The following is a 144,179-nucleotide window of genomic DNA, read 5'->3' as shown; positions in this document are numbered from 1 at the left end:
TGCTGACTCTGGCTGTGTTCAGTTCCACACTCACTGGTTCCTCCCTCTCCTGAAGGTGCTGACTCTGGCTGTGTTCAGTTCCACACTCACTGGTTCCTCGCTCTCCTGAAGGTGCTGACTCTGGCTGTGTTCAGTTCCACACTCACTGGTTCCTCTCTCTCTCTCTCCTGAAGGTGCTGACTCTGGCTGGGTTCAGTTCTACATTCACTGATTCCTCTCTCTCTCTCTCCCCTGAAGGTGCTGACTCTGGCTGGGTTCAGTTCTACACTCACTGGTTCCTCTCTCTCTCCTGAAGGTGCTGACTCTGGCTGGGTTCAGTTCCACACTCACTGGTTCCTCTCTCTCTCTCCTGAAGGTGCTGACTCTGGCTGGGTTCAGTTCTACATTCACTGATTCCTCTCTCTCTCTCTCCTGAAGGTGCTGACTCTGGCTGGGTTCAGTTCAGACGCTGGAAATCTGAAATGAAACAGAAAAGAAAGCTCAGCAGATTGTGCAGCATCTGTTTACGGAGAGAAACAGAGTTAGTTTTTCAGGTCTGTGACCTTTCATCAGAACTTGGAAACATAGAAACTCGGAGACGGCCATTCAGGCCTTTGAGTCTGTTCCATCATTCAATGTGACCATGGCTGATCCTATATCTCAATTCCATATTCGCAGTTTTTCCCAATACCCCTTGATGCCATTAAAATCTTAAAAAATCTCTCTCTCCTTCTTGAATATATGCAGTGACTTGGTCGCCACAGCTTCTGTGGTAGAGAATTCCACAGGTTCTAAGTGAAGAAATCTCTCCTCATCTCATTTCTAAATGGTGAACCCTGTATCCTAAGACTGTGTCCCCTTGTTCTACATTCCCCAACCAAGGAAAACATCCTTCCTGCAGCTAGTCTGTCCAGCCCTGTTAGAATTTTATATGTTTCAATCAGATCTCCTCTCATCCTTTCCTTTCTGTTTTTCACACCAAAGTGTATAACTTCATATTTAGCCACGTTGTGCTGCATCTGCCATGTGTTTGTTCACTCACTCAACTTGTCTAAATCACCTTGAAGCCTCCTTACATCCTCCTCACAACTCACAATTCCGCCCAGTTTTGTGTTGTCAGCAAACGTGGAAATGTTACGTTTGGTTCCCTCATCCAGATCGGACACGCGCTGAAAAATGGGATTAGAATAGATAGGTGCTGATGGCCGGTGCATACACGAGGGGCTGAATGGCCTCTTTCTGTGCTGTAAAATTCTCTGACTCTATGACCTCTTAAAGAAGTCATACATTGGATGTCCTTTGGGAACTCCTGAGATAATGATTGGTTCGATAGAAATGAAAATCTTTTGACTTTTCACTGGTGTCTGACTGGAATCTCCAAACTGGGGGAATTGTAGATCCTGGTGACATCATCCTGTTGGGTATGAAGCTATTGTCACTGAGTCCTGTGTTGTCAATGTACCGACCCGTTACCATAGTTACCAAGTTTCACTGGATGCTGACAATGTTTACCATTGATTTGGTGTTTTACCTGATGCTGTGAGTGAGCATTGTCCCCATCCCACTTACAGCAATGATAGTGACAACCTGCATCATTTCCAGTTAGGGCTAGAGTCATAGTCATACAGTCACAGACATTCACAGCTGGAAATAGGCCCTTCAGCCCAACTCATCCGTGCTGCCCAGCTTTTACCAATAAGCTAGTCCCAATTGCCTGCGTTTGGCCCATATCCCTCTTTACCAATCTTACCCATGCAACTATCTAAATGCTTTTTAAAAGACAAAATTGTCTTTTACTACTACCTCTGGCAGCTCGTTCCAGACACTCACCACCCTCTGTGTGAAAAAGTTGCCCCTCTGGACCCTTTTGTGTTTCTCCCCTCTCACCTTAAACCTATGCCCTCCACTTTTAGACTCCCCTAACTTTTGGAAAAGATGTTGACTATCTACCTCATCTATGGCCCTCATTATTTTATAACCTCTGTAAGATCATCCCGAAGCCTCCTACGCTCCAGACAAAAAGTCCCAGACTATTCAACCTCTCCTTAGAACTCAAACCATCAAGTCCCGGTAGCATCCTAGTAATCTTTTCTGCACTCTTTCTAGTTTAATAATATCCTTTCTATAAAAGTGTGACCAGAACTGTACACAGTATTCCTAGTGAGGCCTTACCAATGTCTTGTACAACTTCAACATGACGTCCCAACTCCTATGTGATGATAAATGAACCAATACATTCCATTGCCATTCCTGCAGTTAATAATGAAGTGAAAAAGCCGGTGTTTAATGAAATGCCCCAGGGGGAAATCTGCTCGAATGTAACAACTCTGCAAAATCCTTAATTATTGTTGTTTCTGTTCAACCAGCCCCGAGAAGCTTGGAAGATGGAAGTTCCCGATTGGTCTGAAGTTGGAGGTGAAGAGGAGCCAAATCTCAACAACTTGCTGGCAGACATCAAAAGTAATCTGCTTTGGAGCAAGGAGACCCTCAAACAGGCCATTCAGAGCAGCCAAGACCCTGGAACGTCACCGCTGCTGGAGAACAGAGAAGGTGTGAGGCAAGGCAGGATGCTTGAGTGGTCAAAGATGGGACCTCAATCATTGGTGGAGTCTCCTACTCCAGTTCTGACTCCTTCTGACATTGATGGACTGACTGAAGTGGAGGAAATTAGGATGGAAGTGGTGACGAGATTTACAGTCACTCCCTCAGCTTAGAGACCATTTTTAAGACAATCTATGCAGCATCTCCACTCTGGGGTGGATGTCAGATCAGTTCACCAGACGGAAGGAAGACTAGAGCTAGATGAGGCCATTCAGCCCCAGTACTTTCTCAAATGCTCCGCTATGCAGTTCAAAACCTGGAAGACCGAGATTCGAGCCACGTTACGCAGGCGACTGGGAAAAGCACCATCAGATTAATCAGACCACTGGCCCATACTGGAAAGACTAAAAGCCCAGCAGAGAGACGTCAACATGAATTTTCATTTTTAATGTTTCTTCTTTACTCTAAACAATTTATTGTGTTTGTATAATTATCTTAAATGTTTTACATTAAAACAAGTACTCAGAATATTTAGCATTGCCGGAGAAGTGTAACCGGGAAAGTGCCCTGTCCATTCAGTTTGGGGAACACTTCCTGACAGAGGAAGATTGGGACATCACAGCTTCTCCCTACCAGCTCCTTCCAATTCCCTCCACAATTCTGAACACTTCTATCAAATCTCCTCTCAACCTTCTCTTTGTAAAAGAGAACAGACCCAAATTCTCAATCTGCCGATGTAACTGACCTTCCTCATCCCTGGACCCATGCCCAGAGATTTATTGCACCCTCTCTAATGCCTTCACATCCTTTCCAAAGGCTGCTGTCCAGATCAGAGTCAAATACTCCAAATGAGGCCAAACCAGTGTTTTATACAGGTTTTCCATAACTTGCTTGCTCTTGTACTCTGTGCCCCTTTGTATAAAGCTCACAAAACCAAATACTTTATTAACCACGCTCTCAACTTGTCACTCAAACAGCAATTATTAGTGTCACATTTAACTGCAGGCCCCTTGTTCCTGCATGCCTTTACAATTGTATCATTACTTTCATATTGTCTCAACCTTTTCTTCCCAATGAAATAAATCATTTCACATTTCTCTGCTTTAAATTGGTCTTGTTTGACGAATCCACAAGGTGTATAAGGAACTTCCAGCTTCAGCACGACCCCCTCACTGTTCACAATGCTGCCATGTATTGTATAATTACCACAGTTTGAATGTGCGCTCTGTAAAGCATTGCCAATGTCTCTAATATGTATCAAGAGGAGCAGGATTCCTAACCCCAACCCTCCTGGAATCCCACTTTAACCGACCTCCATTCCAAATAAAAACATTTCCCACTGTTGTGTTTCCTGTCACTCAGTCAGTTTCCTATCGATGTTGCTGCTGTCACTTTTATTCTATCAGCTCCAAATATTCCCACAAGTTTGCTGTGTGGCTCTTTATTTATAAAATGCTTTTTGGCAGTCCATGTTCACATTCACCTTTTCTGTTATCCTCATGAAAATCTCGAGCAAGTTCATTAAATATGATTCCTCTTTAATAATTACCTCTGTGTTTTCCTTAATTAATGCACATTATCACAAGTGAGTGTTAATTTTATCTCCACTTATTGTTTGGAGAATGTTCCACATTGTGCCGTGGTTCCCCGTGGACGGCAAGAAGAGTTCATCAATCAGAATAGAGAGTCTGAGTCTTGATCTTCCAGGCAGCAAGGCTTTATTAGCTAATACATTTCAATAAAGCCGGGATTTCCAGATGAATCCAAAAAACCAGTGCTCTCACAGTCCTTTTTATCCACATTTCGCTTCATATTTCATCATTCTTATCTTACAGTCAAGGTTTTTTTGTTGCAGACCCCAAGGCCACTTTTCGTTAGCCACCATGGTTTACTAGACCTACGTGATCTGCCTTCTTTCTGATTGGTCACTAATGAATGTGCTATGATATCACTGTGGTTACATCTTGCCGCCTTATCTGAAGTTTATTGTCTAATCAGCCAAGGTTGTTGTTTGTTCAACCATTGTAGGGCATCCTGCTATGCCAAGTCTTTTTTCCCGTTGTCTGACTTTCTCACGTTTATTTAAGAAATTACTTTCAGCTTCTGTGTGTTTGCTTGACTTCTTTTAGCCTTTATGTTCATTTATGTGAGTATCCATGTGTACTGACCTGGTAAGGTATTGTGCACTTAAAAGGGTACAAGTGTATGCTTAATAAGATATGTGATGATATATGAGAGCTTCTTAAGTAGTGATTATCTCTTCTATGTTAATTATTATCTCCTACTTGTCCTAATAATTATTCCTTCCAATATATGTTGTCTTAATGATTATTCCTTACATATCAATATATGTTGTCTTAATGATTATTCCTTACAATTGCTGAGGTTAAACTGATTGGACTTTAATTGGCTTATCCTCACAGCCTTTTCGAAAGAAGCTTACCATTTGCAATTCTCCAGTCCTCTGGCACCACTCATATAACCAGCTCGGATAGGAAACTTTTCGCCAATGCCTCTGCAATTTCTACCCTTATTTCCCTCAGTATCCATGAATCTGTCTCTTCCAGTCACAAGAACAATGGAAATAAGAGCAGACATTGATCACGTGGTTCTTCGATAATGTTCCACCATTCAATACAATTATGATTTCTGTATCTTTATTGCCATATAGTGCAAAGCACAGAGGCACAGCATTAAAACAAGAACAGCAACATCATCAGACAATACATACATAGAAATCACACTGTATTTCTGACAAGTTTTCCAAAAGTCACTGCGTTTTCAGCATTCAAAACAAAATCAGGCCAAGCATTTGAAATATCAACAATTCCATGTGAGGGAAACAATCTGTGACTATTAAGACGTGAACCAAATTTCTGTAGTTTATACTGACGACCACCCAAAATATGGTAAATGTGAATAAAGAACTTTTCAAGCTTGGGCAGTAAGACCATGTATCAATTTATAAACTTGAACTAAACCATAAGTCAGTTTCCTTGAAAGATTGGAATCCAATAATTCTTAATCCCTCAAGGTGTTCCTCTCATGCCTTCCATTTTCCTGGTTACACATCTTTGCACTCTCTCTATGAGCTGTACATCTCTCTGAAAGTGTGGATTCAAAACTGTAGGTGCAGACTCCAGATGTGAACATACCAGCTGCTTACAGTTTCAGATCTTGGGATTGAACTCCACTTTACTCCTCACCCACTTGATTCCCTGAGAAACCAAAATTTGTCTATCTCAGCCTTAACTGTCATAGATTGCCCACAGTGCAGATGGAAGCCATTTGGCCCATTGTGTCTGCACTGACTCTGACAGAGCATCCCACCCAGAACCTATCCCGGTAACCTCACATCGTTATCCTGCTAATCCCCCTAACTTAGATTTGAGACACTGAGCGTCAATTTTAGCATGGTCAATCCACCTAATGTTTGGAGTGTGGGAGGAAACCAGAGCACCCAGAGGAAACGCAAACACGGGTAGAACATGCAAGCTCCACATAGACAATCAGTCAAGGCAAAACTGAACCTGGGTCCCTGGCGCTTTGAGGCAGCAATGCTAACCGCTGTGCCACCCCTAGTGTATTCAACAATGGAACCTGTCAAAGGATCACAATCCAATGAGTGCAGAAATGTATTCTCTTGTCAGTCTGAAATGATCTGATCCTTACACTGAGCCAGCTTCCGCAATCTCCCAATGTCCACAAAATCAAACCCCTTCAGAATCTTGTATGTTTTAATGTTTTGCCTCTCATGCTTCTAAATCACAGAGAATACAGACCCAGTTTACTCAGATTCACATCATATGAAATCCTTTCATCCTATGGACTAATTTACTGACCCTTCCTTAGTGATTGAAGCATAATGGGAAATCCCTTTCCCGCAGTGAGTAGTTCAGCTCTGCGATGCATTGTCTGACAATGTGGTGATGCAGCTTCAAGTGAGGCATTCAGAAGGGAATTGGGTTGTTAACGTTACACTGGCACAGTGGTTAGCACTGCTGTTTCACAGCGTCTTGGACCCATGTTCAATACCACCATGGGTGACTGTGTGTAGTTTGCAAGTTTGTTCTCCCTGGGACTGCATGGGTTTTCTCCAGGTGCTCCAGTTTCCTCCCAAAGCCGTACAGATTAAATGGATTAGACATGATAGATTGCCCCTTAGTATTCCAAGATGTGCAGGTTAAGGGATTAACCATGGTAAAAATGGACAAAAGATGTTCCTTAGGTGAGTCAGTGCAGATACAATGGGCCGAATGGCTTCCTTTTACACTGTAGAGTATGAGGGATCCGATGGATACTCAGTGCTTCCATTTATGAAGCCAAAGATCCCATCCACTTTCTGTTAAAATCTCCTCTCACCTTCAAAGGTCTCTTTGAACCTCAGGTCCCTCTGAGCCTGCACACTGTTTAGAACTGGACCATACAGTTTCTATTGCCTTTTCCCATCTCTTCTGTCAAAATACAGCACTGTTCCTGAGTGTGGAATTAATAATGTGTCTCTGCTACAATATCAGTGAGAGCCGGGACTGCAGCTTCTGAATCTCCAAGAGAATCTCTCTGGAGAAAGCCGGAATTTACAAGGATTTCTGTCACTGAGACATTGTCTGGCTATCTTTGTCTCACCGCCCTGACTCACTCTGTCTATCCCTGCACCCCCGCTCATCAACTCTATATGAAGACGGGATATTGTTGTTTCCTGACTGAGTGTACACAATCTGTACCTTCATCTGATCAAATAGAATTCAGCTTGTGAACAAAATCATCATTTCAAACAGTTCTGGGTTAACCCAGGCACAGCTCTGATTGGCTGCAGTCCCCTGAATCTGGGGAACAGACGTTGTGAGCATCACCGGTCTCAGAGGCTTAAACAGTTACTGAGCTGGGAAACTCCAACTAATCCCCGAGAATCCACAGCACAGAGCGAGCGGAGAGGACAGCCTGTCCTGGGAGCTGTCAACCTGAGACACAGTTTGACCTGTCAATGTGCAGATGTGATCCTGCCCCTCCCATTCCCAAATTGTTATTACCAAGAATACCTAACGCCCAGTAATGACCAGTGTGTAGCAATGTGTTTGAATGAACACGATGACATATCATCTAAGCAGCATTTTGAAATTCTCATTCATTCAATGTATTCTGATGAAATGTATTTCTTATGCTCTGTGTGTCATTACATAAGAATCTTCCTCTGACCTTGTTTTGTCCTTGTGCCCCTGATGCTGCTTTGTTTCATTCTGCTCACGTTATGATTTTCCTGATGGAAACAGAGAAAGAACCAGAGAAAAATAAAGGCACAGAAGGAACCCATTCGGCCGATCTTGTCCATGCCAGCCTAAGGAAACCCAGGTGTCCTTTCCAAGCTCACCTTCCTGCACCCAGCCCGGAGCCTTGCAGCTGAAAGCATGATGGAGATCCAAATACTTCATGCCAAAAATTCACCAGGATTTGGAACTCTCTGGCTGCCTGAAGTAGCCGAAATTAATACTTCCAATCATAACAGCTGCAAGCAGCATTCGAACCTGCACGGGAAACCCCATTTGATTTTAAGTCCAAAGCCTTAACCACTCAGTCATCGCAGCTGCACATGTGTCAGAATGATGGAACCACCCCAATAACGTTCATATTAACTTCATCAGGTACCAGGATTGTGCAGAACACAGTGAGTGAGCTGTAATTTTATCTTTGTCTCTGATGGAGAACTCATTTATTAGGTCAGAGATTTGTTTTTCTATTTCAATAATTTTTCATTTGAAACGAATTACGTCCGAAGAAAAAAAAGAAACTTTTATTGTTTTATTTCATTCCTGTCAAATGTTGCGTTCGCCCTGTTTTTGTCCCCTCGGTTTAAAAGACAAGAGGCCGTGGACAAGGTTCCACATAAACTAGCCGGGAATCGAACCCAGGTCAATTGTTTGGAAGGTAGCTGTGCTCACCACCAGACCACCATCGCTCAAACAACCCTTCTTTTCAATAGTTATAATTAGGAACTACTTTCGCTGCTGATTTCATCAGACATTTGGTGTACCCATGGCACAGTTTGTAAACTGAACTTGGCTTGTCTCGTTTTTCTGGACAGTTTCAGCCACCTTTTTACTATTGTTTCCGACTGAGAACTCATTGATTAGTTTTGAGGCCTGTCCTTTCATTTTAACAAAGTTTCCACCGAAAGTAAATTGAAGCTGGATTTTCCATTAGAAACACAGTGATGGTGAGAATCTTTAGTGAATTTTATTTTAGGAATGCCCACCTGCTGTTGTGACCTGCGATAGTTAATTAAATAAATCGAGAGATTCCGAGAGCACATAATTTGTATTTTCACCCAAAAGACACAATGATCACTGCAATCACTATAATAACTGAAAACCCCCCAGATATTATTAGCTCTGGCCACGGAATCTGGTTAACAGATATGGTCCTGCACCACATGGACTGCAGCGGTTCCAGAAGGCAGCTCATCACCACCTTCCCAAGGGCAATTAGGGATGGGCAATCAATGCTGACCCAGACAGCGACACTCACATTCCATGAATGAGTTGAAAGACAATCTGTGGGGAGCGGGCCTCAGAGTGTTTAACAGTTACTGAGGTGAAAACTAACTCACCCCCTGGAATCCGGAGCAAAGGCCGGAAGGAGGAGAAATTCCGTCCTGGGACCATACAGTTGGTGAAAGTTTTGTCCTGTGAATGTGTAGATGTGAATATTGTGGAAGAGAGAGTGTATGAAAGGTGCGGGCGGGTCAGACGAATCCAACTGTGTTTGTGTGTCTGTTCTGATCATGAGATCCTCGAGTCTCTCTTGTGTAAAATAAAACAATTTTCAATCAAAGATTCCCCCCAATCCCCCTGCTGAGCCCCAAAATGAGATTTCAAGGCAATTGTTTCGCTAAATTGAAGATTTCAGTGGCAAAGTCGAGAACATGTCAGCTATCGCGTGTGAGAGCGCGATCAGTGCAGCAGGAAAACGGGTTTCAGTGGAAAATGGAGTCCCCAGTTCGAGTGAAACCTTTTCAACAGCAAACATTCGTGTGTCAGAGACATGAAGGATGTGAGCTGGATCTCTGGAGAGGCGGAATTTCATTGCAATGGGAGAGTTTGTGAGGAGAGAGAAACACAGAGAGGTTGGAGGAGCCGGGAGCTGACAGCAGCTTGTCTCTGCTCCGTCCGCTCTCTGCCTTTAAGTTGCTCTGTGCCGCCACCACTGGGTTCATTTCGGATCCAGTTCTGACTCACACAGATTTTCCACACACTCTCGGATATGACTGAAACTGCAGCCGCCGAAACGGCTCCTCCAGCCGCTCCCGCTCAAGTGAAGTCTCCCAGGAAGAAGAAGGCGGCTCCCCGACCTGCGGCAGCCGGTCCCAAGTTAGGCGAGCAGATCCTCAATGTTGTGGCGGGTTGTAGCGATCGCAAGGGGATGTCCCTGGCCGCGATAAAGAAAGCTTTGGCTGGCAGCGGAGTGGATGTGGGGAAGCGCTGCTCCCAGATCAGGTTAACGATCAAGAGGAAGGTGGAGAAAGGCTCTCTGGTGCAGACAAAGGGACAGGGCGCCTCCGGCTCCTTCAAACTCGCTCAGAAGGAAAGCCTGGGGAAAATGGGAAAGAAGTTGAAGAAACCAACAGCCAAAAAACCTTTAGTAAAGAAAACAGCGGCCAAGAAGGTGACAACAAAGAAAGCAGCAGCCAAGAAACCCGCAGCAAAGAAACCCGCAGCAAAGAAAACTCCAGTGAAGAAATCAACAGTGAAGAAAACAAGCAGCAAGAAGGCGGCAACTCCAAAAAAGGCGGTGAAGAAAGCAGCCCTGAAGAAAAAGTCTCCTGTGAAGAAGGTGACGGGCGGAAAGTCTGTCAAAAAAGTGACTAAATCAAAGGCCAAACCCAAAGTGAAAGCAGCAAAAGCGAAGAAAGCGTCAGGAAAGAAGTGAAACAACCCGAGCAAATTGTAAACCTCTGAACCCAAAGGCTCTTCTCAGAGCCACCCACATCTCTCAGGAAAGAGCTGATCCCGCAAGGAAATGATTCCTGTCCCGCGGCCCGGCTCATTCTCAATAGAGATCATTTCAAATTCAGACTAAAGCAAAACACAGCAGAGGCTGAATTTCATTTGAATTTCACATTTGTTCAATCGCCACTTTCTCTCATAATAAAGATGTCTGGTAGATTCAGTGTGAGACAGTAACACTGGCGGCTAAATACCGCTTTCCAACTTCAATTTCAACACAGATTTCTCCAAACAGCTGCAATAAGGTATTTGTAAACAGCTGGAAGCGGATGTGGGTGAGGATGTTACTGAGGGAGATTCTTGCTGTGTTTAGGTCGGAATATTACTGACTGGGAATCATAACGGGGCCAGGTTTAAAAACACAAAAGCAAAGAGTCACGACCCGAAACGTTAACTCTGTCTCTCTCTCTCTTCACAAAAGCTGCCGGAGCTGCTGATTATTTGCAGCATTTTCTGTTTTGATTCCATATTTCAAAGCTCCGGGTTTGTGGAAACTCTTGAGTGTGAAGGGCGGCTCTGGAAGGGTTTGTGTGGGGAGCTGTGTTTCGCTTCCATTGTGAATAAACGGGTTGAAATTGGCGGTTGCTGAAACTGGAGGTGGAGCTGAAAGATCAGGGGCCGTTCTGTGTGTGTGTGTCAGTCCGGCTCTCTCCTCCCTCCCGCTCTGTGTTTAATCTTCACTCTGTCTCCTCCCCTCTCTGCTCTCACTCCGCCTTTCTCAGTCAGGTCGGGGCGGGCTGTATAAAAGGAGCCTGAAAAAGTTCCTGTCTCATATTGTGCAGAGATCTGAGTGAAGAATCATCATGTCTGGCAGAGGGAAAGGAGGCAAAGGACTGGGTAAAGGCGGCGCAAAGCGGCACCGCAAAGTGCTCCGTGATAATATCCAGGGCATCACCAAGCCAGCAATCCGCCGCCTGGCTCGCCGTGGCGGTGTCAAGCGGATCTCGGGTTTGATCTATGAGGAGACTCGCGGGGTGCTGAAGGTTTTCCTGGAGAATGTGATCAGGGATGCGGTCACCTACACTGAACACGCCAAGCGCAAGACGGTCACTGCCATGGATGTGGTGTACGCTCTGAAACGCCAGGGCCGCACTCTCTATGGATTCGGCGGCTGAACAACTGCAACCTTCCTTCCGAACACACGACAAAGGCTCTTTTAAGAGCCACTCACCGCTTCACAGAGAGAGCAGTGACCTGGGGACGGAGCTGGGACAGGCTGTTCAGTGTTTGAGATGCATGTTTGTTTTGTTTAGGTTACAGTGCGGGAATCACCGAATTTAACATTTCATTTGGAGCAGCCATGCGGATTGTTTTTGAAATTTTTAAGTGGATTGTCGAAGCAGCCCCCAGTTGACATGTGCCCTCAGTGAAACGCCACATCACTCCTGTTTAATCACCCAGTGTTTGGATAGAGTTTATCAAAGCTTTCTCTGGAATAGCGGAGTTTAGTAGCAGCAGCCGGTGAATCGTTCAACGGAACCAGTCCCAGTTGTGATGCTATTTGCCCCCAGACGGTTGTTTCCTGCACTGAAACTGACGCTTTGTGAAACTGATCAGTTTCCGCTCAGTCATTCACAAACCCGCAATTCCCGCAGTTTGAGCCGCTCCAACCCCAGCCTGCTTCTGATTGGCCATCCTCTCCGCATTCGCAGCTCTGAACCAATCGCAGAGCATCGAATGTGAACATTGAGCCAATCATTGGCTTCAACTGTCAACCAGCAGAAATTTTGAATTGGGGGAAATGCCGCCAATTTCAGCGCGGGAAAGGGAATTGAGACAAATTCTTAACTTATTAAAAATAGATTCTCAATTAATATTCTGCTGTAAGCTTATTTTACAAAGAGGTTTCATTTCTGAACATTTGTCCGCCACGGGCGGCAAACGGCTCTATTCAGTAATGTCAAACGGGACAAATATGAAGTCACTCTCTGTAACAAACAACAGACTCAACCCCTTTCACACCGGCTTCAGGGAGACACAGAGAAGGATTTCTGATCCTTTCCCCCGGAAACGGCGGCGAATGTTACAAGCGGCACGAGAGGGGAAATCTGAATGGGCTGGAGAGGAAAGGGATAGGGATCGAGTGGAACAGCGGGAGACTCTGGGAATGAACAGCCCAGAGAGCGGGGAAAGGGTCCAAAGCACTAAGTGCAGGGAAATAGACTTCAAATCTTCAATATTTCGAGTAATGTTTGTTTTAATAAGGACGGGATAAAGTCTTTTATACAGACGGCTATTTCCTGCATCGAAAACTGCCCAATTTCTGAAAGGCGCGGTTAACAAAACAACTGAACCAATCAGAACCTGAGTTACAGACATTAATTCCCTGGTCACAGTTTGATTGAAACTTCCTGGGCCAATTCCCGCTGGGGGCGGTTCCTCACAGAGTTTAAAAAGGCGGCAGCAGGACAGACTCTGTATTAATAGTTTGCGTCTCAGAGATTGTGCTGAATCCGCTCAGAAAATGGCCAGGACCAAGCAGACAGCGCGCAAATCGACCGGAGGGAAAGCTCCTCGCAAACAGCTGGCTACCAAAGCTGCCCGGAAGAGCGCTCCAGCCACGGGCGGAGTGAAGAAGCCTCATCGCTACAGACCCGGCACTGTGGCTCTGAGGGAGATCCGCCGCTACCAGAAATCCACCGAGCTGCTGATCCGCAAACTGCCCTTCCAGCGCCTGGTGCGAGAGATCGCTCAGGACTTCAAGACAGACCTGCGCTTCCAGAGCTCGGCCGTCATGGCCCTGCAGGAGGCCAGCGAGGCTTACCTGGTGGGGCTCTTTGAGGACACCAACCTGTGCGCCATCCACGCCAAGCGAGTCACCATCATGCCCAAAGACATCCAGCTGGCCCGCCGCATCCGCGGGGAACGCGCCTAAAACCCGACTTCAGCATCAAGTACAACAACGGCTCTTTTAAGAGCCACCAAATCGGCAAAAGAAAGAGCTGCGATCTCCTGTTAACGATTCTAGTGTTTGAATTCCCAGGACTCCAGTACTGAATCCTTTCCATGTTACAATTAACTCTCCGTTGCATTGAGGTCACTCATATCTCCAATCCTTTGATGGTTAGAGTAAAAACGATGCCGTTAACAGTTCTACCGCAATTCAATTTTAAAGTGGTTTTATTAAACCTGCGATCATTTCAGTTTCCGAGCAATAATTCCGCAAATCCACTTTCTCCGCACATGTTTCGAGTCGCAGCGAGTATTGAAAATTGCGTCAATTAGGTTCAGAATATGAAGCATGTCTCAAACAGGAGCCCACTCACACAGATATAGCCATTGCAGGAACGCTTGCACATTCGCATGGACAATAATTAACACTTTTCCAGATAGTGACTGACTTTGAAAACCGATGGGCTGCAGATGAATGTCCTCGCAGATTATCACATTTTAAAGCAATTATATTTGAAATAGGATCATTTATGTTCACTGGGATAGTTTCCCCAATAAACAGCAGCAACTTGCATTAAAATACTGTCTGTGTCAATAGTACGGATTGGTAGAACAAAGTGGGAAACAGCTGTGCTGTGAATAGCAGTGCAGAAACTGACCGATAGACACCAGCTCGCCCTTTTTCAGATAAAATGAGTGGCTCTGAAAAGAGCCTTTGGGTTATCAGATTAAAGAATGGGCGCTTCACTTGCTCTTCGCGGCCCCAGCGCTGCTTTTCTTGGGCAGCAGCACGGCCTGGATATTAGGCAGCACCCCGCCCTGAGCGATGGTCACTCCTCCCAGCAGCTTGTTGAGCTCCTCGTCGTTGCGGACGGCCAGCTGCAGGTGTCTGGGGATGATGCGGGTCTTCTTGTTGTCCCGGGCCGCGTTCCCGGCCAGCTCCAGGATTTCAGCGGTCAGATACTCGAGCACAGCAGCCAGATAGACCGGGGCTCCGGCACCCACACGCTCAGCATAGTTGCCCTTTCTCAGGAGCCTGTGAACACGGCCCACCGGGAACTGCAGTCCAGCCCGGGAGGAGCGAGACTTGGCCTTGGCCCGAGCTTTCCCGCCGCCCTTTCCTCTTCCAGACATTTGCACAATCTCACAAACACTTTCACAAAGAATCAGCAATTTCTCCAGCATTGACTGTTCTTATAAACTGACAGCTCCTCTGATTGGCCGCTGCTCTATTCACCTCATTTGCCTATATTCTTCACCAATCAGCTCACTGGAAACAGAAGAGGGCGGGATTTCCCCACAACAACCGGCAGAAGCAGAGAATTTGTCCATTTCCAAAAGCCCGCCAATTTCATTGTGGGAAAGGAGCGAATTCAAATCAATGTCGCCCTCAGTCAGAGATTTCAAATCCCTTCTATTGATTTGCTTTTATTCAGCTCTTCCCGTCACCAATCGGAGGCGCGGCTTTAACATTTTCTTTCAATGTGCTTCATTCTCCTATCGCTTTCTAACTGTCCCGGGCGGGAATCAATCCCTGTTCACAGCATTCCCAGAAGGAAAACACTCCGTTTCGTCTTCAATCAGAACCCACTCTCCTTCACAGAAAACAGGGAGCCGGATCGAGTCCTCACACTGTCCTTATTCCGCTCTGTAATAATCGCACTCCGGAATGTTACCCTGCGGAGAATTACTGTGAATAAAATGATGAATCAATGAACATTTCAGGAATTGAGGGAAGGGACCGTTACCGCGAAAAATAGCCGCGAATGAGGTCATTTCGGAGCTGTGAAAATAACAGAATAATAACAGTTTTCAGCACAAAGCGAAGGCAGTGAGTGAATTCTGGGTCAGTGTTTGGTTCACAGGACAGGAGACACAAACAGCAGTCGAAGTTATTCCATTTTACATTCTAACCATCGAATAGGAAGGTGCCGGATACAGCTTTTCACAGAGACTGACGATTAGATTTCCTCACCCAAATGTTATTGGAATGATGATCAAATAGGATTCGGGAAAGATTTTTCCCTCCATCCCTTCCATTCTCTGGATTTACACCGGCTGAAAGAACAACGAGAAAAGTTCATAGTGACAGAAACAGATTATCCTTGGGAACACATTTAGTTTGAAACGTCCTTGTGATGTAATAGAGCAGAGTGGTTATGTTTGTGGCGAGAAGCAGGAAACTGTAGACGAACAGAGGGCCGTGTTTTTATAAAATTCATTTGTGGGACATGGGCATCGCTGACTGGCCAGCATTTAATGCACATCCTGAGTTGCCCTTGTTCAGAGGACAGTTGAGTGTCAACCACAGTGCTGTGGCTGTGGAGTCACATGACGGCCATACCGGGTAAGGACGGCAGATTTCCTCCCGAAAGGAAGTGAACGAGATAGGATTTTCTGACAATCGACAATAGCTTCACGGTCATCAGAAGATTCTTAATTCCAGATATTTTTTTATCAAATTTAAATTCCATCAACTGCCGTGGCAGGATTCGAACCCGGGTCCCCAGAACATGAGCTGAGTTTCTGAATTAATAGCATAGTGATAATACCACTCGGCCATCTCCTCCCCCAGTATATAGACATCATTAACTGGTAGGTGAAGTAATAAAGCTAATAGTCTATGAAGGATTGGAATTTGTGTTACAGTTGCAGAAAACTCTGTTCAGACCCCATTTAGATCACTGTGTTCATCCCAGGAAGGTTAGATTGGCTTTGGAGTGGGAGCAGCAGAATTTCACCAGTGATGCCAGACTCAAATGATGAGGACAGATTGCAAAGACTAGTCCTGTAATAACCTGAACATGGAAGATTAAGTGGTGATGTGAGTGAGATGTTTACAGTGAATGATTTGATAGGGTGCAGAGAGATAAACTGTTAGAATGAAAACAGATGGGTGACGGTGAGAGGGGCTGGGAGAAAGCAGTCCGTGCAGGGATCCCCGGTGGTCGTTCCCCTTAGCAACAAGTATTCCGCTTTGGATACGGTTGAGGGGGATGACATACCAGTGGTGAGCCGCAGTGAGAGGATCTCCAGCACTGTGTCCGTCTCTGTGGCTCGGGAGGGTAAGGGGCAGAGCGGGAGGGCAATAGTAATTGGGGACTCGTTAGTTAGAGGGATAGATAGGAGGTTCTGTGGCAGCAAAAGAGACTCACGGATGGTATGTTGCCTACCGGATGCCAAGGTCCGTGACGTCTCAGACCGTGTTTTCCGGATTCTGAAGGGGGAGGGGAAACAGTCACAAGTCGTGGTACACATTGGTACCAATGACATAGGTAAGAGAAGGGACGGGGATTTAAAGCAGGAATTTCTGGAGCTGGGCTGGAAGCTGAGAACCAAGACAAAACATGTGGTCATCTCTGGTACGTTGCCGGTGCCACGTGATAGCGAGTTGAGGAACAGGGAGAGAGTGCAGTTAAACATGTGGTTGCAGGGATGGTGTAGGAGGGAGGGTTTCAGATACGTGGATAATTGGAACACATTCTGAGGAAGGTGGGACCTGTACAAACAGGACAGGGTGCACCTGAACCAGAGGGGCACCAATGTCCTGGGAGGGAAATTTGTTACGGCTCTTCAGGGGGGTTTAAACTAATTTGTCAGGGGAGTGGGAAAAGGGGTTGTAGTCCAGAAGTCAGTGAGGGTGGTGAGGTATTGGGGAAGGTATCAGGGTCAAGGGTGGGTACCGGTAGACAGGAAGGTGGGTTGAAGTGTGTCTACTTCAATGCCAGGAGCATCCGGAACAAGGTAGATGAACTTGGGGCGTGGATTGGTACTTGGGACTACGATGTTGTGGCCATTACGGAGACGTGGGTAGAACAAGGACAGGAATGGTTGCTGGATGTTCCGGGGTATAGATGTTTCACTAAGTGTAGGGAAGCTGGTAAAAGAGGTGGAGGAGTGGCATTGTTAATCAAGGATAGTTTAACGGCTGCGGAAAGGCACTTCGAGGGGGATCTGCTCACTGAGGTAATATGGGCTGAGGGTAGAAATAGGAAAGGAGCAGTCACGTTGTTAGGAGTTTACTATAGGCCCCCAAATAGTAATAGAGATGTGGAGGAAGAAATTGCTAAGCAGATTATGGATATGTGTGGGGGTCACAGGGTAGTTGTCATGGGGGACTTTAACTTTCCAAATATTGATTGGAACCTTTGTAGGTCAAATAGTTCGGATGGGGCAGTTTTTGTGCAGTGTGTACGGGAGGGTTTCCTGACACAATATGTGGATAGGACGACAAGAGGTGAGACCACATTGGATTTGGTACTGGGAAATGAACCGGGCCAAGTGTTAGATTTGGTTGTGGGAGAGCACTTTGGAGATAGTGACCACAATTCGGTGTCTTTTGTTATTGCAATGGCGAGGGATAGGGCCGTACGGCAGGGCAAGGTTTACAATTGGGGGAAGAGGTAATTATGATGCGATTAGGCAAGAATTAGGGGGCATAAGTTGGGAACAGAAACTGTCAGGGAAAGGAACTAATGAAAAGTGGAACTTTTTCAAGGAACAAATACTGGATGTCCTTGATAGATATGTCCCTGTCAGGCAGGGAGGAAATGGCCGAGTGAGGGAACCATGGTTCACGAACGAGGTGGAATGTCTTGTGAAAAGGAAGAGGGAAGCTTATGTAGGGATGAGGAAACAAGGTTCAGATGGCTCGATTAAGGGTTACAAGTTAGCAAGGAATGAGCTGAAAAAGGGGCTGAGGAGAGCTAGGAGGGGACACAAGAAGTCCTTGGCGGGTCGGATCAAGGAAAACCCCAAGGCTTTTTACTCTTATGTGAGGAATAAAAGAATGACCAGGGTGAGGTTAGGGCCGGTCAAGGACAGTAGTGGGAACTTGTGTATGGAGTCAGTAGAGATAGGCGAGGTGATGAATGAATACTTTTCTTCAGTGTTCACCAAGGAGAGGGGCCATGTTTTTGAGGAAGAGAAGGTGTTACAGGCGAATAGGCTGGAGGAAATAGATGTTTGGAGGGAAGATGTCCTGGCAGTTTTGAATAAACTGAAGGTCAATAAGTCCCTTGGGCCTGATGAAATGTATCCGAGGATTCTTTGGGAGGCAAGGGATGAGATTGCAGAGCCTTTGGCTTTGATCTTTGGGTCCTTGCTGTCCACGGGGATGGTACCAGAGGACTGGAGAATGGCGAATGTTGTTCCTCTGTTTAAGAAAGGGAATAGAAATGACCCTGGTCATTATAGACCGGTTAGTCTTACTTCGGTGGTTGGTAAATTGATGGAAAAGGTCCTTAGAGATGGAATTTACGACCATTTAGAAAGATGCGGATTAATCCGGGATAGTCAGCATGGATTCGTGAAGGGCAAGTCGTGCCTCACAAATTTGATAGAATTTTTTGAGGAGGTAACTAAGTGTGTTGATGAAGGTAGGGCAGTTCATGTCATATACATGGATTTTAGTAAGGCGTTTGATAAGGTCCCCCATGGTCGGCTTATGATGAAAGTGAGGAGGTGTGGGATAGAGGGAAAGTTGGCCGATTGGATAGGTAACTGGCTGTCTGATCGAAGACAGAGGGTGGTGGTCGATGGAAAATTTTCGGATTGGAGGCAGGTTGCTAGCGGAGTGCCGCAGGGATCAGTGCTTGGTCCACTGCTCTTTGTGATTTTTATTAATGACTTAGAGGAGGGGGCTGAAGGGTGGATCAGTAAATTTGCTGATGACACCAAGATTGGTAGAGGAGTGGATGAAGTGGAGGGCTGTGGTAGGCTGCAAAGAGACATAGATAGGATGCAAAGCTGGGCTGAAAAATGGCAAATGGAGTTTAAACCATAGAAACCATAGAAACCCTACAGTGCAGAAGGAGGCCATTCGGCCCATCGAGTCTGCACCGACCACAATCCCACCCAGGCCCTACCCCCACATATTTACCCGCTAATCCCTCTAACCTACGCATCCCAGGACTCAAAGGGGCAATTTTTAACCTGGCCAATCAACCTAACCCGCACATCTTTGGACTGATAAATGTGAGGTGATTCATTTTGGTAGGACTAATTTAAATGTGGATTACAGAGTCAAAGGTAGGGTTCTGAAGACTGTGGAGGAACAGAGAGATGGGCGGCACGGTAGCACAGTGGTTAGCATTGCTGCTTCATAGCTCTGGGGTCCCGGGTTCGATTCCTGGCTCGGGTCACTGTCTGTGTGGAGTTTGCACATTCTCCTCATGTCTGCGTGGGTTTGCTCCGGTTTCCTTCCAAAGATGTGCAGGTTAGGTTGATTGGCCAGGTTAAAAATTGCCCCTTAGGGTCCTGGGATGCGTAGGTTAGAGGGATTAGCGGGTAACTATGTGGGATGGGATTGTGGTTGGTGCAGACTCGATGGGCCGAATGGCCTCCTTCTGCACTGTAGGGTTTCTATGATGAAAGAGATCTTGGGGTTCATATCCACAGATCTCTGAAGGTTGCCACTCAAGTGGATAGAGCTGTTAAAAAGGCCTATAGTGTGTTAGCTTTTATTAACAGGGGGTTGGAGTTTAAGAGCCGTGGGGTTATGCTGCAACTGTACAGGACCTTGGTGAGACCACATTTGGAATATTGTGTGCAGTTCTGGTCACCTCACTATAGGAAGGATGTGGAAGCGCTGGAAAGAATGCAGAGGAGATTTACCAGGATGCTGCCTGGTTTGGAGGGTAGGTCTTATGAGGAAAGGTTGTGGGAGCTAGGGCTGTTCTCTCTGGAGCGGAGGAGGCTGAGGGGAGACTTAATACAGGTTTACAAAATGATGAAGGGGATAGATAGAGTGAACGTTCAAAGACTATTTCCTCGGGTGGATGGAGCTATTCCAAGGGGGCACAACTATAGGGTTCGTGGTGGGAGATACAGGAAGGATATCAGAGGTAGGTTCTTTACGCAGAGAGTGGTTGGGGTGTGGAATGGACTGCCTGCAGTGATAGTGGAGTCAGACACTTTAGGAACATTTAAGCGGTTATTGGATAGGCACATGGAGCACACCAGGATGATAGGGAGTGGGATAGCTTGATCTTGGTTTCAGATAAAGCTCGGCACAACATCGTGGGCTGAAGGGCCTGTTCTGTGCTGTACTGTTCTATGTTCTCTGTTCGCTCTGAATGGGGGAACCTCACCGTAAAATGAGAGTGAGACATTTCAGGGATAATTTAGACCATAAGATATAAGAATATAAGATATAAGAATTAGGCCACTCGGCCGCTTGAGTCTGCTCTGCCAATGAAGCATAGCTGATATTTTTCTCATCCCCACTGTTCTGCCTTTTCCCCATAATCCCTGATCCCCTTATTTAATTTCAGGGAAAGCTTCTTGATAGAGGATGGTGGGAATGTTGAATTGTCCACAAACAATTTTTAATGCTGAGTTTATCAGGAAATTAACAAGCTGAAGATGACAAGCAGCCAGTAACATGAAGGTGGATAGTCAGAGTTTCTGTAGGTATTTAAACAGTAAAAGAGTTAAAGTGAGCATTGGTTCTATCGAAAGTGCATCTGGGGAATTGATAATGGAAAATAGGATATTGACAAATGAATTGAACAGGTAGTTTTCATTTGTGTTCACTATAGAGGACACAAGTAACATCCCAAAAATAGCTGGAAATCAGCAAATGGAAGGGAGGGAGGAACTCAGGAAAATTACAATCACCAGGGAAAGTGGTATTGAGCAAATTGTCGGATCTGGAGGCTGACAAATCCCTGCGTCCGAATGGGTTTCACACTCAGGACATGAAATCAGTGGCTAATGAGATAGCTGATGCATTTGTTTTAATTTTGCAAAATTCCCTGGCTTCAGAGAATGTGATGTGAAGATGCCGACATTGGACTGGGGGGTAAGCACAATAAGAAGTCTTACAACACCAGGTTAAAGTCCAACAGGTTTATTTTACTACTAAGTAAACCTTGTGCTACCAAATAAACCTATTGGACTTTAACCTGGTGATGTGAGACTTCTTATTGTTCAGAGAGTGTTCCATTAGAATGAAATATAGAAAGTGTAACACCTTTATTCAAAAAGAGATGGAGAGAGTAAACGGGGAACTACAGGCTGTTACCCTGACAGCTATTCGACGACGAAGGGGCAGCCTGTTCCGAAAGCTGGTGGCTTTTGCTACCAAATAAACCTGTTGGACTTTAACCTGGTGTTGTTAGACTTCTTACTGTGTTTACCCCAGTCCAATGCCAGCATCTCCACATCTTTTTCTGGGTGGTAGGATATGTCGAATGGTGTATCTGTACCAGGGCCACAACTTGTTACAATTTATAAAAATGACTTTGATGAAGGGACTGAAGATACGGTTGTTAAATTTGCTGACAGCATAAAGATTGACAAGAAATTAATTGCAAAGTGTACGTAAGGAGGCTACAAAAGGAAACAGATAGATTATGTGAATTGGCAAAATGTGGCAAATGAGGCAAATTGCGAGGATGAAACAGTGGATGAAAAATTGAGACTTTCAAAGTTGAGATGAATAGGGTGCCAGCCAGGTACATAGCCACCAGAAATAAATACACGGCATCCAAAGCTAGAGTATCCTGGAGTCTAAGGATATTGATGAGAAAATAAGGAAGAAAAAAGAGACATATGATGCATGTTGGAATAATAATAGCAATAGAAATCAGGAAAAACAGTTCAAATGCAGGAGAGAGGCGAAGGCTTTAATAAGGAAGGCTAAGAGGGAGCATGAGGAAAGGATGGCAGGCTGCGCTAAAACAAATAGTAAAATGTTCTTCAAACATATACATGTGAAAAGGTTAGTGAAGGATAAAGTGGGGCTCATAAGGGACGAGCAGGGTAAACTGGTCACTGAAGCAGAGGGTATGGCAGAGATACTAAATGAGTACGGTGCTTCTGTCTTTACAAAATTAAACAATGTGACAATGGCCTTGTTGAAAATATGGGTGCTCAGTAACTGAACAGTATAGTGATAGATAAAGAAGAGGCACTAAAACTCTGGCAGCACTCTCAGTAGAGAAGTCACCAGGTCCAGACTGGATGCATCGTAGATTGCTGAGAGGTGAGGGAGCAAATTGCGCAGCCATTGACAGAAACTTCCTGGCCTCTTTGAACACAGAATTAGTCCCATGGGATTGGAGGATTGCAAATGTAATGCTGTTTTTCAGGAAAGGGGCAAAGGATATCCCAGGAAACTACAGACCTCTCAGCTGGACATCAATAGTGAGAAAACAGATGGAGGCCACAGTATGAAATAAGAGATATATATATATACTCTCAGAGAAATATAAGTTCATACTCGGCAGATGACATAATTTTCTCAAGGGCAGGTCATGTTTGGCAAGATGAGACACAGGCATTGGATGAGGGTAGTGCCGTGGATGTTGTATATTTGGACTTTCAGAAAGCATTTGATATGGTGCCACATGGCAGGTTGGTGAGCGAATTAGAAATGTTTGTGATTGATGGGTCCTTGGCAGCATGGATTAGAAGTTGGCTGAAAGATAGGAAACAGAGGTTGGGTATGGATGTGCATTTCTCAGACTCGAGACGAGTTGAAATTGGTGTTCCCCAGGGATCAGTGTTGGGACACTTGCTTTTTCTGATTTATATAAACCATTTAGAGATCGGGGTTAAGGGCAAAATTTGCATACAATACCAAGCTGGGGAGAATAGTGAATTGTGAGAATGATGCTGAGTGACTTTAGAGGGACATTGACAAGTTGCCCAAATGGGCAGACACCTGGCAGATGAATTGCAATGCAGCAAAATGTGAGGAAATGCATTTTGGTACAAGAAACATGAGGAGAAAATATGCCCATTATGGTACAGCATTTAGGGGAAGTACAGGAGCAGAGAGAACTTGGGTTTCAAGTGTATAATGCTCTGTTGCGGGCAAGGCAAGTTGAAACAGTTATTAATAAGGCTGATAGGATCCTTGGAGTCATAGAGGTTTACAGCATGGAAACAGCTCTTTGGCCCGACTTGTCCAAGCTGCCCTGTTTATACCACTAAGCTAGTCTCAATTGCCTGCATTCGGCCTGTATCCCTTCAGAATCATAGAAGCCCTATAGTGCAGAAAGAGGCCATTTGGCCCATCGAGTCTGCACCGACCACAATCCCATCCCGGCCCTACCCCCTTATCCCGACATATTTACCCGCTAATCCCTCTAACCTACGCATCTCGGGACACGAAGCGGCAATTTTAGCATGGCCAATCAACCTAACCTGCACATCATTGGACTGTGGGAGGAAACCGGAGCACCCAGAGGAAACCCATGCAGACACGAGGAGAATGTGCAAACTCCACACAGACACTGACCCAAGCCAGGAATCGAACCCAGGTCCCTGGAGCTGTGAAGCAGCAGTGCTAACCACTGTGCTACCGTGCCGCCCCAATTCCCTAGGGTGTGTGTGGAACTAACTCTCTCTCAATCTATTACTGTGTGTGTGTGTGGAGTTGACTCTCTCAATCCATTCGTGTGTGAGAGCGGCAATTATAATTGTCTCAATCTACTACTGTGTGTCAGTGTGGCAGAAACTCTCTCTCAATCTATTACTATGTGAGAGTGTGGCAGTAACTCTCTGACAATCTATTACTATGTGAGAGTGTAGAATTATCACTCTCTCAATCTGTTACTGTGTGTAGAATTAATTCTCTCTCAATCTATTAAGGTGTGTGAGTGTGTAATTAACCCTCTGTCAGTCTATTACTGTGTATGAGTGTCGAATTAACTCTCTCAATCTATTAGTGTGTGAGTGTAGAATTAACTCCCTCACTCTATTACTGTGTGTGAGTGTGGAAATGACTCTCTTCTAATACTTTATCCATTACTGTGCAGAATTAACTCTCTCAATCTATTATTGTATGTGAGTGTGGAATTAACTCTATCCTATTACTGTGTGTGCATGTGTGCGTGTGTGTGGAATTAACTCTCTCTCAATCTATTCCTCTGTGTGATTGTGGAAGTAGCTCTCTCAATCTATTGCTGTGTGTGTGTTGAATTAACTCTCTTGCAATCTATCACTGTGTGATTTTGGAATTAACTCTCTCTCAATCTATTGCTCTGTCAGTATGGAATTAACTCTCTCTCAATCTATTGCTCTGTCAGTGTGGAATTAACTCTCTCACAATCTATTACTGAGTGTGAGTGTGGAATTAACTATCTCTCAATCTATTACTGAGTGCGAGTGTGCAAATAATACTCTCTCAATCTATTACTGTGTGAGAGGGTGGTATTAACTCACATCTATTACTAGGTGCGAGTGTGGAATTAACTCCCTCTCAATCTATTCCTGAGAGTGTGTGGAATTAACTCTCTCTCAATCGATTACTGAGTGTGAGTGTGGAATTAATTCTCTCTCAATCTATTACTGTGTGAGAGGGTGGAATTAACTCCCATCTATTACTATGCATGAGTGTGGAATTAACTCCCTCTCAATCTATTCCTGAGAGTGTGTGGAATTAACTCTCTCTCAATCTATTACTATGTGATAGTGTGGAATTAACCATCTCAATCTGTTAGTGTGTGTGTGTGGAATTAACACCCTCTGAATTGAATTGTGAGAGAGTGTGGAATTATCTCTCTCAATCTATTACTGTGTGCGAGTGTGCAATGAATAATCTCTCAATCTATCACTGTGTGAGTGTGTAATTAACTCTCTCTCAAACTATTACTGTGTTTCAGTGTGGAATTAACTCTCAATCTATTACTGTGTGTCAGTGTGGAATTGACTCTCTCTCAATCTATTGCACTGTGTGCGAGCGTGGAATTAACTGTCTCTCACTGTATTGTTGTGTGTGAGGATGGAAGAACTCTATCTCAATCTATTACTGTGTGAGAGTGTGGATGTAACTCTCTCTCAATATGTTACAGTGTGAGAGTGTGAAATTGACACTCTCTCAACCAATTACTGTGTTTGTGTAATTAACTCCCTCTCAAACTATTACTGAGTGTGAATGTGGAATTAACTCTCTCTCAATCTATTACTGTGTGATTGTGGAAATAACTCCCTAGCTATCTATTAATAATGTATGCAATTAACTGTCAGTCTCTGTTACTGTATGGAAGTTGGTCACTGTCAGCTTAGCAAACTGCTGCTAGTAGAGAGCCACAGGGATCAGTGCTGGGTTCTCAGCTATTTACAATCTATACTAATGACCCAGATGAAGGGACAGATCAACACCAAATTTTCAGGCAATATATAGGTAAGTGGGAAAGCAGGTTGTGAGGAGGACACAAAAAGTCTGCAAGGGGATATAGAGAGGTTAAAGTGAGTGGACACAAATCTGGCAGGTAGGATACAATGTAGGAAAGAGTGAGGCTTTCCACTTCAGTGGGAAGAATTGGAAGGCAGAACATTATTTAATTAGAGGAAGAGACAGCAGAATGTTACAGTACAGAGGATCTAACTGTAATTATAAGTACATATGTGGAGTATAAAAGTAGGGAAATGTTGCTGCAAATACATGGCATTGCTGAGTCTACACGTTTATATGCTTTCTCTGATTTAAAGAGGGAAACACTTGTATTGTAGGCAATGAAGATTCACTTGGTTGATTGCTAAGATGAAGGAGTCATCTTATGAGGAAGGTTTAATCAAGTTAAGCTAATATCATAGAAGTTGAGAAGAATGAGAGATGATCATATTGAAGAATCTGAGGAGACTGGACAGGGTAGATGTTGAGAGGAATGCTGCTGCCCGGGGAACTGGCCAAGCACGCCGTGTCGGAAGGGACAAAGGCGGTGACCAAGTACACCAGCTCCAAGTAAAACTCCCCATGGACTGAAAACACCCCAAACACAACGGCTCTTTTAAGAGCCACCCACAATCTCTGTGAAAAAGCTGCGCCATCTTTTCCCTTATTGAGTGAATGAGAAATGTATTTCTGGAGGATAGAGATTTGTCCCGGTGCAGAATGCTGTGAATGGGACTTCATACCCGCCCCTTACACACACTTTCACATTGAAGGGACAATCAAACTGAACTGAGAGCGTACTTTAAATCCCAGTCTGGGGCTTGTCACGGACAATGGGGAGAAAGAATATCAGGAGGTAATTATTTAAATTTATTTATCACTATATTCAGAGTTTCACGACCCTGAATTAATTTTTTTTTCTCGGGTGATCTGGGAGCAGCTCCCGCAACAGAGTAAAGGCGGGAATGAAGAGGTTATTCTCGGGCTGATCTGTTTATTCCGCAGCTTTCCCAGAGGACGGAATCAGCCAGATCTGTGCACACACAGGACCTGAGTCCATTGCAGCGCTTTAAGATCTGCCTCCCCCCGGCGCTCCCTATTCTCCGGTCACAAAGCTGCCTGTTCCACCGGCGGGATCGGGCCGGGGATTCTCTCCGCACTTCCCATTGTAACATTCCCGGCCGCTTTCAGGGGAGAGGATCAGAAATCAGCCGTTTCCCTCTGTCCCTGTGAAGCCTGTGTGAAGGGGTTGGTTGGTAATCTCTCTGTTTCTGCTTTTCCACTGAGCTGAGATTTGCTAAGTTTTAAATTGCTGAACGAGGTCTGATTACCGCGGGTTACAGATAAGAGATTGAGAAATTCAAACTGTTCCTAAAATAGCGCCAGGATTCTGTGAGGGAAAATACAATAAACAGATTATAAAGTGTGAGATTGAAATAGTTTCCTGAACATTCAGGCGTTCCGTTATTTTGTATTTTTCCTGCACTGAAATTGGCGGGTTTTTCCAATTTGAAAATGTGAACCAATCAAAACCTCCCATTTCTTCTCCCTGGCTCTCCGATTGGTTAAGAATGTGATTGAAATGTGAGGGGCCAATCAGAGCTCGAGTCTGGCTGCAGCCTCACAAACCGCTCATAATGATTATTAATAGAGATTAAACTGACGGAATCTGTATTTGAGATATTAAATGTACTTTGTTTCCACAGACAAATATTTGACCGATCCAAAACAAACGTGATATTTCCTCCACACAAGTTACAGGGGAAATTGTCGCCAACTCCTTCTCACACACAGTCCGTACATTGTCACTGACAGCTCAGAGACACAGACAGCTGATCAATTCCACAGACCCAAACAGCAGGAGAGACAGATGTTGTGCCTATTTGACAGTTAGTTCTCGTACCAGAATGGCCGAGTGGTTAAGGCTTAAGATCCAATGGACATATGTCTGCGTGGGTTCGAACCCCACTCCTGGTAAATGAATTTTTAACACTACAGTCTGCACCCTCTCCTTTCCTTCTCCCCTCTACTCTATGAACGGTATGATTCGTCCGTTTTACGCAAGAAGCAATACCTTTCACTGTATACCAATACATCAAAACAAACTCAGTGCCATTGATAGGGGAATCCATAAATCCCAGTCCAAATTCTCACCTAATATTGGATCATCACTGTGTCAATCCCACAATAGAGCAGCCACAGCTCCAAATTCAATATCTGATCAAACTGACAAATGGTTTTCGGTTAAAAGTTACACAATGCACCTTAACAATGTACACTGAGATTCGAGTTAAATACCACCCACATCAGGGGTTTAAAAGTGGCCCATAGTTTGTATCCTCACAAATACATTCGATACGAAGCCTCATCTCAAATACATTCTCAGATTGAGATATTCTGAGAGCGAGTATAACCTGAGATACAAATTCAGATTCCAGTTGAAAACTCACCCAGATTATGAAACTTAAAGTTACAATATCAATTTGATTACTTTGAATTGAACTATAGCTTATTAACTAATCCTAACTCCCCACTCACACTGAGCCAGATGGACGACACTATATGAATTCCAGACTGAGTTTCCTTTTACATTCATGTCAAAATTCTTCCTCAGAATCAGGCTGAGTGTCACAGATCAAATCAGTGTGAACAACCTGAGTGAAGCTTGCATAGCAATCCAGCATCAGATTGAAGGATACATTATCTTTCACAATTGTGTTCAGAGTGACACAGATTTAATGTTGGGCCGAAATTCACATACATTGTTTGCTTCAAACCTACCACATCAGTGGCCTGTTGTTTTGCTGGAAATTTATATAGAATGAATCCAAACTTATAAATAGATTGAAGATTACATGATGAATCCCATGCTCACATTGAGTCATAGACTCTGACATACACACGATAATTCTCAAACATGTGCTCAGTGTTAGATGAATGAATCTCATGCTGCACATAGAGCACCAGGGACTGAAAGTTACATCTGATTATCACACTTACATAGCAGTATCCTAGACACTGAGTACCAGTGACAGATTCAGAATGATCCCACACTCACACACATGACAGTCTGACCAATACACATGATTTGCACCCTTTAGAAACAGCAGCAGATATACTCAGATGCTGAATGAACCCCAAATCACGTATGGTACCAGAGAGAGAAACATAAATCCTACCCTAATATTCCATCTTTGTGACAGATCAGAATGCCTGCCAAACTCATACAATTTCAGAGAATACTGAATACTGCACTCGTGTGGTACCAGAAAGATTCCTATTCAGAATTGTGTTTAAATTCATATACAATAGCACTGACTGATGGTCACACACACAAACACACACACTAACTGAAATTGAGTCTTTAAACCAAAGGTAGATAGATTGTTGATAAGCAAAGAGGTAAAAGGTATTAAGGTTAGGCAGGAGTGTGGATTCGATGTTCAAATCAGATCAGCCATGATGTTATAGAATGGAGGAGCAGACTCGAGTGGTCTATTCCTGCTCAGATTTTGAATGTTCACACATGCTATTCTTAAGAGATTCAGAATGAGTCCCAAATTCACTTGCAGTATCAGAAAGTAACTGATAGACAAAATCCCTTGCTCAACTACTGTTCCAAACACAGGTTCAAATAATGATGCAACATGCATCCTGCAGCAAAAAATGCAAGATACATATGGCATATGGTACAGATATATTGCACCAGAGAATGACAGATACAGAATGAATCCAGCCACAATGAAGGAACAGCGATATATTCCCAAGTGAGAATGGTAAGTGACTTGGAGGGGAAGATCCATTTAATGGTGTTTCCATGAGTCAACTGTTCTTGTCCTTCTCTAGACGGTAGTGCTCTTTGGTTTGAAAGATGCTACTGAAGGAACATTTGTGAGTTCCAGTAGCTCATCTTGGAGGTAGTAAGTACTGCTGCCACTGTGTGTCAGTGGTCAAGGGCATGTGTGTTTACAGATGGGATGTCAATCATGAGGGATGCTTTGTCCGGGATGGTGTCAAACCTCTTGAGTGTTGCTGGTGCTGCATTAACCCAGGCAAGTGGAGATTAATCCATCATACTCCTGATTTGTGCCTGGTAGATGGTGAACAGTGTTTGGCAGTCAGGATCTTTGTTACTCACCATGTGATTCTGTGTCTCTGACCTGCCTTGTAGCCCTTGTATTACATCGCTAGTCCAATTGAAGGTAATCACAAAGATATTGATATAGAACATAGAACATAGAAAGCCACAGCACAAACAGGCCCTTCGGCCCACAAGTTGCGCCGATCACATCCCCACCTCTAGGCCTATCTATAGCCCTCAATCCCATTAAATCCCATGTACTCATCCAGAAGTCTCTTAAAAGACCCCAACGAGTTTGCCTCCACCACCACCGACGTCAGCCGATTCCACTCACCCACCACCCTCTGAGTGAAAAACTTACCCCTGACATCCCCCCTGTACCTACCCCCCAGCACCTTAAACCTGTGTCCTCTCGTAGCAACCATTTCAGCCCTTGGAAATAGCCTCTGAGAGTCCACCCTATCCAGACCCCTCAACATCTTGTAAACCTCTATCAGGTCACCTCTCATCCTTCGTCTCTCCAGGGAGAAGAGACCAAGCTCCCTCAACCTATCCTCATAAGGCATGCCCCCCAATCCAGGCAACATCCTTGTAAATCTCCTCTGCACCCTTTCAATGGCTTCAACATCTTTCCTGTAATGAGGTGACCAGAACTGCGCGCAGTACTCCAAGTGGGGTCTAACCAGGGTCCTATAAAGCTGCAGCATTATCTCCCGACTCCTAAACCCAATCCCTCGATTAATGAAGGCTAGTACGCCATACGCCTTCTTGACCGCATCCTCCACCTGCGAGGCCGATTTAAGAGTCCTATGGACCCGGACCCCAAGGTCCTTCTGATCCTCTACACTGCTAAGAATGGTACCCTTCATTTTATACTGCTGCTCCATCCCATTGGATCTGCCAAAATGGATCACCACACACTTATCCGGGTTGAAGTCCATCTGCCACTTCTCCGCCCAGTCTTGCATTCTATCTATGTCTCGCTGCAACTTCTGACATCCCTCCAAACTATCCACAACACCACCTACCTTGGTGTCGTCAGCAAACTTACCAACCCATCCCTCCACTTCCTCATCCAGGTCATTTATGAAAATGACAAACAGCAAGGGTCCCAGAACAGATATAATTTCATTTAATGTCAAGGGACAATGGTTAGATTCTCTCTTGCTGGAAATGGTCTTTGTCTGGTACATGTGTGGTGTGATTGTTATTTGCCACATCTCAGCCCAAGCTTGGATACTGTCCAGTTCTTGCTGCATTTGGGAATGGGCTGCTTCGGTAACTGAAGAGTCCTGAATGGTGCTAAACATTGCACAGTCATCAGCGAGCATCTCCAATTCTAACCTTATGGTGGAAGGGTCTGGGACAGTAACTTGACAAACTCGGGAAATGGTCTCCTGAGGATGAAATGACTGACCACCGCAACCATCTGGCTTTATGCTGGATCAAGTTCCAACCAGTGGAGAGGTTTCCATGATTCCCATCGACTTTGCTTTTGCTGAGGATCCTTGATGCTGAACTCGGTCAAATCCTGTTTTGATCTCAAGGGCAGTCACTCTCATCTCATCTCAGAGGATAGTTAGTCAGTGGAATTCCCTTCCCCAGACAACAGTTGAGACTGGATCATTGAATATGTTCTAGGCTGAATTAGACAGATTATACAAGGGAGTGAATGGTTGCTGCAAAAGTTCGAAAAGTCGAATTGCAGCCACAATTATTTTAGTTATGATCTTTTTCCTTGGTCCATTCATAGAATGTGCGCATCACTGGCCAGCATTTATTACCCATCCACGTATCGAGTCAACCACATTGCTGTCGCTCTGAAGTCACATGTAGGCCACACAAGGTAATTTCATCAGATTTCCTGCCCTAAAGCACATTAGTGAACCAGATGGATTTTTCCAACAATGGTTCCATCGCCATCACTAGATTCTTATTTTCAAATTACTTTTGATTGAAATCAAATTCTACCATCTGCTGTGGAGGGTTTCGAACCTGGGTCCCCAGAACATTAGCTGAGTTTCCAGATTAATAGTCTAGCGATGATACCACGAGACCATCGCCTCCCCTTCTTGAATGATGGTGCAGGACTGAGGGGCTGAATGGCCTGACTCCTGCCCGTATTTCTAATATGATAGTAACCGTCATAATTGATTCCATTTTATTTTGATTTTTGGTTTTCATCTATATTTTCTCTTGATTTTGCTTTCAGCTGGCAGTTGTTCGTCATTCTTCAATTCACACCTCCTTCAGACACATCTCTGTTTGCTGTTACTTGTTCCTTTCCCACTCCCTTTAGCCTTGCAGCACCAATTCTTTTATTACTTAATCACTCCTGCCCTCCACCTTGCTTTGGAAAGCACAAGACAAAAGGTTCCACGAATTTCAGTAATGAGGCAGGAGTAGGATTAATTAATAATCTGACAGTAAATAAACATCAAACACTGAGTGACCACAATATGTTAGAGGCAGACATTCAGTGCGTGGAGAAAGGACACACGCAGGTCACAGTTTTGACCTGAAGTAAGGCCGAGAAAGGTGAAATGTGTTGTAAACTGAACACGTTAAAATCCGTCCAGCTGTGAAGAGGCGAATCAAGGGAACAATCAGAGAGACTGAAAAAAGTATTTCATACAATGTGTAAGCAATGTGCAAACCTGAAGAAAGGAAACTTCACTTTCTCAGTTTATGGTGAGTTTGGGAACTGAATTTCATGTTTTAAACCAGTAATTAAGAAAAAAATAGTGATTTCTGTCCAAATAAGGATTAACTCTGTTTTTAACGGGATGCTGTGTCCGCTGTGCTGATATTCTTGTCCTTCTCAATAGTACATGTCACAGGGAGCACGCTGCTGCCCATATAAGCATGGTGGCTTACTGCAGAGTGCCCCGGAGATCAGAAATAGTGCAGCTAATATGTCTCAACGTCACTAGATTGTTTTCATTGAAGAAAATAGCTTTTTTTCTATTCGGACAATCATAGAGTGATGGTGAATAATTCAAGATCATTCGGATCATCACGCCTGTGTCAGCTGTTTGGGAGAAACGGGCTGAAAGGGACAAACCTTGGCTTGTGTATCTTTGCAACATTTACAGCTTGTGTCCGTGTGTGAGTAAATGGCATTTCAGCGATCATTCAAATGTTAACGAGTAGCGAGAAGCGGAAGAAAATTACAGCATCCTGGGCGGAAATGTCAAATCATTTTGAAGGAGCCGCTGAGGAATTATTTTTGCTGTTGCTCAAAACCTAATAGCAGAGAATGGTTTCGATCCATCGACCTCTGGGTTATGGGCCCAGCACGCTTCCGCTGCGCCACTCTACTACACAATTAAAATCGCCTGCGAACTATTGTGAATGTGTCACAGGTATTCACTTCCGTGTTCATCATTGGAGTGTATGCGCTCGGCTGCTCCCCCTGGCGCCACAATTCCACTGTCACCAAGAATGGAAAACACAGAACGACACACAGACGAAGCGACAGATAGTCAGGATACACAAGATCACACACAGGCAAAGGAGAATGGACTGAGTGGTCATTAATGTAAATCCCAAGATGTCTCCTGTTTCTAACCTTCTTCTTCTTGTTTAATTCTGCTTCCTTGTTTCTAAATAGATCCTCTGCTCTGGAACTGCGATCTCTGCTGTGGAACTGTGATCTCTGCTACGGAACTGTGATCCCTGCTGTGGAACTGTGATCCCTGCTGTGGAACTGTACTTTCTGCTGTGGAACTGTGATCTCTGCTGTGGAACTCTTTTCCCTGTTGTGGAAAAGTTCTCAGTGCTGTGGAACTGTGCTCGCTGCTGTGGAACTGTGATCTCTGCTGTGGAACTGTGCTCTCTGCTGTGGAACTGTGCTCTCTGCTGTGGAACTGCGCTCCCTGCTGTGGAACTGCGCTCCCTGCTGTGGAACTGTGATCTCCGCTGTGGAACTCATTTCACTGTTGTGGAAAAATACTCTCTGCTGTGGAACTGTGCTCTCTGCTGTCAAACTGTGATCTCTGCTGTGGAACTGCGCTCCCTGCTGTGGAACTGCGCTCCCTGCTGTGGAACTGCGCTCCCTGCTGTGGAACTGCGCTCCCTGCTGTGGAACTGTGCTCTCTGCTGTGGAACTGTGATCTCCGCTGTGGAACTCATTTCACTGTTGTGGAAAAATACTCTCTGCTGTGGAACTGTGCTCTCTGCTGTCAAACTGTGATCTCTGCTGTGGAACTGCGCTCCCTGCTGTGGAACTGCGCTCCCTGCTGTGGAACTGTGCTCTCTGCTGTGGAACTGTGATATCTGCTGTGGTACTCTGATCCCTGCTGTGGAACTGTGCTCTCTGCTGTGGAACTGTGATCTCCGCTGTGGAATTCATTTCCCTGTTGTGGATAAATACTCTCTGCTGTGGAACTGTGCTCTCTGCTGTCAAACTGTGATCTCTGCTGTGGAACTGTGCTCTCTGCTGTGAAACTGTGCTCAGGGGTTACATTTTCCACTCTCCAAACTGCTTAGACTGTTAAAGAATGTAGAGAATGTTGGATCCATTCTTCCCATTGCCACTTCGTTTAGAACCCTGTGATGTAGATTATTGGGCTTTGGAGATTTTGCAGCCCTCAGTCCCATTAATTTCTCCAGCACTATATATTTCAGTATATTAAATCCCCCCAATTTCTAGACCATGGTTCCCGAGCATTGCTGGGAAGTTATTTGTGTGTTCCTCCATGAAGACAGCATGAAAACACTTATTTAATTGCGCTGCCATTTCCTTGTTCTCCATTATAAATTTGCCCAAAACCGAATGCAAAGCACCTAAATTTATCTTCGATATATTTTTTCACATACTAACATAAGCTTTAATAGTCCAATTGTCAGCGACTTGCAATTTCACTCTCATACAGCATTTTATCCCTCTAATCAATCTCTTTGTCCTCTTTTCCTGAAATAAAAACTGTTCCCAATCCTTCGGGTTTCAACTTTTTCTTTCAACTTTATAAAAATCACCATCAGATCTAATAATACCTAATTTTATTAGCCATGATTGGGTCATTTTTCCTGTTATGTTTTTGCGACTGAAGGAAATGTACAACTGTTACAATGCAAGCATTTCTTCCTTAAATATCAGACACTGCCTATCCACCTTCGTGCCCCTTCATCGAGTTTCCCAATCTATTTTAGCCAACTCACCTGTAATACATTCTGAGTTTCCTTTGTTTAGAGCTGGGACTTCAGTTTAAGCTTGGATTTGAATCTTTATTCTGACTGAAGACAGGTGTTTCACAAAGCAGACACTCAATCTATCCAACCCAGAGCAAACCACATTGTGAGCATTGAATGTATTCTACAAAATTGAAACATAAAACGTTCAGATACATCAATATTTCTCCTGGCCGTATAATTAAGATCTTGAACAATGCGTACTGATAATGGAGCTTTCCATTTGAGAAATTCTGATATTTCTTCCTTTTTCCTCAGCCACTGATCTCCCCACTCTGTGGCTGACAGCATACTCATCTGTGTCTGCTCTTGTCCCACACCTCTGCTCTCACCCCGTCTCTATATTCTCTATATTATGATAATGCTTTCTCCTTTAAATTACCAACTTTTTCAATGGATTAGCTCTCAGCATTTTTACCACCTCTCGCTTGTGTGATGCTGTCACCAAACATTCCTTCCCCTCCGAATACCGCAGTCCTTTCCTAACAGCTTCTATTTGTCGTTTTGACTTTCCATGGCACCTGTCAAGGTGCAACAACAGGCCTTTTACCTCTTTTCTCCTCATCAGATACCCCCTCAATGAATCCTACTGGACTAATCATTTAAATGTAGTGTGCTGTATTTGCTGCTCACAATGTACTCTGCTCTACATTCTGATGACAGATGTACAGATTGTGGAACATTTCCATTCAGTCCACAAGTAGCACACTATTTGTGATAATTCCTATCATTTTAATTCTGTGCTTTGCTCACACTGATCATTCTGTCCTTGGTCTTCTCTAGTGCTCCAATGGAACTCATGCACCCCTCTTGACGACACAGTGCTCACTATCTTTACTTGTACTCTTACTATTTCCTTTAGACTGTTTGCCATTTTATGCGCGTGTGTTGCACACAATCACAAACCTCCCTTTTGTTTTTTTTTGCCATCTGCCGTTCTCTGTAGCATTTTCTTAAAATCTTCGATCACATTTGTAACTTTCACCAGTGCTGATGAAAGGATGTTGATCTGAAAGTTTAAACCTGATCACTATTTACCCTCGCAGGTGCATACTTGTTGTGTACATCCAGATTTTCAAAATTAAGTTTGTACTTCCAGCATTCATAGTTTTTGATATCTGCAGGCACGTTAACAGGAGTTTTCATGGAGGTGTTCAAAATCATGGACAGCTTTAATAGAGTAAATTGGCATAAACTGTTCCTGTTGCATGAGGACATTGATTCATTATGATTTGTTAAAAAAGTAAAGATATTGTGAGCAAACACATGTTTACTTACATAGGTAGCTAGTTTCTGTAAATCCTGAATATGCTGTCTAAAAAACTGGGGAATCTGATGCAAAATCTTTTCAAAGAGCAGTTGGAGAAAAACCGTTTTAAAGAGCGAATTTTCGGGCATAAAGAGGCAATGGGGCGGATTCGCTACGAAATCTCTGGCAGAATTCCGATGGGTTTAAATATAACCCCATATGCTGTGTGGAGTTTGCACATTCTCCTCGTGTCTGCGTGGGTTTCCTCCGGGTGCTCCTGTTTCCTCCCACAATCCAAAGATGTGCGGGTTAGGCTGATTGGCCAGGTTAAAAATTGCCCCTTAGAGTCCTAAAATGCGTAGGTTAGAGGGATTAGCGGGTAAATATGTGGGGGTAGGGCCTGGGTGGGATTGTGGTCGGTGCAGACTCGATGAGCCGAATGGCCTCTTTCTGCACTGTAGGGTTTCTATGATTTCTATGATATGCTGTATTATTACATGAAATGGTGGGCAGTGTAACCCACAATGCGCCGCGAGCGTGAATACGGTCTATCTCATTCAGAATGATCCGCACTGCGCAGGCGTCAGGAGGCTCCGCCCCGGAGCGGAAGCTGAGCTGAACTGTGCACGCGCAACAACGTGAGTCTCAGCGGCTCTCAGAGCCCGAATCAGAGCCGCCGGGCTCGGCGGACGTGCGGCGAGGGAGCGGCACCATGAAGCGGATGATGCAGCGAGGCCATCCTCACCGCCCCATATGGAACAGTGTGAGTGAGAGGAAACAGAGAGCAGTGGTTAATGGTTGTTTCTCAGACTGGAGGAAGGTTTCCAGTGGAGTTCCCCAGGGCTCGGTGTTAGGAGCCCTGCTCTTCCTGATATATATTAATGACACACACCTTGGTGTACAGGACACAAGCTCAACATTTCCACACGCCACCAAACTTGGAGGCATTGGCAACTGTGAGGAGGAAAGTGGGAAACTTCAAAAGGACACAGGCAGCTTGGTGGAATGGGAGACAAGTGGCAGTGAGGAAAGTTCCAGCACCGATTGCCCCGCGGCTGCCCCTGGGGAGCATGCCCACTCTCAGTGCCTGGGCAAGTCAGTGTGTTGGATAGAGCGCTTTCTGGGTGCAGATAATTATTTTTATTCATTCATGTAATGTGTGCGTCACTGACTTGGCCAGCATTCATTGCACTAATTACCTTTGAACTAAGTGGCTTGTTAGGCCATTTCAGAGGGCATTTAAGAGTCAAACACATTGCTGTGTGGTTGGAGTCACATGTAGGCCAGAAGAGGTCATGTGGGCAGATTTGCTTGCCTAAAGGGACATCAGTGAATCAAGTGGGTTTTTACGACATGGCCATCATTTGACCTTTATTTCCAGTTGTTTATTGAGCTCAAATGTCACTCTGTTGTGGTGATATTCAGGTCCCATTGCATTACTCTGGATCATGGTCCAGTGACAATACCACTACACCATTAATTCCTCGTGTGGGAATTAATGGCTGCTGCCATTCACAGACATCAGTACGTGTTTTAATGCAAGCCAATTGTCAGAGAGCTGAAACATGAACTCTGTTTCTCTCTGACCTGCCTGACCTGTTGAGTCATTCCAGAATTTTCACTTTGTTTCAGATGTTCAGTATCCACATGATTTTACCGGTGAAATATTGCAGCTGTTCAGAAAACTGAGGCCTGAAATAGACAAATGAAGACCCCTTTGGAATGAGGGTGGATGTTCTGTGAAGGTACGTTCTTGTTGGCTGGCTTTGAACTGGAGTGTTGATGGAGGAAAAGCTGATGGGTTTAACCCTGAGTACATTTGAGACCAGTCGAGCCCAAACATTTCTCATCAAAGTTTCCTGTACAGGAACAGAGACTGGCAGAGACATTGCACTCTCATATAGAATAAATAATCGACAGCAAATCAGTTCTGCACTCATATGCAGTATCAAGCTTGAGTTAATTTCACACTGAAATACTGGAACAGAGCCTAACAGAGAGATAGTCCCACATTGACATCAAATCAGAACATAAGAAGCAGGAGCAGCAGAAGGCAGTTTGTTCTTTAGGGTTCCCCCACCATTCGGTAAGATCATGGTTAATGTGATTATGGCCTCAACTCCATTTAATTGCCTGCCCCATAACCCTTGTCTCGCCTGTAGATCAAAACTCTTTCTAACTTAGGATGGAATCTGTTAAATTCCACAAATTAAGGACATTTCGAGAGGAGAAATTTCTTCTCATCTCCATCTAAAATGGGGCATACTTTATTTTTAACTGTGTCCTCTAGTTTTAATTTTGTCCACAAATGAAAACATTCCTCTCGATATCTACCCTGTCCAATTCCCTCAGATCCTTCAATGTTTCAATCTGATCATCTCTCATTCTTCTCAACTTCTATGAGGTCGGCTCAACTTGATTGAACTTTCCTCATAAGATAACTCCTTCATCTCAGCAATCAGCCGAGTGAATCTTCACTGCCTCCAATACAAGTATTTACCTCTTTAAATCAGAGAAAACCTTTAAACTCAGCAATATCATGTATTTGTAGCAACATTTCCCTCCTTTGATACTCCACATATGTACTTATAATTAGTTATTTCCTCCTTTTCTGGATCAATCTGCTGTATCTCCCCCTCTATTTAAATAATGTTCTGCCTTCCCATCCTTCCCACTGAAGTGGAAAGCCTCACATTTTCCTACATTGTATCCTACCTGACAAATTTGTGTCCATTCACTTAACCTCGCTCTATCTCCTTACAGACTCTTTGTGTCCTCCTCACAACCTACTTCCCCACCCTATTTATGTATTGTCTGAAAATTTGGTGATGGTCTGTCCCTTCATCTGGGCCATTAATATAGATTGTAAATAGCTGAGAACCCAGCACTGATCCATGTGGCTCTCTGCAAGCAGCAGTTTGCTAAGCTGACAGTGACCCACTTCCATGCAGTAACAGAGACTGACAGACAGTGAAGTAATTTCACACATTATTATTGATAGATAGGGAGTGAATTACACATTCAGATGCAGTAACAGAGATTGCCACAACGGTAATTCCAAACATAAATACAGTGATGGTGATTAAAGGATAGAGAATCAATTCCACACTAACATACAGTAACACAGCCAGAGTTAATTACACATTCAATTCTACTGAGCAAGAGTTAATGCTACATTCATACACAATAACCAAGACTGACAGTTAATTCCACTCTCACATGCTATAACAGCGATGAACAGAGAGTTAATGTCCCACTCACATTCAGTGATAGTGAATAACAAATACAGATTTAATTCCATCCTCACATTCACTAATATAGATGAACTGATGTAATTCCATACTGAAACACATGAACAGAGAATGGCTGACAGCGTTAATTCCACACTCTCGCACAGTAATAGATTGAGAGAGAGTTAATTCCACATTCAGACACACTAATCGATTGAGAGAGAGTTAATTCCACACCCACACATAGAATAACTCCCTCTCAATCTAATGCTATGTGTGGGTGTGGAATTAACTCTCTCTCAATCGATTAGTGTGTCTGAATGTGGAATTGACTCTCTCTCAATCTATTACGGTGTGAGAATGTAGAATTAACTCTCTCTCAATCTATTTCAGTGTCAGTGTGGAATTAACTCTTTCTGAATCTATTACTGTGTGGGAACATAGAATAACTCCCTCTCAATCTAATGCTATGTTCCCACACAGTAATAGATTCAGAAAGAGTTAATTCCACACTGACACTGAAATAGATTGAGAGAGAGTTAATTCTACATTCTCACACCGTAATAGATTGAGAGAGAGTCAATTCCACATTCACACACAGTAATAAATTGAGAGTTAATTCCATGGTCTCACACAGCAACAGATTGAGAGGGAGTTAATTCCACACGTACACACAGTAATAGATTGCGAGAGAGTGAATTCCACACTGACACAGGAATAGATTGAGAGTGAGTTAATTCAATGCTCACACACAGTAATAAATTGAGAGAGTTAATTCCACACTTGGACACAAAAATAGATTGAGAGAGTTAATTGCACACGGACACAATAATAGATAGAGAGAGAGAGTTAATTCCACGCTGACACTGCAATAGATTGAGGGAGAGTTAATTCCACACTGGTACACAGTAATAGATCGGAGAGAGAGTTAATATAGGGCTAAACGGGGTCACAAAAAATCATTGCCCAGCAGGATTAAGGAAAATACCAAGGCTTTTTATCCATACATAAAGAGCAAGAGGATAGCCAGGGAGAGGGTTGGCCCACTCAAGGACAAAGGAGGAAATCTATGCGTGGAGCCAGAGGAAATGGGTGAGGTATTCAATGAGTTCATTGTGTCAGTATTCACCATAGAGAAGGACTTGGTGGATGATGAATCTGGGAAAGGGTGTGTCGATAGTTTGAGTCATGTTGAGATCAAGTGTTGGGGTTCTTGAGGAATATTAAGGTAGACAAGTCCCCAGGGCCTGATGGGATATACCCCAAAATACTGGGAGAGACAAGGGAGGAAATTGCTGGGACCTTGAGAGAAATTTTTGTATCCTCACTGGCTACAGGATTTACTGCCACTTGGAAATTAGTGGATGTATTTGCGAGAGGCAATATGGTTTTGTGAAGGGCTGCTCATGTCTCACTAACTTGATCGAGTTTTTTGAGGGAGTGACAAAGATGATTGATGAGGGTAGGGCAGTGGATGTTGTCTACATGGACTTCAGTAAGGCCTTTGACAAGGTCCCTCATGGCAGAATGGTGCAGAAGGTGAAGTCGCAAGGGATCAGAGGTGAGCTGGCGAGGTGGATACAGAACTGGCTTGGTCTTAGAAGACAGAGGGTAGCAGTGGAAGGGTGCGATTCTGAATGGCGGACTGTGACAATTGGCGTTCCTCAGGGATCAGTGCTGGGACCTTTGCTGTTCGTAATATATATATAACTGATTTGGAGGAAAATGCAACTGGTTTGATTAGTTAGTTTGCGAACAACACAAAGGTTGGTGGATTTGCAGATAGCGATGAGCACCATCAGAGGATACAGCAGGATATAGATAGGTTGGGGGCTTGGACGGAGAGATGGCAGATGGAGTTTAGTTTAATCCAGACAAATGTGAATTAATGCATTTTGGATGGTCTAATACAGATAGGAAATATACAGTCAATGGCAGAACCCTTAGGAGTATTGATAGGCAAAGGGATCTGGGTGAACAGGTACACAGGTCACTGAAAGTGGCAATGCAGGTGGAGAAGGTAGTCAAGAAGGCATACGGCATGCTTACCTTCGTCGGCGGGGGATTGAGTTTAAAAATTGGCAAGTCATGTTGCAGCTTTATAGAATCTTAGTTAGGCTGCATTTGGAATATAGTTTTCAATTCTGGTCGCCACACTCCCAGAAGGATGTGGAGACTTTGGAGAGGGTACAGCAAAGACTTACCAGGATGTTGGCTGGTCTGGAGGATATTAGCTGTGAGGAGAGGTTGGAGAAACTTGGTTTGTTCTCTCTGGAACGACAGAGGTTGAGCGGCGACCTGATGGAAGGCTACAAGATTATGAGGGGCATGGACAGAGTGGATAGTCAGAAGCTTTTTCCCCAGGGTGGAAGAGTCATAGAAACATAGAAACCCTACAGTGCAGAAGGAGGCCATTCGGCCCATCGAGTCTGCACCGACCACAATCCCACCCAGGCCCTACCCCCACATATTTACCCGCTAATCCCTCTAACCTACGCATCCCAGGACTCTAAGGGGCAATTTTTAACCTGGCCAATCAACCTAACCTGCACATCTTTGGACTGTGGGAGGAAACTGGAGCACCCGGAGGAAACCCACGCAGACACGAGGAGAATGTGCAAGCTCCACACAGACAGTGACCTGAGCCGGGAATCGAACCCGGGACCCTGGAGCTGTGAAGCAGCAGTGCTAACCACTGTGCTACCGTGCCGCCCAGTCAATTACTGGGGGCCATGGGTTTAAGGTGCGAGGGGCAAGGTTTAAAGGAGATGTATGAGGCAAGTTTTTTACACAAAGGGTGGTGGGTGCCTGGAACTCGCTGCCGGGGAAGGTGGTTGAAGCAGATACAATAGTGAGTTTTAAGGGGTGTCTGGACAAATACATGAATAGGATGGGAATAGCGGGATATGGTCCCTGGAAGGGTCGGGGGTTTTAGCTCAGTTGGGCAGCAAGGTCGGTGCAGGGCCGAAGGGCATGTTCCTGTGCTGTAATTTTCTTTGTTCTTAATTCCACACTGACACACAGCAATAGATTGAGCGAGAGTTAATTCCACACTGACACATACTAATTGATTGAGAGAGAGTTAATTCCACATTCATGCACAGTAATAGATTGGGAGTTAATTCCACGCTCACACACACTAATAAATTGAGAGAGAGTTAATTCCACACACTCACACTAAGTGATTGAGAGGGAGTTAATTCCACACACAATACTAGAATGAGAGACAGTTAATTTCACACTCACATAGTAATTGAGAGAGAGTTAATTCAACACTCTCACACTGTAATAGATTGGGAGAGAGTTAATTCCACATTCACACACAGTAATAGATGCAGAGTTAATTCCACGCTCACACACAATAATAGATTGAGACAGAGTTAATTCCACACTGACACACTGTAATAGATCGAGGGAGAGTTAATTCCACATTCATGCATAGTAATAGATTGAGAGTTAATTCCACACTAACACACAGTAATAGATCAGAGAGAGAGTTATTTCCACACTCTCGCACTGTAATAGATTGAGAGTTAATTCCACACACACACACACACACACAGAGTAATAGGTTGAGAGTGTGTTAATTCCATACTCACATACAGTAAGAGATTGAGAGAGAGACTTAGTTGCACTGTCACACTGTAATAGATTGAGACAGTTAATTCCACACTGACACACAGCAATAGATTGAGAGAGAGATAATTCCACACTGACGCACAGCAATAGATTGAGAGAGAGATAATTCCACATGGACACACAGCAATAGATTGAGAGAGAGATAATTCCACACTGACACACAGCAATAGATTGAGAGAGAGATAATTCCACACTGACGCACAGCAATAGATTGAGAGAGAGATAATTCCACACGTACACACAGTAATAGATTGAGAGCAAGAATTACACACACTCTCACAGTTATAGATTGGGAGTTAATTCCACACTGCCACACAGTAATAGATTGAGAGAGAGTTAATTCCACACTGATTCAATCTATTGCTGTGTATCAGTGTGGAATTAACTCTCAATCTATTGCTGTATGAGTTAATTCCACACTGACACACAGTAATAGATTGAGAGAGTCAATTCCACACTCAAACACAGTAATAGATTGGGAGTTAATTCCACACTCACACATAGTAATTGATTGAGAGAGTTTTAATTCCTCACTAACACACAGTAGTGGATTGTGAAAGAGTTCATTGCACTGTCACACCGTAATAGATTGAGACAGTTAATTGGACACTGACACACAGTAATAGATTGAGAGAGGGTTAATTCCACACTATCTATTGGATCTCATGGGATAAAGTGGGAGGTGGCAAGATGGGTGGAGAACTGGCTTGGTCACAGAACACAGAGGTGGAAGTGGAAGGGTCTTTTTCAGGCTGGAGACCTGTGACTAGTGGTGTTCCGCAGGGCTCTGTATTGGGACCTCTGCTGTTTGTGATTTATATAAACGATCTGGAAGAAGGTGTAACTGGGGTGATCAGTAAGTTTGTGGACGACACAAAATTGGCAGGACTGGTAGGTAGGACAGCTGAGGAACAGTAGAGGATTTTTAAGGAAATCTTTTTAAGTACTCAGCAAACATATATTCCGGTGATAAAGAAGGACTGTAAGAAAAAGGATAACCGGACGTGGATAACGAAGGGAATAAAGGAGAGTATTAAAATAAAATCAGATGCGTACAGAGTGGCCAAAAATAGTGGAGAATTAGTGGATTGGGAAAGCTTTAAAGAAAAACAAAGAACGACTAAGAAAGCGATTAAGAAAGGAAAGATAGATTATGAAACTAAACTAGCTCAAAATATAAAAAATGATAGTAAAAGTTTTTACAAGTATATAAAAAGGAATAGAGTGGCTAGAGTGAATGTTGGACCCTTGGAAGATGAGAGGGGGGATTTAATAGTGGAAAACGAGGAAATGGCTGAGACTTTAAATAAGTTCTTTGTGTCGGTCTTCACGGTGGAAGACACAAATAGTTTGCCGAATATTAGAGATCGAGAGTTGGTGGGAGGGGAGGTCCTTAATACAATTACTGTTACTAAGGAGGTGGTGCTTGGTAGACTAATAGGACTGAAGGTAGACAAGTCCCCGGGCCCGGATGGAATGCATCCCAGGGTACTGAAAGAAATGGCTGAGGTAATAGCAGATGCGTTAGTGGTAATTTATCAAAATTCGCTGGACTCTGGGGTAGTGCCGGCTGACTGGAAAACAGCTACTGTTACGCCGCTGTTTAAAAAAGGAAGTAGACAAAAGGCGGGTAACTACAGGCCGGTTAGCTTAACGTCCGTAGTTGGGAAGATGCTAGAGTCCATTATTAAAGAGGAAATAACAGAGCACCTGAATAAGAATGGTTCGATCAAGCAGACGCAGCATGGATTCATGAAGGGAAAGTTGTGTTTGACGAATCTACTGGACTTTTATGAAGATGTCACGAGTGCGGTTGACAGAGGGGAACCGGTGGATGTGGTGTTTTTAGATTTCCAGAAGGCGTTCGATAAGGTGCCTCACAAAAGGTTGCTGCAGAAGATTGGGGTACACGGAGTTAGGGGTAAGGTGTTGGCGTGGATTGGGGATTGGCTATCTAACAGGAAGCAGAGAGTTGGGATAAATGGGTGCTTTTCTGGTTGGCAGTTGGTGACCAGTGGCGTGCCGCAGGGATCGGTGCTGGGGCCTCAATTGTTTACCATTTACATAGATGATCTGGAGGAGGGGACTGAATCTAGGGTATTCAAGTTTGCTGATGACACGAAGGTGAGTGGGAAAGCGAATTGCGTGGAGGACGCGGAAAGTCTGCAGAGAGATTTAGATAGGCTGAGCGAGTGGGTGAGGATCTGGCAGATGGAATATAGCGTTAGCAAATGTGAGGTTATCCACTTTGGAAGAAATAATAGTAAATTGGAATATTATTTAAATGGAGAAAAATTACATTGTGCGACTGTGCAGAGGGACCTGGGGGTCCTTGTGCACGAATCGCAAAAACTCAGTCTGCAGGTGCAGCAGGTGATCAAGAAGGCGAATGGAATGTTGGCCTTTATCACGAGGGGGATAGAATATAAAAGCAGGGAGGTCTTGCTGCAACTGTACAAGGCACTGGTGAGGCCGCAACTGGAGTACTGTGTGCAGTTTTGGTCCCCTTATTTGCGAAAGGATATATTGGCCTTGGAGGGAGTGCAGAGAAGTTTCACCAGGTTGATACCGGAGATGAGGGGTGGAGCTTATGAGGAGAGATTAAACAGATTGGGTCTGTACTGGTTGGAGTTTAAAAGGATGAGGGGTGATCTTATAGAGACATATAAGATAATGAAGGGGCTGGATAGGGTAGAGGTGGAGAGATTCTTTCCACTTAGAAGGGAAACCAGAACTGGAGGGCACAGCCTCAAAATAAGGGGGGGCCGGTTCAGAACAGAGTTGAGGGGGAACTTCTTCTCTCAGAGGGTAGTGAATCTCTGGAATTCTCTGCCCATTGAAGTGGTGGAGGCTTCCTCGTTGAATATGTTTAAATCACGGGTAGATAGTTTTCTGATCGATAAGGGAATTAGGGGATATGGGGAGCAGGCGGGTAAGTGGAACTGATTCGGGTCAGATCAGCCATGATCTTGTTGAATGGCGGGGCAGGCTCGAAGGGCCAGATGGCCTACTCCTGCTCTTATTTCTTATGTTCTTATGTTCTTGCAGATAGTGAGGAGCATTGTCAGCAGCTACAGAAGGATATAGATAGGCTGGAAATTTGGGCAAAGAAATGGCAGATGGAGTTCAATCCTGATAAATGCGAAGAGATGCATTTTGGTAGAAATAATGTAGGGAGGAGCTATACAATAAATGGCAGAACCATAAAGGGTGTAGATACGCAGAGGGACCTGGGTGTGCAAGTCCACAGATCCTTGAAGGTGACGTCACAGGTGGAGAAGGTGGTGAAGAAGGCATATGGCATGCTTGCCTTTATAGGACTTTATAGAGTATAAAAGTTGGGGTCTGATGTTGCAGATGTATAGAACGTTGGTTCGGCCGCATTTGGAATACTGCATCCAGTTCTGGTCGCCACACTACCAGAAGGACGTGGAGGCTTTGGAGAGAGTACAGAGGAGGTTTACCAGGATGTTGCCTGGTATGGAGGGGCTTAGCTATGAGGAGAGATTGGGTAAACTGGGGTTGTTCTCCCTGGAAAGACGGAGGATGAGGGGAGACTTCATAGAGGTGTATAAAATTATGAAAGGCATAGATAGGGTGAACGGTGGGAAGCTTTTCCCCAGGTTGGTGGTGACGTTCACGAGGGGTCATAGGTTCAAGGTGAAGGGGGGGAGGTTTAATACAGATATCAGAAGGACATATTTTACACAGAGGGTGGTGGGGGCCTGGAATGCGCTGCCAGGCAAGGTGGTGGAGGCGGACACACTGGGAACGTTTAAGACTTATTTAGACAGCCATATGAATGGAGTGGGAATGGAGGGATACAAAAGAATGGTCTAGTTTGGACCAGGGAGTGGCACGGGCTTGGAGGGCCGAAGGGCCTGTTCCTGTGCTGTATTGTTCTTTGTTCTTGATACACAGCAATAGACTGAGAGTTAATTCCACACTGACACACAGTAATAGATTGAGAGAGAGATAATTCCACATTCCCACACAGTAATAGAATTAGAGAGTTAATTCCACACACACACACAGTAATAGATTGAGAGGGAGTTAATTCCATTGCACTGTCACACTTTGATAGATTGAGACAGTTAATTGGACACTGACACACAGTAATAGATTGACACAGAGAGTTAATTTCACACTGACATACAGTAATAGATTGAGAGAGAGATAATCCACATTCAGACTCAGGAATAGATTGAGAGTTAATTCCAGGTTGTCATACAGTAATAGATTGAGAGAGAGTTAATTCTACAAAGACACACTGTAATAGATTGAGAGAGCGTTAATTCCACAGTCTCACACTGTAATAGATTGAGAGATAGTTAATTCCATATTCACACACAGTAATTGAGAGATAGTTAATTCCACACTGACACACAGTAATAGATGGAGAGGGAATTAATTCTGGACTGACACACTAATAGATTGAGAGAGAGTTAATTCCACACACACACAATAATAGATTGAGAGAGAGTTAATTCCACACCGACACACAGTAACAGAGTGAGAGACCGTTAAAATCCGTTATAATATACAAAATGAAAAAGAGTGGCAAAAGTAAACATTGGTTCTTTAGAGGACGAGAAGGGGGATGTAATAACTGGAAATGAGAAAATGGCTGAGGCATTGAACAGGTATTTTGTGTCGGTCTTCACAGTGGAAGACACAAATAACATGCCAAAAATTAATGACAGGAAGGCTATGGCAGGTGAGAACCTAGAAACTATCATCACGAAAGAGGTAGTGTTGGGCAAGTTTTGGGGGCTAAATGTAGGCAAGTCTCCTGGTCCTGATGGAATGCATCCCAGGGTACTAAAAGAGATGACGGGAGGAATAGCAAATGCACTAGTGGTAATTTATCAAAATTCGCTGGACTCTGGGGTGGTTCTTGCGGATTGGAAAACAGCAAATGTGACGCCACTGTTTAAAAAAGGAGGTAGACAAAAGGCAGGTAACTATAGGCTGGTTAGCTTAACTTCTGTAGTAGGGAAAATGCTTAAATCTATCATCAAGGAAGAAATAGCGAGACATCTGGATATAAATTGTCCCATTGGTAAGACGCAGCATGGGTTCATAAAGGACAGGTCATGTTTGACTAATTTTTGGAATTCTTTGAGAACATTACATGTGCAGTGGACAATGGGGAACCTGTAGATGTGGTGTATCTGGATTTCCAGAAGGCATTTGACAAGGAGCCGCACCAAAGACTGCTACATCAGATAAAGTTGCACAGTGTTATGGGTAATGTATTAGCATGGATAGAGGACTGGTTAACTAACAGAAAGCAAAGAGTGGGGGTAAGTGGGTATTTTTCTGGTTGGCGATCATTGACTAGTTGTGTGCCTCAGGGATCAGTGTAGGGACCGCAATTGTTTATGAATTACATAGATGATTTGGAGTTGGAGACCAAATGTAGTGTGTCAAAATTTGCAGATGACACTCAGATGGGTGGAAGAGCAAAGTGTGCAGAGGACGCTGAAAGTCTGCAAAGGGATATAGATAGTCTAAGTGAGTGGGCGGGGGTCTGGCAGATGGAGTACAATGTTGGTAAATGTGAGGTCATCCATTTTGGTAGGAATAACAGCAAAATGGACTCTGATTTAAATGATTAAAAATTCCAACATGCTGCTGTGCAGGGGGACCTGGGTATCCTTGTGCAGGAATCTCAAGGAGTTAGTTTGCAGGTGCAGCAGTTAATTAAGAAGGCAAATGGAATTTTGTCCTTCATTGCTAGAGGGATGGAGTTTAAAAACAGCGCGGTTATGTTGCAGCTGTATAAGGTGCTGGTGAGGCCACACCTGGAGTACTGTGTACAGTTTTGGTCTCCTTACTTGAGAAAGGATATACTGGCATTGGAGGGGATGCAGAGAAAATTCAATAGGTTGATTCCAGAGTTGAGAGGGTTGGCTTATGAGGAGAGACTGAGTAGACTGGGGCTATACTCATTGGAATTGAGAAGAATGAGGGGAGATCTTATAGAAACATATAAGTTTATGAAGGGAATAGACAAGATAGAAGCAGGTAAGTTGTTTCCACTGGCGGGTGAAACTAGAACTAGGGGGCATAGCCTCAAAATAAGGGGAAGCAGATTTAGGACTGAAGTGAGGAGGAACTTCTTCACACAAAGGGTTGTGAATCTGTGGAATTCTCTGCCTAGTGAAGCAGTTGAGGCTACCTCATTGAATGTTTTTAAGGCAAGGATAGATCAATTTTTGAACAGTAAAGGAATTAAGGGTTATGGTGAGCGGGTGGGTAAGTGGAGCTGAGTCCACAAAAAGATCAGCCAAGATCTTATTGACTGGCGGAGCAGCCTCGAGGGGACAGATGGCCTACTCCTACTCCTAGTTCTTATGTTCTTCTTCCCACACTCATACACAATAAATGATTGTGAGAGAGTTATTTCCACTCTCGCACACATTAATAGATTGAGAGAGTGTTAATTCTGCACCGACACACAGTAATAGATTGAGAGGGAGTTAATTCCACACTGACACACAGAAATATGTTGAGACAGAGAGGTAAATTCATACTGACATACAGTAATAGATTGAGAGAGAGATAATTCCACACTCGTACAAATAAAATTACAGCACAGGAACAGGCCCTTCGGCCCTCCAAGCCTGCACCGACCATGCTGTCTGACTCAACTAAAGCCCCCTACGCTTCCGGCGACCATATCCCTCTATTCCCATCTCATTCATGGACTTGTCAAGACGCCCCTTAAAAATCACTACCGTATCCGCTTCCACTCCCTCCCCCGGCAACGAGTTCCAGGCACCCACCACTCTCTGTGTAAAACATCTGCCTCGTATATCTCTTTTAAAACTTGCCCGTCGCACCTTAAACCTATGCCCCCTATTAATTGACTCTTCCACCCTGGGAAAAAGCTTCTGACTATCCACTCTGTCCATGCTTCTCATAATCTTGTAGACTTCTATCAGGTCTCCCCTCAACCTCCGTCACTCCAGTGAGAACAAACCAAGTTTCTCCAACCTCTCCTCATAGCTAATGCCCTCCATACCAGGCAGCATCCTGGTAAATCTTTTCTGTACCCTCTCCAAAGCCTCCACATCCTTCTGGTAGTGTTGCGAACAGAATTGAACACTATATTCCAAGTGCGGCCTCACTAAGGTTCTATAAAGCGTCAACATGACTTGCCAATTTTTAAACTCAATACCCCGGCCGGTGAAGGCAAGCATGCCGTATGCCTTCTTGACTACCTTCTCCACCTGCATTGCCACTTTCCGTGACCTGTGTACCTGTACACCCAGATCCCTTTGCCTATCAATACTCCTAAGGGTTCTGCCATTTACTGTATATTTCCTAGCTGTATTAGACCTTCCAAAATGCATTACCTCACATTTGTCTGGATTAAACTCCATCTGCCATCTCTCCGCCCAAGTCTCCAACTGATCTATATCCTGCTGTATGCTCTGGTGGTCCTCATTGCTATCCACAAATCCACCAACCTTTGTGTCGTCTACAATCTTACTAATCAATCCAGTTACATTTTCCTCCAAATCATTTATATATATTACAAACAGCAAAGGTCCCAGCACTGATCCCTGAGGAACACCACCACCCCAAGCAATAGATTGAGAGACTGTTAATCCCACAGTCACACACAATGAATGATTGAGAGAGAGTGAATTCCACACCGACACACAGTAATAGATTGAGAGGGAATTAATTCCACACTCTCACAAACGAATAGATTGAGAGAGTTAATTCAACACACACACACTGTAATAGATTGAGACAGAGAGCTAATTCCACAGTGACATACAGTAATAGATTAAGAGGGAGATAATTCCACACTCTCTCTGTTTTGGATTGCGAGAGAGATAATTCCACACTGAGACACGGTAATAGATTGAGAGAGTTAATTTCATATTCTCACACACTAATAGACTGAGAGAGTTAATTCAACACACACACACTGTAATAGATTGAGACAGAGAGCTAATTCCACTGTGACATACAGTAATAGATTGAGAGAGAGAGAATTCCACACACTTACACAGTTATAGATTGAGAGAGAGTTAATTCCACACTCATACAAGTAATAGATTGAGGGACCGTTAATCCCACAGTCACACACATAAATAATTGAGAGGGAGTGAATTCCACTCCGACACATAGTAATAGATTCAGAGAGAGTTAATTCCAGACTGACACACAGTAATAAATTGAGAGAGTTATTTCCATTCTCTCACACAGTAATAGATTGAGAGAGAGTTAATTCCACACTCAGACACACTAATCAATTGAGAGAGTTATTTCCACACCCACACACAGCATTAGATTGAGAGAGAGTTATTCTATGTTCCCACACAGTAATAGATTCAGAAAGAGTCAATTCCACACTGACACTGTAATAGATTGAGAGAGCTAATTCCACATTCACACACAGTAATAAATTGAGAGTTAATTCCATGCTCTCTCACAGCAACAGATTGAGAGAGAGTTAATTCCACACTGACACAGGAATAGATTGAGAGAGAGTTAATTCAACACTCTCTCACACAGTAATAGATTGAGAGGGAGTTAATTCCACACTGACACACAGTAATAGAGTGAGAGGGAGAGATAAATCGACACTCTCACACAAAAAATTGAGAGAGAGTGAATCCACACAGACGCACAGTAATAGATTGAGAGAGTTTATTCCACACTGACACACAGTAATAGATTGAGAGTTTATTCCACACTGACACATACTAATAGATTGAGAGTTAATTCCACACTGACACACAGTAATAGATTGAGAGTTTATTCCACACTGACACACAGTAATAGATTGAGAGAGAGTTAATTCCCCACACACACAGAAATAGATTGAGAGTTAATTCCACACTGACGTGCAGTAATATGTTGAGACAGAGAGGTAAATCCACATTGACATACAGTAATAGATTGAGAGAGAGATAATTCCACACTCACACAGGTGATAGATTGAGGGACCGTTAATCCCAGTCACACACAAATGATTGACGGAGTGAATTCCACTCCGATACATAGTAATAGATTCAGAGAGAGTTAATTCCAGACTGACACAGTAAGAAATTGAGAGTTATTTACACACACACAGGCGCGTGCACTGGCACACACTGGCACACACACACACACTGGCACACACACACACACTGGCACACACACACACTGGCGCACACACACACTGGTGCACACACACACTGGTGCACACACACACTGGTGCACACACACACACTGGTGCACACACACACACTGGTGCACACACACACACTGGCGCACACACACACACTGGCGCACACACACACACTGGCGCACACACACACACTGGCGCACACACACACACTGGCGCACACACACACACTGGCGCACACACACACACTGGCGCACACACACACACTGGCGCACACACACACACTGGCGCACACACACACACTGGCGCACACACACACACTGGCGCACACACACACACTGGCGCACACACACACACTGGCGCACACACACACTGGCGCACACACACACACTGGCGCACACACACACACTGGCGCACACACACACACTGGCGCACACACACACACTGGCGCACACACACACACTGGTGCACACACACACACTGGTGCACACACACACACTGGTGCACACACACACACTGGTGCACACACACACACTGGTGCACACACACACACTGGTGCACACACACACACTGGCACACACACTGGCACACACACACACACTGGCGCGCACACACACACTGGCGCGCACACACACACTGGCGCGCACACACACACTGGCGCACACACACACTGGCGCACACACACACTGGCGCGCACACACACACTGGCGCGCACACACACACTGGCGCGCACACACACACTGGCGCGCACACACACTGGCGCGCACACACACACTGGCGCGCACACACACACTGGCGCACACACACACACTGGCGCACACACACACACTGGCGCACACACACACACTGGCGCACACACACACACTGGCGCACACACACACACTGGCGCACACACACACACTGGCGCACACACACACACTGGCGCACACACACACACTGGCGCACACACACACACTGGCACACACACACACTGGCACACACACACTGGCACACACACACTGGCACACACACACTGGCACACACACACTGGCACACACACACTGGCACACACACACTGGCACACACACACTGGCACACACACACTGGCACACACACACTGGCACACACGCACACTGGCACACACGCACACTGGCGCACACGCACACTGGCGCACACGCACACTGGCGCACATGCACACTGGCGCACACACACACTGGCACACACACACACACACACTGGCGCGCACACACACACTGGCGCGCACACACACACTGGCGCGCACACACACACTGGCGCGCACACACACACTGGCGCGCACACACACACTGGCGCGCACACACACACTGGCGCACACACACACACTGGCGCACACACACACACTGGCGCACACACACACTGGCGCACACACACACACTGGCGCACACACACACACTGGCGCACACACACACACTGGCGCACACACACACACTGGCGCACACACACACTGGCGCACACACACACTGGCGCACACACACACACTGGCGCACACACACACTGGCGCACACACACACTGGCGCACACACACACTGGCGCACACACACACTGGCGCACACACACACTGGCGCACACACACACTGGCGCACACACACACTGGCGCGCACACACACTGGCGCGCACACACACTGGCGCACACACACACTGGCGCACACACACACTGGCGCACACACACACACTGGCACACACACACACTGGCACACACACACTGGCGCACACACACACACTGGCGCACACACACACACTGGCGCACACACACACACTGGCGCACACACACACACTGGCGCACACACACACTGGCGCACACACACACACTGGCGCACACACACACACACACTGGCGCACACACACACACACACTGGCGCACACACACACACACACTGGCGCACACACACACACACACTGGCGCACACACACTGGCGCACACACACACACTGGCGCACACACACACACTGGCGCGCACACACACACTGGCGCGCACACACACACTGGCGCGCACACACACACTGGCGCGCACACACACACACTGGCGCGCACACACTGGCGCACACACACACTGGCGCACACACACTGGCGCACACACACACACTGGCGCACACACACACACTGGCGCACACACACACACTGGCGCACACACACACACTGGCGCACACACACACACTGGCGCACACACACACACTGGCGCACACACACACACTGGCGCACACACACACACTGGCGCACACACACACTGGCGCACACACACACTGGCGCACACACACACACTGGCGCACACACACACACTGGCGCACACACACACACTGGCGCACACACACACACTGGCGCACACACACACACTGGCGCACACACACACTGGCGCACACACACACTGGCGCGCACACACACACTGGCGCACACACACACTGGCGCACACACACACTGGCACACACACACACTGGCACACACACACTGGCGCACACACACTGGCGCACACACACACACTGGCACACACACACACTGGCACACACACACACTGGCGCACACACACACACTGGCGCACACACACACTGGCGCACACACACACTGGCGCGCATACACACACTGGCGCGCACACACACACTGGCGCGCGCACACACACTGGCGCGCGCACACACTGGCGCGCGCACACTCACTGGCGCGCGCACACACACTGGCGCGCGCACACACACTGGCGCGCGCACACACACTGGCGCGCGCACACACACTGGCGCGCGCACACACACTGGCGCGCGCACACACACTGGCGCGCACACACACACTGGCGCGCACACACACACTGGCGCGCACACACACACTGGCGCGCACACACACACTGGCGCGCACACACACACTGGCGCGCACACACACACTGGCACACACACACACACTGGCACACACACACACACTGGCACACACACACACACTGGCACACACACACACACTGGCACACACACACACACTGGCACACACACACACACTGGCACACACACACACACTGGCACACACACACACACACTGGCACACACACACACACTGGCACACACACACACACTGGCACACACACACACACTGGCACACACACACACACTGGCACACACACACACACTGGCACACACACACACACTGGCACACACACACACACTGGCACACACACACACACTGGCACACACACACACACTGGCACACACACACACACTGGCACACACACACACACTGGCACACACACACACACTGGCACACACACACACTGGCACACACACACACTGGCACACAGTAAAAGATTGAGAGGGAGTTAATTCCCCGCTCAGACACAGTAATAGATTGAGATATAATTCCACAGTGACACACGGTAATTGATTGAGAGAGAGTCAATTCCACATTCACACAATGTAACAGATTGAGAATTAATTCCACAGTGACGTAGAGTAATAGATTGAGAGACAGTTAATTCCACATTCATACAAGTAATAGATTGAGAGACCGTTAATTCCACACTCTCACACAATAACAGATTGAGAGTTACTTCCTCACTCACACACAATGATCGATTGAGAATTAATTCCACACTCTCTCTCAGTAAAAGATTGAGAGAGTTACTTCCACACTCTCTCACAATAATAGATTGAGAGAGAGTTAATTCAACACTGACACACACGAATAGATTGAGACAGGATTAATTCCGCACCCACACACAATGATCGATTGAGAGAGAGTTAATTCCACACTCTCACTATGAAGCTCAGTTAATCAACACATACATTTTCAACTGGGCCATTGTCACATTGTCTAATTTGGTAAAGACGGCATATGTGTGTCTGGTGGCTATGTACCTGACTGGCATCCCATTCAACTCAACTTTGAAAGTCTCCCATTTGTCAACCACTGTTTTATCCTCGCAATTTGCCTCATTTGCCACATTTTGCCCTCACTTAATCTATCTGTTTCCTTTTGAAGCCTCCTTACGTATACTTCACAATTAATTTCTTATCTTTCTTTATGCTGTTGTTTTGTTTCTTAAAGACTTGATTAGTTGTAAGTATTCGCATTCCAACCATTATTCATGTAAATTGAGTTTGTGTCTTTATATGCTCTGTTTGTGAACAGAATTCCCACTCACCTGAAGAAGGGGCTTGCAGCTCTGAAAGCTTGTGTGGCTTTTGCTACCAAATAAACCTGTTGGACTTTAACCTGGTGTTGTTAAACTTCTTAATTTGGTAAAGCCAGAAGTACAGTACTTATTTACTATCTCTGCCATACCCTCTGCTGCAGTGAGCAGTTTACCCTGCTTGGCCCTTATGAACCCCACTCTATCCTTCACTAATCCTTTACAATTAATATGTTTGAAGAAGATGTTATGATTTGTATTAGCGCAACCTGCTAACATTTCCTCATGCTTCCTCTTCATTATTCCAGCCTTAGCCCCTCTCCTGCATTTTGAGCTGTTTTTCCTGATTTCTATTGCTATTATTATTCCAGCATGCATCATATGCCTCTTTTTTTCTTCCTTATTTTCTTGTCAATAACCTGAGACATCCAGGATACTCCAGCTTTGTTCACCGCATATTTGTGTCTGGTGGCTATGTACCTGGCTGGCATCCCATTCAACTCAACTTTGAAAGTCTCCCATTTGTCAACCACTGTTTTATCCTCGCAATTTGCCTCATTTGCCACATTTTGCCCTCACTTAATCTATCTGTTTCCTTTTGAAGCTTCCTTACGTATACTTCACAATTAATTTCTTATCTATCTTTATGCTGTCAGCAAATTTAACAACGGTACCTTCAGTCCCTTCATCCAAGTAATTTTTATAATTTGTAACAATTTGTAGCCCCAGCATGAATACACCACTCATCAGATCCTGCCACCCAGAAAAAGAACCATTTGTGCGAACTCTTTTTGACCTGTTAGCTAGCCAACCATCAATCCATGCCAAAATGTTACGCCCAAAACCATGAATGTTTATTTTACACAATAACCTTTGATCTGGCACTTTGGCAAATGTCTTCTGGAAATGTAAGAACCGGTTCCCCATTCACAGCACATGGGCCTCTTTCAAAAAACTCCAATAATTTAGTTAAACATGATTTCCCTTTCAGAAAACGATATTGACTCGAGCTGATTGCCTTGTATTTTTTCCAAGTTGTAATATCTGGAGTATCTTTCAGAATAGCTTCTAACATTTTCCCGATGACAGCTGTTAGGCTAACAGCCTGTAGTTTCCTGCTTTCTGTCTCCATCCCTTTTTGAATCAAGGTATTACATTTGTTATATTTCAACCGAATGGAACATTCTCCAAAGCCAGGGAATTTTGCAAAATTAAAACAAATGCATCAACTATCTCATTCGCCACTTCTTTCATGTCCTTCACGAGAAGTCCATCCGGACCCAGGAATTTGTCAGCCTGTCGACCCGACAATTTGCTCAATACCACTTTCCCTGTTGATTGGAATTTTCCTGTGTTCCTCCCTCCCTTCCATTTGCTGGTTTACAGCTATTTCTGGGATGTTACTTGTATCCCCTATCGTGAACACCAATGAAAAACGCCTGTTCAATTTATTTGCCAATACCCTGTTTTCCATTATCAATCCCCCAGTTGCACTTTCTATAGAACCAATGCTCACTCTGCTAACTCTTTTCTTGTTTAACTATCTACAGAATCTCTGACTATCTACCTTCATATTGTCAGCTTCTGCTTGGAAATTTCCTGATAAACGGAGCTTTAACAATTGTTTGTGGACAATTCAACATTTCCACCATCCTCTGTAAAGAAGCTTTTTCTGAAATTACCCCTGAAATGCCTCTCTGTCATTTTACGGTGAAGTTCCCCATTCAGAGCCAATAGTTTATCTCTCTGTACCCTGTCAAATTATTCATTGTAAACATCTCACTCACATCATCCCTTAATCTTCCATATTCAGGTAATGACAGGACTTGTCTTTGCAATCTGTCCTCATCGTTTGAGTTTGGTATCACTGGTGAAATTCTGTTGCTCCCACTCCAAGGCCAATCTAACCTTCTTGAGGTGTGTTGTCCAGACTGAACGCAGTGATCTAAATGGGGTCTAAAGAAGAGTTTTCTATAACTGTAGCACGAGTTCCAATTCTTCATATTCTATTCGCTTTGTTACATTATTCTTTACCTTCCTGTCCACTGGCTGATAATGATGTCTGTACACGGCTCTCTGTTCCTCCACAGTTTCTTCCATCTCGCCACAAATATAACCACTCTGCTCTATTACATAACAAGGAAATTTCAAACTTAATGTGTTTCCCAAAGATAATCTTTGTGATAAACAAAAAGAAACCAAAGATAATCTGTTACTGCTCCATCACTAAAACGTTTTCCGTTGTTCTTTCAGCCGGTGTAAATCCAGAGAATGGAAGGGAGGAAGGAAAAATCTTGCTGCCTTTTTCCCGAATCCTATTTGATCAGCATTTCAACAACAATTGGGTCAGGAAATCTAATTGGTTTTCCTCTGGGTGAATCAAAGAATCCCAACAGTGCAGAAGGAGGCCATTCAGCCCATCAAGTCTGCACCATCAACAATCCCACCCAGGTCCGATCCCCGTAACCCCACATAGTTATCCCGCAAATCCCTCTAAACTATGCATCCCGGGACACTAAGGGGCAATTTAGCATGGCCAATCCACCTAACCCGCACATCTTTGGACTGTGGGAGGAAACCAGAGCACCTGGAGGAAACCAAGCAAACACAGGGAGAGCATGCAGACTCCACAAAGACCGAAGCCAGCAATCAAACCCAGGTTCCTGGCGCTGTGAGGCAGCAGTGCCACCCCATAAACTTCTAATTTGCCCCATTAGGAATCCACCCCATTGGGATTTGAACCCAGGTCTCTGGGTTTCCAGACCAGTACATCCATCCTCTGCCTCTTTCCTCTTCTGAAAGAGGAAAGTGCTCCTGTTTTCTCCCACAGTCCAAAGATGTGCAAGTTGGGTGAATGCTAAATTCTCCCTCAGTGTACCCGAACAGGCGTCGGAGTGTGGCGACTGATGGATTTTCACAGTAATTTAATTGCAGTGTTAAATGTAAGCCTACTTGTGACTAATAAATTACCTTTTAAACTTTCGTTTGTGTCTCCTGTCCTGTAATCCAAACACTGACCCAGAATTCACTCAGCTGCCTTCGCTTTGTGCTGAAAGCTGTTATTATTCTGTTATTTTCACAGCTCCTAAATTAGCGGCTGTTTTTCGCGGTAACGGTCCCTTCTCTCAATTCCTGAAATGTGCGTTGATTCATCATTTTATTCACAGTAATCCTCCGCAGGGTAACATTCCGGAGTGGGATTATTACAGAGCGGAATAAGGACAGTGTGAGGACTCGATCCGGCTCCCTGTTTTCAGTGAAGGACACTGGGTTCTGATTGAAGACTAAACGGAGTGTTTTCCTTCTGGGAATGCTGTGAACAGGGATTGATTCCCGCCCGGGACAGTTAGAAAGCGATAGGAGAATGAAGCACATTGAAAGAAAATGTTAAAGCCGCGCCTGCGATTGGTGACGGGAAGAGCTGAATAAAAGCAAATCAATAGAAGGGATTTGAAATCTCTGACTGATGACGGCATTGATTTGAATTCGCTCCTTTCCCACAATGAAATTGGCGGGCTTTTGGAAATGGACAAATTCTCTGCTTCTGCCGGTTGTTGTGGGGAAATCCCGCCCTCTTCTGTTTCCAGTGAGCTAGGCAAATGAGGTGAATAGAGCAGCGGCCAATCAGAGGAGCTGTCAGTTTATAAGAACAGTCAATGCTGGAGAAATTGCTGATTCTTTGTGAAAGTGTTTGTGAGATTGTGCAGATGTCTGGAAGAGGAAAGAGCGGCGGGAAAGCTCGGGCCAAGGCCAAGTCTCGCTCCTCCCGGGCTGGACTGCAGTTCCCGGTGGGCCGTGTTCACAGGCTCCTGAGAAAGGGCAACTATGCTGAGCGTGTGGGTGCCGGAGCCCCGGTCTATCTGGCTGCTGTGCTCGAGTATCTGACCGCTGAAATCCTGGAGCTGGCCGGGAACGCGGCCCGGGACAACAAGAAGACCCGCATCATCCCCAGACACCTGCAGCTGGCCGTCCGCAACGACGAGGAGCTCAACAAGCTGCTGGGAGGGGTGACCATCGCTCAGGGCGGGGTGCTGCCTAATATCCAGGCCGTGCTGCTGCCCAAGAAAAGCAGCGCTGGGACCGCGAAGAGCAAGTGAAGCGACCATTCTTTAATCTGATAACCCAAAGGCTCTTTTCAGAGCCACTCATTTTACCTGAAAAAGGGCGACCTGGTGTCTATCGGTCAGTTTCTGCACTGCTATTCACAGCACAGCTGTTTCCCGCTTTGTTCTATCAATCCGTACTATTGACGCATACAGTATTTTAATACAAGTTGCTGTTGTTTATCGGGGAAACCATCCCAGTGAACTGAAATGATCCTATTTCCAATATAATTGCTTTAAAATGTGATAGTCGCATAGACATTCACAGAGACAATAATTAACACTTTTCCAGATCCAGTGACTGACTTTGAAAACCGATGAATGTCCTCACAAAGTCAGTCACTGGATCTGGAAAAGTGTTAATTATTGTCTATGCGAATGTGCAAGCGTTCCTGCAATGGTTATATCTGTATGAGTGGGTTACTGTTTGACATATGCTTCATATTCTGAACTTAATTGACACAATTTTCAACACTCTCGCTGCGACTCGAAACACTTGCGGAGAAAGTGGATTTGCGGAATTGTTGCTCGGAAACTGAAATGATCGCAGGTTTAGTAAACTACTTTAAAATTAAATTGTGGTAAAATTGTTAACGGCATCGCTTTTACTCCAACCATCAAAGGATTGGAGATATGAATGACCTCAATGCAACGGAGAGTTAATTGTAACATTGAGAGGTGTCAGTACTGGAGTCCTGGGAATATTCTGTCCTGGGAATTGAAACACTAGAATCGTTAACAGGAGATCGCAGCTCTTTCATTTGTCGAGTTGGTGGCTCTTAAAAGAGCCGTTGTTGTACTTGGTGCTGAGGTCGGGTTTTAGGCGCGTTCCCCGCGGATGCGGCGGGCCAGCTGGATGTCTTTGGGCATGATGGTGACTCGCTTGGCGTGGATGGCGCACAGATTGGTGTCCTCAAAGAGCCCCACCAGGTAAGCCTCGCTGGCCTCCTGCAGGGCCATGACGGCCGAGCTCTGGAACCGCAGATCTGTCTTGAAGTCCTGAGCGATCTCTCGCACCAGGCGCTGGAAGGGCAGTTTGCGGATCAGCAGCTCGGTGGATTTCTGGTAGCGGCGGATCTCCCTCAGAGCCACAGTGCCGGGTCTGTAGCGATGAGGCTTCTTCACTCCGCCCGTGGCTGGAGCGCTCTTCCGGGCCGCTTTGGTAGCCAGCTGTTTGCGAGGAGCTTTCCCTCCGGTCGATTTGCGCGCTGTCTGCTTGGTCCTGGCCATTTTCTGAGCGGATTCAGCACAATCTGAGACACAAACTGTTAATACAGAGTCTGTGCTGCATCCGCCTTTTTAAACTCTGTGAGGAACCGCCCCCAGCGGGAATTGGCCCAGGAAGTTTCAATCAAATTGTGACCAGGGAATTAATATCTGTAACTCAGGTTCTAAATGGTTCAGTGGTTTCCTTAACCGCCCCTTTCAGAAATTGGGCCGTTTTCGATGCAAGAAATAACCGTCTGTTTCAAAGAAGACTTTATTCCGTCCTTATTAATATAACCATTACCAGAAACATTGAAGATTTGAAGTCCATCTCCCTCCACTTAGTGCTTTAGACCCTTTCCCCGCTCTCTGGGCTGTTCATTCCCAGAATCTCCCGCTGTTCCACTCGATCCCTGTCCCTCTTCTCTCCAGCCCATTCAGATTTCCCCTCCCCTGTCGTTTGTGACATTCGCCGCCGCTTTCAGCGGAAAGGATCAGAAATCAGTCGCTTCTCTGTGTCTCCCTGAAGCCGGTGTGAAAGGGGTTGAGTCTGTTGTTTGTACAGTAAGAAGTTTAACAACACCAGGTTAAAGTCCAACAGGTTTATTTGGTAGCAAAAGCCACACAAGCTTTCGAGGCTCTGAGCCCCTTCTTCAGGTGAGTGGGAATTCTGTTCACAAACAGAACTTATAAGACACAGACTCAATTTACATGAATAATGGTTGGAATGCGAATACTTACAACTAATCCAGTCTTTAAGAAACAAAACAATGGGAGTGGAGAGAGCATCAAGACAGGCTAAAAAGATGTGTATTGTCTCCAGACAAGACAGCCAGTGAAACTCTGCAGGTCCACGCAACTGTGGGAGTTACAAATAGTGTGACATAAATTCTGATTCTAGGATCGCATGATAAAGACTCAGGAGGAAAAAAGCAGAAATATTTATGTGAAATAGTGTGACATAAACCCAATATCCCGGTTGAGGCCGTCCTTGTGTGTGCAGCTGGGGGTTCTTTGTACAATGTTGTTTGTTACAGAGTGACTTCATATTTGTCCCGTTTGACATTACTGAATAGAGCCGTTTGCTTCCCGTGGCGGACAAATGAAACCTTTTGTAAAATAAGCTTACAGCAGAATATTAATTGAGAATCTATTTTTAATAAGTTAAGAATTTGTCTCAATTCCCTTTCCCGCGCTGAAATTGGCGGCATTTCCCCCAATTCAAAATATCTGCCGGTTGACAGTTGAAGCCAATGATTGGCTCAATCTTCACATTCGATGCTCTGCGATTGGTTCAGAGCTGCGAATGCGGAGAGGATGGCCAATCAGAAGCAGGCTGGGGTTGGAGCGGCTCAAACTGCGGGAATTGCGGGTTTGTGAATGACTGAGCGGAAACTGATCAGTTTCACAAAGCGTCAGTTTCAGTGCAGGAAACAACCGTCTGGGGGCAAATAGCATCACAACTGGGACTGGTTCCAGTGAACGATTCACCGGCTGCTGCTACTAAACTCCGCTATTCCAGAGAAAGCTTTTATAAACTCTATCCAAACACTGAGTGACTAAACAGGAGTGATGTGGCGTTTCACTGAGGGCACATGTCAACTGGGGGCTGCTTCGACAATCCACTTAAAAATTTCAAAAACAATCCGCATGGCTGCTCCAAATGAAATGTTAAATTCGGTGATTCCCGCACTGTAACCTAAACAAAACAAACATGCATCTCAAACACTGAACAGCCTGTCCCAGCCCCCGTCCCCAGGTCACTGCTCTCTCTGTGAAGCGGTGAGTGGCTCTGAAAAGAGCCTTTGTTGTGTGTTCGGTAGGAAGGTTGCAGTTGTTCAGCCGCCGAATCCATAGAGTGCGGCCCTGGCGTTTCAGAGCGTACACCACATCCATGGCAGTGACCGTCTTGCGCTTGGCGTGTTCAGTGTAGGTGACCGCATCCCTGATCACATTCTCCAGAAAAACCTTCAGCACCCCGCGAGTCTCCTCATAGATCAAACCCGAGATCCGCTTGACACCGCCACGGCGAGCCAGGCGGCGGATTGCTGGCTTGGTGATGCCCTGGATATTATCACGAAGCACTTTGCGGTGCCGCTTTGCGCCGCCTTTACCCAGTCCTTTGCCTCCTTTCCCTCTGCCAGACATGATGATTCTTCACTCAGATCTCTGCACAATATGAGAGAGGAACTCTTTCAGGCTCCTTTTATACAGCCCGCACCGACCTGACTGAGAAAGGCGGAGTGAGAGCAGAGAGGGGAGGAGACAGAGTGAAGATTAAACACAGAGCGGGAGGGAGGAGAGAGCCGGACTGACACACACACACACAGAACGGCCCCTGATCTTTCAGCTCCACCTCCAGTTTCTGCAACCGCCAATTTCAACCCGTTTATTCACAATGGAAGCGAAACACAGCTCCCCACACAAACCCTTCCAGAGCCGCCCTTCACACACAAGAGTTTCTACAAACCCGGAGCTTTGAAATATGGAATCAAAACAGAAAATGCTGCAAATAATCAGCAGCTCCGGCAGCTTTTGTGAAGAGAGAGAGACAGAGTTAACGTTTCGGGTCGTGACTTTGTTCATTTGTGTTTTTCAACCTGGTCCCGTAATAATTCCCAGTCAGTCATATTCCGACCTAAACACAGTCGATTCTATAGCAAGAATCTTCCTCCGGAACATCCTCACACACATCTGCTTCTCGCTGTTTGCAAACACTTTATTGAAGCTGTTTCGGGCAATCTCCTGTGTTACAATTAAGGGAGTCAGGATGGCCGAGCGGTCTAAGGCTCCTCTGGAGGCGTGGGTTCAAATCCCACTCCTGACATTGATTTTTGGCTAAGAATTGCCGTCTCAGAGCGCCAGGCACCTGGGTTCGATTCCCGGCTGAGGTCTCTGTCTGTGTGGAGTTTGCACATTCTCCCCGGGCTTCCTCCGGGTGCTCCGGTTTCCTCCCGCACACCAAAGTGCCTGTCAGGTTGATTGGCCATGCTAAATTGCACCGGAGTGTCCGGTCAATAAATAGGGTCATGGGGATCCGGACTGGGTGGGATTGAGGTCGGTTCAGACTCGATGGGACGATTGGCCTCCTTCTGCACTGCAGGGATTCGATTAAAAATTAGGCTGCAATGCGGTATTTAGCCGCCAGTGTTACTGAATCGACCAGACATCTTTATTATGAGAGAAAGTGGCGATTGAACAAATGTCAAATTCAAATGAAATTCAGCCTCTGCTGTGTTTTGCTTTAGTCTGAATTTGAAATGATCTCTATTGAGAATGAGCCGGGCCGCGGGACAGGAATCATTTTCTTGCGGGATCAGCTCTTTCCTGAGAGATGTGGGTGGCTCTGAGAAGAGCCTTTGGGTTCAGAGGTTTACAATTTGCTCGGGTTCTTTCACTTCTTTCCTGACGCTTTCTTCGCTTTTGCTGCTTTCACTTTGGGTTTGGCCTTCGATTTAGTCACTTTTTTGACAGACTTTCCGCCCGTCACCTTCTTCACAGGAGACTTTTTCTTCAGGGCTGCTTTCTTCACCACCTTTTTTGGAGTTGCCGCCTTCTTGCTGCTTGTTTTCTTCACTGTTGATTTCTTCACTGGAGTTTTCTTTGCTGCGGGTTTCTTGGCTGCGGGTTTCTTCGCTGCTGCTTTCTTTGTTGTCACCTTCTTGGCCGCTGTTTTCTTTACTAAAGATTTCTTGGCTGTTGGTTTCTTCGCCTTCTTTCCCATTTTCCCCGGGCTTTCCTTCTTAGCGAGTTTGAAGGAGCCGGAGGCGCCCTGTCCCTTTGTCTGCACCAGAGACCCTGTCTCCACCTTCCTCTTGATAGTTAACCTGATCTGGGAGACGCGCTTCCCCACATCCACTCCGCTGCCAGCCAAAGCTTTCTTTATCGCGGCCAGGGACATCCCCTTGCGATCGCAGCAAACCGCCACAACATTGAGGATCTGCTCGCCGAACTTGGGACCGGCTGCCGCAGGTCGGGGAGCCGCCTTCTTCTTCCTGGGAGACTTCACTTGAGCGGGAGCGGCTGGAGGAGCCGTTTCGGCGGCTGCAGTTTCAGTCATATCCGAGAGCGTGTGGAAAATCTGTGTGTGAGTCAGAACTGGATCCGAAATGAAGCCAGTGGTGGCGGCACAGAGCAACTTCAAGGCAGAGAGCGGACGGAGCAGAGACAAGCTGCTGTCGGCTCCCGGCTCCTCCAACCTCTCTGTGTTTCTCTCTCCTCACAAACTCTCCCCTTGCAATGAAATTCCGCCTCTCCAGAGATCCAGCTCACATCCTTCATGTCTCTGACACACGAATGTTTGCTGTTGAAAAGGTTTCACTCGAACTGAGGACTCCATTTTCCACTGAAACCCGTTTTACTGCTGCACTGATCGCGCTCTCACACGCGATAGCTGACATGTTCTCGACTTTGCCACTGAAATCTTCAATTTAGCGAAACAATTGCTTTGAAATCTCACTTTGGGGCTCAGCAGCGGGTTTAGCGGGAATCTTTGATTGAAAAATTGTTTTATTTTACACAAGAGAGACTCGGAGATCTCATGATCAGAACAGACACACAAACACAGTTGGATTAGTCTGAACCGCCCGCTCCTTTCATCCACTCTCTCTTACACAATATTCACACCTACACATTCACAGGACAAAACTTTCACCAACTGTAAGGTCCCAGGACGGAATTTCTCCTCCTTCCGGCCTTTGCTCCGGATTCCAGGGGGTGAGTGAGTTTTTCACCTCAGTAACTGTTAAACACTCTGAGGCCCGCTCCCCACAGATTGTCTTTGAATTCATTCATGGAATGTGAGTGTCGCTGTCTGGGTCAGCATTTATTCCCATCCCTAATTGCCCTTGGGAAGGTGGTGATGAGCTGCCTTCTGGAACCGCTGCAGTCCATGTGGTGTGGGACCACATCTGTTAACCAGATTTCGCGGCCAGAGCCAATCATATCTGTTTTTTCCCCCCAGTTATTACAGTGATTGCTGAGATCACTGTGTTTGTTTACGATGAAAATACAAATTATCTGCTCTTGGAGTCTCTGGATTTCCTGTTTTATTTGTTTCTCCTGCACTGACAGGTAACAATAAACCACAACCTCAACAACCAGTGACAGCCAGTTAAATAATCATCCCCCACTCGCTGATAATGGAGTTTCTAACAGCGACAGACAGTTCCTGACCATCCTCCGATTGGACCTGGAGGGAACCAGATTCATTGTCAGAGCTGGACTTTCTCACTGAGGGAGTGGCACAGTCAGGTGAACGATGGAGGTGGAGTGGTGACTGGGAGAGCGTTTGACCAAACGTCAGTTCCTGACCATCACAGTGGTGATTTATTTAATTCGCTATCGCATGTCACAACAGTAGGTGGGCACTCCGAAAATAAAATTCACTGAAGATTTCTAATGGAAAATCAAGCTTCAATTTGCTTTCAGTTGTTTAAATGAAAGGACAGGCCTCAAAATTAAACAATGAGTTCCCAGTCAGAAACAACAGTAAAAAGATAAATTGAACTGTCCAGAAAAACGAGACAAGCCAAGTTCAGTTTCCAAACTGTGCTGTGGACACACCTGGTGCGTGATGAAATCAGCAACTCAGGTAGTTCCGTAATTACAACTGATTAAAATAACGATTCCTTGAGCAGAGTGAGCGATGGTGGTATAGTGGTGAGCATAGCTGCCTTCCAAGCAGTTGACCCGGGTTCGATTCCCGGCCATCGCATCCATAATTTGTTTTAGAACCTTATCCGCGAATATTATTTTAAACCGAGTGGACAAAAACAGGGCGAACGCAACATTTGACAATAGTGAATTAAAATAGACCTATCAGTTTTTATTTTTTTCTATTCGGACGTAATTCGTTTCTCATGAAAAAATATTGAAATAGGAAAACAAATCTCTGACAACAAATGAGTTCTCCGTTCGTGACAAAGATACAAAGTAACGGTAGAGGAACACATTTCAGCTCACACACTGTGCTCTGCACAATCCCGGTACTTGATAGAAGTTAATATGAACATTACTGAGGTTACATTATTTACCGAAATGCGCTGCTGTGATGGCCGAGTGGTTAAGGCGTTGGACTTGAAATCCAATGGGGTTTCCCCGCGCAGGTTCGAGCCCTGCTCGCAGCGGTTATGATTGTGATACTTCCGCTATTTCAGACAACCAAAAAACCTGCTGATTTTTTGGTATGAAGTATTTCGATCGCCATCATGCTTTCAGCTGCATGGTTCCGGGCCGGGTGCAGGAAGGTGAGCTTGGAAAGGGGGGCCTCGGACTGGCATGGACAAGATCGGCCGAATGGGTTCCGAGTCAGAGAGGTTTACAGCATACAGGCCCTTCGGCCCAACTTGTCCATGCCGCCCTTTTTTTAAACCACTAAGCTAATCCCATTTGCCTGCATTTGGCCCATATCCCTGCGTTTGGCCCATATCCCTCTACACCCATCTTACCCATGTAACTGTCGAAATGCATTTTAAAAGACAAAATTGTACCCACCTACTACCTCTGGCAGCTTGTTCCAGACACTCACCACCCTCTGTGTAAAAAAAATGTCATGATGTGGAGATGCCGGCGTTGGAATGGGGTAAACACAGTAAGAAGTTTAACAACAGCAGGTTAAAGTCCAACAGGTTTATTTGGTAGCAAAAGCCACACATGTGGCTTTTGTCCCTCTGGACACTTTTGTATCTCTCCCCTCTCACCTTAAACCTGTGCACTCGAGCTTTCGACTCCCCAACCTTTGGGAAAAGATATTAACTATTCTAGCTGATCTGTGTCCCTCATTATTTTATAGATCTCTATAAGATCACCCCTCAGCCTCCTACGTCCAGAGAAAAAGATCCCAGTCTATCCAGCCTCGCCTTAAAACTCAAACCATCAAGTCCCGGTAGCATCCTAGTAAATCTTTTCTGCATGCTCTCTCGTTTAATGATATCCTTTCTATAATAGTGACTAGGACTGTACACAGTATTCCAAGTGTGGCCTTACCAATGACTTGTATGACTTCAACAGGACGTCCCAACTCCTGTATTCAATGTTCTGACCGATGAAACCAAGCATGCCAAATGCCTTCTTCACCACTCTGTCCACCTGTGACTCCACTTTCAATGAGCTTTGAACATGTACCCCGAGATCTCTTTGTTCTGCATCTCTCCCCAATGCTCTGCCATTAACTTGGTAAGTCTGCCCTGGTTCAATCTACCAAAATGCATCACCTTGCATTTGTCTGAATTAAACTCCGTCTGTCATTCATCAGCCCACTGGCCCAATTGACCAAGATCCCTTTACAATTGGAGATAACTTTCCTCACTGTCCACGATGCCACCAATCTTGGTGTCATCTGCACACTTACTAACCATGCCTCCTATACTCTCATCCAAATCATTAAAATAAATGACAAATAACAGTGGACCCAGCACTGATCCCTGAGGCACACCCCTCGGGACTCCAGTTTGAAAAACAACCCACTACAACCACCCTCTGGCTTCTGTCAAGAAGCCAATTTTGTATTCATTAAGATACCTCACCCTGGATCCCGTGAGATTTAACCTTATGCAACAACCTATCTTGCGGTACCTTGTTAAGGTACCCTTTGTTTCCCAAATGTATCAGTTAAGGGGATTAGCAGGATAAATATGTGGGGTGACTGAGACAGGTTCTGGGTGGGATGGTGTCTCAGAGAGTCGGTGCAGACTCAATGGGCCAAATGGCCTCCATCTGCACTGGAGGGATTCTATTGCAGTTCAGGCTGAGATAGACACATTTTGGTTTCTTTGGGAATCAAGGGAGTGAGGAGTAAACTGGAGTTGAACCCAAGATCTGAAACTCTATAAGAAGCTGGTATGCCCACATCTGGAGACTGCACCCATACTTTGGAACCCACACTTTCAAAGAGATATTCAGCTGATAGAGAGAGTGCAATGATATGTAACCAGGAAAATGGAAGGCATGAGGGGAATACCCGATGAAGGATTAAGGATTCTTGAATTGCAATCTTTAGAGAAGGCTGATTTATGGTTTAGTTCAATATTATAAATTGATACATGGCCTTATTACCTAAGCTTCAAAAGATCTTTATTCGCATCTACTGTATTTTGGGTGGGCATCAGTATAAAGTGCAGAAATTTGGTTCATGCGACGATATTCACAATTTGTTTTCCCCACATAGAATTGTTGATATTTCAAATGCTTTACCTGATTTTGATGGTGAATGCTGAAAATGTAGTGACTTTTGGAAAACTTGTCAGAAATATGTATGATTTCTATCTTTGTATTGTCTGATGCTGTTGCTGTTGTTTTAATGCTGTACCTCTGTGCTTCGCACTGTATGGCAATAAAGACACATAACTCATCATTGTATTGAATCATACAATCCCTACAGTGCAGAATGAGGCCATTCAACCCATCAAGCCCTATTCCCGTAACCGCACATATTTACCCTGCTAATCCCCTGACACTAAGAGTCAATTTAGCATGGCCAATCAACCTAACCCCCGCAGACAAGGGGAGAATGTGCAAACCCCACACAGTGAACTGGGAGTGCAATTGAACCCAGTTCCCTGATGCTGTGAGGCAGCAGTGCTATCCACTGTGCCATCATGCTGCCCTTGAATGGAGGAACATTATTGATGAGCCATGTGGCCAATGTCTGCTCTTATTTTCTGTGTTCTTGTGACTGGAAGAGACGGATCCATGGATACTGAGGGAAATAAGGGTGGAAATTGCAGAGGCATTGGCCAAAAGTTTCCTATACTTGCTAGTTATATGTGTGGTGCCAGAGGACTGGAGAATTGCAAATGGTAAACACACTTTTTCAGAAAAGGCTGTGAGGATAAGCCAACTCAATCCAATCAGTTTCACCTCAGCAATGTGGGATATTCTCCAAACAATAACTGCAGATAAAATTAACACTCACTTGTGCTAATGTGCATTAATTAAGGAAAACACATACATAATTATTAAAGGGGAATCATATTTAACTTGCTCGAGATTTTCATGAGGGTAACAGAAAAGGTTGATGAGGGTAATGTGGTTAATGTGAACATGGACTGGCAAAAAGTATTTTATAAATAAAGGGGCACACAGCAACCTTGTGGTAACATTTGGAGCTGATAGAATAAAAGGGACAGCAGCAACATGGATAGGAATCTGACAGAGTGACAGGAAACACAGTGGGAAGTATTTTTATTTGGATTGGAGGTTGGTTAAAGTGGGATTCCAGGAGAATTGGTGCTAGGAATTCTGCTCTTCCTGATACATATTAGAGACATCGGCAATGCTGTACAGAACACACATTCAAACTGTGGTAATTACATAATATGTGACAGCATTGTGAACAGTGAGGAGGTAGTGGTGAAGCTCACAGTTTCTTAGACAGCTCGTGGATTGGCCAAACAAGACCAATTTAAAGCAGAGAAGTGTGAAATGATTTATTTCAGTGGGAAGAAAAGGGAGAGACAAGAGAAAAGAAATGATACAATTGTAAAGACATGCAGGAACAAGGGACCTGTGGTCAAATGTGACACTAATAATTGCTGTTTAGGTGGCAGGTTGAGAGTGTGGTTACTCAGGCATTTGGGATTGTGAGCTTTATACGTCGGGGCATAGCGAACAAGAGGAAGCAAGTTGTGGGAAACCTGCAAAAACCCTGGTTTGGCCTCAATTGGAGTATTGCACTCTGATCTGGACAGCAGTGTTTAGAAAGGGTGTGAATGCATTAGCGAGGGTGTAATAAATCTCTGGGCGTGAGTCCAGGGATGAGGAAGTTCAGTTACATCGGTAGATTGGAGAATTTGGGTCTTTAGTGAAGAGAAGATTGAGAGGAGATTTGATAGAGGTGTTCAGAATTGTGGAGGGAATTGGAAGGAGCTGATAGGGAGAAGCTGTCATGTCCCAGTCTTCCTCTGTCAGGAAGTATTCCCCAAACTGAATGAACAGGGCATTGTTCCCAGTTACACTTCTCCAGCAATGCTAAATATTCTGAGTATTTCTTTTAATGTGAAACATTTATGATAATTATACAAACACAATAAGTTATTTAGAGTAAAGAAGAAACATTAAAAGTGAAAATACATGTTGACGTCCCTCTGCTGGGCTTTTAGTCTTTCCGGTATGGGCCAGTGGTCTGATTAATCCGATGGTGCTTTTCCCAGTCACCTGCGTAACGTGGCTCGAATCCCAGATTTCTAGTTTTTGAACTGCACAACGGAGCATTTAAGAAAGTATTGGGGCTGAATGGCCTCGTCTGTGCTCTCGGTCTCCTTCCACCTGGTGAGCTGATCTGACACCCACCCCAGTGGAGTCGCTGCACAGATTGCCTTAAAAATGGTCTCTAAGATAACGGAGTGACTGTGAATCTCGTCACCACTTCCATCCTGACTAATTTCCTCCACTTCAAACCATCCAACAACGTCAGAAGGAGTGAGAACTGGAGTAGGAGACTCCATCAATGAATGAGGTCCTATTTTGACCACTCGAGAATCCGGCCTTGCTCACTCCATCTCTGTTCTCCAGCAGCGGTGACATTCCAGGGTCTTGGCTACTCTGAATGGCCTGTTCGAGGATCGCCTTGCTCCAAAGCAGCTGAATTTTGATGTTTGTCAGCAAGTTGTTGAGATTTGGCTCCTCTTCACCTCCAACTTCAGACCAATCGGGGCTTCCAGGGCTGGTTGAGCAGAAACAACAATAATTGAGGATTTTGCAGTGTTGTTATATTCGAGCAGGTTTCCACATGGGGCATTTCATTGAACACCGGCTTTTTCACTTCATAAACAACTGTCGGAATGGCAATGCAATGTATTGGCCCATTTATCCTCACATAGGATTTCGCATGTCATGTTGAAGTTGCACAAGACATTGGTAAGGCCACACTAGGAATACCGTGTGCAGTTCTGGTCACTCTATTATAGAAAGAATATTATTAAATTTGAAAGAATGCAAAAAAGATTTACTAGGATGCTACCGGGACTTGATGGTTTGAGTTATGAGAGGCTGAATAGACTGGGACTTTTTCCCTGGAGTGCAGGAGGCTTAGGGATGATCTTATAGAGATCTATAACATAATGAGGGCGAGAGATCAGCTCGAAAGTCAATGTCTTTTCTCAAAGATCGGGGAGTTTAAAAGTGGAGGGCATAGATTTAAGGTGAGAGGGGAGAAACACAAAAGGGTCCAGAGGGGCAATTTTTGCACAGACGGTGGTGAGTGTCTGGAACGAGCTGCCAGAGGTAGTAGTCGAGGTGGTTACAATTTTGCCTTTTAAAAAGCATTTAGATAGTTACATGGGTAAGATTGGTATGGAGGAATATGGGGCAAACGCAGGCACCTGGACTAGTTTAATGGCAAAATCTGGGCAGCATGGATGAGTTGGGCTGAAGGGCCTGTTTCCAGCTGTAAATCTCTGTCACTCTATGACTCTAGTCCCAATAGGAAATGATGCAGGTTGTCACTGTCATTGCTGTAAGTGGGAGGTGGACAATGCTCACTCACAGCATCTGTATTCCATATGAACAGCTGGCAGGTCGACCACCAAACCGATGGTAAACATTCTGCCAACATCCAGTGAAACTGGGTAACTATGGTAACGGGTCGGTACATTGACAACACAGGACTCTGTGACAATAGCTTCATTCCCAACAGGGTGATGTCACCAGGATCCACAATTCCCCCAGTTTGGAGATTCCTGTCAGGAAGCAAGGAGCAAAGTGTAAGACACCAGAGAAAATACAAGAGATCTTTATTTCTATCGAACCAATCATTATCTCAGGAGTTCCCAAATGAATGACTTCTTTAAGAGGTCAGAGAGTCATCGAATTTTGCATCACAGAAAGAGGCCATTCAGCCCCTCGTGTATGCACCGGCCATCAGCACCGATCTATTCTCATCCCATTTTTCAGCGCGTATTCACATATACGACCTGGATGAGGGAACCAAATGTAACATTTCCACGTTTGCTGACAACACAAAACTGGGCAGAATTGTGAGTTGTGAGGAGGATGCAAGGAGGCTTCAAGGTGATTTGGACAACTTGAGTGAGTGAACAAACACATGGCAGATGCAGCACAACGCGGCTAAATGTGAAGTTATACACTTTGGTGTGAAAAACAGAAAGGAAAGGATCAGATGAGATCTGATTAAAACATATAAAATTCTAACAGGCTGGACAGACTACATGCAGGAAGGATGTTTTCCGTGGTTGGGGAACCAGCAACATTTACCAAGAAGTGGAAAGCGGAAGATCACCTCCAGTGATAAACAGGAGTTAGAGCATCCGGTCGAGGCGGCTGAGGGACTTCACTGGTGCATTCTGGGAGAAGTCGGACCAGCAACATTTACCAAGAAGTGGGAAGCTGAAGATCTGGTGTCAAGGAGCGGTAAACCCGAAACACTACATTAGTGTTTCCCTCGCTCCCTCCTCGAACCAAAAAAAAGGCCACCGTGGGAAGGTAAAAGTGAAGGTAAGAGTTTTATAAATTTTCTCAAATAATTTAATTGGTGCTCGAAATGTCGGTTGGTGGGGTTAAGTGTTGCACTTGTGGGATGTGGGAGATCCGGGGCTTTCAGCATCTCAAATTGGGCGGGATCCTGGATTCAGGATTCAATCCTGGACCGGGGAGCGGCGCGGGCTTGGAGGGCCGAAGGGCCTGTTCCTGTGCTGTATTGTTCTTTGTTCTATCTCGGACAACTATGTCTGCAGGAAGTGCACCCAACTGCAGCTCCTTTCAGACCGCATGGATAGGTTGGAGCAGCAGTTGGATGCCCTTAGGAGCATGAAGGAGGCGGAAAGCATCATAGATAGGAGATTTAGAGACGTGGTCACACCCAAGGTGCAGGCAGATGGATGGGTGACCGCCAGAAGGGGCAGGCAGTCAGTGCAGGAATCCCCTGTGGTCATCCCCCTCTCTAACAAGTATACCATTTTGGATACTGTTGGGGGAGATGGGCTATCAGGGAATAACAGCAGCAGCAGCCAAAGCAGTGGCACCATGGCTGGCTCTGTTGTTAAGCAGGGAGGGACAAAGAGCACAAGAACAATAGTTATAGGGAATTCTATAGTTAGGGGTGTAGATAGGCGTTTCTGTGGACGTGAAAGAGACTCCAGGATGGTATGTTGCCTCCCTGGTGCCAGGGTTCAGGATGTCACTGAACAAACAGAAAGCATTCTGAAGGGAGAGGGTGAACAGCCAGAGGTCGTGGTACATATTGGTACTAACGACATAGGTAGGAGGAGTGATGAGGTCCTGCAGCAGCAGTTTAGGGAGTTAGGTAGAAAGTTAAAAAGCAGGATCTCGAGGGTTGTAATCTCAGGATTACTCCCTGTGCCACATGCCAGTGAGGCTAGGGATAGAAAGATAGTGCAGCTCAACATGTGGCTAAACAGCTGGTGCAGGAGGGAGGGTTTCAGATATCTGGACGATTGGAGTCTCTTTCGGGGCAGATGGGACCTGTACAAGAAGGACGGGTTGCATCTAAACTGGGAGGGCATAAATATTCTGGCCGGGAGGTTTGCTAATGTCACATGGAAGGATTTAAACTAGTTTAGCAGGGGGGTGGGAACCAAAGCAAAGGTGAATTAGCTGAAGGAGAACCAGAGAGTCGGGCCAGTAAGACCCAGAGAAACAGCAGGCAGGGTGGCGTTTATAATCAAAGAGGATCTGGTGGACTGAAGTGCATCTGTTTCAATGCGAGAAGTGTTACAGGTAAGGCAGATGAACTTAGAGCTTGGATTAGTACTAGGAAATACGATGTTGTTGCCATTACAGAGACTTGGTTAAGGGAAGGACAGGATTGGCAGCTTAACATTCCAGGATACAGATGTTTCAGGCGGGATAGAGGGGGATGTAAAAGGGGTGAGGGAGTTGCACTACTGGTTAAGGAGAATATGATGTGGAGATGCCGGCGTTGGACTGGGATAAATATAGTAAGAAGTCCCACAACACCAGGTTAAAGTCTAACAGGTTTATTTGGTAGCACAAGCCACTAGGTTCGGAGCGCTGCCCCTTCATTAAGGAGAATCCCAAGGCATTTTATACATACGTTAGGAACAAGAAGGTTGTCAGAGAAAGAGTCGGACCTCTCAAGAACAAAGGAGGGGAATTATGCTCAAAACCCAAGGAAGTAGGTGAGATCCTAAATGAATACTTTGCATCAGTATTCACAAAGAAGAGGGACATGTTGATTGGTAGTGTCTCAGAGGGATGTGCAGACCCGTTAGAACAAATCGCAATTACAAGGGAGGAAGTGTTAGGTGTTTTAGGAAGCATAAAGGTAGACAAATCCCCAGGGCCAGATGGCACCTGTCCCAGATTATTGAGAGAGACAAGAGGTGAAATTGCTTGGCCTCTAACAGAAATCTTTGTTTCTTCATTGGACACAGCTGAGGTCCCAGAGGATTGGAGGATAGCAAATGTGGTCCCGTTATTTAAGAAGGGTAGCAAGGATAACCCGGGAATTATGGGCCAGTGAGCTTGACGTCCGTGGTAGGGAAATTGTTGGAGAAGATTCTTACAGATAGGATCTATGCACATTTAGAACTGAATAGTCGCATTAGCGATAGACAACATGGTTTTGTACGAGGGAGGGCATGCCTCACAAATTTGGTTGAGTTTTTTGAGGTGGTGACAAAAATGATTGACGAGGGAAGGGCCGTGGATGTCGTCTACATGGAATTTAGTAAAGCATTTGACAAGGTCCCTCATGGCAGACTGGTGCAAAAGATTAAATCTCACAGGATCAAAGGTGAACTAGCGAGATGGGTACAGAACTGGCTTGGCCATAGAAGACAGAGGGTAGCAGTGGGGGGTTCTTTTTCTGATTGGAGGTTTGTGACTAGTGGTGTTCCACAGGGCTCTGTACTGGGACCTCTGCTGTTTGTGATATACATATAAATGATTTATAAGAAGATGTAGCTGGTCTGATTAGTAACTTTGCAGACGACACAAAGATTGCTGGAGTTGCGGATAGTGATGAACATTGCCAGAGAATACAGCAGGATATAGATAGGCTGGAAAATAGGGCGGAGAAATGGCAGATGGAACTTTATCCAGATAAATGCTAAATGATGCATTTTGGTAGATCTAATGCAGGGGGGAGCTATACAATAAATGGCAGAACCATCAGGTGTATAGACACACAGAGGGATCTGGGTGTGCAAGTCCACAGATCCTTAAAGGAGGCAGCACAGGTTGAAAAGGTGGTGAAGAAGGCATATGGCATGCTTGCCTTTATTGGACGGGGCATAGAGTATAAAAGTTGGCATATGATGTTGCAGTTATATAGAACGTTGCTTCGGCCACATTTGGAATACTGCGTCCAGTTCTGGTCGCCACACTACCAGAAGGACGTGGAGGCTTTGGAGAGAGTGCAGAAAAGGTTTACCAGGATGTTGCCTGGTATGGAGGGTATTAGCTATGAGGTGAGATTCAGTAAACTAAGGTTGTTCTCCCTGGAAAGACGGAGGTTGAGGGGCGACCTAATAGAAGTTTATAAAATTATGAAGGACATGGATAGGGTGAACAGTTGGAAGCTTTTTCCCAGGTCAGAAATGACAAACACAAGGGGTCACAAGTTCAAGGGGGGCAAGGTTCAATACAGATATGCGGGGAACATATTTTACACAGAGGGTGGTGGGGGCCTGGAATGCACTACAAGCAAGATGGTTGAGGCAGACACGCTAGGATCATTTAAGACTTATCTAGATAGCCACATGAACAGACTGGGAATAGAGGGATACAAACGGATGGTCTAGTTAGGAACACATGATCGGTGCAGGCTTGGAGGGCCGAAGGGCCTGTTGCTGTGCTGTGTTGTTCTTTGTTCATCAGGTGAGTATGAGGAGAATATCGCAGCTGTACTCCGGGAGGTCACCTCAGAGGGCTCATACAGCGAGGCAATATGGGTAGAGCTCAGGAATAGGAAAGGTGTATTCATAATGTTGGGGGTTTACTATTGGCCACCCAACGCTAGCGGGAGATAGAAGAACAGATATGTCGGCAGATTTTGGAAAGGTGTAAAAGTAACAGGGTTGTTGTGGTGGGAGATTTTAACTTCCCATATATTGATTGGGACTCACTTAATGCTAGGTGCGTGGATGGGGCAGAGTTTGTAAGGAGCATCCAGGAGGGCTTCTTGAAACAATATGTAGATAGTCCAACTAGGGAAGTGGCCATACTGGACCTGGTATTGAGGAATGAGCCCAGCCAGGTGGTTGATGTTTCAGTAGGGGAGGAGTTCGGGAACAGTGACCACAATTCAGTCAGCTTTAAGGTACTGATGGATAAAGATAAGTGTAGTCCTCAAGTTAAGATGCTAAATTGGGGGAAGGCTAATTACAACAATATTAGGCAGGAACTGAAGAATGTAGATTGGGGGCAGATGTTTGAAGGCAAATCAACATCTGGCATGTGGGAGGCTTTCAAATGTAAGTTGATAGGGATTCAGGACCGGCACATTCCTGTAAGGATGAAGGATAAGTATGGCAAGTTTTGGGAACCTTGGATAACGAGAGATATTGTGAGCCTAGTCAAAGAGAAAAAGGAAGCATTTGTCAAAGCTAGGAGGCCGGGAACACACAAAGCAAGTGTAGAATACAAGGAAAGTAGAAAGAAACTGAAGCAAGGAGTAAGGAGGGCTAAAAGGGGTCACGTAATAGCATTGGCCAGCAGGATTAAGGAAAATCCCAAGGCTTTTTATACATATGTAAAGAGCAAGAAGGTAGCCAGGGAGAGGGTGGGCCCACTCAAGGACAAGGGAGGGAATCTATGCGTGGAGCCAGAGCAAATGGGTGAGGTATTCAATGAGTACGTTGCGTCAGTATTCACCAAAGATAAGGACTTGGTGGATGATGAGTCTGGGAAAGGATGTGTCGATAGTTTGAGCCATGTTGATATCAAAAAGGAGGAAGCATTCAGGTTCTTGAGAAACATTAAGGTAGACAAGTCCCTAGGGCCTGATGGGATATACCCCAGAATACTGAGAGAGGCAAGGGAGGAAATTGCTGGGTACTTGAGGGAAATCTTTGTATCCTCACTGGCTACAGGGGACGTCATGATGTGGAGATGCCGGCGTTGGACTGGGGTAAACACAGTAAGAGTTTTAACAACACCAGGTGAAAGTCCAACAGGTTTATTTGGTTGCAAATACCATTAGCTTTCAGAGCGCTGCTCCTTTGTCGGATGGTGTGGAAATCTGCTCTCAAACAGTGCTCTCAAAATGGATTTCCATTTGTTTGAGAGCAGATTTCCACTCCATCTGACGAAGGAGCAGTGCTCCGAAAGCTAATGGTATTTGCTACCAAATAAACCTGTTGGACTTTAACCTGGTGCTGTTAAAACTCTTACAGGGGAGGTCCCAGAGGATTGGAGAACAGCCAATGTTGTTCCTTTATTTTAGAAGTGTAGCAAGAATAATCCAGGTAATTACAGGCCGGTGAGCTTGACATCAGTGGTAGGGAAATTATTGGAGAGGATTCTTCGAGACAGGATTTACTCCCACTTGGAAATAAGTGGACGTATTAGTGAGAGGCAGCATGGTTTTGTGAAGGGGAGGTTGTGTCTCACGAACTTGATCGAGTTTTTCGAGGAAGTAACAAGGATGATTGATCAGGGTAGGGCAGTGGATGTTGTATACATGGACTTCAGCAAGGCCTTTGACGAGGTCCCTCATGGCAGACTGGTGCAGAAGGTGAAGTTGCATGGGATCAGATGTGAGCTGGCTACGTGGATACAAAACTGGCTTGGTCACAGAAAACAGAGGGTAGCAGTGGAATGGTGTGTTTCTGAATGGAGGGCTGTGACAAGTGGCGCTCCTCAAGGATCAGTGCTGGGACTGTTGCTGTTTGTAATATATATAAATGATTTGGAGGAAAATGTAACTGGTTTGATTAGTACGTTTGCAGACGACACAAAGGTTGGTGGATTTCCGGATAGCGGTGAGGACCATCAGAGGATTCAGCAGGATGTAGATCAGTTGGAGACTTGGGCAGAGAGATGGCAGATGGAGTTTAATCCGGATAAATGTGAGGTAATGCATTTTGGAAGGTCTAATACAGTTAGGAAATATACAGTAAATGGCAGAACACTTAAGAGTACTGATAGGCATAGAGATCTGGGTGTACAGGCATACAGGTCACTGAAAGTGGCAATGCAGGTGGAGAAGGTAGTCAAGGAGGCATACGGCATGCTTGCCTTCATCGGCCGGGGCATTGAGTTTAAAAATTGGCAAGCCATGTTGCAGCTTTATAGAACCTGAGTTAGGCCGCGCTTGGAATATAGTGTTCAATTCTGGTCGCCACACTACCAGAAGGATGTAGAGGCTTTGGAGAGGGTACAGAAAAGATTTACCAGGATGTTGCTTGGTATGGAGGGCATTAGCTATGAGGAGAGGTTGGAGAAACTTGGTTTGTTCTCACTGGAGCAACGGAGGTTGAGTGGCGATCTGATAGATGTCTACCAGATAATGAGAGGCATGGACAGAGTGGATAGTCAGAAGCTTTTTCCCAGGGTGGAAGAGTCAATTACTAGGGGGCACAGGTTGAAGGTGCCAGGGGCAAGGTTTAAAGAAGATGTACGAGGCAGATTTTTTACACAGAGTAGTGGGTGCCTGGAACTCGTTGCCAGGGGAGGTAGTGGAAGTGGATACGGTCGTGACTTTTAAGGGGCATCTTGACAAATACATGAATAGGATGGGAAGAGAGGGATATGGTCCCGGAAGGGTAGGGGGTTTTAGTTCAGTCGGGCAGCATGGTCGGTGAAGGCTTGGAGGGCTGAAGGGCCTGTTCCTGTGCAGTAATTTTCTTTGTTCTTTGAATGTTGAACAAGGGGGCTCAGTCTTAGGATACGGGGAACACCATTTAGGAATGAGATGAGGGGAAATTTCTTCACTCAGAGGGTGGTGAACCTATGGAATTCTCGGCCAAACAAGCTGTGAAGACCAAGTCACTGCATAGCTTCAAGAAGGAGAGCGAGATTGTTTTTAGATTTTAATGGCATCAAGGGGTATTGGGAAAAACAGAATATGGAATTGAGATAGAGGATCAGCCATGATCACATTGAATGATGGAACAGACACGAAGGGTTGAATGGCCGACTCCTCTTCCCAGTTTCTGTTTTCAAGTTCTGATGAAAGGTCACAAACCTGAAAAACTAACTCTGTTTCTCTCTCGAAACAGATGCTGCCCAATCGGCTGAGCTTTCTTTTCTGCTTTTATTGCAGATTTCCAGTGTCTGAACAGAACCCAACCAGAGACAGCACCTTCAGTAGAGGGGAACCAGTGAGTGCAGAACAGAACCCAGCCAGAGTCAGCACCTTCAGGAGAGAGGAACCAGTGAGTGTAGAACTGAACCCAACCAGAGACAGTACCTTCAGGAGAGAGGAACCAGTGAGTGCAGAACAGAACCCAGCCAGAGTCAGCACCTTCAAGGGATAGAGAGGTAACTAATCTAAACCCTGTATTCAAAAACAGAGGTAGAGAGGAAAGAGGGAACCAATGACCAGTCAGCCGAACGTCAGTCATAGGGCAGCTGCTCGAGCCCATTACCAAGCGTTTGGAAAGCAGTGTTATGATCAGATAAAGTCAGCATGGATTTACAAAAGGGAAATCATGCTTGATAAAACTACTGGAATTCTTCGAGGATGTAACTGGTTGAGTTGACCAGGAAGAACCGGTGGATGTTGTTTCTTTAGAATTTCAGAAGACTTTCGACAGGGTCGCTCCTAATGTTTTTAATTGTTAAAGGTTACAGTTTGTTTGTTAGTAGGTTTACATTAACACTGCAATGAAGTTATTGTGAAAATCCCCTCGTCGCCATACTCCGGCGGCTGTTCAGGTAGACTGAGGGAGAATTTAGCATGACCAATGCACCGAACCAGCACGTCTTTCAGACTGTGGGAGGAACTGGAGTACCCAGAGGAAACACACACAGACACGGAGGGAACGTGCAGACTCCACACAGACAGTGACCCAAGCCGGGAATCGAACCTGGGTCCTTGGCGCTGTGAGACAGCAGTAGTAACCATTGTGCCGCCCCTCTACTATGTAAAGGTAAAGTACATGGGATTGTGGGTAGCGTCTTGAGATGGATAGAAAGCTGATTAACAGACAGGAAGTAAAAACATGGCATAAATGGGTCTTTTTCCAATTGGAAGGCAGTGATTAGTGGAGGACCGCAGGGATCAGCGCTAGGACCCCAACTGTTCATATTATATATTAATGATTTGGACGTGGGAACTAAATGTATTATCTCCAAATATGGAGATGATACAATATTGGATGGGAGGGTGAGCTGTGAGGGGCATGCAGAGATCCTTCAGCGCGATTTGGACAGGCTGAGTGCGTGGGCATCTGCATGGCAGATGTAGTATAATGTGGATAAATATGCGGTGACCACTTCATTATCCACTTCAGTAGCAAAAATAGGAAGGCAGATTATTATTTGAATGGGTGTAAATTGATGAAGGTGGATACTCAGCGAGACCTCGGTGTCCTTGTGCATCAGTCAGTACAATCAAGTCTTAATGCATAAGACTTTGGTTAGGCCACATTTGGAGTATTGTGTACAATTCTGGTCGCCACACTTCCAGAAGAATGTTGATACATTGGAAAGGGTGCAGAAGAGATTTTCCAGGATGTTGCCTGGTTTGGAGGATACAGACTATGAAGAAGGTTGAACAAACGTGGATTGTTTTCTTTGGAGCATCAGAGGACGAGGGGGGACCTGAGAGAGGTTTACAAGATTATGACAGGGTTAGATAGAGTGGATTGTCAGAGTCTTTTTCCCAGGGTCGAGCGGTCAATAACTCGAGACAAAGGTGAGAGGGAAAGTTTAAAAGAGATGTAAGGAGCAAGTTTTTCAGACAGAGAGTGGTGAATGCCCGGAACGTGCTGTCAGAGGAAGTAGTGGAAGCAGATTCTGTAACACGGGCGGCACGGTAGCACAGTGGTTAGCACTGCTGCTTCACAGCTCCAGGGTCCCGGGTTCGATTCCCAGCTCGGGTCACTGTCTGTGTGGAGTTTACACATTCTCCTCGTGTCTGCGTGGGTTTCCTCCGGGTGCTCCGGTTTCCTCCCACAGTCCAAAGATGTGCGGGTTAGGTTGATTGGCCAGGTTAAAAAAATTGCCCCTTAGAGTTCTGGGATGCGTAGGTTAGAGGGATTAGCGGGTAAAATATGTGGGGGTAGGGCCTGGGTGGGATTGTGGTCGGTGCAGACTCGATGGGCCGAATGGCCTCCTTCTGCACTGTAGGGTTTCTATGATTTCTATGATAGAACAACGTTCAAAAGGCATCTGGATAGATACATGAATCAGCAGGGAACAGAGGGATATGGACCACATCGAGGCAAGAAAATATTAGATTAGAGAGGTGTAATAAGTCTGCTGGAGGCAGAAGTTCCTTCATCAAAATGCCCTTATTTACACCTCTAACAGCAGGACACCGAGTGCTTACAGTTAGCAGTCTACCTCCGGGGGTGTTAGAGGAATTGACACTCCCAGTTAAGTACAAGGCAAAGACTCACTGATTGGCCCATCAATTGGATCCTTATTCAGGGAGTTCATTCTCCAATCGGCCAACCTCAATGGCCTGATTGAAGTCATTACAAGAGGCATCTGCGTCGGCACAGACTTGGTGGGTGAGAGGGCCTGTTCCTGTGCTGTACTCTTCTTTGTTCAGTCCCTGAAAGTAAGTGCATAGGTACAGAGACAAAAAGACGGCAAATGGTACGTTGGCCTTGAGAGGGAGAGGATTTGTGTCGAAGAATAGGGATGTTTTACTGCAGTTGTATAGGGCAATGATGAGGCCACACCTGGAGTATTGTGTGCAGTTTTGGTGTCCTTATCTGAGGCAGGATGTCCTTGCTACAGGGGGAGTGCAGCAAAGGTTCACAGGCTGATTCCTGGGATGGCAAGTGTCATATGAAGAAAGATGAAGTTAGTTAGGATTATGTTCACTGGAGTTTAGAAGATTGAGAGGGGTCTCATAGGAACTTATAAAATTCTAACAGGACGAGAAAGGGTAGATTCAGGAAGAATGTTACCGATATCCTTTGTGTAAGGATAAAGGGTAAATTTTTAAGACCGAGGTGAGGAGAAATTTCTCCACCAGAGAGTGGTGAATCTGTGGAAATCGCGAATGCAGAAAATAGTTGAGGCCAAAATGTGTGATGTCAAGAAGGAATTAAATGTAGCTCTTGGGGCTAAAGGGATTAATGGATATGGGTGGAAGGTGGGATCAGGAAAGAGAATTTGATCAGCGATGATCATAATGAATGGTAGAGCAGGCTCAATGGGCCGAATGGCCGACTCTTGCTTCTATTCACTGTTTAAAGAAAACAAAGAAAAGTGCAGCGCAAGAACAGACCCTTCGGCCCTCTAAACCTGTACCGAAATGATGCCCGAACTAGACTTAAAAAACCTGACTTAGTCCGTATCTCTCTGTTCCCTCCCTATTCATGGACCAATCCAGATGTCTCTTACATGTTGTTCATGTGCCTGCTTCCACCACCTCCTGTGGCAGCATGTTCCAGGTATCCACCACTCCGCATGAAAATTCTCCCCCACACATCTCCCTTAAACTTTCCCCCTCCCACCTTGAACATGTGCCCCTTGTAATTGACACTTCCACCCTGGGAGAAAGCCTCTGATTATCCACCCTGTCTGTGCCTCTCACAATTTTGTACACCTCTATCAGGTCTCCCCTCAGCCTCTGTCTTTTCAGTCAAAACAATCCGCATTTATTCAACCTCTCCTCAGAGTCAACACCCTCAAGACCAGGCAACATTTTTCTATGTGTGAGAGAAAGGAACGAGAATTTGTGGAACGAGCATTAAAACGCGAGAAGTCCCGGGTTCAAATCCCGGACGAGCCCAGTAGGGTTTCTTTTGCTCATTGTTCCACTGGAGCAAGCAGAGAGGGAGTGATTTGTGGCAGGAGTGCTGGTGAGAGATTTATTTAATTATTTATTTTGTTAGTTAGTGTGTTTTTTGGCCTTTATTTTGAATACTATTTTTCTTTTCTTAATTTTAAACTGAAAATCGGAAGTGGGCTGCTAAGGAGTCTGGGAAGGGTTTTTTAAGCGCGCAAAGTACAAAAGGTAGGCTGCAGTATACAGCGGGCAGTGTCGGGAGCGGGCAGGGGAGTGATTGGGAAGCAGAGTGTGAGCTATAAGCGCTTTGGCTCACAGGGCTTCGGGGGACAGGGCGAGCAGGGGTGAGTTTTAATTCTTATTTACTTTTCTGAGTACCTTGGTATAAAGGGTCAAATATGAGTGTGAAGCCAGTGCGTTGTTCCCAGTGTCGGATTTGGGAGGTCCTGGAGGCACCTGGCCTCCCGGACATCCACATCTGTGAGGGGTGTGTCGAGCTGCGGTTCCTGAGGGACTGTGTTAAGGAGCTGGAACTGCAGCTCGAGGATCTTAGGCTGTTAAGGAAGAATGAGGAGGTGATAGACAAGAGCTATCATCAGGTGGTCACACCAGGGCCACGGGTGGAGGGCAAGTGGGTAACGGCCAGGAAGGGTAAAACTCGGGTGATTGAGAGCACCCCGGTGGATGTGCCCCTACACAACAAGTACTCCTGCCTGAATACTGCTGGGGGGGACAGCCCGCCTGGGGGAAGCAGCAGTGGCCGTGTCTCCGGAGTGGAGTCCGGCCCTGTAACTCAGAGGGCTAAGGAAAAGAGGATGAAGGCAGTGTTAATCGGGGACTCAACAGTAAGGGGGTCAGACAGGCGTTTTTGCGGAGGCAGGCGGGAGTCTCGGATGGTGGTTTGCCTCCTGGGGCCGGGATCCAGGATGTCGCTGGTCGACTCCCAGAAATCCTGAGGGGGGAGGGAGAGGAGCCAGAGGTAGCGGTACATGTTGGTACCGCTGATGTGGGAAGGAAGGGGGAAGGGGGTCGTGAAAAGAGAGTATAGGGAATTAGGGAGACAGCTGAGAAGGAGGAAAGCAAAGGTAATAATCTCAGGATTGCTGCCTGTGCCACAGGAAGGTGAGGGCAGGAATGGAGTGAGGTGGAGGATGAATGTGTGGCTGAGGGACTGGTGCAGGGGGCAGGGATTAAGGTTCCTGGACCATTGGAACCTCTTTAGGGGCAGGTGTGACCTGTACACACAAAACGGGTGGCACTTGAATCCCAGGGGGACCAATATCCTGGTGGGAAGGTTGGCTAAGGCTACTGGGGAGAGTTTAAACTAGATAGGTTGGGGGGAGAGGATTGAGACAAGGTGACTGGGAGCGAGGAAGTTAGCTCGCAAACAGAGAAGGGTTATAGATGGTGCAAGAGGGAGGATGGACGGGGGATAGAGAAGGGGAGAGCTCAGACCAAAGGATTGAGTTGTGTTTACTTTAATGCCAGGAGTGTAGTGAATAAAGGGGATGAGCTCAGAGCGTGGATCGATGCCTGGAAGTGTGATGTGGAGGGCCATTACGGAGACTTGGATGTTTCGGGGACAGGACTGGATACTCCAGGTGCCGGGATTCAGATGTTTCAGGAAGGACAGGGAGGGAGGCAAGAGAGGGGGTGGAGTGGCACTGCTGATCAGGGATAGTGTCACAGCTGCAGAGAAGGCGTATGCTGTGGAGGGATTGTCTACAGAGTCTCTGTGGGTGGAGGTTCGGAGTGGGACGGGGTCGATCACTTTGCTGGGAGTTTTCTATAGGCCGCCCAATTGTAACAGGGAGGTGGAGGAGCCCGACAGGGAAACAGATCCTGGAGAGTTGCAATAATAGCAGAGTTGTTGTGATGGGAGACTTTAATTTCCCAAACATACATTGGAATATCCTGAGGGTAAGGGGATTGAATGGGGAAGAGTTCGTTAGGTGTGTTCAGGAGGGTTTCCTGACACAGCATGTGGACAATCCGACAAGAGGAGAGGCTGTACTTGATCTGATACTGACCAATGAACCTGGACAGGTGTCAGATCATAGAAATCATAGAAACCCTACAGTGCAGAAGGAGGCCATTCGGCCCATCGAGTCTGCACCGACCATAATCCCACCCAGGCGCTACCCCCACATATTTACCCACTAATCCCTCTAACCTACGCATCTCAGGACTCTAAGGGTCCATTTTTAACCCGGCCAATCAACCTAACCCGCACATCTTTGGACTGTGGGAGGAAAGCGGAGCACCCGGAGGAAACCCACGCAGACACGAGGAGAATGTGCAAACTCCACACAGACAGTGACCCGAGCCGGGAATCGAACCCAGGACCCTGGAGCTGTGAAGCAGCAGTGCTAACCACTGTGCTACCGTGAGATCTGTCAGTGGGAGAGCATCTTGGGGATAGCGATTATAACTCTATCTCCTTTATGCTTGCATTGGAAAAAGAGAGGATCAGGCAAGCAAGGAAAGCGTTTATATGGAGTAAGGGGGAATATGAAGACATAAGGCAGCAAATACGTGGAGTAAATTGAAAGGAGGTATTCTCGGGGAAATGTACTGAAGAGAGGTGGCAGTTTTTCAAGGAATGTCTGTCTAGAGTTCTACAGGACAACGTTCCGAGCAGACAGGGAGGAGTTTGTAGGTTAAAGGAACCGTGGTGCACGAAAGCTGTGCGGGACCGAGTCGAGAAGAAAAGGAAAGCGTACAAAAGGTTCAGAGAGCTTGGCGAAGATAGGGATTTAGAAGAGTATATGGCTTGTAGGAAGGGACTAAAGAAGGAAATTAGGAGAGCCAGAAGGGGTCACGAGAAGGCCTTGGCAGGTAGGATTAAGGAAAACCCTAAGGCGTTCTCTATAAATATGTGAAGAGTGAAAGGATGAGACGTGAAGGAATAGGGCCTATAAATGGTGAAGGTGGGAAAATCTGTACGGAACCAGTAGAAATGGGGGAGGTGCTTCCTGAGTATTTTGCATCGGTTTTCACAGAGGAGACGGACCTGGGTGGATGTACTGCGGGCTTGCGGTGGACTGAAAAGATTGAGTATGTGGGCTTTAACAAAAAGATTCTATGATCTATGATCTAAGGTTGTGCTGGAATCTTTGAATGGCATCAAGATAGTTAAGTCGCCGGGTCCGGATGGGATGTACCCCAGGTTACTGTGGGAGAAGAGGGAAGAGATTGCAGAGCCTTTGGCGATGATCTTTGCGTCGTCGATGGAGACGGGAGAGGTGCCGGAGGATTGCGGATGTGGTTCCTATTTTCAAGAAGAGGAATAGGGATAGCCCAGGAAATTACCGACCGGTGATTCTAACCTCAGTGGTTGGTAAGCTGATGGAGAAGATCCTGAGGGACAAGATTTATGAGCATTTAGAGAGGTTTAGTATGCTCAAGACTACTCAGCATGGCTTTGTCAAAGGCAGATCGTGCCTTACGAGCCTGGTGGAGTTCTTCAAAAATGTGACTAAACACATTGACGAAGGGAAAGCGGCAGATGTGGTTTATATGGATTTTAGCAAGGCGTTCGATAAGGTCCCCCATGCAAGGCTTCTAGAAAAAGTGAGAGGGCATGGCATCCAAGGAGCTGCTGCCCTGTGGATCCAGAACTGGCTTGCCCAAAGGAGGCAGAGAGTGTGTATAGATGGGTCTTTTTCTAAATGGAGGTCGGTCACCAGTGGTGTGCCCCAGGGATCTGTTCTGGGACCCTTGCTGTTTCTCATTTTCATAAATGACCTGGATGAGGAAGTGGAGGGATGGGTTGGTAAGTTTGCCGACGACACGAAGGTTGGTGAGGTTGTGGATAGTCTGGAGAGATGTCAGAAGTTACAGAGGGACATTGATAGGATGCAAGACTGGGCGGACAAGTGGCAGATTGACTTCAACCCAGATAAATGCGTAGTGGTCCATTTTGGCAGGTCAAATGGGATGAAGGAGTACAATATAAAGGGAAAGACTCTTAGTACTGTAGAGGATCAGAAGGACCTTGGGGTCCGGGTCCATAGGGCTCTAAAATCAGCCCCGCAGGTGGAGGAGGTGGTTAAGAAGGCGTATGGTGTGCTGGCCTTTATCAATTGAGGGATTGAGTTTAGGAGTCCGGGGTTAATGATGCAGCTATATAAGACCCTCTTGGAGTACTGTGCTCAGTTCTGGTCACCTCATTGCAGGAAGGGTGTGGAAAAGATTGAAAGGGTGCAGAGGAGATTTACAAGGATGTTGCCTGGATTGAGTGGCATGCCTTATGAGGATAGGCTGAGGGAGCTCGGTCTTTTCTCCTTGGAGAGACGTAGGATGAGAGGAGACCTAACAGAGGTATATAAGATGTTGAGAGGCATAGATCGGGTGGACTCTCAGAGGCTTTTTCCCAGGGTGGAAATGGCTGCTACGAGAGGACACAGGTTGAAGGTACAGGGGAAATGTTCGGGGGAAGTTTTTCACACAGAGGGTGGTGGGCGAGTGGAATCGGCTGCCGTCAGTGGTGGTGGAGGCAAACTCAATAGGGTATTTTAAGAGACTCCTGGATGAGTACATGGGACTTAATAGGATGGAGGGTTATAGATAGGCCTAAAAGGTAGGGATATGTTCGACACAACTTGTGGGGCCGAAGGGCCTGTTTTGTGCTGTAGTTTTTCTATGTTTCTATGAATCCACCCAGAGACATCACCTTCAGGGGAGGAGCGAGAGGGACCAGTGAGTGTAGAACTGAACCCAGTCAGAGTCAGCACCTTCAGGGGAAATACATGAATGAGAATAGGTGGAGCAGATGACTGCATGGCTGGAGAGATTATATAGCAGGGAGGCTTTTAGATTCTTGGGGCATTGGGACCATCTCTGGCTGAGCTGGGACCTGTACAAGTTGGACAGATTACATCTGAACAGGAATGGGACCACCATCCTCACGGGGAGCTTTGTTCGTGCTGTTGGGATGGATTTAAACTAAATTGGCAAGGGATGGATCCTGACAGGTAGTGATAGAATCTTCAGGTTTGAAAAGTGGTCAGGGACAGGAGGGAGTGACTGCAGCTGAGGCAGATAAGGGGACTCAGAGGGCAACTATGGTAGCCTCTGCAACTGTCCAATAACTTTCAGCACCTTTCAGCTTTGGATGAGAGTGGGGGCTGCAGGGTGAATGAGCTGACTGACCTTGGCACTGTGGTACAGGATGCCATTCAAGTGAGGGAAGCACATTAGAATGAGTGGACACTATAGTGAGGGGAAGTGACATTGTTCTCTGCAGCAAGGAGCGAGAATCCAAGTGGCTGTGTTGCCTGCCTGGGATGGGTGGCAGGATTCAGGACAACTCCTCCTGGCTGGAGAGGAACTTGCAGTGGGAGGAGGAAAGTCCCTTTGCCGTGGTCCACATGGCAACCAATCATTCAGGTAGAATGAGGGAAGAGGTTCTGCATGGAGAGTTTGAGGAGCTTGGCACTAAATTAAACAGAACCTCTGAAGTTATAATCACTGGATAATTGCCTGAACCTTATGCAAATTGACAAAGGATACATCAAATTAGAGAGATGATTTCGTGGTTGAAAGACTGATGTGGGAGAAGTGGGTTTCGGTTCGTGGGCACTGGTATCAATACTGGGGAAAGGGGGAGCTGTACAGTTGGGACGGCCTACATCTGAACCATGCTGGGGCCAGTGTTCTTGCAAACTGCATAATTAGGTAAGTGGAAAGAGCTTTAATCAAAAAGGGGCAAGGGGAATGGTGTGGTGGTTCTGGGGAGGGATATGTAGGCTAACTAAGCAAGAAGATATGGCAGCATTGCAAGACAGCTCTTTTGGTAATGATGCCCAGAGTGTGACAGGAAGGGACACTGTGGACATGCAGCAAAAGAAAATAGCTGAAAATAGAGGCAAAGAGAAGAAAAATGGGAAAAGGGCAAAATTAATGGCACTTTATGTAAATGAAAGTTGTAATTTGGCACAAAATGTACAGTGAACCAATAAACAAATGACACAAAATGAGCTAAAATCTTCTTGCCATGACAGAGATTACAAGGAGATCAAAGCTGGTGACAATATATTCAGAGACATGTGACTTTCTTTAAGGACAGGCAGGAAGGAAAGTATGTTGGGGGAGCTTTGTTAATATGAGATGGAATAAGGACAACAGCAAGAAATGATCTTGGGTCAGAAAATGTAGAATCCATATGGGTGAAGGGGAAAAATAACAAGGGGAAGAAGACACTGGTGGGAGTAGCCTGTCGGCCCCTGGCAGTAGATATACTGTAGGGCGGGGAATGAATCAGGAGATAACGAGGATATGAAGGAAAAGGCAGTACATTAATCATGGCTGACTTTAATCTTCCTGTGGATTCAGACAATCAAGTTTGCAGAGGTAGCCATGAGGAAGAATTCAGAGTGCATTCGGCACAGTTTCCATGAAGAATATTTTGTGGATCCGAGCAGAAACCAGGCCAGTTTGAATATTGTAATGTATAATGAGACAGCTTTCATAAAGAGTCAGAGTAAAAGCTCCGCTGGGAAACAGTGACCTTAACATGGTGGAGTTCAGCATTCAGTTCTGGAGTGCAAACTTGCGTCAGAAGCAACTGTGCTCAACTTAAATATGGGTAATTACAAAAGAATGAGAACAGAGTTGGCTGGACTGCAAAAGATGATTAGCAGAAAAGACGATCGATCAGCAATGACATACGTTATGAAAATAGTTTTTGACTCACAACAAAGATATATACCAGTGATGAACAAGGATTCTGAAAGGGAATAAATCAACCATGGTTAACCGAGGAAGTTAAGATTGCATTAAACTGAAAGAAGAACATAGGATGTTTCATATATTCGTGATAAGACAGAGCATTGGGGAAGTTTCTAAAACCAACAAATGATGACCAAAAAAATACTAATGTGGGAGAAGATGAACGACGAACGTAAATGAACAAGTAATATAAAAAGAATCAGAAAGAGTTTCTTTCAATATATAACAAGGGTTATATATTTAAAGAGAGAGGCTAAAGTGAACATAAGCTCCTGAGAGATTGAGACTGGGAATTAAAAGTGGGGAACCATAAAGTGGCAGAGGAGTGAAATAAATAGTCTGTGTCAGGACGGCCGAGTAGTCGAAGCGGCTGCGTTCAGGTCACAGACTCCTCTAGAGGCCTGGGTTCAAAGACATCAGTCCTGACATTGATTAAGGGTGGCAGTGGCAGGAAATCATTGCAGGTGATATTTTGCATATCGCCAGAAAGAAAAGATCAGAACAGGGTAAATGCAGTCTTACCCAGCTAAACTATCCCTCCTTATCCTTCTCAACCTGTCCACACCTTTGACATGGTTGACTGCACTATCCTGCTCCAATACCTTCCCACTGTCAGGTCAGTGTTCACAGCAGATGAAGATGTTAATGTACCTGACATCCTGGGAAAACTAATGATGGATGAAGGGCTGGGCCTCAGTAAACAAGTGTAGAGAAGGCTGGAGTTCTCAATCATCTGCACCTCAAGCAGCAGCTCCTCCATCTCAATGTGTGTGGTGAGATCAGGCCATTCTGCTCAGTCAGGAACACCCAGACTGACGATAAGAGAGAGAGAGGCGTTAATTAGAACCAAACAAGAAGGGAGATTCAGTCAGAGGAACCAAGCCCCACCCCCAAAACAGAGCACAGGATGATCCCAGGATCTAACCGTGGCCTCTGCAAAGTGAGTTGCTCTAACCCGGAATGGCACTGAGTCCCACACATAGAGCACAGGAAGATCCCAGTCTCTGTGCTGATTGGCCTGACTCCAGGGAGTTTGCAGTACCACCACTGCTGAGACTGGGGAACTGCAGCGTGACATGTTTACACAGGAAGCTGCCATTGGAGACCCTGAGCTGCGGATTCCTAAAATCCTACAGCGTCGAAGGCAGTCATTCGGCCCATCGAGTCTGCACCATCCACAATCCCACCCAGGTCCTATCTCCATAACCCCATGCATTTACCCGAGCTGGTCTCCCGGACACTCAGGGGCAATTTAGCACGGCCAATCCACCGAACCCACACATCTTTGAACTGTGGGAGGAAACCGGAGGAAACCCACGGGGAGAACGTGCAGACTCCGCACAGTCAGTGACCCAAACCGTAATCGAACTCGGGTCCCTAACCACGGTGCCGCCCTATTCACAGCCGGGCAGGACGGGATTCCCGCTGCCGAAACCCTTCCCCCATCCGGAGCTCCGCCGCGGGCTCAGGATCCGGACCCGGGGACTGAAGCCACTGGCGGGACATTTGCTGCCGCTCCGCGCGGTGTCTGATGGGCCTGTGACCGGCAGCTGGGAAAACCAATCGGAAATTGCCGCATCGCGGTTATCCAATGGCCGCTCTGCGCCCACTGAGTGACAGCTACTTTATCCAATCCGTGAACTCCATAGTCAGAAGTTCGAGACCATTGAAAATGACGCTCCAATTGTACCCAATCACAGACCGCGTTGCTAACAACACACGCCCCCAATGTGATTGACATCTTCTCTCGCCAATCGTAACGCACTGTCCAATCGGAATGTGCCGCTCGTGCGCGACTCGTGCAGCGTCACTCCCAACCCAACGTCATTGCGTCATTCAATTCGATCCGGAGCTGAAACCAATGAGAAATCAAAGAACTTGTGGCCGAAATAATCCTTAAAGTGGAACCGCTCACAGAATTATGGTTGTCCAATTATAATTATTTGATGGCAGTTAAAGCGGCAAAAGGACTGCGGAAAGTCAGAGGATGCAAAAGCTGAACCCCGCGGGAAAGGAAGGAGGAAATAAATGAAGGGAACAGGTGACAAAAAAGAACTGGGAGGAAGGCAAGCAAGAAGCAGCGGCGTTTCGAGTGGGAATTCCAGAGCTGCGACCCAGAGAGCTGAAAGTGTGACCATCACTGGTGGAGTGAACCAAGATGTGGAGATGCCGGCGTTGGACTGGGGTGAACACAGTAAGCAGTCTTACAACACCAGGTTAAAGTCCAACAGGTTTATTTGGTAGCAAATACCATAAGCTTTTGGAGCACTGCTCCTTCGTCAGATCTGACGAAGCTTATGGTATTTGCTACCAAATAAACCTGTTGGACTTTAACCTGGTGTTGAGAGACTTCTTACGGAGTGAACCAAATCAGGGATGCTCACGAGGGCAGAATCAGAGGAGCTCAGATATCTCAGAGGATTGTTAGGCTGGAGGTGATGAAAGGGAGGAAGAGCTGAGGACATGGAGCGTTTTGGAAACACGGATAAGAATATTAAAATTGAGACATTGTTTAACCACGAGTCAGTGTTTGTCACTGAGCACTGAGTTGATGCATCAACGGTATTTGGAGTAAATTCAGATTTAATGATGAGAACTCAATTTGCAGCTTTCTGGACACAACAGCACAATAAATCGCATCAGAATTGGACCACTTGGCCCCTCAAGCCTGCTGCTCCGTGCAATAGGATTATGTTTTAGATTCCCAAACCACATAATCTTTACAAAGCAGTAACAGCCCATTTGGCCTATCAAGTCTACACTCCCGTATTGAAAATGCACGCTGTCCAATCCCACTCTACCGCCTCATAGCCCCAGAGACCCGGGTTTGGTCCTGGCCTTTGCTGACTGTGCAGATTTTGCACATTCTCCCCCATGAGTTTCCTCTGGGTGCTCTGATTCACTTCCATGATTCAAAGATGTGCAGGTTAGGTGTATTGGCCATGTTAAATGTTCGTTTAATTTCCAAAGATGTGTACATTAGGCACTGAATCGTTGCAATGTTTACACTGACTTTAAAATTTTCTCCTCGTTCTTGATGAACTCATGACTGGAACATGAAAATCTCTATCAGTGAATCCCTACATTGCAAAAGATGGCCATTCGGCCCATTGAGTCTGCACTGATTCTCTGACCTGTCCAATAACCTCACATATTTACCCTGTTAATCCTCCTAATCTAAACATACTGGGAGACATAAGGGTAAATTTAGCATGGTAAATCCACTTACACTATCAATGGAGTGTGGGGGGAAACCAGAACACCCGGAGGAAAGCCACGTGGACACAGAGAAAATGTGGAAAAACACGGAAGTCACTCAAGGCCTGAATTGAACCCGGGTCCCTGTCATTCTGCAGCAGCAGTGCGAAAGCCACACTTCTTTCTCTTCCAAAAGACCATAAGACATAGGAACAGAATTAGGCTACTCAGCCCATCGAGTCTGCTCTGCCATTTTACTCATTCCCATTCTCCTGTCCTTTCCCCATAACCCCTGATCCCCTTATTAACCAAGAATCTACCTTTCTCTGTCTTAGAAACACTCAATGACCTGGCCTCCACAGCCTTTTGCGGCAAAGATTTCCACAGATTCGCCACTCTCTGGCTGAAGAAATTCCTCCTCCTCTGTTTTGAAGGATCGTCCCTTTAGTGTGAGGTTGTGCCCTCTGGTTCTAGTTTTTCCGACCAGTGGAAAAATCCTCTCTGTGTCCACTCTGTCCAGGCCTCGCAGTGTCCTCTAAGTTTCAATAAGATCCCCCTCATCCTTGTAAATTCCAACGAATACAGACCCAGAGTCCTCAACCATTCTTCATACAACAAGCTCTTCATTCCATGGATCATTCTTATGAACCTCCTCTGGACCTTTTCCAAGGCCAGCACATCCTTCCTTAGATAAGGGGCCCAAACTGCTCACAATACTCCAAATGGGGTCTGACCAGAGCCTTTGCCAGCCTCAGAAGTACATCCGTGCTCTTGTATTCTGACCCTGTCGACATTGCATTTCCCTTCCTAACTGCCGACTGAACCTGCACGTTTGCCTTAAGAGAATCTTGAACAAGGACTCCCAAGTCCGTTTGTGCTTCTGAGTTCCTAAGCATTTCACAATTTAGAAAACAATCTACGCCTCCATTCCTCCTTCCAAACTGCATAACCTCACACTTTTCCACATTGTATCCAATCTGCCACTTCTCTGCCCACTCTCCCAGCCTATACAAATCCTTCTGCCGCACACCTGCTTCCTCAATGCTACCTGTCCATCTACAGGTCCTCACAGACTTCTTCCCGTAAGGAAAAATACCCAACTTCTCAATCGATCTTCGTTGCTACAAACCTTTATCAATGGAATCATTCATGTGAATATCCTTTGCACTCTGTCCAAACTTCGACAAGTGTGGTGCCCAGCACTGGACTCAGTGCTCCAGGTGAGGCCTGTCTAGTGTATTTAAACGCTCAACATGATCTTCTTATTCATGTATTTAATCCTCCAATAAAATGTGGAATGCCATTTGCTTTATTAACTGCTCTCCCAACATGCTCAGCCACCTTTAATGACTTTTGTACTTCGAAACCGAGATTCCTTTTTTCCTGCATTTCCTTAAGAGTTTCTCCATTTATTTCTCCACAATCTCAAAATGAACCAACTCACACTTCTCTGCATTGAACATCATATCGTTAGGTGATTGACCCGCACAGGTGCCCGACTGTGTCAAGTTGGGGAATTTCACAGTAACTTCATTGCAATGTTAATGTAAGCCTTACTTGTGACTAATAAACTTTCCTTTAACTTTACTTTTCTGTACTTTTACTTTATCTGCCACTGGTCTGCCCAGAGGACAGCAATGGAATCATTCACTCAGCATCTACACATTGTTCTGAGCTCCAGGATCTCTCAGACTAATTCACTCAGCCTTTCAACATGGAACAACCTCCTCATTCCGGGGAGCAATCGAGTGAACCTTCTCTGTACCGCCTCTAATGCAAGCTTATCTTTTCTCAAATTTGGATACCATAGCTGTTCACAGCATTGCAGATGTGGTCTCCATAAACTCCTGTACAATTGTAGCAAGACACTTTTCTTCATCTACTCCAATTAACTTGCAATAAAAACAAACATGCTATTTGCTTTTGTGATTGTTTTAATGAGTAATCCAAATTGTGCTCCGAATTCTCCTCAACATTTTAAATCCGTCACATTTCAACCTCTCCTCAGCTCTGAAGAAGAGTCATAGACACTGGAAGCATTAACTCTGTTTCTCTCCCGATAGATGCTGCCAGACCTGTTGAGGTTTCTAGCATTTTCTGTTTTATTTCAAATTCCGTCTCTCTGCCATCCTCACCTCCTTTTAGACACACATTTGTTATTTTTTAACTCTCCCATTCGACTTAGGCAACCAACTGTCTTGTCATTTAATCATTACTCCACTTCTCCTTGTTTAGCAAAGACAAGAGAACAGTTCGCACTCGATTCAGTGATGAGTGATGAATGAGAAATTATGTGAGGAGTTGTGACAGAAAATCAACATCTCCGCCTTCTCCCTGGAATCCTGCACATTCTTCCTTTTCGGAGAACAGTCTAATTCCCTGAGGACGTTTCAATTGAATCTGTATCCACCACACTCTCCAGCAGTGCATTCCACACTTTAAACACTCACTGTGTGAAAAATGTTTTCCTCGTCTTCCTATTCCTTCCTTTGCTCATGATGTTCAATCTGTTCTCTTTCATTCTTCATCATTCCACGAATGGGAACAGTTTGTCCCTATCCACTCTGTCCAGACGTCTCATGACATTTAATACCTGTAAGTGGAACCCCTGATGGGGTGGTAAGATTTTAAAACCAGTCGACATTAAGGCATTGATAAAACTAGCAGCGTTCAGTTAAATGACTTTTAAATACATTTATGAGCTAACAAGAAGCAATATGAGATGCAGTAATTGATTCAAACGAGTATGATTGTAAAACACACATGTTGATATTTTGAATGGATTATTATTGACTTTAAGGAAGTTAACAGTTGGCAGTAAACCAGTAAACCTTTGTCAAAGGGTCATCTGGACTCGAAACATGAGCTCATTTCACTCCTTACAGATGCTGCCTGACCCACAGAGATTTTCCAGTATTTTCTCTTTTGGTTTCAGATGACAGCAACCGCAGTAATTTGCTGTTATTTTGGAGTTGTACTATTGCACCTCATTTAGAGTTGTAGGACTGAGAAACTCACTAATGAAATTGATTAGATACCTTGGAACTGTTTTCCTTTTACTTTTCATTGTCTCTCTATAATTTTCCCACCAGAATGAATCACTTCACAATTCTCAGCGTTGAAATTCATCTACAAAATGGCCAATCATTCCGTCAACTTGTCCATGTCCTTTTTGAAGTTTCACACTATCCTCCTCACAGTTCACAATGCTTCCAAGTTTCACATTATCCACAAATTCTGAAATTGTGCGCTGTGCACCATTACCTCTGTCACTAATAGATCCTGGTGCATGGTCACAATGTCTACACCTTGTGTGCAAATCAAACTGGTTTGGGGCTTATGACAGAAAAGAGGAGCCAATGCAGATACCTGTCTGCATATTCCACGTAAATGTTGCAGAATTGTAGTCAAGTGGTTTTGTTATCATTGTTAATAGGAAGTAGCAGAGAATGGTTTCAATCCATCGACCTCTGAGCTATGGGCCCAGCACGCTTCAACTGCCCCACTTCTGCTACGTCAAGTCCAGCTTCACCTCCCCCTCCCCACCTCCACCCCTCCCTCCTCCCTGCCTCCGCCCCTCTCTCCTCCCCCCCTCCTCCCCCACGACGCCTGCCCCCTCCTCCCCATCCCCGTCCCCCCTCCCCCTTCCCCCTCCTCCTCACCCTCCCCTGTCCCCCCTCCCCCCTGCTCCCCCTCACTCCTCCCCCTCCCTCCTCCCCTCCCTCCCCCTCCCCTCCCCTCCCTTCCCCTCCCCTCCCCTCCCCTCCCCTCCCCTCCCTTCCCCTCCCCTCCCCCTCCCTCTCCCCCTCCCCCTCCGCCTCGCCCTCCCCCTCCCCTCCCCCGCCCCCTCCCCCTCCCCCGCCCCCTCCCCCTCCACCGCCCCCGCCCCTCCCCCTCCCCCGCCCCCTCCCCTTCCCCCTCCCCCTCCCCTCCCCCTCCCCCTCCCCCTCCCCTTCCCCCTCCCTCTCCCCCTCCCCTTCCTCTTCCCCTTCCCCCCTCCCCGTCCCCCCTTCCCCCTCCTCCCTCCCCCCTCTCCGCCTCCCCCTTCCTCTCCTTGCCATCTCCGCTGCCTTTCAATGTAGCCAGTCAGATATTAACATCCACGTTGTAGTTTAACACCAGCTCCAGTGTCAGGAGGCTCTGTCTGGACACAAAATTCCACTGCATAACACCAAGAATGAAGGGACAGAGAAATACACGCACAAAAGCAGCAAAAGAGGCTGTGTGTACACGTGTATCCACAGTCACGGAATTGATCACTGATGTTTTAAAGGCGTTTTCTCGTGTAAATATGTTTGTAAATATAATTCCTCCTATGTAACTGTGCTCTCTGTTGTTCAAAGATGTTCACTGTTGTTGTGCAATGTATTTCACTCTTTTTCCTGCTGTGCTCTATGACTTACAGGTTTACAGCATGGAAACAGCCCCATCGGCCCAACTTGTCCATGCCGTCGAGTTTTTTTTAACCACCGAGCTATTCCAATTGCCCGTGTTTGCCCCATATCCCTCCACACCCATCTTACCCATATTACTGTCTCAATTGTTGTTGAGAGATTATTTCTGCTGTTGTGCAAAATGTTCCCCTGTTGTTGTAAATGTGTTTCCAGCTGTGTAAGTGATTTTTTTCTGTTCTTTTAATTTGTCCCCTGCTCTGCAAACGTGTTCTTTATTGTGTAAGAAGATACTCCGTGAAGATGCTTCTGTCAGTAAATTGTTGTATGTTGTGTTAAGATTTTCCCTGTTTAGTGTAAAACTCTTGCATATAAAAGTGATTCACTGCAGATCGAGGTTTTTTGGGGAAAAGAGAAGCCGATGTAAATACCTGTCTGCATCCTGCACCGAAAAGTCACAAACGTTGCTGTCAAGTCGTTTCATTATCAGTGATAATAGGAATAGCAGAGGATGGTTTCGATCCATCGACTTCTGGGCCCAGCACGCTTCCGCTGCGCCACTCTGCTATGCTAAAGGCTATCTGTCTATCGATGTAGTCAGACAGATTTTCGCCCCTGTATCGTTGAATACGAGTTCCAGTGTCAGGAGGCTCAGCCCCTGCATCACACCCAGAATACAACAGAGAAAAACACACAATAGCAGTAAGCTAAATTGTCTGGACATATAACGACAGACAAAGGTGATGGGAAACCGCATGACACGGAATTGGAGAATCGATCACGATTTTTCAAGGAATTTTCTGTTACAAATACACGTTTGCAAATATATTTCCTCCTGTGTAACTGTGCTCTCTGTTGTTGAGAGGTGTTTTCTGCTGTTGTGCAAAATGCTTCCCTGATGCTGTCAATGTATTTCTGATTGTATAAATACGGTCCATCTTGTGTAATTTTTTAAAAAATGCTTTGTTAATATATGCCCTGCTCTGTAAACGTGTTCCCTGTTGTGTGAAAATATTCTCCGTGAAGATGTTTTCTGTTCGGGCAGAAAGTTAATTATCTGGTCTCATGATGTTCCATGTTGGGTTAAAATGTCGCATGTTGTGTGAAGATGTTTTCTGTTCTTGTATAAAACACTGGTTAAACTGCAACTGGATAACGATCGCCCAATTTCGACTGCATTTTACCCTTTGTTGGTGAATGTGATTTGCGGATTCATATTGTATCCAACACAGGCACGTGAGTGAGATTTGTTCTGTATCTCTCTGTCTCCAGCTGGAGGTGCGAGTTTTTGTTTGTTTTATTCATTCCGAGAGGGCATCACTGACGAGGCCAGCATTCATTGCCAATCTCTAGCTGACCTTAAGAAGGTGGTGGTTTGCTGCTTTATTGAACTGCTACAGTCCCTGAGGTGTCAGGACGGTGAGTGCCTTGAGGGGGAGCTTGCAGTGCTGGTGTTCGCATGTATCTACTGCCGCTGTCCTTCGAGATGGTAGTGGTGGTGGGTTTGTGGGTGCAGTCTAAGAAGAGGAGATGAAGAAATATTGTTCCCATTGCCAGAGGAGAGAAAGATGGTTTTTAATGTGCTGAGTGTTTAGAACCTGGAATGCACTGCCTGGGAGGGTGGTCGAGGCAGCATCAAATCCGGGTTGTCAAGGGAGAATGGGATCAGCACCTGAAGTGAAAGGATTTCCAGGGTTTTGAGGCAAGGACTTGGAAAGGGATGAGCTGAGATGTTCTTGTACAACCCAGTATACAGGCAAGGGGCCGAATGCCCTCCCTCTCTCTGTTGTATCCATTCTAAGATTCAATATGTATGATGTTGGACTAATTCTGTACCGCTCTCTCTCTGGTGCGACATATGTTTGTGATATTCATTAGAAATCTATCTGAGAAACTTTGCAAATCTGTACACATTCTACTCGGAAGATACCTAATTGAAACCGGGCTTTTTGTTCTAATTAGTATATGATTCCACGCGGTCCTCTACTGAAAAGCTTCAACGTAACATCATCTGCTTATCTCTGAAATTCATTCTCCATCGACTCATTACCTCGATTGCCCTTTAGTACATCTGTGCTAGTCGATTCAAATGCTTCAGGTAATACCAAATTCGAAGTTATAGATCAAAGAACAAAGAAAATTACACCACAGGAATAGGCCCTTCAGCCCTCCAAGCCTGAAACGGCCATGCTGCCCGACCGAACTAAAACCCCCCTACCCTTCCGGGGACCATATCCCTCTATTCTCATCCTATTCATGTATTTGTCAAGACGCCCCTTAAAAGTCACCACCATATCTGCTTCCACTACCTCCCTCGACAACGAGTTCCAGGCACCCACTACTCTCGATGTAAAAAAATTGTCTCGTACATCTCCTTTAAACTTTGCCCCTCGCACCTTAAACCTGTGCCCCCCAGTAATTGACTGTCCCACCCTGGGAAAAAGCTTCTGACAATCCAGTCTATCCATGCCTCTCATAATCTTGTCGACTTTTATCAGGTCGCTCCTCAACCTCCGTCATTCCAGTGAGAACAAACCAAGTTTCTCCAACCTCTCCTCATAGCTAATATCCTCCATACCAGGCAACATCCTGGTAAATCTTTTCTGTATCCTCTCTAAAGCCTCCACATCCTTCTGGTAGTATGGCGACCAGAATTGAACAAGTGCGGCCTAACTAAGGTTCCATAAAGCTGCAACATGACTTGCCAATTTTTAAACTCAATGCCCCGGCTGATGAAGGTAAGCATGCTGTATGCCTTCTTGACTACCTTCTCCACCTGCATTGCTACTTTCAGTGACCTGTGTACCTGATCCCTTTGTCTATCAATACTCATAAGGGTTCTGACATTTACTGTATATTTCCTATCTGTATTAGACCTTCCAAAATGCATGACCTCACATTTGTCCGGATTAAACTCCATCTGCCATCTCTCCGCCCAAGTCTCCAACTGATCTATATCCTGCTGTATCCTCTGATTGTCCTCATCGCTCTCCGCAAATCCACCAACCTTTGTGTCGTCCGCAAACTTACTAATCAAACCAGTTACATTTTCCTCCAAATCATTTATATATATTACAAACAGCAAAGGTCACAACACTGATCCCTGAGGAACGCCACTTTCCACTGCTCCCCTCTGTCTTCTTTGACCAACTACATGTCGGTCAACAGCGACAGTTAATGTGCATTTATTTTCCGCTCTACTGCAGTTCTGTATTGCGGCCAGTGGATGGCAGCACACTCTGGTAGACTGAAGTTCAGACATCAGCGAGGGACACAACAGACAAGAATTGTTCACATTATATTGAACCTGGGATGGAGGAATTTAGAAATACTACATCTGTTGGCCGTATCTTTTTGAAATCTACCAGTACGCTGCTTTCCTCTGTAATGAAATTAAATCATTTCAATTATGATAAATCAGCAAGGCTATGCTTTTTATGGAGTGTATTACTGCCGGTTGGCATTTTATTTTATGGCTTATCGTGCCCAGTCCCCATTGTGTTTCACTTTGCTCAGTTATATTGCCCAGATTGCATACAGTTCCAACTTTTCTATTCTCCATTAATAATAAATGAATAAATAGAACCATCCCATGTTTAAACACTGTCAGCTTTTAGCGGGTGAGTTTCATGAAGTGCTGTGTGTGATGCCCGCCTTTATGCTTCTGTACAAATTCAGTCAAAGGAAAATTATCCAAATATATCTTCAATTCTCCTTCTCACTCACAAAGAACTGAATGGGTTATAGATACAGTTTCAATTGCAGCTTTAAAAGATGGAGAATGGATTTACAAATTTAAAATCCAAGGGCGACATCAATGCCTGGAGTGGTTTTCAGGCTGTGGCCACTAGAATAACAATGCGCATTGTCAATTTGGATTATTCAAAATCATAGAATGGCCCATCCATTGTGGATGAAAGGAAACTTTAAACTGTGCAGCTGTGTTGTGCTTCAGGAGCTTGTTTTCCAGAAACCTCCATGAATCAAAATTTTTGCCTCATCCGATGAGCACTTCCAGCATTTTCTGTTTTTGTTTCAGATTTCCAGCTTCCAGCTTTGCGTTGTGTTCTGTGCAGATGTTTCATTGGAACAGGGAACAGGTTCTGATCAGCCCTGTGACAGATAGAGTAGAACGTGTCTCCCGACTATCACGCCTGCGAGATTTGACTCCAAGCTGGACAGGAGAATGAGGAAGAGAGAGAGGGAGGATCATTCTGTGATGGACTCATTTCCTGTATAAAGGTGTGTATTTCCACAACTGTCTCAACAGACATAAGATGTTCCAACACGAGTTGCAATCAATGAAGTTCCTCTGAACAGTTCTTGACGTTTTAACTACGAGATTGGTGAAAATACGAATCGTTTCTACGTTGTCAAAAATCCATATATGGACAAATATAGTAAACTTTCGTCACGCAGCTCTGTGGCGCAATGGAAAGCGCGTTGGTCTTCTACGTGATAGTAACTTAGCTATTCAGAGGTTGTGGTTTCGAGACCCACCAGCGTTGGATTTTGGGTCAGATTAGTGGCAAACAGTTAGGTGCTTCAATGATGTGGTTCAGCTTCGGCACCGACATTTCCTGCTCTGCCAACTCTCCACGCTGTTTCTGTTGCCTCGGCTCCCAGGGAAACCACTAACTCGAGAATAAATCACAAACCCCGGGGGCTTTCTTTAAGTTTGATACAACGTTCGCTGGTTGGGTTAGAAATAGTAGCATCTTTTTCAATTAGATATTTCACTTCTTTTGGAAGATAAAGAGGATTAAAGAACACACACACGCAACAACAACAACTTACAAATAACTACAATCAATAAATGAATATCAGTGCCCTGCAACCTGGTGGTGTTATTCTGGTGTGTCTGCTGCGCTTGTCCTTCCAGGCTGTCGTCGTCATTGGTTTGGAAGCTGCTGGCAAAGGAGCCTTGCTGAACTGCTGCAGTGCATCGTGTCGATGGTGCGCACTGCTGTAGTGGAGGGAGTGAATTTTTATGCGTGGGAAGCGAATGAAGTGGGATGCTTTGTCCTGGATGGTGCTCAACTTCTGTAGTGCTGTTCAAGCTGCATTCACCCAGGCAAGATATCTCAGGAAACCAAGTGCTCCTGTTTACTCCCACAGTCCAAAGATGAGCAAGTTGGGTGGATTGGCCATGCTAGATTGCCCCTTGATCCCGAAGGTGTTTGTATAGGTAGATTAGCGGGGTGGATGCTTGGCGACGCGGGGATAGGTCCTGTGTGCGATTCTCTGTTGGAGAGTCGGTACAGACTCGATGGGCAGAATGGTCTCCTTCAGCACTGTTGGGATTGTATGATTGTAAGGCCATTCGACTGTGTTAGAAATTCCCTGAGAAAAAAAAAAGAAAAGTTGTATTTGTAGAATTTACAGCATTGGCTTTATTGCAGATTATTTTTTTTCTGCAAGATGATGAAAATACCTGATCGAGTAAATAAATAGTAGACTATATTTGTGGGCAGTCTCGAAATATGTTTTTGTTTCATCTTTGTAGATCATCCACTGTCAAGGTAAAGACAATATCGACTAGCAAGGATGGGACATTGCGACTTGCACAATTGCACTGATCACTTGAAAGGACTCAAGCCTCTCGCTGGGATTTGAAACCGAGATCTCCTGTTTACTAGGCTTGTGCATTGCTCTATTTGCTCAAGTCAACAAAGACCCAATTCCCGCCCTACGGGTTCCTTGCAAGAAGGTGCTAAGGTTGAGAGGTCTGAGCAACGTGAACTATGCAATTGGAGGCTTTCATCCTGGCAACAGGAATATTTCTCCACAGCTGCTTTCGGAGCTGCTGAATATTTCCAGCATTTCCTGTTTCTGATTTTGTGCCTTCATTACAGGAGTTAATTTACTGACAACCTAAAAGTTGTCTCTTGGACGCAGCACCAGACAGAGCTTTTCTGTGATGTTCACACAGACAAGTTCACCCTTCACTTTCCGACACACGTACTTTAAAATCGGCTGTTTTCACACTGAGCACCCTGCAGCATTGCCTTCAAACCTCAACCCACCCTCCACCTGCACACCAGAGTCTCAGTGGTACAAGTGTATCTGAGGAATTCACACAGACCAAGGGATCACCGTGTTTATGAGGGAATATAAAGGATTAATCCATACTCACAAACAGGCTGACTATGTGAGAATCTCTCTCTCTCTTTCTCTCTCGCTCTCTCTCTCTCTCTCACACACACACACACTCGCACCGCCATGGCAGTTGGTGAAATTTGACATCAATAAAAACATCTGGAATTAAAAGTCCAATGACCACGAATCGATTTTCATAAAATAACACAGCTGGTTCACTAATGTCCTTTAAGGAATGATTTTTTTTTTACCTGGTCTGGACCGACATGTGGCCCCCGACCAACAGCAATGTGGTTGACTCTCAGCTGCCCTCTGAGGTCACCTATCAAGCTGCTCAGTTCAACGAAGCAGAGTGGCGCAGCGGAAGCGTGCTGGGCTCATAATCCAGAGGTCGCTGGATCAAAACCATCCTCTGCTATCATGTAATCACTCCATCAAAAAGAAGTATTCTGCTGCTGCCCAAAAGCAAATCAGGGTTTTCTTTGCAGTTCATTTGCTTCACCTGCTTGATTTTCATTAACGAGTAGCACAGCGTATTTGTCTCAGTTGGCTCAACAGTTTATTCAGCCAGCAGCGCGGGATCAATTCCAGTATCGGTTGAGATTGTTCATGAAGGCCCCGCCTTCTCAGCCTTGCTCCTCGCCTGAGGTGTGAATCCTCTGGTTAAATCACCACCGGTCAGCTCTCCCCATTGATACCTCCCAGATACAACTGGGACTGTGGACCTTGCTTTAATTTTACAAACAATGGACGAATCATATCTCTGACACATTGTTCAAATATGAAAGTGTGCAAAAAAGTAAACTGAGCATGCGAACCGGAAACATCCCTAAAATCTCAATTCTATCACAGTTGTATCATTTCAGGAACAATTGGAAACAACCAAAATCCAAAGACCAACGCAGAAAAGCTCCGTGATTCGAACACGCAGCTCTTTACTCTGAAGTTAGACGCTTTCCCGTTGCGCCACAAACTCGCAGCAGCTGCTACTTTTTACATCAGGGCATGTTCGGTGAATTCAAAACCAAACAGGGACCAGAGAGGTGAACTGCCCCTCTCTTTACTTTCTCTGAATTTACATCAAATGGAAAAGTAACAGCGAATCAAGATTAACGAGAAAGCAGAAAGGCAACATTTTCCTGCGGGAGAAATATGTTCTTTCTTCCGGATGTTAAAACACTAAAAATGGATTATGGAGCGACCATTTCATGGCCGAGTGGTTAAGGCTGCTAATCCATTGTGCTCTGCACGCGAGGGTTCGAATCCCATCCTCGTCGGTGGTGCATTTGTTCCCTGTATCCTTATTGCCGGTGAACTAATGATTCGTTCAGTGTTTTGAGCTTCACAGAACCAAGATGAAGTTTGGATACACAGGCTTGAGTGGTGAATAGTCCAGAACAATTCCACATTCCCATATTTCTAATCAGATGAGAAACTCGATTAAATTCAGGACACCAGTTTTGGAGAGGAGTTTGCCACCAGGGAAACCTGAGGTTTCAGACGCTCCAAAGCAGACGCCAGCTTCATTTGCGGCCCGAATGGGAGATTTTGTCTTTCTGGAATAGGCAGCTCAGCCATGAAAATTAGTGCCGTATTAGCGGGATTGGCCATGCTAAATAGTCCCTTAGTGTCAGAGGGATTAGCACGGTAAATATGTGGGGTTACGAGGATACAGGCTGGGTGGGATTGTTGTCGGTGCAGGCCCGACGGACCGAATGCTCTCCTTCTGCCCTGCAGGGATTCTCATGAAGTTCGAGGCAGCAGTTTCACTTCTCTGAGAGCATTGACACAACCGTTCCTAATTTCTTCAAACTTTACCTAAAAAGCCGACTTCGATGAGATTCTGACCCACAACGTTTGAATATCTCACCAGACAACATTCTCTCTTCCACCTTCTTCCATCGGGAAAAAGATACAACAGTCCGGGGTCACCTACCAACCGACTGAAGAACAGCTTCTGCCCTGCTGCCTCTGAATGGACCTCCCTTGCATTACGTTGATCTTTCTCGACACCCTAGCTATGATTGTAACACTACATTCTGCAGTCTCATCTTTCCTTCTCTATGAACGGTATGCTTTGTCTCTACAGCGCACAAGAAAAAATACTTTTTCACTGTATATTAATACATGTGACAATAATAAATCAAATCAAATTAAATAAAACAATGATGAGAAGTCCTACATGCCACTCTTTGCGCCACAGATCCGCAGCTGCAGCGCTCCTACTGCAACAAAGAGCGCTCAGAGTAGAAAGTGCATCTTGCTGAAATAATAGGCCAATTCCAATTGGTTTCAGTTCAACATTTAGGCAAACGAGCAAATAAACACGACACGTCGCGAAAGGGAAAGGGTATCGTGGGAAAATAAATACAAGAATCAAAGTGCATCAAACGTGACTGCTGTCAAACTGAACAGAACCAGACATCCATTATGCAAATGCTCCCAGTGCCACAAGAGAAGTCCTTTCTTCAACTAAGTGTTTGTATAGTTTTATGTGTTGTTCTTGCACTGACAGGTAACAGTAAATCACAACCACAACAACCAGTAACAGCCAGTTAAATGATCATCCCGCACTCGCTGATAATGCAGTTTCTGACAGTGACAGACAGTTTCTGACCATCCTCCGATTGGACCTGGAGGAAACCAGATTCACTGTCAGAGCTGAACTTTCTTACAGAGTGGGTGGCAGAACCAGGTGAGCGATGGTGGTGGAGTGGTGACTGTGCGAGCATTTGATCTAGGGTCAGTTCCTGGCCATCACGGTTCTGATGTCTTTAATTAGTTATCGCAGGTCATAACAGTAGCTGAGCACTCTTAAAATGAAATTCACTAAAAATCCTCACCATCACGATCTTTCTAATGGAAAATTCAGCTTCAATTTACTTTGAGTGGACACTTTGTTCAATGAAAGAACAGGCCTCCAAATTGATCAATGAATTCCCAGTATGAAACAATAGTAAAAAGGTGGCGAAAACGAGACAAGCCAATTTCAGTTTCCGACGGGCACACCTGGTGCCTGATGAAATCAGCAACGAAGGTAGTTCCGTAATTATAACTAACGCGAATAACGGTTGCTGATGCAGCGCGAGCGATGGTGGTATAGTGGTGGGAGTAGCTGCTTTCCACGCAGGTGGTATGGGTTCGATGCCCGGCTATTGCATTTAGAACCTTATCGGCGGCCTCTTGTATTTTAAAACGAGTGAACAAAACAGGGCGAACGCAACATTCGCCAGTAATAGAGATACTTTTGTTTTCATTTTCTCTTCGGACGTAATTAGTTTTCACTGAAAAATTAGTTAAATAGAAAAAAAAAACAAATCACTGGCCTCATAAATGAATTCAGAGACAAAGATACAAAGTAAAAGTTCAGGAACAAATTTCAGCTCACACACTGTGCTCTGTCCAATCCTGGTACTGATGAAGTTAATATATGCACGTTACTGAGGTGGTTACATTAGTGCAGCAAATAAGCAGCTGCGGTGGCCGAGTGGTTAAGGCGTTGGATTCGAAATCTAATGGGGGTTTCCCGCGCAGGTTCGAACCCTGCTCGCAGCGATTATGGTTGGAAATGTTTCTTTCAGGCACGTACGAAGTCGCCAATTTTTTCCCCAATTACGTCGGGGACCTGGGGTGGAGGGTGATGCATGCAGCAGTTCCGCACAACCGTCGGATTCACTGGTTCACGAGCTCCGAAGACTGCCCTTTCTGCGGCCTTGTGGAGTCCGTGGACCATGTCTATGTTGTGTGGCTTAGGCTGCACTCACTTTATGTTTTCCTAAAGAACCTTTTATTGATGTTTTGTTTGCACTTCAGTCCCACCCTCCTGATCTATGGACACCCGGTGCGGAGAGGGGAGGGTCGGGATGGCGACCTCCTCGTGAACCTGCTCCTGGGCCTGGCGAAACGCGCCATTTACCGGTCCAGGCAGCGGGCGATCGAGGGGGCCGTCCATCCTGACTGTCTTCCCCTCTACCGCGGCTCCGTTCGCGGCCAGGTGTCCCTGGAGAGGGAGCATGCGGTGTCCACAGGCGGGGTTGACGCCTTCCGCGCCCGCTGGGCACCGCAGGGGTTGGGGTGCATTATCGACCCGAATAATCATATTTTAATTTGATGTTTTTAAGTTTCCTTTGTACTTTGATTTCTGTTCGGGCTGTTCCCCCTCCTTTTTGGGGAGCTGCCCTTTTACTTTGTCCTGACTTAATTTGAGTTTGTTTATTTGGTTTGACCTAAAAAGAGGGCAACATCACTCAGCCAGAAGAGTAATGGATCAATCTCGTTCTCTATGATGGTGGTGGAAGCAGATACGATCAATGATCACACAGAAATAGTTGATCCATAATAGCTGCAGTGTGTCTGATCTACCGGACACCCTGCAATAAGTCACCATGTTTCTTTGGAAAGCAGCGTCCTCCCTGTGACATGTACCGTCGAGAGGGACGAGAGTATCAGCACAGTGGAAACAGCACCACGTTAAAGACATAGTTCATCATTATTTGGACAAATTTCAACATTGCTTCTTAACCACTGGATTAAAACATGGAATTTCGTTCCCAAAATCACCATGAATTGATCAGGTGAAGTTTCCATCCTTTCCGATTGTATTAGATACATATTGTTTCATATGTTTCTTTCTGTGTCTCCGATTGTTTGTGTTTGCCTGTTGGCACCTGTGGCAATTTAACATGTTCAACTTACCGCTCATTCTGTCCATATCAACCTTACATAAGACAAAAATTATAGCATTTGTGTGATCTTGCGCTGCCTCAAAAATACTGTGTCAGAATATTAACTCATTCGTGGTCGATACGTATTACTGAATTTAGCATGAATATTTCTCTTCTGGCTTCAAAGCACCGTTGAGGGCAGGAGACATTAAATGACAAAGGAGTTGCTGGGATGAGGCTGAGATAAATGCACTCGTGCTGAAACTACAAATGTGCGTAAAATTCCAAGAAATGTACAAAATTGGGACAGAGATTACAATCTCAAAGAAATGCAACAATTTCAAAGAAGAATCATATAATCCCTGCAGTGCAGAAGGAGGCCGTTTCGCCCATCAAGCCTGCAGAGAGAACAACCCACCCAGTTCCTATCCCCGTAACCCCATGTATTTACCTTGCTTGTCCCCCTGACACGAAGGGACAATTATAACATGGCCAATCAACCTAAGGCACACATCTTTGGAGTTTGGGGGGAAACAGCAGCACCCAAAGGAAAACGACGAGGACACAGCAAGAACATGCAAACTGCACACAGACAGTCACCTGAGGCTGGAATTGAACCCGGGGCGCTGGCGCACTGAGGCAACAGTGTGCCCCCCAAACAGTGTGCCCACCTTCCTGCCTTAAGTTTGATTTTTGGTTTAATTTATTGTTGTTACCTGTATTAGTATCTTGTGAAAAATATTGTTTCTTGTATGCCATGCAGACAACGTATACCAATCATAGAAAAGGAAAGGAGAATGTAGTAGTCCAGTCATGGCTAGGATGTAGAAAAAGATTAGTTGAATGTAAGGTAGGTCTATTCAAGAGTTTGATGGCAGCAGGAAAGAAGGTATTCCTGAGTGAGTTGATACGTGATCACAGACTTTTGCATCTTTTTTCCAACGGAAAGTCGAAGAGAGTATGTCGGGGGTTTGTGTGATCCTTGATTATGCTGGCTGCATTTCTGAGGCAGCGGGATGTGTAGACAGAGTCAATGGATGGGAGACTGGTGTGTGTGATGGACTGGGCTTCGTTCATGACCCTTTGTAGTTGCTTCCAGTCTTGGTTAGAGAAGGAGCCTCTGATGCGACCGGAAATAATGTGTTCTGTGGTGCATCTGTAAAGGTTGCTGAGAGTCGGAGTGGACATGCAGAATTTTTTAGCCTGCTGAGAAAATAGAAGCGTTGGGGGGCTTGCCGTTGGCCTGAAGGGACCAGGACAGGTTGTTGGTAATCTGCACACCTAAAAACTTGAAGCTCTTGACCAAAAGAAAATGGCAGATTGATAACGGCAGAAAATAAAGGGACAAAATAGAAAGCCTGTGATTGCGTAGAGTACAAGAGAGATGAAATGCAGGAACTGGTGGTGCAAGGCTACCATGAATAGAAAGAGAACAAGTGAAGATATCAAAATAGTGCGTTCAGGAATTGTGCACTGAGCTTCATTGGAACATGAGAGAAGACGAAGGACAGAGAGATCAGAGTGAAAACAAGTGAAGAATTAAAAAGATAGTGGGCCAGAATTCTGAGCAGAAGTGGAGCCACAATTTTGGACTGAATGGAGAAATCCCAGAGGGTTAGTAATCGATCTTTGTTTGGTCTCCACAGTCCAGAGCAGAGCATGACGTAAACAGCAAATACGATTAATTTGGGAGAATAAATTGGCCTTTCATCTGGAAGGAATGTTAGAAGCGTTGGACATTGAGTACATTCGATCGGGGGTGGGGGGGGGGGGGGGGGCGGGGAGGCGGAATTGCTTTAATTGATAGGACATGGGCGAAGGTGTAAAGAGGAAAATCTCCACTCAGAAAATTGAAAGGACTGCAGAGGGGAGTGGATTTCTCGTGGTGGCAACAATCTAGAGTTGGCAGAAATAACAAAGGATGATGCATTGAATGAGAAGAATATTGGGGAAGATGGTAAAGTGAAGTTTGTTTATTTATTAGTGTCCCAAGTAGGCAGACATTAACACTGCAATGAAGTTACGGTGAAAGTCCCCTAGTCGCTGCACTTCAGCACCTGTTTGAGTACACTGAGGGAGAATTTAGCATGGCCAATGCACCTAACCAGCATATCTTTCGGGCTGTTGGAGGAAACTGGAGCACCCAGAAGAAATTCATGCAGCCATAGAGAGAGTGTACTAACTTCAAACAGATAGTGACCTAAGCCAGCAATCGAACCCAGGTTCCTGGCGCTGTAAGGCAGCGGTGCTAATCATTGCACCACTGTGTCGCCGTGATGAAAAGGGGAAAACTTTCATAGTTTTAGACGGGAAGGGATGAGGGTGAAAACATGGAAGTGGGACATAAAAGCTTGAAATCCCTGTCAACCTCAGTGAGAGCAGATCATCTGGTGAGGAAACAGGAAAATGGATTAGAATTGTTGCTGTGATAAGTTCCATATTCCTTCCTCACTGTTCAGATCCCTAAACACAAATTCCACATGTAAGATTGATTTCTATATTTCTTTTTTTGAACATGTTATTTTGCTTATCAAGCTGTCTGCCATGTTGGGCAGATTATTTATTTATGTATTATTTATTATTTGATTTATTATTGACATATGTATTAACATACAGTGAAAAATATTGTTTCTTGCGTGCTATACAGACAAAACATACCGTTCATAGAGAAGGAAACGAGAGAGTGCAGAATGTCGTGTTACAGTCGTCGCTTGGGTGTGGAGAAAGATCAACTTAATGCAAGGTAAGCCCACTCAAAAGGTTGATGGCAGCAGGGAAGAAGCTGTTCTTGAGTTGGTTGGTACTTGACCTCAGACTTCTGTATCTTTTTTTCGACGGAAGAAGATGGAATCGTCCAGGGTCCTGGGGTCCTTAATTATGCTGGCTGCTTTGCCGAGGCAGCGGGAAGTGCAGACAGAGCCAATGGATGGGAGGCTGGTTTGCGTGTTGGATTGGGCTATATTCATGACCTTTTGTAGTTCCTTGCGGTCTTGGGCAGGGCAGGAGCCAGACCAAGCTGAGATATAACCAGAAATAATGATTTATTTGGTGCATCTGTAAAAGGTGGTGCGAGTCGTAGGTGACATGCCAAATTTCCTTCGTCTTCTGAGAAAGTAGAGGCATTGGTGCGCTTTCTTAACTGTAGTGTCGGCATGGGTGGACCAGGACAGGTTGTTGGTGATCTGGACACCTAAAAACTTGAAGCTCTCGATCCTTTCTACTTCGTCTCCGTTGATGTAGACATGTGCATGTTCTCCTTTACGCTTCCTGAAATAGATGACGATCTCTCATTTTGTTGACATTGAGGGAGAGATTATTGTTGCCGCACCAGTTCACCAGATTCTCTCTCTCATTCCTGTACTCTGTCTTATCATTGTTTGAGATCAGGCCCACTACGGAAGTGTCGTCAGCAAACTTGAAAATCGAATTGGAGGGGAATTTCGCCACACAATCATAGGCGTATAAGGTGTATAGTAGGGGGCTGAGAACACAGCCCTGTGGGGCACCGGTTCTGAGGGTGATCGTGGAGAAGTTATTATTGTCTATCCTTTGTTATTGTGGTCTGTAAGTTCGGAAGTTCAGGATCCAGTCACAGAGGAAGTGACTGCTTCGTGAAACTCTTCTGTTCAGTTAATAAACATCACTCGGATTTCACAGTCTCCTGTCATTTCAATTTTCAACCTTGCTTTATACTGATCTTTCCATCTCAGCCTCCTGCAATATTCCAATGAAGCTTAATGTAATTTCCAGGAACAGAAACTCATCTCTCAATGAAACATTTTACAGCCTTCCAGACGCAGCACCGAGTCAAACAATTTCAGACATTAAACTCAGCTCCATTTTTCTTCCAAAATTTATTTGCAGGTTTTGGTTTTTACCCTCTTGTTTACTCTTGTTTTTGTTTTCACTTCCTTCTCAACACAAACTTGGTTTCTTTACCTCCCGTTTAGACTTACCCCACCAAATGTTTTGTCATTGAAGCATTGCTGTAATTCACCGTGTTTAGATGCAACAAGAGAACAGTTCACTCTCGAATCAGTGATGAGCGACGAATGAGAATTTATTAATGTTCTGACAGAAAATGAACATCTCCACCTTCTCCCTGTAACCCTGTACATTTGTCTTGTTCATGTAACAGCCTAATTCTTTTTAGAATGCTTCAATTGAACTTACCTCCATCACACTCTCCGGCAGTGCATTCCTCATATTAAGCATTCACTGTGTGAGAAAGGTTCTGTTTGTGTTTCTATTCCATCCTTTGCTAATGGTGTTACATCTGCTTTCTCATCATTGATCATTCCAAGATTAGTTACAGTTTGTCCCTATCCACTCCATCCAGACGATTCATGACATTTAATACCTCCATTAAATCTCCTTCAATTTTCACTTCTGCAAGGAGAACAATTCCAAAGTCTTTGATCCACTTCATTCGTGAAGTTCCTCAGTCACAAACAATCTCATGAACCTTTTATGCACTCTCTCCACCTAAAGTGGCTTCCAAAACAGGCTGCAATACTCCAGCTGGATGTTTTAGTGTCTTACACCTTTTGAACATAACCTCCTTGCTCTTGTGCTCTATGACCCTGTTAATAAAGGGTAGAATTCAATATGCTTTATTAAACGTATCTTAACCTGTCCTGACCTGCTCAGTGACATATATACATGCACAACCAGTTCCGTCTGCTCCTGCACCTCATTTGGAGTTGTACCCTTTAATTTATTTTGTCTCTATAATCTTCTCATCAGAATGAATCCCTTCAAAATTCTCTGCTTTAAATTCCACTGGCCTCTTTTCCATTCATTCGAACAACTTGGCTATGTCTTTTTTGAAGATTTGCACGATCCTCCTCACATTTCGCAACACTTCTAAGTTTCACATTATCCACAAATTCAGGAACTCTGCCCTGTACAACGTTACCCAAATCACTAATATATGCTGATGCATTTTCACAGTATTTCTAGCTTGTGTGCATATACACGTGATTCACTGCAGATTGAGGCATTTAACGAGAGAAATGAAGCGAATGTAAATATCTGTCTGCAAACTCCACGTAAAAGTCACAAATGCATTGGTGTTGATTTCAAGAGATTTTATTATCAGTATTAACAGAGGATGATTTTGATCCATCAACTTCTGGGTTGTGGGCCCAGCACGATTCCGCTGTGCCACTCTGCTACAGCACTCTGAACTAATGCTGCCCATTAATATAGCCAGAGAAATATTCATTTCTGTATTGTTATTTAACCCCAACACCAGTGTATCGTCCATAGTTGACCCTGAAAATGTGATGTGAGCTTCCCCCTTGAACCGCTGCAGTCCCTGAGGCGTAGGTACTGCCACAGTGCTCGTAACCTAATCGTGTTCGGGAGGTTGTTCCAGGATTTTGCGACAGTGAACGTACGGTGACATTTTTCCAAGCCAGGACGGTGAGTGCCTTGGAGGGCAACTTCTAGGTGCTGGTGTTCCCATGTATCTGCTGCCACTGACCTTCTAGACGGTAGCAGTCGTGGGTTTGATTGTGCTGTCCAAGAAGAGTAGATGAAGAAAAACTGTTCCCATTGGCAGAGTGGAGAAGGATGTTTTTTTAATGTGCTGAGAGATTAGGACCTGGAATGCACTGCCTGAGCGTGTGGCAGAGACAGCATCAAATCAGGATTGTCAGGGGAAAGAATTAGCACCTGAAGAGAAATGATTTGCAGGTTTATGATACAATGTTTGGGAAAGGGACGAGATGAGTTGTTCTTGTTCAGGACAGCACACAGACAAAGGGTGTAATGGTCTCTCTCTCTCTCTCTTTTGTATCTATTCTAAGATTCAACAGGTGCTGGACGTATTCTGTCTCCGGTACAACATAAGTGTGTGATATTCATTCTAAATCCAGCTGAGACACTTTGCAAATCTGTACTCATTCTACCCGGAAGATATCGAATTAAAATTGGGCCTTTTGATGCACTTAGTACATGATTCCGCACGATCCTCTGCTCAAATTTTTAATGTAACATCATCTGCTTATCTCTGAATTCCATTCTCCATCGTCTCATTACCTAGATTTCCCTTCAATACAGCTGAACTAATCGAGTCAACTGCTCCAGCCTATACCAAGTTCCAAATTATACCGACTGCATGGGAAAGTACATTAATATTGAATTCTCTATTGGATTTAATGCTGATATCCAATCAGTAATTCCTGTTTGATCTGACTCTGCAACACTGACAATTCATGGAGGTATCTTCCGCTCTGTTTCAGTTCTGGGTTGCGGCCAGTAGATGTCAGCACACTCTGGCAGACTAAAGTTTATGCTGTGGAGATGTTTGTGAACAGAACTCCCACTCACCTGCCGAAGGAGCAGCGCCCCGAAAGCTAGTGGCGTTTGCTACCAAATACACCTGTTGGACTTTAACCTGGTGTTGTTAGACTCCTGACTGAAGTTTAGACATTGTCTGTTGTGACCCTATCAGTTGCCTAAATTTCAGCCTGCCGACAGTGTGCCGACATCTACTGGCCGCAACCCAGAACTGCAACAGAGCGGAAGAGATTTACATGAGTTGTCCCTGTTGCAGAGGCAGATCAAACAGGAATTAATGATTGGATGTCAGCATTAAATCCCACAGAGAATTCAATATTAATGTACTTTCCCATGTAGTCGGTTTAATTTGGAACTTGTTATATTGAATGATATTGAACCTGGGCCGGAGGAATTTAGGAATACTAAATGCATTGGCCTTATCATTTCCAAATCTATCAATACGCTGCTTTCCCCTGTATTCACCACTTCAATTCCGAAAAATCAGCAAAGGCTATGCTTTTTAAGTGAAAATGTTAGTACCGGCAGGCATTTTATTTTGAACCAAGTGGCATTTTGAATCATTGCTGTTTAGCATAGTTGGAATTTCATTAAGCAACAGCTTAATTATTAGTGCAAACCTATTAAAACATCGGACACAGTAAACTTTACTTACCTTTGATTGGGGATGGTATATAGAGAGAAACTTTATTTTCTTGATTTATATTACTGATCTATATCTAGGTGTATAGGTTTCAATCTCAAAATTTGCCAATGATGGAAGACTTGGAATATAATGAACTTGAGTGAGAATGATATTGCACGACTTCAAGAAGATATAGACAGGCATTTGGAATGGGCAGACACATGGCACATGACATTTAATTTGAGGATTTTCACAGTAATTTCATTGCAGTGTTAATGTCAGCCTACTTGTGACTAATAAATAAACTTTAATTTATGTAACAAGTGTGAAGTGATACATTGAAGTCCGAAGGTCGATGAGAGGTGATATCCTCTTCCTAATCCATGTTGCAACTTTACCATGATGTGGAGATGCCGGCGTTGGACTGGGGTAAACAAAGTAAGAAGTTTCACAACACCAGTGTAAAGTCGAACAGGTTTATTTGGGAGCAAAAGCCACACAAGCTTTCGGAGCCCCAAGCCACTTCTTCAGGTGAGGCACCTTTACCTTACCAAGATTCCAGAGTTTATTTACCCATCTCAAAACTCAGAACAACTTTCCATGATGCAAAACTTGAAAATATTATGCACCGAATGAAGGAGGAAATTGATCGTCGTCAAGAAGGTATAAACTGGGTGACGGAATGGGGCAATTACGTGACAGATACAATTTAATGAATGTAAACAAGTATGAGGTGATACATTTCGTTCAGAAGGTCGAGGAAAGGTGATATGAAATAAAGAGTATACCTTTACCTGTCCTAATCGCGATTGAACCTTTACCATGCCAAGATTCCAAGCCTATTCACCCATCTCAGACCCCATTGAATATCCAGCCTGCAGTCTACATTGCACCTTCTATTTGTACAGTGACCATTAAACATTTAGCGTTCCCACTTTCCTATTTACCTTCACCCTGCCACGTCTTCGTGTTCCGTCACACAACCCAGTCAACATTGGCACCTCCACTTTGTCCACTGCCAATGGTGGTTTCTGCTGCCCAATCCTCATTGTGTTTCAGCTTGCTGAGTTATATTGATCAGATTGCACACTGCTTCACCTTTTTTATTCTCCGTGAATAATAAATGAACAAATAGACCCATCCATGATTAAACACTGTCACTTTTTAAAGTTTAGCGGTCATTTTCATGAAGTGCCGTGTGTGATTCCCTTCTTTATGCTTCTTTACAAATTTGGTCAAAGGGAAATTAGGGAGGTTCTTGATTAATAAGGTGGTCAGGGGTTATTGGGAAGAGGCAGGAGAATGTGGATGAGAAAGATATCAGCCATGATTGAATGGTGGAGCAGACTCGATGGGCCGAGTGGCCTAATGTTGCTCCTATGCCTGGTCTTATTGTCTTATCCAAATATATCTTGCATTCTCTTCTCTTTAACAAAGAACTGAGCGGGTGATGGACACAGTTCCAAAAGAGTTTTTTTAAAAAAAGAGAATGGATTTCAATATTTACAAATCTCAGGGTGATATCAATGCTGGGAGAGGTTTTCAGGTTGTAGTAACTAGAATAACAATTAATTTTATTAATTTGAATTGTTCAAAATCATACAATGGAGCATCCATGTGGATGAAAGGAAACTTTAAACTGTGCAGCTGTGCAATGCTTCAGGAACTTGTTTCACAGAAATCTTCATTCATCAAAAGTGTTGCCTCACCTGGTGAGCTGTTTCCAGCATTTTCTGTTTGTGTTTCAGATTTCCAGCAACCACACTCTTTTGCTCTGTTTTCTGTGCAAGTGTTTAACTGGAACAGGGAACACTTTCTGATCAGCACTGTGACAGGCAGACTAGAATGTGTGTCCAGACGATCAAACCTGCAAGATTTTCCAGGAGAATGAGGAAGAGAGAGAGAGGGAGGAGCATTCTGTGGTGGACAGATTTCGTTTATAGAGGACACAAATATGTGTATTTGCACAGCGCTTTTCACAGACATAAGATGTCCCGATACGACTTGTAATCAATGAAGTTCCTCTTCACAGTTCTCGATGTTGTAGCTACGAGATTGTTGGACTTTCCGAGAGTTTCTACATTGTCAAAAATCCATACATGAGCTTCTAAATTCAGTTTCGTGCGTAGAAGTCTGTGGCCCAATGGGTAGTGTTTTGGACTTCTAAATGGTAGTCAGCCTTTAAGCGGTTGTGGGTTAGAATCCCAGCAAGCTCCAATTTTGGATCAGGTGGGTAGTCGGTTCAGAGCTTCAGCTTTTTAGGTGTCCAGATAACTGACAACCTGTCCTGGTCCCCCCATACCTCTACTTTCTCAGAAGACTAAGGAAATTTGGCATGTCAGCTACGACCCTCACAAACTTTTGCAGATGCAATATAGAAAGCATTCTTTCTGGTTGTATCGCAGCTTGGTATGGCTCCTGTTCTGTCAAGACCGCAAGGAACTACAAACGGTTGTGAATGTAGCCCAATCCTTCACGCAAATCAGCCTCCCATCCATTGACTCTGGCTGCACTTCCGACTGCCTCGACATAGCAGCCAGCATAATTAAGGACCCCACGCACCCCGGACATTCTCTTTTCCACCTTCTTCCGTCGGGAAAAAGATACAAAAGTCGGAGGTCACGTACCAACAGACTCAAGAACAGCTTCTTCCCTGCTGCTGTCAGACTTTTGAATGGACTTACCTTGCATTAAGTTGATCTTTCTCTCCATCCTAGCTATGACTGTAACACTACATTCGGCACTCTCTCATTTCCTTCTCTATGAACGGTATGTTTTGTTTGTATAGCGCGCAAGAAACAATACTTTTCACTGTATGTTAATACATGTGACAATAATAAATCAAATCAACAGAGAGGGAAAGTTGCGGCAACATTTTCTGCTCTGCCATCTTTCCACACTGTTTCTGTTTACTCGGTTCCCAGAAAAACCACGGACTTGAGAATAAATCGCAAATCCTGTTTTTCTTTAATAGAGTTTGGCACAACGTTCGCCAGTTCGGTTAGTAACAGTAAGAACATCAGAACATAAGAACATGAGAAATAGGAGCAGGAGTAGGCCATCTCGCCCCTCGAGACTGCCCCGCCATTCAATAAGATCATGGCTGATCTGATAGTGGATTAATGCCACTTACCCGTCCGCTCCCCACAACCCCTAATTCCCTTATTGATCAGAAATCTATCTCCCTGTGACTTAAACATATTCAACGAGGTAACCTCCACTGCTTCAAACGGCAGAGAATTCCAGACATTCACTACCCTCTGAGAGAAGACGTTCCTCCTCAACTCTGTCTTAAACTGACTCCCCCTTATTTCCTCCAGTTCTTGTTTCCTTTCTAAGTAGAAAGAATCTCTCTGCCTCTACCCTGTCGAGCCCCTTGATTATCTTATATGTCTCTATAAGATCTCCCCTCAGCCTTCTAAACTCCAACGAGTACAGGCCCAATCTACTCAATCTCTCCTCATAAGCTAACTCCCTCATCTCCGGTATCAACCTGGTGAACCTTCTCTGTAATCCCTCCAAGGCCAATACATCCTTCCGCAAATAAGGGGACCAAAATTGCACACAGTACTCCAGTTGCGGCCTCACCTGTACCTTGTACAATTGCAGCGAGACCTCCCTGCTTTTATACTCCATCCCCTTCGGGATAAAGGCCAACATTCAATTTGCCTTCTTGATCACCTGCTGCACCTGCAAACTGAGTTTTTGCGATTCATGCACAAGGACCCCCGGGTCCCTCTGCACAGTCGAATGTTGTAATTTTTCACCATTTAAATAATAGTCAATTTTACTATTATTCCATCCAAAATAGATAACCTCAAACTTGTCAACGTTATACTCCATCTGCCAGATCCTCGCCCACTCACTTAGCCTATCCAAATCTCTCTGCAGACTTTCCGCATCCTCCACGCAATTCGCTTTCCCACTCATCTTTGTATCATCCGCAAACTTTGTTACCCTACACTCGGTCCCCTCCTCTAGATCGTCTATGTATATGGTGAACACTTGAGGCCCCAGCACCGATCCCTGTGGCACGTCACTTGTCACCAACTGCCAACCAGAAAAGCACTCATTTATTCCAACTCTCTGCTTCCTGTTAGATAGCCAATCCTCAAGCCACGCTAACACATTACCCCCAACTCGGTGTCCCCTAATCTTCTGCAGCAAACATTTGTGAGGCACCTCATCGAACGCCTTCTGGAAATCCAAAAATACCACATCCACCAGCTTCCCTCTGTCAATCGCACTCGTTACATCTTCATAAAAATCCAGTAAATTCGTCAAACACGACTTTCCCATCATGAATCCATGCTGCGTCTGGTTGATCAAACCATTTTTTTCCCAGGTGTCCTGCTATTTCTTCTTTAATGATGGATTCCAGCAATTTCCCAACTACGGACGTTAAGCTAACTGGCCTGTAGTTACCCGCATTTTGTCCACCTTTTTTAAACAGTGGCGTCACAGTAGCTGTTTTCCAATCAGCTGGCACTTCCCCAGAGTCCAGTGAAATTTGACAAATTACAACCAACGCATCCGCTGTTACTTCTAGTATTTCTTTCAGTCCCCTGGGATGCATTCCATCCGGGCCCGGGGACTTGTCTACCTTTAGTCCCATTAGCCTACCAAGCACTACCTCTACCACGGTAGCACAGTGGTTAGCACTGCTGCTTCACAGCTCCAGGGTCCCGGGTTCGATTCCCGGCTCGGGTCACTGTCTGTGTGGAGTTTGCACATTCTCCTCGTGTCTGTGTGGGTTTCCTCCGGGTGCTCCGGTTTCCTCCAACAGTCCAAAGATGTGCGGGTTAGGTTGATTGGCCAGGTTAAAAATTGTCCCTTAGAGTCCTGGGATGCGTAGTTAGAGGGATTAGTGGGTAAAATATGTGGGGGTAGGGCCTGGGTGGGATTGTGGTCGGTGCAGACTCGATGGGCCGAATGGCCTCCTTCTGCACTGTAGGGTTTCTATGTTTCTATGTTTAGTAAGAGTAATCGTTTTAAGGACCTCACCCCCGACAGTCCCACGACCATCAATTTTCGGTAAGCTATTTGTGTCCTCTACCGTGAAGAACGACACAAAAAACTTGTTTACGGCCTCGGCCATTTCCTCATTTCCCATTATTAAATCTCCTTTCTCGTCTTCTAAGGGTCCAACATTTACTTTAGCTATTATTTTCCTTTTTATGTATTTGTAAAAACATTTACTATCAGTTTTTATATTTTGTGCTAGTTTAGTTTCATAATCTATCTTTCCTTTCTTTATCGCTTTCTTAGTAGTTCTTTGTTGCTTTTTAAAGCTTTCCCAATCACCTAATTCCCCACTAGTTTTGGCCACTCTGTACGCATAGGTTTTTAATTTAATACTCTCCTTTATTTCCTCAGTTATCCAAGGCTGGTTATCCCTTTTCTTACATTCCTTTTTTATCACAGGAATATATTTTTGCTGAGTACTGAGGAAAATCTCCTTAAAAACCCTCCACTGTTGCTCAGCTTTCCTACCAACAAGTCTGCGCTCCCAGACTACATTAGCCGATTCTGCCTTCATCCTATTGTACTCCCCTCTGTTCAAGCAGAGAACGCTGGTTTGGGACCCTGTAACATCCTGTTCAATTAGATATTTAGCTTATTTACACGAAACGAACCGTAAAGAAGATGAAGGAACACACACAAACAAACAATTTATAAATAAATATAAATAATAAATACATGAAGGGTGGATCAGTAAATTTGCTGATGACACCAAGATTGGTGGAGTAGTGGATGAGGTGGAGGGCTGTTGTAGGCTGCAAAGAGACATAGATAGGATGCAAAGCTGGGCTGAAAAATGGCAAATGGAGTTTAACCCTGATAAATGTGAGGTGATTCATTTTGGTAGGACTAATTTAAATGTGGATTACAGGGTCAAAGGTAGGGTTCTGAAGACTGTGGAGGAACAGAGAGATCTTGGGGTCCATATCCACAGATCTCTAAAGGTTGCCACTCAAGTGGATAGAGCTGTGAAGAAGGCCTATACTGTGTTAGCTTTTATTAACAGGGGGTTGGAGTTTAAGAGTCGTGGGGTTATGCTGCAACTGTACAGGACCTTGGTGAGACCACATTTGGAATATTGTGTGCAGTTCTGGTCACCTCACTATAAGAAGGATGTGGAAGCGCTGGAAAGAGTGCAGAGGAGATTTACCAGGATGCTGCCTGGTTTGGAGGGTAGGTCTTATGAGGAAAGGTTGAGGGAGCTCGGGCTGTTCTCTCTGGAGCGGAGGAGGCTGAGGGGAGACTTAATAGAGGTTTATAAAATGATGAAGGGGATAGATAGAGTGAACGTTCAAAGACTATTTCCTCGGGTGGATGGAGCTATTACAAGGGGGCATAACTATAGGGTTCGTGGTGGGAGATATAGGAAGGATATCAGAGGTAGGTTCTTTATGCAGAGAGTGGTTGGGGTGTGGAATGGACTGCCTGCAGTGATAGTGGAGTCAGACATTTAGGAACATTTAAGCGGTTATTGGATAGGCACATGGAGCACACCAGGATGATAGGGAGTGGGATAGCTTGATCTTGGTTTCAGATGAAGGTCGGCACAACATCGTGGGCCGAAGGGCATGTTCTGTGCTGTACTGTTCTATGTTCTATGTATAATAGTGTCCTGCAAAGAGCTGTTGTTGTTCCGATGTATGTGCTGCGCTTTCCCTTCTAGGTTGGAGTGGTAGCGAGCTTGGAAGGTGCTGTCAAAGGAGCCTTGGCGAATTTCTGCAGTGCAACGTGTCGATGGGGCACACTGCTGCCATTGTGCGACCGTGGTGCAGGGAGTGAATGTGTGTGGATGGGAAGCGAATGAAATTAGATGCTTTATCCTGGATTGTGTCAGACAGACGTAGTGTTGCTCAAGATGCAGACACCCAGGAATGTTACCTCTGGAAACCAGGTGCTCTGACTTCCTCCCACATTCAAAAGATGTGCAGGTTGGGTGGATTGGCCATGCTAGATTGCCCCTCTGTTTCCCAAGATGTGCAGGTTAAGTAGATTGGCGGGGTGGATGCATGGCGCTCTGGGGATAAGGCCTGCGTGGAATGCTCTGTCGGATAGTCGGTACAGATTCAATGGGCGGAACGTTCTCCTTCAGTACTGCTGTGATTCTATGATTCTACGGCAAACTGACTGTGTTAGAAATTCACTAAGAGAAAGGGGGAAAGCTGTGTTTGGAGCATTAAAAGGAGTGAGTTTGTTGCAGTTTACTTCAAGCGAGAGCTGATGAAAATCCCTGTATCCTCTAAATAAACAGCAGAGATATTTGCGGGAAGTATCGAAATGTGGTTATTTTGTATCTCTGCAGAACACCTACTGGAAAGTGAAAAACAATATTAACTTGCAAGAAAGTGATATTTGGCCTTGTGCGATAGCAGAGATCACTTGAAAGAGATTTAACCAGCTCAGCCGCAGAACCCGATAGTCTTTGTCGCACTACAATGGAATGTCGGAAATAAGTTTCAGCTGTGGTAGTATCTGTGAAAATAGAGATAGCTCACATTTCAAATCTTGGCCTTTCACTAGACCGACCTGTTTCTCTCTCCACGCATGTAATGGGTTGGGTATAGAATCATAAGTCAAAAAAATACAGAATCCCTACAGTGGCCAATCGAGACTGCACCAATTTCCCAGTAAACCTTTCAAATCTGCCCTTCCCCGACATTGTACATCAGAGAATATCACACACATCACTCAGCGAAACCACTCGGCTAAACATTGAGCGGCCTATCGTGAGCTGGGTTCCATTTACTGTGTTCAGATACATATCTGACATAAAAGTAGCCATGTTCAGGATGTGATTCACACACCCAATTTTCTGCTCTGAATTCAGATGTGCTCCTCCTGTGACAGGAGATGATTTCTTTAGAACTTCATTTATACGGGACATGTGTATCGCTGGCCCGGGAAGCATTTATTGTCCAGAATTAATTATCTCTCAGAATTTGACAGTGAATTCATTATTGAGCCACTGCACACCTTTCCGGCAGGGAGTTCCAGGATTGCGAGCCAGCCACAGAAACGGCGATATATTTTCAAGTCAGGATGGCGTGTGTCCATCGGAGTGGGACTTGCAGATGGTCGTTTTTTTCTGTGCATCTGCTGCCCTTGTGCTTCCAGGTGGAAGATTTCGCGGGTTTGGATGGTGCCTGGCGTAGGAGGAAAAAGCAATACCAGGCGTGGAATTTGAACTCACGCCGCGAGAGGAGACAGCAACCTTAACACAGCGCCTTAAACTGCTCGGCCAGCCGGACTCCCTTGTTAGACAGCCGAATCTGCACAAGTCGATTTAAATTCCATCTTCATTGTCATCTCATTTAAAATTCGATGTACTTTTCCATTTTTCAACCCCAGCCAGAGGCCCGTTCTGAGTCCCATCATTCCCGAAGCCGCCGGGTGGAGGGGGGGGGGGGGGGGGGTGAAGAGCTACTTATTGCTGCATTGCTCTGTTTGCTCAAATCAACAAAGATCCAATTCCCGTCCTACCTGTTCCTTACACGAAGATTTTGAGATTGTAAAATCTGAGCAACGTGAAGTATCCAATTGGAGAGTTACATCCTGGCAACAGGAATATCTCTCCACAGCTGCTTTCAGAACTGCTGAATATTTCCAGCATTTCCTGTTTCTCATTTTGTGTCTTCATTTCAGGAGTGCATTTACTGGCAACCCAAAACGTGTCTCTCGAACACAGCTCCAGACACAGCTGTTCTGTGATCTTCTCACAGTTCACCTTCCGACACACATGCTTTAAAATTGGCTGTTTTCACACTCAGCATCCTGCGGCATTGCCGTTAAACCTCACCGCATCCCCACCCGCCCACCAGGGTCACAGGGGTAGAAGTGTTTTGTCATAGGATTTGACAAGCGCAGGAGCAGCACTGTGCTTGTGAGGGAAAAGAAGGGAGTAATCCACACTCACAAACAGACTGATAATGAGTCAATCTCTCTCTCTCCCTCGCGCGCACACACACACACATACACACACACACACACACGCACACACACACACACACACACACACATACATCCCCTGCCACGACAGATGGTGAAATTCGAAATCAATAAAAATATCTGCATTAATGACCTTGAATCGATTGTCGTAAAAAAAACTGATTCTGAAATGTTCTATGGGGAAGGGATTCTTGGTCTGGCCGACATGTGACTTCCGACACAGAGCAATGTAGTTCACCCTGAGCTGCTCTTGGAGTTGACCTACCAAAGCATTCGGTTTGAGGGAAACTTGGAGGCGATGGTTTTGTGGTATCATTGCTGGAATATTAATCCAGAAATTCAGTTAATATTCTGGGGCCATTGCAGCTGGTGACATTTGAATTCAATAAAAAATATCTGTGATCAAGAATGTACTTATGACCATGAAATTACTGACCATCGTCGGAAAAACTTATATTGTAAAGTAATGCCGTTTAGGGAACAACATCTGCCGTCCTTGCCCGGTCTGGCCTAAATGTGACTCCAGAGACACAGCAATGTGATTACCTCTCAACTGCTCTCGGTAGCTAGGTTTGAGCAATAAACTAACCTGGTGGAGTTTTTTGAAGAAGTGACGAGAATGGTTGACGAGGGAAGGGCCGTGGATGTCGTCTATATGGACTTTAGTAAAGCGTTTGACAAAGTCTCTCAAGGTAGGTTGGTGCAAAAGGTTGGATCTCATGGGATAAAGGGGGAGGTGGCTAGATGGGTGGAGAACTGGCTTGGTCACAGAAGACAGAGGGTGGTAGTGGAAGGGTCTTTTTCCGGCTGGATGCCTGTGACTAGTGGTGTTCTGCAGGGCTCTGTATTGGGACCTCTGCTGTTTGTGATTTATATAAACGATCTGGAAGAAGGTGGAACTGGGGTGATCAGTAAGTTTGCGGACGACACGAAAATGGCTGGACTTGCAGATAGTGAGGAACATTGTCAGAGGCTACAGAAGGATATGGATAGGCTGGAAATTTGGGCAAAGAAATGGCTGATGGAGTTCAATCCAGATGAATGCGAAGTGATGCATTTGGTAGGACTAACGTAGGGGGGAGCTATACGATAAATGGCAGAACCATAAAGGGTGTAGATACGCAGAGGGACCTGGGTGTGCAAGTCCACAGATCCTTGAAGGTGACGTCACAGGTGGAGAAAGTAGTGAAGAAGGCATATGGCATGCTTGCCTTTATAGGACGGGGCATAGAGTATAAAAGTTGGGGTCTGATGTTGCAGTTATATAGAATGTTGGTTCGGCCGCATTTGGAATACTGCGCCGAGTTCTGGTCGCCACACTACCAGAAGGACGTGGAGGCTTTAGAGAAAGTGCAGAGGAGGTTTACCAGGATGCTGCCTGGTATGGAAGGGCTTAGTTATGAGGAGAGATTGGGTAAACTGGGGTTGTTCTCACTGGAAAGACGGAGGATGAGGGGTGACCTAATAGAGGTGTATACAATTATGAAAGGCATAGATAGGGTGAACGGTGGGAAGCTTTTTCCCAGGTCGGTGGTGACGTTCATGAGGGGTCATGGGTTCAAGGTGAGCGGGGGGAGGTTTAACACGGATATCAGAAAGACATATTTTACACAGAGGGTGGTGGGGGCCTGGAATGCGCTGCCGGGCAAGGTGGTGGAGGCGGACACACTGGGAACGTTTAAGACTTATCTAGATAGCCACATGAACGGAGTGGGAATGGAGGGATACAAAAGAATGGTCTAGTTTGGACCAGGGAGCGGCGCGGGCTTGTAGGGCTGAAGGGCCTGTTTCTGTGCTGTATTGTTCTTTGTTCTTTGTTCTTAAATGCTGCCCAGCCAGTGACGCCCAAGCCCCAAAATGAATAAAAACATAACGTTGGCTCTGTCAGCGACGCTGAAAAAAATGCATCGGAAATTCAAAATGAAGAGATCCATCAACTCGTTTACAATCCTCGAGATTGTGAATACGGAATGAATTCAAAACTAATTTTTACAGTTCCCGGAGCTGAGTGTCAGAACAAATCGCTTGTACACGCACAGTTCCATGACAGAATGAGAAAGATCCCAACCCTCACACAGCAGCAGATAATGGAAAACACAGTCTGAATATGACACAGATATAAAGGTAAAGTCAGCATAGTCCCAAATGACCATCCAGTGATCCCCATCTCAACAGGGAGGGTCTACTGGTGATGATTTAGTCTCAGGATTACCATACCTCAGCCGAGAGGCAAGGCTGAGAATATCTAAAGTGCTATCTAATAGCTAATCAGCATTTTCTTTGCAGTAAATTGTTATCAGATCCTTGCTTTTGGTTATAAAGCCACGGATACTGTCCGCTTTATTAACGGCACTTCCAACCTGTCCTGCCACCTTCAATGATTTATACAAATGCCCACCCATTTCCCGCGGTTCCTGCGCCTCGTTTTGTAATTATACCCTTTCTTTTATATTGTCTCTTTGTGTTTTTCCCACCAAAAGGAATCACTTCATTCTTCATCTGCCACATGTCCTCCCATTTGACCAACCTGTATGTGCCCTATGGGAGTTCTACTGAAATTTCTGTAGCTCTTTTCAAAACCACAGGACGTCCCAAAATATTTTAAAGACAATGAAGTATTTTTTGAAACTATACAATTGCTCAACTTTTGAACTGTTTGTTCAACGACGTCAGAAATTCCCACATGGGAATGGGGAATAAATGCTGCAGCTGCGGCTCTGTGGCGCAAAGAATGACATGTTGGACTTCTCATCATTGTCTGGTGAGATATTCAAAGGTTGTGGGTCAGAATCTCATCGGAGTCGGCTTTTTAGATAAAGTTTGTAGAAATAAGGAACTGGTGTATCAATGTTCTCAGAGAAGTGAAACTGCCGCCTCGAACTTCATAGAATCCCCACAGTGCAGAAGAAGGACATTCGGCCCATCGAGCTGCACAACAATCCGACGCAGGCCGCATCCCCAGAACCCCACATATTTACCGTGCTACAGTCGCACCTCACAATTTAGGGCAATTTAGTATGGCCAATCCAGCTAATACAGCACGAATTTTAAAGACTGACCTGCCGATTCCGGAAAGACAAAATCTGCCACTCGGGCCGCAAATGAAACTGGAGTCTACTTTGAGGCCTCTGAAACCACATGTTCTCGTGGTGCCAATCTCCCGCCCAAAGCTGGGGTCCTGATTTGAATCGATTGCCAGATCGAGTTTCTCATTGGATTAGGAATCTGGAATATGGATTTGAGTTGGAATATCCACCCATCAAGATTGTCCAACTCTGTGTCCAAACTTCATCTTGGTTCCGTGAATCTCAAAACACCAACGAATCATCAGTTCACACTCAATAAAGAGAAAATGCACAACCGACGAGGATGGGATTCGAACCCACGCGTGCAGAGCACAATGGATTAGCAGACCATCGCCTTAACCACTCGGCCACCTCGTCACGCAATGGCTACTTTTCTAATCACCTCCTGTGATTTTAACACATGGAACAAAGAACACATTTCTCCTGTAGGATAATTTTGTGTTTCTACCTTCTCGTTAATTTTGGTTCGCTGTTACTCTTTCATTCGATGTAAATCCCGAGCAAGAAAAGAGGGAGTCAATTCCCTGTTTGAGTTTTGAATTCACCGAACATAACCCAGATGGAAAAGAGCAGTCAAAGCTGTGAGCTTGTGGCGCAACGGTGGCGCAACGGTAGCGCGTCTGACTCCAGATCAGAAGCTTGCGTCAGGCTCATGGGGAATGACAGATCTCGAAACTATGGGAGGAGTTACATTTTATGAATACTTCCGGTTCGCATGCTCAGTACTTTTATATTTGAACAATGTGTCAGGGATGTGATTCGTGCATTGCTTGTAAAGTTAAAGCAAGGTTCACAGTCCCAAGTGTTTCTCGGGGTCATCAAAGGGGATAGATAACTGGTGGTGATTTAACCGAAGGAGTCGCACATCAGGCGAGGAGCAAGGCTGAGAAGCCGGGGCCTCCATGAACAATCTCAATCGATACAAGAATTGATCCCGAGCTTTTAGCTGAAAAAGCTGTCCAGCCAACTGAGGCAAAGAGTAAGGATAACGAGACTGGTAACTTCAGTTATCACAATCTGTTTTCGACCAGGTGGTTGAGAAAATTGGGCAGCAGCCGAATGTTTCATTTGACGTGAGGGAGTGAGAATATGACAGCAAGAGAATGGTTTCAATGCAGCGACCTCTGGATTATAGGCCCAGCAGGCTTCCGCGATACCACTCTGCTCCGGAATGTTTTCCGGTTCCTGCCAAATCCTGGTGCGCTGGAGAGAGAGGAAGCTGTTCATTGCATTTTTATTTCAAACAAGACCCGCGTTTTGGGAAGCTCACCCTGGCTGGACAATAACATGTAACTCTTCTCTCTTTTGTGGAACGGGATCTGCCGATGACAGATCTTCACTGTGGTTGTGTCAAATTCTTCCCTGTTGTGTAAATATGTGTTCCCGGTTGTGTATATCATAGAATCCCTACAGTGCAGAAGGAGGCCATTCGGCCCATCGAGTCTGCACCGACCACAATCCCACCCAGGCCCTACCCCCACATATTTTACCCACTAATCCCTCTAACCTACACATCCCAGGACTCTAAGGGGCAATCGTTTAACCTGGCCAATCAACCTAACCCGCACATCTTTGGACTGTGGGAGGAAACCGGAGCACCCGGAGGAAACCCACGCAGACACGAGGAGAATGTGCAAACTCCACACAGACATTGACCCGAGCCGGGAATCGAACCCGGGACCCTGGAGCTGTGAAGCAGCAGTGCTAACCACTGTGCTACCGTGCCGCCCATATGATCCGTCTTGAGCAGAAGTTTTCTCTCAAGAATATGATCCGTCTTGAGCAGAAGTTTTCTCTGTTCTGTAAAGGTGTTTCCTGTTGTGTGACATGTTTTCAGTTGTTCTATATGTTGTCTGTGGAAAACAATCGACGGAAATTACAAGGCCACCATTGCAGAGACTTGCTTTCAATTCCAGACTTCGATTGGCTGAATGGCCTACTCCTGTTGCTGTTTTCTATCCATGTTTCTATGTATTAAATCAGTGAATTTAAATTTCACCAGCTGCCGCGTTGGGATTTACTCCGTGTCCCCAAAGATTAGTGCGGGTTTCTGGATTACCAGCCCAGCGACATAACCTTTCATCCCTGTAAACAAAAACAGTTCATTTAGATAATGATTCAACCTCTTCCGAGGAGATGAGAATTCCCTCCACAGAATTTAATGAAACCGATCGAAACAAAGCATTTTATTCTCGTTGAGAACATCAATAATTTATCCAGAACAAACAGATATTGTGGAATTGTTCGGAGGTAAAATTATTAGCATGAGTGGGAATTTTATTGACAAAATAACAAGGAAATGTATTGTGAGAAACAGACCTGCAGTGTTTGAATAAAAAAGTGGACTTCATATGACGCGAAAAAACTCGGTTCCCAGGAAGTTCCACCAGATTTCGCTTTAAGGCGGCCGCGGCAAGACTCGAACATGAAAACTTCTGATATCATAGAACATACATAGAACATAGAACATAGAAAGCCACAGCACAAACAGGCCCTTCGGCCCACAAGTTGCGCCGATCACATCCCCACCTCTAGGCCTATCTATAGCCCTCAATCCCATTAAATCCCATGTACTCATCCAGAAGTCTCTTAAAAGACCCCAACGAGTTTGCCTCCACCACCACCGACGTCAGCCGATTCCACTCACCCACCACCCTCTGAGTGAAAAACTTACCCCTGACATCCCCCCTGTACCTACCCCCCAGCACCTTAAACCTGTGTCCTCTCGTAGCAACCATTTCAGCCCTTGGAAATAGCCTCTGAGAGTCCACCCTATCCAGACCCCTCAACATCTTGTAAACCTCTATCAGGTCACCTCTCATCCTTCGTCTCTCCAGGGAGAAGAGACCAAGCTCCCTCAACCTATCCTCATAAGGCATGCCCCCCAATCCAGGCAACATCCTTGTAAATCTCCTCTGCACCCTTTCAATGGCTTCAACATCTTTCCTGTAATGAGGTGACCAGAACTGCGCGCAGTACTCCAAGTGGGGTCTAACCAGGGTCCTATAAAGCTGCAGCATTATCTCCCGACTCCTAAACCCAATCCCTCGATTAATGAAGGCTAGTACGCCATACGCCTTCTTGACCGCATCCTCCACCTGCGAGGCCGATTTAAGAGTCCTATGGACCCGGACCCCAAGGTCCTTCTGATCCTCTACACTGCTAAGAATGGTACCCTTCATTTTATACTGCTGCTCCATCCCATTGGATCTGCCAAAATGGATCACCACACACTTATCCGGGTTGAAGTCCATCTGCCACTTCTCCGCCCAGTCTTGCATTCTATCTATGTCTCGCTGCAACTTCTGACATCCCTCCAAACTATCCACAACACCACCTACCTTGGTGTCGTCAGCAAACTTACCAACCCATCCCTCCACTTCCTCATCCAGGTCATTTATGAAAATGACAAACAGCAAGGGTCCCAGAACAGATCCCTGGGGCACTCCACTGGTCACTGACCTCCATGCAGAGAAAGACCCCTCCACAGCCACTCTCTGCCTTCTGCAGGCAAGCCAGTTCTGGATCCACAAGGCAACAGCCCCTTGGATCCCATGCCCTCTCACTTTCTCAAGAAGTCTTGCATGGGGGACCTTATCGGAAGAAATACCAAAGTCAGGCCCTGCGGTCAGCTCACGTACGCCTCAGCTGACGTGAGCACCATGTGAATAAATCATAGATATCCTCCAGTGCAGAAGGAGGCCATTCGGCCCATCGAGTCTGCACCGACCACAATCCCACCCACGCCCTACCCCCACATATTTACCCGCTAATTCCTCGAACCTACGCATCCCAGGACTCTAAGGGACAATTTTTAACCTGGCCAATCAACCTAACCCGCACATCTTTGGACTGTGGGAGGAAACCGGAGCACCCGGAGGAAACCCACGCAGACACGAGAAGAATATGCAAACTCCACACAGACAGTGACCCGAGCCGGGAATCGAACCCGGGACCCTGGCGCTGTGAAGCAGCAGTGCTAACCACTGTGCTACCGTGCCGCCAATATCGTGACAATATTATTTTTCATTCCATTGTAAGATGATCCACAGATTCCCAGATCCCCGAAAATACAAGGGAAAGCTCCAGCAACGTACGTAATACTTTTCGACGTCGAAAAAGCCTTTTACCCTGTGAGTCGTGAAGAATCGTGGAGCGTCAGGAATGGAGCATGAGTGTATGATTATAAGAGCAGCAAGGCAATGTTGGAGCGGCACAAAACATTGGTGAGGCCACAGTTTAAGTACTGATTGCAGTTCTGGTCTAATCACGATAGGAAGGATACGATCGTACTGTAGAGGGTACTAATGCCATTCACCCGGATGTTAACTGGAAGGGAGATTTCATAGGCTCGGGTTGTTTTCTTTAGAGCAGAGAAGGCTGAGGGGAGACTTGATTGAGGTGTATAAGATTATGAAGGTTATGGACATTTTGGATAGGAAGCAGATGTTCTTCTCAGTTTCAGGATTGATAACAAGGGGCAGAATTGTAAGGTGAGGGGCAGGAAGTTTAGAAGGGATTTGAGGGAAACATTTTTTTTTCATCCAATGCTTGGTGAGAGTCTTGGATTGCAATCCCTGGGAAGGTAGTAGAGGCGGGAAAATGTCACTAAGTTTACAAAGCATGTGGATGAACACTTGAAATGTCATAACGTTCAGGACCATGGGCCCAGTGCTGGAGGGTAGGATTGGTGCAGATTTCATGTAGGATTGTCGGTGCAGATTTGATGAGCTGAGGCGCCTCTTCTGTACTGCATGACTCTCTCGCCATTATCCTCAGACTTGTCTGCTCACTGACATGTGTCAACATCCTCTGCCTACTCCACAATCACATGCAGTCAGTGACCCTCACCAAGTGAAACAACACAAACCCCGTTCAGTGAAGTCTGCAACCAAACAAGATTGTGACATTGCCCCAATTCTCTTTTCCATTTTCCTCACTGCAATACTGCACCTGTCACCCAGCAACTTACTCTGGAGATTACCAAAGGAAGGACAGGAAATTGTTCAACCTGCACCCTCTTCATTTGAAAGACACAATTTCTCTTCAGTCATTGAGTTCTAGGCTGCAGGGAAAGCTTGAGTGGTTGTTAACTCAGAAACATAGCCTCAGCTCACTGAGCGTTCCTTCTGAGAAGCAGATAGGACTTGGTCGGTAACATTCAGAAAACTAAAGATCATTTCCAACATCCCTGATTCAGAAACACACACAGAAACAGCTCCACAAAGAACTAACTGAAGGATTGCAGATTAATAGGAAAAATCAAACCCCTCCCAGCTTCACACAGAACACTGACCATCGGAACACACAGGTCCTTTCAAACATTGTCTGAGCATTGAGTTACAGGTATCTCCTCCTGCCTGTCTGCATTCGCTGATGGAACTTGTTTTTTCAAATAATTGCTGAAATTGCCAACTCGTCTTTCTCATAGGATTAGAAAGATGGGTATATTGAATGGTGCTCTACTATTCACTCCTCAAGCATATCAAACGCTGTGTCCAAACTTCACCTCCTGTGACTGTGTGGCCAAATTCCTCTCCAGCTCGATTTTCAAGTCTCTGTCTCTGTTAGTCATTAGTACTGTGTGAGAGTGTCAGTGACATTCTGATCTTGAGTGAGTGAGCGAGTCTTGAGTGAGGATACATTTTCAGTGGAGCTATAGGTGAATGTTAGATTTATTCCCTTTCTGCCATTTTCTGGTACATTGTGTCTGAGATATATTTCATCCAAATGTTTCATTTCCTCCAGTCTGGTCAATGAAGAATCTCGCTCTGAACCACTCGTCTTCGCACAGCCGCCCATTCCATGTGTCCAGTTGGAAAGCTTTCTGAAGGAACATGCTGTCTGACAGAGCGCCGACGATAATCCTCCACTGTCTGATCTAAAGCTACAACAGGAGCTGCTCCTTTCATCTGTGATAAACGTGTTGGTCTTTACGTTCAGTGGTGTAGATTCACATCATCCTTCTTTCGAGCTGTCTGTCACAAAGATTCTGGAAAATCTAATGAGCAGGTACCCGCTGATGTAAATGTCCAGTTTGCAATCTGCCCGAGGAGTGAGCAGACTGACTCTGGTCAACATTTTGGAACGATTTGAATTTTCTGCTGAATGGTTGTTCTGAGAATGTGATGAGTTTATTTCTGTGAAGTTGCTCTGATGGGAAAGTGGGGAGTGATTGGAGTTGCCTTTAACAGAATGAAGCTCGGGCCGGCAGTTCACTTTTCAGAGAACATTGAAAAACCTGTTCCTACTTTTTCAAACTTTGTGTAAAGGAAGACCTGCTGGGATTCGAACACACAGCCTTTGAATCTCTTATCAGACAACAATTCGAAGTTCAACATGCCAGCCGTTGCACCTTAGAGCCACACCTCCAGCATTTATTTCACATCCCATTTCCCATATGGGAATTTCTGACATTGTTGAACAAACAGTTCAAAAATTCAGCAATTGGACAGTGACGACATTTCAAAAAACCTTACTGTCAGTAAAATGGTTTGGGAGGTCCTCAGGTTGTGAAAAGAGCTACAGAAATTTCAGTTGAACTCGTGGAAGATTGTACGTCAGAGTATGTGGGGAAGTTGGTGGAATGGGAGAACATGTGGCATTTGAAGAATGAAGTGATTCATTTTGGTGGGAACAACAGGAAAACAAAGATGAAAATGGAATTCAAAACAGTTTGTGCGGAGAGTGTATATCCATTACCAAGTGTGTCACGGTGGTCGACTGGTCTAAGGCGCTGTAATCAGGTCGCAGTTTTCTCTGGAGGCGTGCGTTCAAATCCCTTTCCTGAGATTGTCTGTTTTTACCCTTGACGAGACACCATCCAACCCACGATCTCTTTCACTTGGATGCCCAAGGGCAGCAGTTGCAGTAAAACAACGGCCATCTGCAAGTTCTACTTCAAGCCCACCCTGACAGGAAATATCTCCCGTTTCGGTGGCTGGCTCGCAGTCCTGGAATTCCTTCCCGAACAGCAAACTGTATGTCCATACATTACATGGAGTGCACTGGCGGAAGAGTGAGCCGACCACCAAATTATTGGTTATATTCCAAATTAATTGTCTTTACATCAAACGATTGTAACTTTCAGTCTTTCCGCAGTGTTTTATTTGCAATGTGTGGAAACAAGTTGGATGTGATGTTGAAGTGTTTCACATCAGTTCATTCATAACAACCCTAGAGCTGCTGTGATGGAAATGGAATTTACTGACAGAAACTACATTTCCAACATTTCACATCTGGCTGCGGAGTCAGGACCTGTGTGAAAGCCAACCTTCTTTCAGATTTTTGAAGGGTGTTAACAGCTGTTTTGGTAAAGCATTTCCTGATGAGGTGGCTGAGTGGTTAAGGCAATGTACTACTGGTCCATTGTGCTCTGCACGAGTCTCCTTGAATCTCATCCTTGTCAGTGAGACGTTCCCTTATTGAGGGCGAACCAATGATTTGCTTTGGAATTCACGAATGAAATTTCGAGTCGGATTTGGATGGTGAGGAGTCCAGCACTATTCCATGTTTTCATATTCCTAACCGCAGGAGAAATTCGAGCTGATGATCGATTCAAATCAGGACACCAGCTTTGGGCAGGAGTTTGCCACCATGAAAACATGTGGTTTCAGAAGCTTCAAAGCAGACGCCAGCTTCATTTGCGGCCCTCGTGGCAGATTCTATTTTTCCAGAATCGGCAGATCAGCCAATAAATGAAGAAAAAATCATAGAATCATAGAATCATAGAAACCCTACAGTGCAGAAGGAGGCCATTCGGCCCATCGAAATCAAAAATGATTTCATAAAACCAGAAGACTTGGGAACAGATGACTGTTCAGCCCGCCGAATCTGCTCCACCTTCGTGAGATCATGATAGATCCGACATGATCAAAATATCTGTCTACCTCAGCTTTAAGCATGCTTACTGACCCAGCCTCCACAGCTTCCTGTGGTAAAAATTCAACAGGTTCGCAAATGTCTGAGAGAAGAAATTGCTAAATGCCTATTTTTTAACTGGGCAGCGCCTTTATGTGAGATTATGCCATCTGGTCCTCGACTCTTCCATATGGAGAAACAAACTCTCTGCATCGACCCTGTCAAACACCCTCGGAATCCTATAGCCGATCCCTCTCTTGTCCCTCCTACAGCCCCAATACACAGTCTGACAGTTTGCCTCTCCGATATCCTCACTCTGTTGGAATGCACAGCAATCTTTCCTTGTCCTCTCTCTGCATCTAATAACTACTGAACTCTATCCTCCCCACCTGAAGTCTACAGGCTCACACTGAAGCTTGGTGTCACTCAGTTCCTAATTTATAATTTATATCCCGTTCTCTGCTCTTTATTCCCTGTCTGTTTCCGTTGAACTCGGTGAGTTTTGACCATTTGATTTGATTTGATTTATTATTGTCTCATGTATTGAGATACAGTGAAAAGTATTGTTTCTTGCACGCTATACAGATAAAGTATACCATTCATAGAGTACATAGGGGAGAAGGAAAGGGGAGGGTGCAGAATATACTGTTACAGTCATAGCTAGGGTACAGAGAAAGATCAAGCTAGTAAACGGTATGTCCACTCAAAAGCCCGATGACAGCAGGGAAAACGCTATTCTTGAGCCCAGGGAGAGGTCTGTCATGATCTGCCGCAATGGAACAGCAGGCTCGAAGGACCAGAAGTCGGCAAATTCAACTCTAAATCCCATGTTGCTGTGAAGTCAGCTGGTAAGTTTAGTTAGTACCCTTTTCCGAAATGAAAAACGTGGAAGATTGTATGTCGGTGTGTGTGGTGATGCTGGCCGCTTTGCTGAGGAACTGTGGATGGAATTAATGGATGGGAGGCTATTTTACGTGATGCACTGGCTTACGTTCGCAACCCTTCGTTGTTTTTTGTGATCTTCGTCAGAGCAGAAGCCATAGCAAGCTGAGATGCATCCAGGAAGGGTGTTTTCTATGGTGCACAGGAAAAAACTGCAGCGGACATGCGAAATTTCCGAAGAATTCTGATAAAGTAGAGGTGTTGGTGGGCTTTCTGAGCAATAGCATCAGCATGGAGTGAGCAGGACAGGTTGTTGCTGACCTGAACACCTAGAAATTTGAAGCACTCGACCATTTCCACTTCATCACAGTTGATGTAGACGGAGGCATGTCCTCCATTCTGCTTGCTGAAGTGGATGACTATCTCATCCGTTTAACTATCCATTTCACAGATTAGATTTCACTCCAAATACCGTTAACCCATTCACTCTGTGCTCACTGACAAACACTGACTCGTGGTTAAGCAATGCCTGCATTTTAAAATTCTTACCCGTGTTTCCAAGTCCCTCAATTGCCTCAGTTCTTTCAACCTTTTTCTCATTTCCAGCCCAACACCCCACTGAGATATCTGAACTCCTCCAGTTTTGGCCTTCTGAGCATCCCTGATTCGATTCACTCCATCAGTGATGGCCGTGCTTCCAGTTTTTTGGGACTCAGCTCCAGAATTCCTTCTCTAAACCTCACTGCCTCGATCATGCTTTCCTCCTCTTCCATTTCTATCGCGTTTCCTCCATTTATTTCCTCTCTTCTTTCCCCCAAGTTCGACTTCGCTCACGCTCTGACTTTCACCAATCCTGTTGTTGCTTTTACAGCCAAAAGAGAATTATGGTTGTCCAACGGTAATTCTCATAACGGTTCCGCTTTAAGAATTATTTACCCGTCTCCCGCTGTCTGATTTCTCAGACGCTTCGGCCACAGATCGCAACATGCAGATTCCGGTCTGACGCATGACGCTGGTTTGGGAGAGACGTTGCTGGAGTCGAACAACAGCGTCGCAATCCGATTGGTTTGTGTGTTACAGCGGCGTTCTTCAATTGGCTCAAATCGATGTCAATCGTACTGTGGGCGGGTGTTGAGCGGAGTAGGTCGCTCTGCTCCCGGCCGTTATGAAGCGTCATTTCCATTGTTCGCGCACATTTCAGACAGACTGAGCTCACCGATTGGATGATCAGGATCAATCAGCGCAAAAGCGTTTACAAGAATGTCTCAATTTCTGATTGGTTTCGTTCGCTGTCGGTGACAGGTCGGCTTCTGTGATTGGACAGAGGACGGGGATTACTCTGGGCCCATCAGGCACCTGGCGACAATGTTTGGATCCTGAGCCAGCAGTGGAACTCCAGATGCGCGAAGGGTTTTGGCAGCGGAGATCCCGTTCCGCCTGGCTGCAAAACCGCAGCTGAGTGTTTCCAATGGCAGCTTCCTGTGTAAACATGTCACGCTGCAGTTACCCAGTCTAGGCAGTGGCGGCGCTGCAAACCCCGTAGAGTCAGACCAATCAGCACAGAGACTGGGATCTTCCTGTGCTATGTGTGTGGGTCTCAGTGCCACACCGGGTTAGAGCATTTCACATTGCAGAGGCCAAGGAGAGAAACTGGGATATTCCTGTCCTGTGCTTTGGGGGTGATGCTTGGTTTCTCTGAATGGATCTCTCTTACTGTTTGGTTCTAATTACAGCCTCTCTCTCTCTTACAGTCAGTCTGGGTGTTCCTGACTGGGCAGAATGGCCTGATCTCACCCGAGATGATGATGATTCTGAACTCCACCCTTCTCTACACTCGCTCACTGAGGCACAGCCGTTCCTTCTTCATTCGTTTCCTCAGGTTGTCAGGTACATTAACATCTTCATCTGCTGTGAACAGTGACCTGACAGTGGAAATATATTGGAGCATGATGGTGCAGCCAAGCATGTCAAAGGTGTGGACAGGTGTAGAGGGATGACGAGGGTTGTCCAGCTGGGTAAGACTGCACTCGCCTCGTCCTATTCTTATCTTTCTCGTCAGAAGCACAATATCACCAGCAATGGTTTATCTTTTCCCTCCTGTGTTGTTACCTTCCGAATCCCTCAAGGATCTATCCTTGGTTCCCTCTTTTTTCTACACCTTACCCCTCAGTGACACTTTCTGAAGAACAGTGCTCGTTTTCACATGTATGCCGACAACACCCAGTTTATGCTCACCATTACCACTCAGAACCAATCCCTCTTAATAAATTATTAGACTGTTTATCCGACATCCTGTACTAGATAAGCGGAGGATTCCCCATTAAATATCTGGAAGACCAAAGCTCCCACCACAAATTCCATTCCCAGTCAATGATTCCATCTCTCTCCCTGGTCCCTGGCACATCATTACACTCGGAATTTAGATTCTGACCACATATCTGTTTCAGCACAAACATCACCTATTTCCAGCTGTGTAACTTCACACGTTGTTGATAATGCCTGAACTCACCTGTACCTGAAACCCTCATCCATGCTTTTGTTACCTCTGGACTTGCTGATTCAAATACACTCCTCCTGCCCAGCAGATTTCCTTCCCAAAAGGGCATTAGTAAACCACATGGGGTTTTATGACAAATCGAGAATTAATTCCAGATTTGTCTTGAATTAAAATTTCACCAACTGCCCTTTTGAACCCAAGTCCCCATTACCCAGGATCTCTGGATTACTTGTCCACGATGCCACTGCCTCTCCCAAACAATGTTAGGAATGGGATTTGAACCCTCGCCTTTTCCATTGCCCTCATGAAAATATCGAGCAATTTCATTAAATATGATTCACCTTTCGTAATTACGTAGGGCTATTCCTGATGTTGAACTGATAGGATTGATTCTTACAACCTTTTCTGAAGTGGTGTGTTTTCCATTTGCAGTTCTTCAGTCCTCCGGCACCATTCATATAACTAGCTGGGTGAGAAAAAATTTACCCATTGCCTCTGCAATTTCCACCCTTATTTCCCTCAGTATCCATGGATCCGTCTCTTCCAGTAACAAGAACACAGCAATTAAGAACAGACACTGACCTCATGGCACATTGACTCTGTTCCACCATTCAATTCGAGCAAGAGTTATTTTGTTTATTTATTGCCAGACAGTGAAAAACACAGTGACAGTATTAAAAACAAGAACAGCAACAACAACATCAGACAATACATAGATAGAAAACACTCTATGTTTCTGACAAGTGTTCTAAAAGTCACGACACTTTTCAGCATTCACAATAAAATCAGGAAAAGCATATCAACAATTCTATGCGGGGAAAAAAAACTGTGACTATTAACTGTGAATCAATTTTCTTTTGTTTAGACTGACGCCCACACAAAATACTTTATCTATGGATAATTAACTTTTCAAGCTTGTGTAGTAAGGCCATGTATCACAGAATCACAGAATACGACAGTGTAGAAGAGGCCGATGCACGAAATGCCCTGGCCTGCACACCTAATCCCACTTGCCAGCACTCGGCCCATAGCATTGAATGTTATGGTGTGCCAAATACCCATCCAAGTACCTTCTAAAGGATATGAGGCACCCGTCCTCTACCACTTTCCCAGGCAACACATTCCTGACCGTCACCTCCTCTGAGTAAAATCGTTTTTCCTCAAATCCCCCCTAAACGTCGCAACACCCACTTTTAACTTTTGGCCCCTCGTAGCTGACCCTTCAACTAAGGGGGCTAGCTGCTTCTTATTCACCCTGTCCATGCCCCTCATAATCTTGATCACATCAATCAGGTCGCCCTCAGTCTTCGAGGCTCCAACGAAAACAAGCCAAGCCTATCCAAGATGTCTTCATGAATTAAATGTTCCACCCCAGGCAGCATCCTGGTAAATCTCCTGTGCACATCCTGCAGTGCGTTCACGTCCTTCCTATAATGTGGCGACCAGAACTGCACACAGTATTCTAGCTGTGCCCTCACCAAAGCTCTATACAACTCCATCCTGACCCCTCTGTATTGCAATCTATACCCCGATTGATAAAGGCGAGTGTGCCATATGCCTTTTCCACCATCCTCTTAACCTGCCTTTCCGCCTGCAGAGATCTATGGACAAACACGCGAAGGTCCCTTTGTTCTTCAGAACTTCCCAGTGTCAGACCTTTCATAGAATACTTCCATGTCAAATTAAAATATATCAATTTATAAACTTGAACTGAACCATGAATCAGCCTTCTCTAAAGATTGCAATCCAATAACTCTAAAATCCCTCATAAAGTAGTCCTGCATGCCTTCCATTTTCCTGGTGACACATCTTCGCACTCTCTCCATGAGCTGTATTTTTCTTTGAAAGTGTGGATTCCAAACTGTGGGTGCAGACTCCAGATGTGGGCGTACCAACTGCTTGTAGAGTTTCAGATCTTCGGTTTCATCTCCATTTTATTCCTTGATTCTCTGAGAAACCAAAGTTTGTCTATTTCAGCCTTAACTGTCAGACAATCCCTACCATGCAGATGGAGGCCATTTGGCCCATCGAGTCTGCACCGATTCTCTGACACAGCATCTCACCCAGAACCTATCCTGGTAACCCCACATATTTATCCTGCTAATACCGCTAACCAATATCTTTGGGACACCAAGGGGCAATTTAGCATGGTCAATCCACCGAAATGCAAACAAGGGGAGGACGTGGAAACACCACACAATCACCGAAGGTGGAATTGAACCTGGGTCCCTGACACTTTGGTACAGTGTGTGTGTGGGATTTACTACTCGCTGATATCGTGAGAGTGTGGGATTTACTCACTCTCTGTTAGTGTGTGAAGGTGACGATCATTCTGTATCTAACAGTCTCGGGCACTATGTGGCTGATGGAGTCATTCTGCCTATGGTTGTGTTAGAGACTCATTGTGTGTTTGCAAGTTACTGGGGGCTGAGAGTGAGTGGGGGATTCATTCTCTCCCTGGGATGCTATGCCAGTTTGGGATTAATGTTTTAACTGTCCTTCTCGGCCACTCCATGAGGGGGCTGGGTTTATTCTTTACCTATCAATCTCTGCAACTCTCTGTGGGAACCTTCCTCTAATTGTCAGTCTCTGGCAGTGCAAATCAGTGTGTATTCTTTGGCTATCAGAGAACAAATAAAATTACAGCATCGGAACAGGCCCTTCGGCCCTCCAAGCCTGCACCGACCATGCTGCCCATCTGAACTAAAACCCCCTTTCAGTCTGGGGCACCGAGTGTGCTCTCTGCTCAATTTGATATTGGAATTCAACATGTATCCGTCAGCTAATCGCAATGAATGGGAATGTGGGAATCATTCTCAAAATCTGAGCATCTTTGACACCAATTCTCTATCTGTTTATCTTCAGCGCTGTTTGTGAGAGTAGGATTAATTCTGTCAGTCGGTGGTGCTGTGTGTGAGATTGGGATCAATTGTTCGGACCTTGTATATAAATATACGTAGCCTCAAGCATGTGTAAGTGAATCACATTGAAAAGGATGAGAAACTTTAGTTATTGAGATAAACTGGGGAAGTTGGGACCACTTTCCTTGGAGCAGACGAGATTGAGAGGAGATTTGATAACAGTATTCAGAATCACGAGGAGTCTGGACAGGGTAGACAGAGAAAAACTGTTCCCATTGCTGGAAGGATTGAGAAGCAGAGAGAACAGATTTAAGAGAATTGGGAAAAGAAGGAATGGATACATGATGGGAAACTTTTTGATTCAGCGAGTGATTATGATCTGAGATGTGGGTCCAAACAGTTTGCGAGAGGTTGCTTCAAATCGAGGCATTCAAGAAAGAATCGGATCATTGCCTGAAATGGAAGAATGTGCAGAGATGTAGGGAGAGTGTGTTACTCGCTTGGACAGCCAGGACTTGACAGGCCAAAAATCCTCTTTCAGTGGTGTAAGAAGTGTGTCTCTGTGTGCTTGACTATGTTGAATACACATACCAGATTCTGGTGCTCTATGTGAATGTGGAATTCATTCTGTGTCTGCCAGGATCTGATGCTGGGTATGAGTATGGCATTATTTTATTATAGTTCAGTGATCCTCCCTGGGAATGTGGAAAACCTGTATGAAAATGTGGGTCTGTAACTCTCATTCTTTAATATGGAGTGTGTAGTTTGTGGGCACATTCATCAGTATATGTGGATTTGTGATGATTTCTGACTTTGCGAGTGGTTCCATATCTGTGTTTCAGATTGATTAGTGTCATTGAGGATGAGTTCAGTTGCTGTCAATGAGTTCAGTAACAGTCTGTATCTGTCAGTGTCTGGTAATGGACATATGCTCGAGAATGGTTCTCGATCTGTCAGTTCTGCAACTCGAACAGTGTGGGATACATTACAGAACCTCATGCTCTGGGACTGTTTAACAATCTGAGTTCATTCCATATTGAAATTTCAGGACAGAAACAAACCACTAATGTGGGTTTTAATGAAATGATTGAGAATTTGGCCTAGTATTAAATCACTTTCTATTTGAACACAATTGGGAAGGACCATGTATCTTTTCATCTCACAATCGTTGCAAAGTGAAAGAAAGTGTTATTCAATTTTTATTCATCAAATTGATGCTTTCATGATTCACTCTGGTTGTAAGAACTTTATACTTGAATGTTGAGCTTAGTTTTCACTGTTAGAATATAATATCTGCCATACACTGTATGAGGCATTAGGTTGGGTATGTAATCTGTATCTCTGGCTGTACTCATCAAATTTATATGTATTCTTATTTTAATAATCACATTTGTGTCTCGGGTTATACTATTATTCAGTCGTATTTGGTATTTAATTTAATTGCAGCTAATGCTGCAACATTGCAGGACTGACACACTGACAACCTGATCGTGGGTGAAAATTTGGACGGAGATTTATGTATCTACCTGTCAGTGGTACTGAGTTGGAGTGACATGGAAAGAATGTCTGTCTCTCCACCTCTGACTGATTGTGGTATTGCAAATGTATCTCAGGAAACACATCCAGTCCATGGTGGCTCTCCGTGCAACAATCCAGTCAGTCCCATTCCCCT

General features: G+C 45.3%; 7 protein-coding genes, 2 long non-coding RNA genes and 5 other non-coding genes across 16 annotated transcripts; 8 read left to right on the top strand and 6 right to left on the bottom strand.

Moving 5' to 3' along the window:
- Positions 1–8,021: 8,021 nt before the first annotated feature.
- trnal-uaa (transfer RNA leucine (anticodon UAA)) lies at positions 8,022–8,102 on the bottom strand. The gene has a single exon. It is a non-coding gene; the product is annotated as a tRNA-Leu (tRNA).
- A 1,675-nt stretch (positions 8,103–9,777) lies between these two features.
- LOC144484697 (histone H1.5-like) lies at positions 9,778–10,443 on the top strand. The gene has a single exon (XM_078203141.1). The coding sequence runs from the start codon at positions 9,778–9,780 to the stop codon at positions 10,441–10,443; it is 666 nt and encodes a 221-aa protein (XP_078059267.1).
- An 880-nt stretch (positions 10,444–11,323) lies between these two features.
- LOC144484702 (histone H4) lies at positions 11,324–11,635 on the top strand. The gene has a single exon (XM_078203145.1). The coding sequence runs from the start codon at positions 11,324–11,326 to the stop codon at positions 11,633–11,635; it is 312 nt and encodes a 103-aa protein (XP_078059271.1).
- Positions 11,636–12,861: 1,226 nt separating this feature from the next.
- Positions 12,862–13,395, top strand: LOC144484708 (histone H3). The gene has a single exon (XM_078203149.1). The coding sequence runs from the start codon at positions 12,985–12,987 to the stop codon at positions 13,393–13,395; it is 411 nt and encodes a 136-aa protein (XP_078059275.1). The 5' UTR covers positions 12,862–12,984.
- Positions 13,396–14,156: 761 nt separating this feature from the next.
- Positions 14,157–14,546, bottom strand: LOC144484732 (histone H2A-like). The gene has a single exon (XM_078203164.1). The coding sequence runs from the start codon at positions 14,544–14,546 to the stop codon at positions 14,157–14,159; it is 390 nt and encodes a 129-aa protein (XP_078059290.1).
- A 22,116-nt stretch (positions 14,547–36,662) lies between these two features.
- On the top strand, positions 36,663–59,160 carry LOC144484703 (uncharacterized). Its single transcript, XR_013496103.1, has 3 exons — positions 36,663–36,825; positions 37,695–37,807; positions 58,432–59,160. It is a non-coding gene; the product is annotated as an uncharacterized LOC144484703 (long non-coding RNA).
- Positions 59,161–59,885: 725 nt separating this feature from the next.
- Positions 59,886–60,275, top strand: LOC144484716 (histone H2A-like). Its single transcript, XM_078203155.1, has one exon. The coding sequence runs from the start codon at positions 59,886–59,888 to the stop codon at positions 60,273–60,275; it is 390 nt and encodes a 129-aa protein (XP_078059281.1).
- Positions 60,276–61,100: 825 nt separating this feature from the next.
- LOC144484734 (histone H3) lies at positions 61,101–61,511 on the bottom strand. Its single transcript, XM_078203166.1, has one exon. It carries the CDS (start codon positions 61,509–61,511, stop codon positions 61,101–61,103), a length of 411 nt encoding a protein of 136 aa, XP_078059292.1.
- A 3,370-nt stretch (positions 61,512–64,881) lies between these two features.
- On the bottom strand, positions 64,882–65,547 carry LOC144484733 (histone H1-like). Its single transcript, XM_078203165.1, has one exon. The coding sequence runs from the start codon at positions 65,545–65,547 to the stop codon at positions 64,882–64,884; it is 666 nt and encodes a 221-aa protein (XP_078059291.1).
- Positions 65,548–67,131: 1,584 nt separating this feature from the next.
- Positions 67,132–67,203, top strand: trnag-ucc (transfer RNA glycine (anticodon UCC)). Its single transcript has one exon. It is a non-coding gene; the product is annotated as a tRNA-Gly (tRNA).
- Positions 67,204–67,533: 330 nt separating this feature from the next.
- On the top strand, positions 67,534–67,615 carry trnas-uga (transfer RNA serine (anticodon UGA)). Its single transcript has one exon. It is a non-coding gene; the product is annotated as a tRNA-Ser (tRNA).
- A 3,275-nt stretch (positions 67,616–70,890) lies between these two features.
- Positions 70,891–92,619, bottom strand: LOC144484725 (uncharacterized). 3 transcript variants are annotated; one of them, XR_013496110.1, is made up of 3 exons: positions 92,295–92,619; positions 91,726–91,886; positions 70,891–72,150 (listed from the first exon to the last, which is right to left on the bottom strand). It is a non-coding gene; the product is annotated as an uncharacterized LOC144484725 (long non-coding RNA). The 3 variants fall into 3 exon arrangements; XR_013496111.1 differs by having other exon boundaries at positions 92,457–92,600; XR_013496112.1 differs by lacking the exon at positions 92,295–92,619 and adding an exon at positions 92,000–92,080.
- A 15,616-nt stretch (positions 92,620–108,235) lies between these two features.
- trnas-cga (transfer RNA serine (anticodon CGA)) lies at positions 108,236–108,317 on the top strand. The gene has a single exon. It is a non-coding gene; the product is annotated as a tRNA-Ser (tRNA).
- A 20,365-nt stretch (positions 108,318–128,682) lies between these two features.
- On the bottom strand, positions 128,683–128,764 carry trnas-gcu (transfer RNA serine (anticodon GCU)). Its single transcript has one exon. It is a non-coding gene; the product is annotated as a tRNA-Ser (tRNA).
- Positions 128,765–144,179: the final 15,415 nt, after the last annotated feature.

This window comes from Mustelus asterias, unplaced genomic scaffold, assembly GCF_964213995.1.
Source record: "Mustelus asterias unplaced genomic scaffold, sMusAst1.hap1.1 HAP1_SCAFFOLD_124, whole genome shotgun sequence".
Lineage (NCBI taxonomy): Eukaryota > Metazoa > Chordata > Chondrichthyes > Carcharhiniformes > Triakidae > Mustelus > Mustelus asterias.
The sequence above is the reverse complement of the archived record's forward strand: the minus strand, read 5'-3'. Positions and strand labels throughout refer to the sequence as shown.

What these genes read in the sequence shown, in the direction of transcription:
- LOC144484697 (XM_078203141.1), top strand. Translation starts at nt 9,778, where the DNA reads ATGACTGAAACTGCAGCCGCCGAAACGGCTCCTCCAGCCGCTCCCGCT.
- LOC144484702 (XM_078203145.1), top strand. Translation starts at nt 11,324, where the DNA reads ATGTCTGGCAGAGGGAAAGGAGGCAAAGGACTGGGTAAAGGCGGCGCA.
- LOC144484708 (XM_078203149.1), top strand. Translation starts at nt 12,985, where the DNA reads ATGGCCAGGACCAAGCAGACAGCGCGCAAATCGACCGGAGGGAAAGCT.
- LOC144484732 (XM_078203164.1), bottom strand. Translation starts at nt 14,546, where the DNA reads ATGTCTGGAAGAGGAAAGGGCGGCGGGAAAGCTCGGGCCAAGGCCAAG.
- LOC144484716 (XM_078203155.1), top strand. Translation starts at nt 59,886, where the DNA reads ATGTCTGGAAGAGGAAAGAGCGGCGGGAAAGCTCGGGCCAAGGCCAAG.
- LOC144484734 (XM_078203166.1), bottom strand. Translation starts at nt 61,511, where the DNA reads ATGGCCAGGACCAAGCAGACAGCGCGCAAATCGACCGGAGGGAAAGCT.
- LOC144484733 (XM_078203165.1), bottom strand. Translation starts at nt 65,547, where the DNA reads ATGACTGAAACTGCAGCCGCCGAAACGGCTCCTCCAGCCGCTCCCGCT.